We start from the raw sequence: 139,648 nt of genomic DNA, 5'->3' as shown, positions 1-139,648 counted from the left end.
ATCCTGCACTAGCCTCCATCGCCCTCTTGTGGCCCAAAGCGCGCCCTGCGCCTCGCCTGCTCGGGCTTCGATCGCCCTCTTGTGGCCCAAATCGCGCACTGCGCCCCGCGCTCAACCTGCACTAGCCTCCATCGCCCTCTTGTGGCCCAAAGCGCGTACTGCGCCCCGCCTGCTCGGGCTTCGATCGCCCTCTTGTGGCCCAAAGCGCGCACTGCGCCCCGCGCTCAGCCTGCACTAACCTCGATCGCCCTCTTGTGGCCGAAATAATAATGTGATTTGTTAAGCGTTTACTATGTGCCAAGCGCTGTTCCAAGAGCTAAATACAAGGGAATCAGGTTGTCCCACGTGGGGCTCACAGTCTTAACCCCCATTTTACTGATGAGGGAACTGAGGCACAGAGAAGTGAAGTGACTTGCCCAGGGTCACACAGCAGACAAGCGGCAGAACAGGGATTAGAACCCATGTCCTCTGCCTCCCAAGACCGGACTCTTGCCACTAAACCACGCTGCTTCTCACTAAGCCACGCTGCTTCTGCAGTCCCTCCTGGGATCTACACAGCGTGACATCCCACACCAGCCCAGAGCCAACTCGACCAAACACCTTTTTATTTTTCAGTGGTATTTGCTAGAGACGCTTACTATGTGCCAGCCACTGCACCAAGCCTTGGGGGTAGATAAGATAATCAGGCCCTGTCCCATACAGTGCTCACGGTCTTCATTCAGTCATTCATTCGATCGTATTTATTAAGCACTTACTATGTGCAGAGCACTGTACTAAATGCTCGGGAAAGTACAATCCAACAATAAACTTCTCAACTTCTCTTTGCCTCAGGTACCTCGTCTGTAAAATGGGGATTCGGTGTCTCGCCCAAGCACACAGCAGACAAGTGGCAGAGCCGGGATTCACTCATTCATTCAATCGTATTTATTGAGCGCATACTGTGTGCAGAGCACCGTACTAAGCGCTTGGAAAGAACAATTCGGCAACAGATAGAGACCATCCCCGCCCAACAGCGGCATCAGAACTCAGGTCCATCTGACTCCCAGGCCTGTGCTCTTCCCACTGGGTCACGCTGCTTACTGAGGGCTTACTGTGCGCAGAGCACTGTACTAAGCGCTCGGGAGGGTACAGTATAACACGGACACATTCCCCGCAGCAAGGAGCTCCCGCCCAAGTTGGCTCTGAGTTGCCGGCTTCCAACAAGCCCCCAAAGCCCCAGATTACAAAGGAAAGAAAGCCACCCGTCTGCCAGATGGTGCTGCTTATTAAATACGTGTATCTTGACGCCAAATGTAAGCAGACCGTGCGCGGGCCCCAGCTGCTTTCCTTGTCCCTCAGCCAACGTTGGGGAACGACTTAATTTGATCACTTCGATCGGCTGAAGGCAGAGGTCGGCCGAGCCGGACGGCAGGCTCGTCTGTCACTGGGGGCCGGTCTCGGGGAATGCGCTCCAGCTCCATCACCCTCCACCCTCAGAGTCTCCTTTTCGCTTCTCGAGTACACACGGGGGCGGGGGTGGGTTGCTGGGCCTCCAGCCCCCCAAGTCTCGGCTGGGAGAAGCAGCGTGGTGCAGTGGAAAGAAGCGGGGCCTGGGAGGCGGAGGATCTGGGTTCTAATCTCAGGCTCTGCCCCTCACCTGCTGCGAGACCTTGGGCAATTCACTTTACTTTTCTGTGCTTCAGTTTTCACACGTGTAAAATGAGGATTCGATACAAAAAGTGATCTCTCCACCCCCTGCAGAATGTGGTGGGGCTAAAAACCATACTATGGTCACACCCCATTTCCGCCTTTGTCTCTCCAGGATGGCAAGACCTGATCCTTTCTGTCTGTCCTCAGTTTCTCCTCTCCTCCCCCCACATCCCCATTGGCTCTCCCACGCCTTTTCCTGCCCCATGCCCTTCCTGAGATAACCTGTCCAAGCCTCCCATAAAGCATTTGCATAGTTATTGGGACTGGGAGTCAGGAATCCTGGCCTGCAGTATGACCTTGGGCAAATCACTTTACTTCTCTACGCTCCAGTTCCCTGGTGACTAAAATGGGGGAATGCTACCTGCTCCCCCTCCCTCTTATCTGATGAACCCTGAGCCCTATCTGATTCTCTTGTATCTATCCCATCATCACAAATGGTATTTACTGAGTGCTTACTACGTCCAAGGCGCTGAACTAAGTGCTTGGGAGAGTACCCCAGAGATTAGCACCCGGTAATTGCTTTAATAAATTCAATAAGCACCACCTTTCTGGACTCTCTTTGGCTTGAAGATGTTCCCATTAGGTCCCTGAGCAAGGAATAACCCTAGATGATAGTCCTCGCCTCACCCACCAAAAACCCCAAGGTCTTCCCTCCGCCTCCCTTCCCGAGATCCCCGAATCTTGCCTCTGGTCTGCGATGAGACTCCGGAGGGACCGCCGGAAAGTCAAAGGCCACTGGCAGGGTCCCTGCCGGAACCGGAACCGCTCTAGGCCATTTCGCCATGAGATGGTGGCCGTGGAAGGGAGGTTATTCTGGGCCTGCAGCTCTCTTGTGGGCTGGGGACCTACCGGTTCGAAAGCAGATTGAGAGTCGGTTAAGAAATGACCCCGGTCAAACACCCAACCTCCAACATTGGGGAAAGTCTCGCTGTGCTCCCCACCCCAGGGGCAACCTCCTCTCGAGCCCCTCTGGTTTCTCCTGGACTCCTCGATACCTCTAACGGTGGCTGTCGCTGGTCCCCGATGACAGAACATTCACTACCTCTAGACTAAGGTCATCGTGGGCAGGGAACATTGTTGCATTGCACTCTCCATTATGGTAATAATAATATTATTATTATTATCACATCCAGTTCCTGTCCCACATGGGGCCCACACACTAAGGTGGAGTCTGCCATTTTATAGCCATGGAAGCAGAGGGAGAGAAGTTAAGTGACTCGCCCAAGGTCCGACAGTAGCCCATTGGTAGATTTTGGCTCAGAACCCAGGTCCCTGACTCTCAGGCTCAGGGCCCTCCAGCTGGATCCCGCCGCCCCTCCCACCCAGACCGCCGAGAGAAGGTGCTCTGGGAGTCTGCGGGGTCGGGGAGATGAGGATCCGGCCAGAAAAACGCACGCTCCGTCAGCAGAACGTGACGGCTGACATTGACTCGCTGCTGCCGAGGAAACTGGGGATCCGGTGGTGGTGGAGAAGCCGGGGAGGGGGGAGGCCATGTAACGGGAGATGGAAGCGGCAGGCCCAGGCTGGTTTCAGGACATCGGGCCTAGTGCTCTAACGGCTTGTGTAACTGATAGGCCCACTGTCCTCTCCCAGCCCTCCGTTCCGCTCCGCTCCTTACCGATCCGCTGGCCACCTCGGGCAGTTTCCCCTTCTGGCCAGACGCCGGGTAGGTCGGCCCCAGCCGCTCCCGAGGGGAACGTCGCGTCCCCAAGACGGCTCGGCGCTCAGAGAGCGGAAGTGGCCAAAGGAGCTTCGAAGGCTACGTTCACCCTTGCCGCGTGGCTCCGGGTGTCAGGCAACCTGGCAGGAAGGGAATTCGAGGCCCACGCCTCCACACGGAAATAACTGTGGGGCGTTTCGTTCAGCCCAGCCTGTGCGCACGCTTCGCAGACCTGGGGGGATGGATCTCGGAGAGATTGGCGTTTACCCGAGGGGCTGTTGGGCCGGCGGGCGACAGGGATGGGCGGGATGGAGAGATCGTTCGACTCAACTCCCTGGGGGCCAGAGACGGCGGCTTCCCAAAACACTTACAACTTAAAACCGATTCAGTCATTCGGCAGAAGGGAAAATGAAAGGAAAGGAGGAGATGGATAGGATCCGAACAGCCGCTTTAATGCTAGGTTTCCGGCCTTCCGCTGGGCCCATGCCAAGTCTCAGTCTTAGGAGGCCGCAAGTGGGCCTCTGCTCCGGTGGGGCCGGGTGTCTCAAGCCCCTTCAAGAGGATGGTCCGGCCTGGCCGTCGAGATCTCCTCGCTGTAGCGGGTCCCGGTCCAAAGTTTTAATCCGAAGGCTGGGCCTGGGTACCCTCCTCTTCTTGGGATTCAAGGGAGGCTTCCTCTAGCTCTCCCAAATCGTCCTCTTGACGTAGGCCCCCCACATCTCCCCCTCCCCCAGGTCCGATATGCAGTGGGCATATCTTCGCCACCTCACCATTCTTGGCACTCCTGGTCTCTGCTGGTCATCTGTGCTTGGATTTTTGCCAACCACCATCTCACAGAGCAATAAAAGCCCTCTTTCCCAGACATTTAACTTGGCCGTTCCAACAGCTCCTGGTCGCCCTCACGATCTGTGCCCCCTCTCTCCCATGATTCTGCTGCTAAAATGGCAACGACCGGAAACTTTCCACAACACGGGGCCCCTCGGCCCTGGCCCATTCCTTCTTAGACTCTGTGGCTCCTGCAGTTTTAAAATAATAGTCATCCCAGGTCGCTTACCGCCGCACGCCGACGGGATTGGATTTGGCCGATGGCGGCCTCGACGAGAAAAAAAGACGGAAACTTTAGTGAGAGCGCCATTGCGGAATCCCAGCCAAAAAGCCCGCCGTTTCTGCAGCTCTCCCCTCGTGGAGGCACGAAGTCACCGCGGAAAAACTTCCTCTGGGAAGTGACCGACTCAGTGGGTGAATGGCTGACATCGGTCCAAGATCTGTTTTCCGGAAATCAATACAATTATTGTGCTTGAAATGTTCTAGAGGGAAAAGAAATAAACCCGTAACGCCAAATCACGGTCTCGACTCTTAACGTCGCTCAGCGAGACCTTCCTTCGACTGCCACTCAAGAAGGCCAGGGTCAAGGCATCTTATGCCAGAAAAACCAGGTCCGCCTTCTCTAATCGTGTTGCCTAGTCTTCTACGGCTTTAAAGGAGAGGAGGGCGGGTTATGGGGCTTTAGTTCCACTCCCTGACAACCACCACAGGTCATTAAGGCAACCAGTGACATTTTCAAAGCGGCCCCGGAAGTTTATTTTAACAACTTCTGGCTTGTGAGGATGGGGAAAAAACAGAACAACAACAACAAAAAATAACCCAACAACATGGTGAGCGAGTGAGCCAGGTGAAGAGAGAAGAGGGTTAAACCCCAAATCAAGTTCCAGGGGGGAGCGGGGGAACGGGGAAGGGGGGAAGAGTCAAGGAGATCAAAAAAGCGCCGCCAGTAGTTAAAATACACTTTCCTTTCCTGGAAGGAAATGGTCATCCCAAAACATCCGCCTCCCATTCGTGAATTTCGCCACGTCACAAGGAGTCGCTTTCCTTCCAATGACAAATTACGGGAACCTGGCCCAAACCCCCTCAAGCCCGTCCACCCCATCCCGTCTGACCTTCAAAATCCTGACCTTCAGAAACATCTCCGGAGGCAATCAAAAATTGCCAGACTAATCTCTTTCCTTCGGCAGATATACCCCTGGCTCCACACCAGCCTGAATGGCGGTGGCAGGACTGATTTTCACTCTGCTCCCTGCCCGTTTTCCTGAGAAAAAAGCCCGGGCGGGATAATGTCCCAACCGATCTACCTCAGCGCTTAACGGAGTGCTTGGCACCAAAGCGAGCGCTCAATAAATAACACACAAATTCTGGAAGCCGCCATACCACCGTTCAAGGGGAGAGCAGCGGCTGGAAAGAAGAGGAACCAGACAGCACGATCTGTGCAAAACTCAAAAGTGGGCCTTGTCTCCCTGTGTCCGTACACGCCTGCGCCTTCCCGCCACCCCCCTTCATCGTCTGACCGTGGGGATGACTTTTAAAGAGGGCTGCGTCTGTTTTTTAAATATACATCTTTTACTCAGGATAAAAGCACAAGTCTGTCCTAACTACAGCAGTATTAAAATGTGACTATGTATTTTCATTTCCCTTCCCAAAACAAAAACAAATGGAAAAAAAAAAAGATCTAGAAAGACCGGTAGTCTTGGTCTCGCAAGCAAAGAGCGGAATGGAGAGACGGTATTGGTATCCTCGTGGTCGGTTAGCGTTATAAGGTCACACGGACACACTAATCTGGGTAGTGGACGAGGCCTTCTGGAAATGCAATATCATATCAAAGGTGCATACGGTTTCAGACACACTAGACAGATCATTTGGAACCCCTCGCCCCCTCCCCAACCACCCTCCGCCCCCAAAACCACCCCCCCCCAGACACAATGAATCCATTCCCTTGGAGTCCCTTGCAGACATCACCCCCAGGTGTCCGGCTCCGACAGCCTCGCCCGTGTACCCCTAACGGAATCTACACGGACGTTTCGGCCGGGGGAAGAAGGGGAGTTTTCGATGCGTCGTCGGCCCGGCTTCTGAATATACTTTTATAAATATGTACAGATCAATTACAGGCACTTGAAATGTCTTTGGTTGGAATGACCCAACGTTGCGAGATAATGTATTCACAGAGTGTCGAGACCCCGGCTGGGTTCAGCAGGCATTGATTATGGTTCTCTCGGTCACCGGTCGGGGGAGAGGAGGGGACGGGGAGGGGGAGGGTCAGGGTCAGGCCTCGGCCAGGGTCACCTGGAAGAGAGCAGAGGCAGAGCCGCCGGGTCAGATGGGAAAATCCTCCCCGGCTCCGTCCCTCCCTTGGTCGACGGGCTGATTGCACGGTGGCGACCGGGAGCCCCAAGTGGGACAGGGCTGTGTCCAACCTGATTAGATAATATCTACTCCAGTACTTGACATAGAGTAAGCGCTTAAAGACCAACATCATCATCACTGACTAACCGGGGATGGCGACCGTCCTCTCCTCCCTCTCCCCCCCAGGTTGGGACCTCTTAGAGCTCTCTGGGGCACATCCTCAGGGCCTTCCGGGTCTCCTCCGTGGCGAGTAAATGAAGCTTCCATCTCCCAATCCCTGGGTTCAAGCCACATGGGAATGTGGAGGCAGGAGGGTGGCTGTTCTCAAACCCAGGCCGGCCTCTTTTCCTCTTAAGACACTTAACTGGGGAAGGGGCTCATGGGGCGGGGGCCAAGGTCAAGGCCTTTGATCACCCCAAACTCTGCGAGCGACGAAAGCTCAGGCCCGGGTTAGGCAGCTCCCAAGACGAGGCCAGGAGCTGGCTCTCCGTGGCCACGCCCGGCTCCGGGTTGACGGGAAGACATGGGGTCGGAAGCCCGGGTTCTCGTCCCGGCACCCGCTGGGGGATCCTGGGCCGAGTCACTTAAACGCCCCACACTTCAGTTTCCTCCTCTGTAAAATGGCAGAAAGATAGCCCCCTCGGTCTACTTTCGGGGTGGGGAGTCCCATTGGGGTCAAGGACTCGGCCCAGGCTGATGATCCTGCATCTACCAGAGTGCCTGGCACGGTGCTTGGCAACCACTGAGTTATTTGGAAAATGTTTCATTATTCCTGCTTACACACACAGAGTAGACGGGCAACTACCTGGCCGGAAACGGACGATTCGGGCCCTGCAAATTCCCTCCCATCTTTGCCCTCAAGGAGCTTCCGATCAAATCGGGGAGACAGACATTGAAATCAACTGCGGGTGGGAGGAAATGATAAAAGTACTAAGACACATACATAGAGGCAACAGGGGATGTGTGACATCCCAAGTGCTTGGGTGCCCAAGTTGAAGTGTACTCTCCCAAGCGGTTCGTACAGTGCTCTGCACTTAATAAGTGCTCAATAAGCTTGGGAAGCAATGTGGCCTGGGGGAAAGAAAACAGGCCTGGGAGTCAGAGGACCTGGGTTTCTAATCCTGGCTCTGCCCCTTGCCTGCTCTGTGACCTTGGGCAAGTCGCTTGACTTCTCTGGATCTCCGCTGCCTCAACTGCTAAAGGGGGATTCACTATCCGCTCTCCCTCCTCGAACTGTGAGCCCCAAGTGGAAGAGAGGCCATGTCCAACCTGACTAGCACCTACCCCAGCGCTCAGAACAGTGTTGGACACGTAGTAAGCGCTCAACCATATTTATTATTTAATACCACACATTATTTAATAAGCACCACTGCTTCACTGACCTTGAAGCACCGAAGGGCCAGCTGGGGGCGTGGGGGAAGGCCTAAGGTGGGGAGACGAGAGATTTAAATCAGGGCAGGCCTCCCGTTCAGAGGTGACCCCAACCTTGTGATCCCCATTTGGGGAAAAAAGCCTCCCATTCATGCTGCTTGCCCTCTTCCCGCTCACCTTTTCGGGGCAGAATTCCGTATTGCTTTGCCGCAGTTTGCTGGGCCTCCCTTTAATGACTGCATAGCAGAACATGGTGATCACCATCACGAACAGGAAGTAACTGGTGTGCATGAGATGCAGGTTTATTAACGAGCGATCATCCTAAACACACAGGGGAGGGAGGGAGGAAACCGCCTCAGAATGAGCTACGCTCACTAGGCCTGACAACCTGCCCCAGGGCCCACCTTCAACTCCAACCTGATCCTCCCTCGCTCCAGCCCTGTGGCCTAGTAGAAAGACTGGTAGTCAGAAAGCCTGGATTCTAAACCTGGCTCTGCCACTCGCCTGCAGGGTGACCTCGGGCAAGTCACTTCACTGGGCCTCAGTTTCCTCATCCGCAAAATGGGGAGTCGATGACCGCTCCCCGTGCATTTACATGCTGAGAAGCAGCGTGGCTCAGTGGAAAGAGCCCGGGCCTGGGAGTCAGAGGTGGCGGGTTGGTTCTAATCTCGGCTCCGCCACGTGTCAGTTGTGTGACTTTGGGCAAGCCATTGCACTTCTCTGGGCCTCAGTTCCCTCATCTGGAAAAATGGGGATTAAAAAAAGTGAGCCCTATGGGGGATAACCTGATGACCCTATATCTCCTCTAGTGCTTAGAACAGTGCTCGGCAAATACTAAGCGCTTAACAAATACCATCATTATTATTATTATACTGGGACCTGATGAACTGGTATCTTCCCCAGCGCTTAGAACAGTGCTTAATTACATAGTAAGTACTTAAAAAATATCCTAGTGATAACGACGACGATCATTCCATTTCCCGTTGGTTTATTGGTTGCGTCTTTGGAACTACCCATCCAGACCCGAACCCTGGATATTCAAAGAACAAAGCAGCAAGAGCCATGCCCCTTCCCTGTGCCTCTGGTCCCTCCCCCTCTTCCCTCCATCCCATCCACTTCCTATTTCACATCTCCCTTTCAGGGCATTAGGCATTTCAATTCATTCATCCATTTCAGAGCACTTCAGGACAACTCCCACGCGGGTTCCTTGGCCCAAATGCACGCCCACCCAACCAAGTGGGAGGATGGAGATTCCAACCCGACGAAGTGGGAGGATGGAAATCCCATCCCGCCTTCCCGACAGACCCAACTCCGGGGCCTTACGGCTGGCCAGGAAGCCAGGCCAAGGTAAAGTCCACTCAAAGCGATGGAAATCCCTGCGATTAGAACAAGTGAGAGACCTATCGCCTTCCTGAAAAAGACGGTGGGCTGCTCCCTTCACTGCTTTCCCCCCACCCCCCAATTCTCTTTTTAATTGGCATTTGTTAAGCATTTACTATGCGCCTGGCACTGTACTAAGCACTGGGGTAGATACAAGCTATTCAGGTTGGACCTTGTCCCTGTCTCACATGGGGCTCACACTCTTAATCTCCGTTTTACAGATGAGGGAACTGAGGCCCAGGGAAGTGAGGTGTCTTGGTCAAGGCCACAGAGCAAACAAGTGACGGAATAAGGATCAGAACCCAGGTCCTTCTGACTCCCAGGCCCATGCTCTATCCACTAGAGCACGCTGCTTCTCTTGGATGGGCTGCCCAGACCAGGCCCGGTGGAAGGAGGAAGCTTCCGGAGGGGCGGCCATGGGCATCTTGGACCAGACCGGACTTTCCAATCAGGGCCGCAAAGACCTCGAATGGTGGGGTCCTCCCGGGCCTCACCCCCCTACCCGCTCCTGTCGCTTGACCCCCGCCATCCGCCAGGCCCCAAGTCGATCTCACTCACGTCCGGAACGATGACGGTCAGTTTGGGGTTTAAAGCGTGGTAGACTTTGCCAATGGCCCCTTTGTAACACCAGAAGGGATTGTAATCCTGGGCGTACTTCGTGTCGGCGTCCCTGGCCGTCGTGAAGATCTTATACCAGAGGGTGGCATTGCTGTAGGTTTCGGGGACGCAGTGCGGGGGCTGCCTGCAACCACGAGAAGGAACCACCCCTAAACACAAACCCAACAACCGGCGTGTTTGGCGGCATTCTCCTTCACCAGAATAGAGGCTGCCGATCGCCAGGGGCTCCAGATGAGGGGATGATTTGGGGGAAGGAGAGGGGGGTGTGGGGTCAGGGAGAACGACTATCCACATGAGCATCTCTGAATGACGTTTTCGCAATGAAAACCCCAAAGCAGCGTGGCCTAGTGGATAGAGTGTGAAGCTGGGGGTCAGATGACGTGGGATTTAATCCTGGCTCCGCCACACGACTGCTGGGTGACCGTGGGCAAGTCGCTTCACTTCTCGGTGCCTCGGTTATCTCATCTGTAAAATGGGGATTAAGACTGTGAGCCCCACGTGGGACAGGGACTGCGTCTAGCCTGATTAGCTTGTATTTACCCCAGTGTTGAGAACAGTGCTTGGCACATAGTAAGTGCTTAACAAATGCCACAGTCATTATCCGGGTCAGAAGCCAGTCAGTTTTTCATCACGGCCTGCACTGATTTCCTAGAGCCTTTCTACCACAGAGCTCCAAGAGCTTGCCCCAGCTCATAATGATAGACTCAATGGACGGAGAAGGGAGACTATTAGCCCCCTCTCAGTTGGGCAAACAGAAGAGAGGTTAAGCAATTGTTCGAGGGTCACCCAAGGGGTCACCGGCAGAGCTGGATTAGAACCCAGAAGTCTTGACCCCCAGGGAGTCAGGGGAAACCCGATATTAAAATAAATTATGATCGATTGCTGGGGGTGTTGGGGTGAAAATCAAAACGCTTAAGGATACAGACTCAAGGTGCACAGGCACCCAGAAGGGGAGGTAAAGAGAGGAAGCGAGGGCTTAGTCAGGCCTCTGCGAGGACATGATGTGACTGGAGTCGGGCCTTAAAGATGGAGAGGGCGGTGGACGGATAAGGCTTACACTGTGACGGGAAACACGTTTGCGGCAGCCGTGACGGTCATGCACGTCGTGAACACCACCTGCTCACAGTGGCTGTGAAGGACGCAGTCGTCAGAATTCCAGGCGGCGGGTAGAGTGAACGTGATATTGATCTCCTCGTGGGCTTCTCTTCCTGCAGGGCAGACGTGGACAAAAGTTATCGGTCTCCGGTGGTAAGGCGGGCCAGGACACCCATCCCCAAGGCTCCCAGACAGTCAATTAAAGTCAGTCGGCCAGTCAATCACATCTATTGAGCGCTTATTGTGTGCAGAGCACTGTACTGAGCGCTGGGAGAGGAGGACGATATGCCAAACAGCTTTAACTGAGTTTACCTAACTTCAGGATGCCAGATTCTCCCCTGCTTTCTCTCTGGCTTTGCACTCTTGGCTCCTCTCAAGATCTCCTCCACCCTCCTGCACCCCCTTTTTAAAAATGGTATTTGTTAAGCACTTACTATGTGACAGGGATTGAACTAAGAACTGGGGTAGATATACCAGCTGAACAGGTTGGACATAGCCCATATCCTCCAGGAGGTTCACAGTCTTAATCCATATTTTCCAGATGAGCTAACTGAAGCGAAGTGACTTGCCCATGGTCGCAGGGCAGGTAAGTGGCAGAGCCGGAATTAGAACCCAGATCCTCCTGTCTACCAGGCCCATGTGCTATTCAATCATTCATTCATTCAATCATATTGATTGAGCACTTACTGTGCGCAAACCACTGTACTAAGTACTTGGGAAGACTACAATATAGGAATAAACAGACACAGTCCCTGTCCACAAAGAGCTTACCTACTAGCTCATTCTGCTTCTCTTCCCCATCTCACGGGACCTCGCTCTCTCCACTCTCCTGCTTCCACCCCTTGCTCCCGCTGTCCCCCGGAACCTGGTCTGAACCCCCTCCCCGCCTGACCCGCCAACCGTATGGCCCTTCTGAAGTCCCCCCAAATCCAAGTCTTCCCCGATTAAGTCCCCTCTCGTTGAGGGGTACCAATCCAACAGTTACTGCTGCTGCTGACAGGCTTATTCGTATCCACTGTCAGCATCTGGATCTACACACACATTTTCAATGATTTCCTCTGTTCCCATTGATTGTAAAATCTTTTTGTCTGGATCCTCTATTAGAGTCTAAGCTCCTTGTGGGGAGGGAATGTGTCTCCTGGGTCTGCTGCACTTTCCCAAGCACTTAGGATGTGGCCCGCACCTAGAAGGCACTCAATAAATACCACTCCTCTTATTTCTACTACACCACCGCCACGTGGTTTAGTGGATAAGGCACCGACTTGGGAATCAGAAGGACTTGGGTTCTCATCCCGACTCTGGAGTCTGTTTGCCGTGTGACCTTGGGCAAGTCTCTTCAGTTAACTGGGCCTCAGTTACCTCATCTGTAAAATGGGGATTGCGCTTGTGAGCCCCATGCAGGACACGGACTTTGTCCAGCCTGACTGGTCTGTATCTACCCCAGAGGTTAAAACAGTACTTGACGCAAAGTAAGCCCTTAACAAATACCACCATTATTATTATTACCGCCACCATCACCATCACCAATATTACTACTAGTAACACCACGATTATCACTATTCCCACCGTTCCTGTGCCCCATCCTAGATTCCCCAGGGAATCAGCTTAGTAGAGTGCTGAGCACCAAGCTCAGCCGTCTGCAAACAGTAAGCACTCAAAAACACCGCCGGCTGATCTGTCGCCAAGAAGAGGAGACGGTGGAAGAGGAGACGGCGGAAGAGGAGGGGGCAGAACCCGGTCCGCGGCGGAAGCGGGCGACTGCGGTCTACCTGAAAGTCCGATCTGGTGCCCAAAAATGGTGGAGCAAAGGTGAGTGACATTCCGTGAGTAGCCTCCAAACGGCTTGAGGGGGTCCAGGGTCAGAGTGATTGTCACCGAGACGTTAATGGGTCCGGAGTCTTCGAGGGTCTGAGGCGACTGCGTGGATGAGCGGGCTTGACCGCTGGTCACTGTGCTTTCGGGGGTTGTGGTGTCATTTAAGAGGTGTTTCAACGTTTCGTTCTCTGATATACACAAGTCCAAATCATTAAACCGCAGAAGAAAGGTGTTCCAGTCCTTAAATGACAAAACCAGGCAATTAGACGCCGCTCCGGGCTCCCGGAAGGGTTTTTCCTCCTGGCTCAGGAGCCCGTGTCCGCCTGGATGGCCCCCTCCGCCCTAGAGAAGGGGGGCGGGGACACGGAGCCCCAACTGTTTGGCTCTGGCACGCCACGGGAGGGGTCACTCATCGGCACGGAAAACCGACGGATCAAGTCGATGGGATGGGGACCTAAACCAAGTCACCCCTAACCTTGACTAATAGTAATAACAATAATTGTGGTATTTGTTAAGAGCTTACTACTTGCTCGGCACTGTACTAACTGCTGAGGTAAGTACAAGCTAATCAGATTGGACACAGGTTTGATCATTAGTTAACTTGTCAGTCGCTTCTATAGCATTTGTTCCCAGATAGCCATCTTCCAGTCAATCAATCAGTCATATTTATTGAGCACTTACTGTGTGCAGAGCACCGTATTAAGCACTTGGGAGAGGACAATACAACAAAGTTGGAAGATACTTTCCCTACCCACAACAAGCTTCCAGTCTAAGAGGACCATCTTGGAAATATACCTCTCCACTTTGTAACCCCCTTAAGGTTGAGAGAAACATGACGTTCTCTTACCTAAACTAGAAAGCAAATCAAGAAAACTGGTGCACGCTTTGACAGAGCCTAAAAGGTCACTTTAACATCGCCAAGGTTTTCACAGCCACACGCCCCCGGTTTTCAATATTTGTTGTCAGCAAACCTGATGTGGACAGAAGCCTGAAGCTGTGAACCTCCGGGCGGGCTTGGCTTGGGGGCATTTCACCGAGACGTTGGACAGACTAGACCTGTTTTCCCTTAAGGGAATCTATCGTACTTGGATGCACAACTTCAAATAACATTGACTGTTAAACTTGGCCATTCCAACCCTCCACCTGACTACCTGCAGCACGCGATTAACCAAGTGGCAAAAAGACAGTAAAATCTGAGAGCTCGGGGAGGATTCTAAGCTTGTCGTGGGTAGAGAACATGTCTACCAACTCTATCGTACTCTCCCAAGTGCTCAGTACAGTGCTCTGTACATGGTAAGCACTCAAGGCCTAGAGAAATACAGTGACTGACACAAGGTCACATCCTCTAGGCTATAAGCTGGTTGTGGGCAGGGAATGTGTCTGTTCTATCGACATGATACTCTCCCAAGCGCTCAGTAAAGTGCTCTGCACACAGTAAGCGCTCAGTAAATATTACTGACTGCCTGTCACTGCAGGCAAGCGCCGGAGCTGGGGTTAGAAGCCAGTTCCTCAGACGACCAGGCCGTTATGTGGCTGATAGGTCAGAGACCCACAGTGTCGCTAAAACCCCCGTGCGAGCCATGCCGTGGTTTCCAACTGCCACCGCGTTTGACCCAGGCAGTCCAACCGCAAGCCCCCGGGGGGGGCAGGGCCGGGGTCTTGCCCCTGTTGAACCCACCCGAACGCTCTGTCTGGTGCTCTGCCCCCAAAGGGTGCCCAACAAGTACCACCGGGCCATCGATAGGCGACGCTTCGAAAGCACACCGAGCCCTCCCCCGGGCTGCGGGCCTCCAGAAGAGGTACGGGACCGTACCTCGGTCATTTCTGGTGATTTGATCTCCTTGATTTTGAAGAAATAGCCGAGCGTGAGGAAAGCGATGGCCATGGCGCTTACGCTGATCATAAAGACCACAAGGGGAGGCCGGCTGCTGACATAAACCTTCAGGTTCTCCAAGACGTTGGTGATGAACATTATTCTGATTGGCTCCGCCTGAGAGAAAAGAGAGGAAAACCCAACGGGTGAACAGAGAAGCCTTCAAATCCACAGAGGGGCATCTCTGCCTGTATCTTTCAAGCCCATCTGACCACCCTCGAATCCCAGGAACGCAGATCGGGGTCAAACGAGGGTCAAACAAGGGTGGAGAAGCAGTGCTGCCTAGTGGATAGAAACGGGCCCGGGAGTCTCAAGGACCTGTGTGCTAATCCCAGCTCTGCCGCTTGTCTGCTGTGTGACACTGGGCAAGACACTTCACTTCTCTGGACCTGTTTCATCAGCTGAAAAATGGGGATCAAGACTGTGAGCTCCATGAGGGACACGGACTGTGTCTGACCTGATTCGTCTGTGTCCATCCCAGTGCTTAGTACAGTGCTAGACATATAATAAGAGCTTAAGATATACCACAATAATTATTATTATTATCACGCTAATCTAGGTCCTGGCTTCCTCAGTGGCCAAAACACTCAATGAGGATAATCTTAAACAAGCAAAAGTTTTCGGTCTGCACACTGGCTATCTTTAGCCTAGTGGGTGTGTCCGGCCCCCGAGAACTGTCCCCTACCATAAAGGCAGGTGACGGCAGAGTTTTGAGTTTGCCACCAGTATGTTCGCCCAACTGACGGCAGCCAGGGACATACAGAGCAAGGACGGGTAGGAAATTCTTGTCAGCTCTCGGATGTGGGCTCAAGGAGAGGAAGGAGGCGGGCTCACCCACCAAGGTCAAGCGCCGGTTCTGAAGGAGATCGGATGATCGATTTTGGATGCCTCATTCACGTCAGGCCTCGGGGCCCAGTCATGAAGCCACGCCGGCCAGGCTGGGCCAGTCCCCTGTGGCGGGCTGGGCCTGGGTCACCCTCAGACTAGAAGTGGACCGAGGCTTATTTCCAAGGATGGAGCTGCCATGTGGGAACCGCTGTCCCATGGGCTGCTGGAAGCCAGCATCGGCCACCCAGCAGGCCACCTTACATGCAGTGGAGCACCCTGAGCAACTAACAACCAGGTCACTTTCGGTTCAACCCTTCAAGGCCAGCCTGGTTTGTGCCCACTGCCACCTGCTACCAGGCAAGGCTGGCACAGATAGAGGCCAGGCAGGCCAGATCCCGGATCGCTAGGCTGGATAGGGTTCAAGGTGGTACTGCCTTCAGCTTCATGCCCTCTCTCTGACCCCCACCAGAGCACTCCGGGCTGGCACTCTCACTCACTGGGCAGCCCTGAAACGCCCCCCTCCCCAAGTTCTACTCATGCCCGTCATTTCAAAGTCAACAGCCAACCACGTCCAGCCGGGCCCCGCTCCTGGGAGTGGTGGGTCTCAGGGAAGATGAGCAGTGGGCAGCAAATGGACAACCAGCCGGCATCAAGCCACTCATCCGGTCTTTCCGAGGATTTCAGTGCGGCATTTCCGACTGCCCCAGATGCCACCTTGTCCTTCCCAGGGGCATGCACTGTAAGAGGTCAATAAATACGATCGAATGAATGGGGAGAACCGCCTGGGGAGAGCCAACCTGGTCCTTGTCCCGAACCAGGGAGGCCCGATGGGCCGCAGGGGGCCAGAAAACAGCCGGTGGGAGGGGCCGGTTTCCCGGAGGTTCTGCCAGTCGAGATGCCCCCCACCCTCGAGGCCCCAGGCCGTGCCCCCCGAGGGGCTTGGGAAATGCCCTGGAAACGATGTCATAATAGGGAAGACATCAGTCTACTGTATTTATTGAGCACTTACTGTGCGCAGGGTACCACATTAAGTGCTTGGGAGAGGACAATATAACACTTTAACGGACAGATTTGCTGCCCACAAGGATCTTACAGTCCAGAAGGGCAGGCAGAGTTCTCACTGGGGCCTGGCAGAGGCTCATGGGCCAGGGGAAGTGGTGGGGGTTGGGGGCAAAGGGGGTTCCGTCTCCCAGGCTGGCAGCTGTCACCGGGACAACCAGGGAGGGAGGGAGCGGGGAAATCGGCCCAGGCCTCAAACGACAATTTGTCAGCACATCGCTTACTGCAAGCGCTTCTCCTGATTCTCTCATCCTTCCCTCTGGCCCCCAGCGGAGGGAGACTGAGGTTGCGGTCCAAGGCAGGAAAGCGCTCTGGGAACCCCCAAATCTGGGCTAGTTTCTTAACAAGGAGGCTGTTTGGCAGGTGCTTGCTCTGGGCCAAATGCCATGCTAAGCTTTGGGGTAGATATAATTTCATCGGATCGCTCGGTAACGGTGCTAGAAATTTGTTTGCAGTTAAAAACGGTCAGTTTACGGGACGGTTTTGGAAGCTGCATGGTGGTAGGGCTGGGAGACAAGGCTGGTGTAAACTCATCCCCTGCCCCCCCCAACCTCCCACAGGGGCTGTGAGGGAGAGGAGAAAGGGCTTTCGGCTCCTCCGGCCCCCCTTCTCTCCTCTCCTGAGGCAGCTTGCTTAACGATAATAATAATTATAATAATTATGGTACTTGTTAAACACTTACTATGTGTCAAGCTCTCTTCTAAGCACGGGGGTAGATACAAGGTAATCAGGTGGGACACAGCCCCTGTCCCATATGGGGCTCACACTCAACCTCATTTTAGAGATGAGTTATCTGAGGTCCGGAGAAGTGAAGTGACTTGCCCAGGGTCACCCAGCAGACATGTGGAAGAGCCGGGATGAGAACCCAGGTCCTTCTGACTGCCAGGCCCGGGCTCTATCCACTAAGCCATGCTGCTTTCTGCCTCTCTGTGGCTGGAGGCGCTGGGTTTCTGCCAACCAACCCAAATCCGAACGGCAATATTCCCGCTGAAGATTAGGTAACTAAATTCAAGGTTTAATCCAAGAGGTGGGCATCTGTATGGTCCCCGGTGAATCTCAAAGGGGGAAACTTTGTACTTTCATAGTACAGTGCTTTGAACACTGTAAGCGCTCAATAAATGCGTTTGAATGAATTGATCAATCACTACCGGTACTCTCTTGTGCTTAGACTGTGAGCCCTGAGGGGGACAGTTGGCTACGTCCAACTGGATTAATGTTTATCTTCCCTAACGCTTAGTACAGTGCTTGGTACCTAGTAGGTGTTTAAGAAATACCACAGTTATTACTATTATTTCATAGACAAAAAATAATGGAAATAAAGACAGCAGGCCCTTCCAGAGCTCAAAAAGCTCTCTTGTCTTCCATTCTCTCGCTCTCTGTCTCTCTCTCTCCCCACCCCACCCCTCCACCTGCCAACATGGAAGTGAAAAAGTTCCCTGGCTGAGAGCAAGTTTCCCTCTTGGCCCTGGGCCAGCTCAGAGGCTGGTTCCAAACTGGGCAAACCGGGGACCTACCATCCCCGCTATTCATGGGGTGCCAGCCTCCTCCACCTTTGGAGAAAACTTGTTTCCCCCTCAGGGAGTGACCTGACATCTTGCTGGCCGAGATTTTGGGTTTCTTCCAGTGAAGAGGAGGAAGAGGAAAGAAGTAAAGTGTGTGGAGACAGAGCAGGGAGGAAAAAAATGGTTGGGGAGTAGGAGGGGGCCTTCTCCTCCTAGCTTGCCCGCTCCCTGAGAGCGGGGATAGGGGTCTACCAACTGTACAGTGCCCTCCCAAGCGCAATCGTCTCACATTCTCCTGATTGTTCATAAAGTAAGACGAGGTAGCCTTGTCCTCTTTCAGCTGCAAAGAGGGCAACCAATCAATCGAAGGTATTTATCGAGCGCTTACTGTGTGCACAGCACTGTACTAAGTACCTGGGAGAAGACAATACGACAGAGATGGTAGACACGTTCCCTTTCATTCATTCATTCAATCGTATTTATTGAGCGTTGACTGTGTGCAGAGCACTGTCCTAAGCTCTTGGGAGAGTACAATACAACAATAAACAGACATATTCCCTGCCCACAATGAGCTTACATTTTAGAGGGCACATCATTTAGCCTCTCATCCTTGCAGTGAGAAACTGAGGCTGCCCACCAGAGTGTGTATGTGTGTGGTGGGGGGGGGGGGGGAGACAACTCTCCCAGTTCATGTCGCAATTTAGGCAAATTACTTCTCTGGGCCTCAGTTACCTCACGTGTAAAATGGGGATTAAGACTGTGAGCCCCAAGTGGGACAGGAACCGTGTCCAACCTGGATTTGCTTACATCTACCTCGGTGCGCAGTACAATGCCTGGCACACAGTAAGCGCTTAACAAATACCATTAAAAAAAAAAGGAGACAGGAAAATTCTTAGGCTCTGTCCAAGCCAGACTGTCATTTTAGCTCAAATTTTGTCCTGGTAAATGACAGACAGGGATACCCGACATTTTGGCTTCCTCCTTGTTGAGCGGGAGTGAGTCGGACAGGTGCCTGTCTATCTGTCCGTCTATGGCCACCTGTCCAATGTTCTGGAGATCAGTCATATCGAGGCACATTGTTGGCAGGCGGGGGTAAGGACCGGAGGAGTCAGGGATGAGGAAGGCCAGTGTGCGCAACACCATCTCACTACCAAAGTTCAAGGGCTAGGAAAAAAAGGGGTTTGCACATGCCGGACTAGGACCACACAGGGGAGTTTGCACTGGGTTCTCAAGGAAGGAGGAAAAAAAAACACATTGCTTAATCACACATCTGCAGGAAAGACCGAAGAGGGAAGTAAAACGGCTGCAAATGGAGGATAAAAGCCAATTAGAGAAGCAGCTTGGCCTAGGAGAAAGAGCCTCAGAGCCAGAGAACCTGGGTTCTAATCCTGGTTCTGACACTTGCCGGCTGGGTGACCTCGGGCAAATCACCTCCCTCTGCCTCCATTTCCTCATCTGTAAAATGGGGATTCATACCTGTTCCCCCTCAGACTGCGAGCCCCGTGTGGGACAGGGACTGTATCCAACCTGAATAGCTTATATCTATCCCAGGGTCTAGAACTGTGCTTGACACATGGTATGTGCTCAACAAGTACCATTATTATTATTACTGTTATTATTCCTGCCCTGCGCAGTTTTCACAAAAAGCTGCCTTTTGGTTTGGTGGGTTGGGAAGTCTGACGGGCCCTGGGTCATAACTGCCAAATTGGCTCACCTCCACCCCCAACGCAAGGAAAAATACCTAGAGAAAACTGAGAAGCAACATGGCCTAGTGGATAGAGCCCAGGCCTGGGAGTCAGAAGAACCTGAATTTTAAACCCGGTTCTGCCACTTGTTTGCTCTGTGACCTTTGGCAAGTCACTTCACTTTTCTGTGCCTAAGTTCCCTTATCTGTAAAATGGGGATTAAGACTGTGAGCCCCATGTGGGAGTCGGCCTGTATCTGGCCTGATTATCTTGTACCTACCCCAGAGATTAGACCAGTGCCTGGAACAAAGTAGGCGCTTAAATATCTTAAAAAAAAATTCCTGGCTACTTGTGACTGACTTTAAAATCTATCTGAGAAGTGGCACAGCCTTTCGGAGAGAGCATGGGCCTGGGAGTCGCAGACCCTGAGTTCTAATTCCAGCTCCACCGCTTGCCTGCGGAATGACCTCGGGGGATTTGCTTCACCTCACTGGGCTTCAGCTGTCCCATCTGTAAAATGGGGATTCAATACTTGTCAATCCCCCTATTTAAATGGGGAGCCTCATGTGGGACAGAGGTTGAGTCTGACCTATCTTGATTCTCCTCCAGCACTTAGTACAGTGCTTGGCACATGGTAACGGCTTAACAAATACCACAATTATTATTTGAAGTGGGGCTGGTTTGGGTCCTTAAATCCGATTGAAGCCCAATTCCCCAACACTGAAGCATGAGGGAAAAAAAAAATTGCTAGCCAACCAAGTTCCCTGAACTTTTAAATGATGATTGTGAAGAGTCTGGGAGAGTCCCAGACGGCTAAATAACCCACCCTCAAATTACAAGCAGAAACTGGAACGGAGGGAAGCCAGGGTGGGGGGTGTTGCGGGAAGCCGCGGGACACAGGGAAAGAGGAGGCTATGGGGGAAGTAGTAGTTACTTTACTAAAGCACTTAGGACAGGGCTCGGTACACATAAAGTGCCCAATAAACACCACTGATCGATAGAGTTTTCTGGGTCCTTGTACCGATTTGCCTACCACCCTGAGACTCCCAGGTAAAATTCACTCTCAGTGGCTTTTACCTTCGAATACCAAGGCATCTCCCCCCACCCCCAACACACATGCACACACATACACCACCCACACACACTTCCCCCCGGGCCCGCGGGCCCTTGGGCAGCAGATGCTTGAACTGGGTGGACGGCACAGGGAAAACAGGTGAAACAGATAAGCAGAACCATGTGACATAGACACTGCTGGGCAGGCACAAATCAGTCATCTGGAAATGGTAGATCTCTAATCCAAGGTCAGGCACCATAAGGATAATCAACATCCACACGGCATTTCTCCTCTAGGGATTTTAAAGGGCTCTCCAGAACACAACGCTCACACAAACATCACTCTTAGAAGTGTGCCGCAGGACACGGTGGGACAACCAGTCGTTCGATACTCAATCATATTTAGAGTACGAGCCCCCGTGTGGGACAGGGACTGAGTCCAACCTGACTTGCTCGTATCAATCCCAGCACTTAGTACAGAGCCTGGCACATAGTAAGCACTTAAATCCCACCACCACCACCACAGCCATCATCAACTGCCCAGCTCCAGGGTCAAGCCCAAGCAAAGAGTTGCCAACATTATCGTGCCCTCCGTTTACACCTGACGCCTGAGGGGGAAATCAAACACCCCTTTTTATTTATTCCCCTTTCCAGTCCCCACGGCCCTTATGTCCATACCTATAATTTATCTAATATTGAATTTGTCTCCCCCTTTAGGCTGTAAGCTCGTTGTGGGCAGGGTTATTGTTCTAGTGTACTCTCCCAACCGTTCAGTACAGTCCCCTGCACACAATAAGCGCTCAATAAATACGAATGGCAAACTGACCGACACTAGCCGGAGTGCCTCACTGCCCACACCCCGGTCTCCCAAGCTTAGGCGTGGGGACAACTGGTGGGGAAGGGACCCAGACCCACGGAACCTAAGTCACAACCCACTGAGGTGACCACCCGGAGGAAGCCAATCGGGTGAGGCCCCATGTGCGAACCACCTGCTGGCCCCAAGCCAGACCGGAGCCGCCGACTGACCCCGTTTCCCGGAGACCGGACGCGGGCAATGTGGCATCCTGTTTATCCTGTTTTTACGAAAGTTCAGATGATGAAGAGGACTAATTTCACCCACGAGAGGGGTCTGCCCGAGACGGGCAGGACCAGGGATGATGGCGCCAATCAATCCATCGGTGGTGGCCGCCAAGGGCTTGTGATGTGAGGAGCACTGAGCCGAGCACTTGGGAGAGTGATTCCCTACCCTCAAGGAGTTTAGAGTCCAGCTCTCTGTTTGGGCTGACCCCTCCACATCAAGCACGCCATCTCTCTTCTCTCTCCTGCCACACAGGCGTCCCGGGTTCGATTTCCGGCCAATGCGTGGAAATCTTAGAGAAGCAGTGTGGCCTAGTGGATAGAGCTTGTCCTTAGGAGTCAGAAGGCCCTGGGTTTTAATCCTGCCTCTTCTGTGTGAGTTCACCTCTCTGCACCTCAGTTCCCTCCTCTATGAAATGGGGATGAAAACTGGGAGCCCCATGGGGGACTGGGGCTGTGTCCGACCCAATCTACCCCAGGGCTTAGTACAATGCCTGGCACACAGACAAAGCTTAACGAATACCCCAGTTATTATTATTTCTTTCTCTTCCTCCTCTGCCAGCATCTGTTCCCACTCGTAAATCCCTTTCCTGGCTACCGTTTTTGCCTGGAATGGCGAGTTGGCTAACAAGGGTGAAAAAACATCACCCGGGCCTCAAAGACAGGCCCACCTGACCCAAACAATGGACTGTCAACACGATGGGGTCCTCCGTTCACACCTGAAGCACGAGGTGAAATGAAACACCAGCGCTCAGTCCAATGCTCGGCACATAATAAGCAATTACCAAATAAAAACATCACCCGGGCCTAAAAGACAGGCCCACCTGACCCAAAAAAAGGACTGTCAACACGATGGGGTCCTCCGTTCACACCTGAAGAACGAGGTGAAATCAAACACCAGCGCTCAGTCCAATGCTCGGCACATAATAAGCGTTTACCAGATACCATTTAAAAAAATCCACACAGACACCCCCCCGACAAGAACCCCAATGCCCACCCCCCGCTCCCAAGCTGGCCCAAGTGGGGCGCATTTCTTCCCACCAAGCGTCAGAGGGACCCGAGCATCGCGGCTCGGTGGAAAGAGCCCGGCCTAGGAGTCGGAGGTCATGGGTTCTAATCCCGGCTCCGCCACCCGTCTGCCGGGTGACTTCGGGCCAGTCCTTCTCGGGGCCTCGGTGGCCTCGTCTGTAAAAGGGGGACGGAGCCTGGGGGGCTCCCGTGGGGCGGCTCCATCACCCTGCCTCTCCCCGGGCGCTCAGGACAGTGCTGGGCACCGGGCGAGCGCTTGGCGGATGGGTTATAGCCCTTGGCTGTGCTGGTGCTGACCGTGTCGCGGGGGTGCCGGGGGTGTCAGCGGGCGGCGGGCGGGGGGGGGCCGTGTGGGAGCGGGAGGGTCCCGGGGCGGCTCTGCACCATTCTCTCCTCCTGGGCCTCGTCGTCCGGCGGGGGCGGCGGGTCCTGGGGGGGGCCGGGCCGGGCCGGGGCCGGGGCCTGTGCGGACGGTGGGAGGCCGCGCCCCCCGCCCCCCTCCGCCGCCCTGGGCCCGGCTCCGGCTCCGGCTGGGGGCTCCGGTGGGGCGGGGGGGGGGGTCCCGGCGGGGTTTGCGGGGCTCCGGGAGCAGCGGCAGCAGCGGCAGCAGCGTCGCCGCCGTGACCTCTGACCCCTGCCGGTGGGCCCGCCTGGACGGCGGCTCGGCGGGGACAACATACTTCCGCCCCGCCCCAGCCTACCAGGAAGAGGCCAGGACTCCTCCCTCCTCCTCCTCCTCCCTCCTCCTCCTCCTCCTCCTCCTCCTCCTCCTCCTCCTCCTCCTCCTCCTCCTCCTCCTCCTCCTCCTCCTCCTCCTCCTCCTCCTTTCTCCCCCATCTTCCTCCTCCTCCACCTCCCGCTTTCATTCATTCAATAGTATTTATTGAGCGCTTACTCTGTGCAGAGCACTGGACCGAGCGCTTGGAATGAACAAGTCGGCAACGGATAGAGACGGTCCCTGCCCTTTGACGGGCTCCCGGGCTAATCGGGGGAGACGGACGGACGAGAACGATGGCAATAAATAGAGTCGAGGGGAAGAACAGCTCGTAAAAACAATGGCCCCTAAATCGAATCGAGGCGAGGTACATTTCATTAACGAAATAAATAGGGTGATGGAAATATATACAGTCGAGCGGACGAGTACAGGGCTGAGGGGAGAGGGGGAGGAGCAGAGGGAGAGGGGGGGAAAAGAGGGTTAAGCTGCGGAGAGGTGAAGGGGGGGCGGTAGAGGGAGAAGGGGAGCTCAGTCTGGGAAGGCCTCTTGGAGGAGGTGAGTTTTAAGTAGGGTTTTGAAGAGGGGAAGAGAGTGAGTTTGGCGGAGGTGAGGAGGGAGGGCGTTCCGGGACCGCGGGAGGACGCGGCCCGGGGGTCGACGGCGGGACGGGCGAGACCGAGGGACGGCGAGGAGGCGGGCGGCGGAGGAGCGGAGAGTGCGGGGTGGGCGGTAGAAAGAGAGAAGGGAGGAGAGGTAGGAAAGGGCAAGGTGATGGAGAGCCTTGAAGCCTAGAGTGAGGAGTTTTTGTTTGGAGTGGAGGTCGATAGGCAACCCCTGGAGGTGTTTAAGAAGGGGAGTGACATGCCCAGAGCGTTTCTGCAGGAAGATGAGCTTAACAAATACCATGATTTTTATTACTATTATTACTCTCGAGCGTCTAGGACAGTGCTCTGCACATAGTAAACCCAATACGAGTGGGTTGATTGATTGACAGGGAACCCATGTAAGGCCTGCTTGCCAGAAGGGGACTGCAGGGGCAGGTAGCATTCCCACTGCCCTTGGGCAGACGGCACCACAGAATCGGCCCTGTTTACTCCAGATTAATGGCAGCCGGGACAACTTTTCTTGCACCCAGGTCTAAGACAGAAGCAAACCATAACTGGTTAGGGTTCCCCATCTTCCACTCTTCGCCCCTCCAAGCCCCCCAAGAAGTCCCACTTCCAGCAGAAAGCCTTCCGCTCCATTCTTTAGGAGGAGGATGTGGAGCCCCTGCAGGGTGGGAAGCATTTTGTTTAGTTTTTTATTTTTTGGGGGGTTTTTTAATGGGTATTTTTTTAAGCACTTACTATGTGCCAGGTGCTGTATTGAGCGTTGGGGGAGATACAAACTAATCAGGTCGGGCACAGTCCACCTCCCACATGGGGCTCACGATCTTAACCCCCATTTTACAGTTGACGAAACTGAGGGCCCAGAGAAGAGAAGCGACTTGCCCCAGGTCACACAGTAGACAAATGGTGGAGTGAGGATTAGAAACGATATCCTTCTGACTCCCAGGCCCATGCTCTGTCCACTAGGCCACACTGCTTCTGGTCTAAATCCTGGGGTAGATACAAGTTAATCGATTTGGGCAGGGTATTCGGCTGGCACCTCTGGGGCAAGCTCAAGACCGTCATCCCTGGAAAAGGGCCCCTGCCTCACTTCAATCCTTCAATAATGTTTATTGAGCACTTACCGTGTGCAGAGCGCCGTACTAAGCGCTTTGGATCGCCGGACTGTCAGCCAATCTTATTTATTGAGTGCTTACTGTGTGCAGAACATTGTACTAAGTGCTTGGGAGAGTACACTCTAACAATATAACAGACATTCCCTGCCCACAATTCCCTGTGTAAGGTTTTCAGGCAGCTGCTCCAAAGAGGAAACTGAGGGCCAGGGCGTTTCAGTGACTTGCCCCAAGTCCCACAGCGGAGCTGGGCCTAGAGCCCAGGATTCCTAACTCTCTTTCCTTAAATCCCTCTAGATTGCAAGCTCGTTGTGGGCAGGGGAACGTTTCTACCAGCTCTGTTGAACTGAACTCTGCCGAGTGCTTGGTAAAGTGCTGTGCACACAGTAAGCACTCAATAAATGCCATCGACCGATAGGCCCCACGGCTTCTCTTTGGGCTCCAAATGGTGGCACAAATGTGAGGAAAGTTCTAACTGTAAGACATCCTAAGAGATGGGTCACTCGGTCACCGGGACATCCATGACATTCTCAGGACACGCAGGCCGAGACACGTCCTGCCGAAGTACAACTATCCACCCTCTCCACCCCTCCCCGGCCCCAGTGATCTCTGATTGAATGACCCACCCTCTTTGCAATTCTTCAGCTCTACACTGTGCAGTGTCCCCCCAACTGGAGATTGGCCAATTTTCTGGTCGTGTATGAGACAGTTTGCTTCTCGGCTGGTCCGTTCCCCGTTGGGCATCCAGGGTTTCCATCTTCAGTAGCCAGCTTCCCTCCGTCCCGCTTCCGGCTGCCAAGTTCTGGGGCTCGGAAGCGGGGCCCGCGTTCCCGGGGGGCTGCAGAGGGGATGAAGTGGATCGGGTCCAGGTTTGGGAAGGGCAGGAGGTCAGGATTCCAGTAGATAAAAGCTCCGAGTTCTGGCGGACTCGAGGGAATGTCCACAAAATGCCACCAACCACTTCATCACGTGCGGTCACCCTGCCTCTGGGGTGCTTTGACCAGTCAGCAGACCTCTGCGAGAGGAAACCAATTTGCATCCCAGTTCGTATTTTAGCTTCTAGCGAGTTGGCCTCAATGGAAAATGAGTTTAATCTCAGCAACCACAGCCTCCGCAATCCCCTGAACTAGCCTGCTCGTCTTCAGTTCCCCTTTTATCAGGATGATGGCATCGATTAACGGAACACTGAGCTCCGAGCTCGGGGAGATAACAATAATCCAAATCATAGTGGTATTTGTTACGTGCTTAACCAGGTTAAGACCCACCCCCTGTCCCACACAGGTTTCACAGTCCAAGGAGGAGGGAGAACAGGCATTGAATCCCCAGTTGACAGAGGAGGATACTGAGGCCGAGAAGTGAAGTAACTTGTCCAAGGCTACTGTGCAGGCAAGTGGAGGAGCCGGGATCAGAACCCAGGTCATCTGACTCCCCAGGCCCAGGCTCTCTCCACTTGGGCCACGTTGCTTCCCGAGAGAACAGATCCAAGATCTGAGAGAATCAGCTCGGATGCATGAAACCAGCCCTCGCCCTGCCCCAGACCCGGGCAGGCAGACGGGAGCAGGGCAGGGGTCAAGAGACCCAGCCTGACCACCAGCCGACGTGAACCGAATGGGTCATCCTCTTATCCCTCCTTGCTGATCACTGGGCGAGATCCCAAAAAAACCCAGCCTCCAAGGGAGAACGACGGACACAGTTTATTCTCGACAAAAGCAGTGTACAGCGGCTAAAATTTTGTACAATTCTAGGAAAAGGGTGCCCGAGTACCTGGCTGATCTGGATTTAGAACCTAGAGGGCGGAGAGGGAACTGAGGGAGAGAATTCACGGCTGGGGCCAGGTCTGTGGATGAGGTAAACCTAGTCCGGAGCAGAGGGTGACTGATTGTTTTCAAAAGGACTTGCTGCCTCGGACAACTGAGTTAACTCCTTTACGTCTTTAAGGCTCGAGGGGGCCTCGTTGCTTTTGAGACCGCAGGTGTGCATAGTTTGAAAGGTTATTAAAAAGACGCCTTCAGGACTCATCACAGTTTTGGTCTGACGTTATTGCAGGGTGAATTTGGGAATCATTCGGCTGGGCGGGGGGGGGGGGGAGACGGGAAAAGGAAGTGGGATGGGGGGAGGAGAAGGGAAGGGAAGAGGGAGTGGGATTGGGGGAAGAGGAGGAAGGAGGAATGGGATGGGGGAGAAGAGGGGAAAGCTGAGTGGGGTGGGGGAGGGAGAAGGGTCTCCTCTCCGGGGCGGTGTCACTCAAGGACAGTACCTTATGGTCGCTATGACAGGTTCCAGTGGCTACGTGGTGGCCCGGGGGAAGTCCCCCTTGAAGTGGAATCTAGAGTGGGGATATTTTGGGGTTTTTTTTTTGCAGGGCTCCAGACTCGATCCCGGATGGCTATCCGGTGCCATCTCTCCGGTTTCCTGCTCACAAAGCGGGTCAGTGGATTGTCGACAAGAACGGTCCGAGCCCTCGTGGCCGCCTCTCTCAGTCACCACCCCGAACTTCGGCCCTCTTCGACCGGTGGTCGGCCCCGAGGAGGGGCCGCCTTAACTTATCGATCGTCCTCGGCCCAGGCCCTTCTCCCCCACCTACCCCCCGCCCCAGAGTATAGCCGTTCAGGAAGCCCTGCACTGACGAGCTTCCGATCGGTCATTTCAAGCAGTGATTTCAAGCCTTTAACCCATTTCGACCCCGCCGTTCTTCCATGGCCCGCCTTGCTCGACGGTGACGCCATCTTGAGTGTTTCGATGGTCAACTCCCTTAAGTATCGCTGGGTTCCGCTCCCCTAAGTATCGCTGGGTTCCTTTTCAAGAAGTGAACAGAATAGAAAGGTGCTTCCCTAGGCAGGCCTCTTCTCTCCCCTTTCAACAGGCAGGACGGACGTACAAAACGCTGTGCCCGGGCAGACCCTTCTGACCTTTCTCTTTACATATTTACAATTCTACATATTTACGTCTCAGTAGAGCTTCTTTACAGCTCGGAGAATCATCTCATGCTGAGGAACCCTGATGCCATCGAGTTCCCGCCGAGGCCCACCTTCCCGTTCTCCTCCTGCCTACGGAAGGGGATCGGACCCACGTCGAAACCGTCCCGCCGGCTGTGGAGGAATCGTGACAGAAGCTCTGCTACTGACGCTAGTGTTTCTTAGAGCATGACACCGGCTTTGTGTAAGCAAGAGAGATTCAGTTGAAAAAGAAAGACAAACAAAAAACAAAAGATACGCGAAAGCCTCTCGGGGCCATTCTTACCTAACTAAAATAAATAGAATTTATTACACGTAAACCCTCCTTCTTCTGCACCACCCCGCCCCACCAAAAAAAAAAGAAATGTACCTTTAAAATGTGCCGATTTCGATTTGTTTTTAGCATTAAATTAAATGCCGGTTCTCGCCTAGGAGACAGTAATTAGGGCTAGCCGGAATTCTGCGTCGGCGAGCCCCTCTCTGGCGGAGACCCCTTCACCCCGCGAAGACCTGCGGCTGCAGGGGGGGAGGCAGCTTGTCATTCTCCACGTTTTCGGAGTCGATGGCTGCCAGCGGGGGGTCCGGGGGCTTGATCGCCAGTGGGTATTTTTCCACAATGTCCTGGACTTCCTTGGCTATGCCGTCGGTCCAGTCGATCAGGTCCTTTTCGAGTTTCTTGGCTCCGCTGAGGATCCGCTCCTGCCGCTCGTTCAGCTGGCTCAGCAGGTCCAAGTTCTTGTACATCTGCTGGACGCCCAGGCAGGCCCCCTGGGACCAGCTCTCCGCCTCCGGCTTCTTGGGCGACGACGTCTCGCCCGACATGTAGCGGTCGAAGTCCTCCTGGCTCAGGTTCAGAGACTGCGCGTCCAGCTTCTCGATGAAAGCCACGGCGCAGCACTGCGGGGCAGGAGGGGAGAGGGTGGGGATGGTTACCAGTTGCGGCGGTGGGGATGGGGACCGAGGATCCTGACCGGCCTCCCCATCCATCGGGCCGAGCGGTGGAGACGGGACTCCCCCCTCACCAAGTGGCCACTCACTCGACCCTTTCCTTTGGTTGGCGGAGGAGACCAGACCCTGCGGCCGTTTGGGTTCCTTGAGAAGCAGCATGGTGTAGTGGTAGAGCCCGAGCCTGGGAGTCAAAAGGACCCGGGTTCTAATTCTGGCTCCGCCACTTATCTGTTGTGTGGCCTTGGGCAAATCCCCACCTCACTACTCTGGGCCTCAGTGACCTCATCTGGAAAATGGGGAGAAAGCCTGGGAGCCTCATGGGGGACAGGGACTGTATCCAACCTGATTAGCTTGTATCTCCCAGAGCTTGGATCAGTACCTGACATATAGAAAGCACTTAATAAATACCATCATCATTAGTATTATTATTATCATTTCTTCTGGTACTGCTCGTCAGGGTGGGGAGCGGGTCTACCAGCTCTGTTATAGTGGACTTTCTCAAGCGCGTAGTATAGTGCTCTGCACACGGGAAGCGCTCAATAAATATGAATGGTGACGAGATGGGATTTAGGGTATTGGGGGGGGGGGGCGCGCGGGGTTGGGGGAAATAGCCAATCTCGCCCCCAGCAAGGAAACTCTCCGGCTCCACGGGCCATGGTCCCCCCGGCTCCTGGGAGAGGAGGAACAGGGGGCCGAGTTCACTGTGATCCCTCACCCGGGACCCCCTAAAGCACTATGATACTCACTCCACTCTCACCCCCACAGGACTTGTGTCCGCATCCTCAAACCCTGTTGCTTCCACTACCCGTCCTTGATTTTATCGTCGGTCTCCCCCGCTAGACTGTCAGTTCCTCCAAGGCAGGAATCGTGTCTACAGAATCTCCTGTGCTGGGCTCTCCCAAGTACCTAGGACACGGCTCTGCCCTCAGTAAAGGACTCGATAAATCCCGCCGACTGATGGAAAGCTGACTTAGAGGAAGGTGATTCGTGGGCAGGGAATAGGTCTACCAACTCCGCTGTATTGTACTTGCCCAAGCGTTTAGTACAGTATCCCATATGCGCTAAGTGCTCGGCAAATACCACTGATTGATGGATTGACAAAACAGAACCCAAATGGGCAGAAGACAATGTACACTCCCTCATCCCCACCTTTTGAGGTCGAAACAGCGAGGTGACAGGGAAAACCGTTTCCTGCTCTCTTCCCCAGATCGAGCCGCCACCGTCACTAGTAGGACACTCATCGAGGAGGGTCCCCAGGGGCGGGGGGGCTGACCTGATTTTCAGCTTCCCTGAACATTCCCATCGTGAAGAGTGGGGGTGGGGGGAGGATCCAAACCAGACATCCAGCTTAAATGGCCCCTCACCATTATTGGTACTTATTGAGCGCCTTCTCTGTGTGTGTGCATAGAGCGCTGTCCCAAGGAGCCCTCTGCCCTATCCCACTGGGTCCCCAGCCCCTTCTCCCCTTGCCCCCCGGTCACTCCGGGCCAGACTCCCGCCCACGCCAGGGGGCCCCGTACCAGGTTGGTGAAGTAGTAGCCGTCCTCGCCGGTCATCAGGCGGCTCGGGTGGCAGAAGCGGGTGATGTACTGGATGTTGGACTGGAGGCGGGGCGGGTTGCCCTTGAGGACGATGTAGATGAGCGTGGGCAGGAAGTCGTCGGCCGAGGCCGGTTCGTCCTTGGTGACCTTGATGGCGGTGAAGATGTGCTGGCTGCACTTGGTGACGCAGGCCAGCTTGTCGCGGGGCACCCGCTTCGAGTCCATCTCGATGATATCTGCAAGGCAGACCAGAACGGGGCCGCCCTGAGGAGCCCGCTGCATCTCCGCTCGCCCCTCTGCCCCACCCCACCCCGCCCTGCGGAGGGGTCACGGGCTTCTCGGGGCGGCTCCGGATGATTCTCCGGCTGCCGCCGGCCAGTCAGCCAGTCGACCGGATTTACTGAGCGCTGTCTGCAGACCCTAGACTAGGCGCTCGGGAGAGGACAATTCAACAATAAACGGACACATTCCCTGTTCACAATGAGCTTGCCGTCTGAAGGGGGAGACGGACATTAATATAGATAAATAAATCATGATTACGAAGGCTACCACGGCGACTACGGGGATGATTACGACGAGTAAGAAGGCTACTGAGAGTCTGTGTCTATGACGACTGCTACTCCTCCTCCTCCTCCAAACCCTGGCCGCATCGGGAAGCCAATTTTGCTCACCTGTAATGGCTTTCACCACCATGTCGAAGACTTCGGGAATCTCTTCGTTAACTGGGACACAGAGCATCTGTGGAGTCACCCAGTGTAGAGCTCTGGCAAAAGACACCGGGGATGGACACTTAGTCCCAACACTGGCAGCCGATACTCTCCGGGCTCCTTGGATCAGGGAGGACCCAACACTGCTAGCTGACCAACCAATAATTATTATAGGATTTGTTGTTATTATTGATAATCATCATCATAATAACAGTATTTGTGCGGCAAACACTGTTCTAAGTGCTCAGGGAGACTCAAGCCCATCAGGCGAGACACAGTCCATGTCACACATGGGGCTCAAAGCATTAATTCCTCTTTTAAAGATGAGGTAACTGAGGCACAGAGAAGTAAAGTGACTTGCCCAAGGTCATATAGCCATCAAGGGGCGGAGCCGGGATTAGAACCCCGGTCCTTCTGACTCCCAGGCCTGTGCTGTACCCACTACCTTATGTTGCTTCTCTAAGAACATATTATGTGCCAAAGCACTGCACTAAGCGCTGGGGTAGATACCAGATAATCAGGTCGGACACAGTCCCGTATGGGGCTCACGTCTCAGCAGGAGGGAGAATAGAAAGTAAATCCAATCAATCAAATTAACGATCACTGGTATTTAAAGAGTGCTTACTGTGTGCAGAGCACTACATTGAGCTCTCGTTCGGTAGGCATGTTCTCTGCCTACGAGAACTTTCAGACCAGAGGAGGAGTTTACAAGACTGTTAAAATCCCCATTTAACAGTTGAGGAGACTGAGGTGTAGAGAAGTCAAGTGACTTGCCCGAGTTCAGCCAGCAACCGAGTGGCAGAGCCGGGATTAGAACGCGGGTCCTCCGACTCCCAGGTCGGGGCTCTTTCCACGAGGCCGCGCTGCTTCCCCCGGGGTTGAGAAATGGCCCCTCTGAGGGATCGGCGGCAACCGGGATAGTTCCAGGAGGGATTCAGGGAAGGTCAGCGCTCGGCCCCGGGGGGAGCTAAGTCCCTAGTACCCCTGGTGCATTGGGGAGGCTGAGGCAGCTTGGGACCGGAGCTGGGCGGAGATGAAGGGTGAATGCTTTCCCTGCTGGCGTCCCTGATTTGGTTAAACTGCCAGTCTGTGAGCTCCACCCCCTAACCTGTAAGCTCCTTGTGCCTACCGACTCCTCCATTGTACTGGACTCTCCCAAGCGCTTAGTATAGTGCTCTGCACCCACATTAAGTGCTCAGTTCATGTCTGTGAGCTCTTTGTGGGCTGAAAACTGGATCTGATGTGTGCGATGCCACCGCACACGTCCAAAATGCTTCGTCGCTGGACAGTAGGTGGCTTGCCCTCCCAGGATCACCCACCAGGCCCTCCCCAGCAGCCCCCCCAGGACTTTTCCAGGCCCCTCACAGTTCTCTCCATGTCTCTCCCAGAGGATCTCAGGTCCCCCCAGGCCTTTCCCAGGCCCCTGACTTGGCAGTGGTCCGGGTCCTGCCAAGTCCCAACCCGAGACCCTAAGAGATCAGGGAGGAGTAAAACACCCAGCTCTACACTGGGCTAATGCAGGGCTCCGCCAGACCTAGTGCCCCCCGCCTGACCTCTGCCACACCCTCCCCTCAACCAGGGGCTCTGACGTGACCTTCGGGCGGGCAGATGGGTGGTTCCTCCCTCGTTTCCTCCCCATCCAACCCGATCAGCCCGTCCCGGGCACCTGATCCTCTTCTGAACCGCTAGGTCCTTCTTCTCGTCCTCGGTGGTTTCCGGGCAGAAGACATGTTTGTATAGGCGGGTCATGATGTACTTCTCGATGTGATCCATCGCCTTCTCCACCCTCTCGGGGGGCACTGAGGAAGCAGGGGCACAGTCCGATCATTCATTCATACGTATTTATTGAGCACTTATTGTGTGCGGAGCACTGTACCAAGCACTTGGGAGAGACAGACCCATTCACCGCCCACAGTGAACTTACAGTCCGGGAGGACATGGTGATGTGGCCTGCCTTACTCTGCCTTCCGTTTTTATTAACTATACGGTGCTACATATTCAGTTATCTGGTCAGCTCTTTCGTTCTGATGTGCTCATCCTGCTTCCTGTTTCTATCTTGAACTTCCTTCTGCTTTCCCTGCCCACAAGCAGCTTACAATCGACAGGATAAATAAATGCACAGGCACTGACCAACCCCTCAACCAATTTCTCTCTTAAAGGGCCCCTTACTTAGTTATTGGTGGGGGAGTGATCTAGAGAGGGGGAAGGTCTTCCTCTACCACCCAGCCTACTTCTGCTGGGCCCTGGCAAGAAGAATGGGAGGTAGCGTGGCCTGCTGGAAAGAGTGCAGGACTGGAAGTCAGGAGATCTGGGTTCTGATCCAACTCTGCCTCTAGCCCGCCGTGGGTGACTTTGGGCAAGTCGTTTTACCTCTCTGGGCTTCAGTTCCTCACCTGCTGGTCTCTGGGGGCGCACTACGCCTGAGTTTTAGGTGTCAGGCACTGAGCTAAGCATTGAGGTAGGTACAAGATAATGCGATTGGGCAAGGTCCCCATCCCACAGGGGGCTCACACACACTTTGCTCCTCTAGTGCCAACCTACTCACTCTACTTCGATCTCCTCTATCTCGCTACCAACCCCTTGCCTACATCCTGCTTCTGACCTGGAACACCCTCCCTCTTAATATCTGACAATCACTCTCCCTGCCTTCAAAGCCTTATTGAAGGCCCATCTCCTCCAAGAGGCCTTCCTTGACTAAGCCCTCCTTTCCTTTATTCCCCCTCCCTTCTGAGTCACCTTTCCACTTGCTTCCTTTATTCACCCCACCCCCGACAGACCCACAGCGCTTATGTCCATATCCAAAATTTATTTAACGTCTGTCTTCCACTCTAGACTGTAAGCTCCTTGTGGGCAGGGAACGTGCCCATCAACTGTTACTCTGTACTCTCCCAAGCCCTTAGTACAGTGCTCTGCAACACTAAGTGCTCAATAAATACCACTGATTGACCGATTAAGAGGTGGGGAGAGCAGGGATCCGAGCCCCGTTTTACAGATGAGGGAAGCGACATGCCCAAGGCCTCACACCCGGCAGGGCAGTGGCAGAGCCGGGACCAGAGCCCGAGTTGGGCCCCTGCCCCCTAATCCCACCACCTCTTCCACCGGGCCACACTGCCAGCTGCTTCTGAGACGCGAGAGCTTCGGCCGGGGTGGCGGCCCGGAGGTGGGGTAAACCGGACCCTAGTGGAGAAGCAGGTGCCCGACCCCCATCCCCCCAACCCTCGCGGCCGGCCCTCGCTCGCCTAGTGTCAGGGGGCAGACGCTGGCTCCTTACCTTTGCCACGGGTCTGCAGCCGCTCTGCCACGTTCTGGTAAAAGTCCTGCGCACACTCGGACTGCTCCTCGATACTTAGCTCCTGGAACGGTGGAGGGGCGGGGTGGGGAGAAGGCAAAAGGTCAAGTTGGGAGGTGGCCAGGTTCAGGGCCAACGCTCAGGATCCCAGAATCCTCTGGGGGGGGGCACCCGCTCTGGCCCCGGCCGGTTCCGCCCACTGCCGAGGGCGGCTCAGGTCCCGGGACGGGGGGGATGGGGGTCTGGTGGGTTGGGGCCTGGGAACTGGCAACCTGAGACTGCTGGTATCTGATGGCAAGACCAATCAGTGAATGGCTCCCTGGAGCCTAAGAGGAAGTGCTCCTTCAGAGGGCTCACCAAGAGCCAGGGATGGGGCCACTGGTCCCCCCAGAGACACTCTGTTCCAGGGCCCCACCTCAGGATTGCACCCCAAAGTTCTGAGAACGAGAGAAGGGAGAAAAGTCCATCTCCGTACGCTCTCCACCCGGAAGGCAAGGGGGCCCAGTTCTCAGTTTCCCACTGGGAGCCCAGGGCTGGCAAAGTACGGATTGGTCCTTTCCCCAAATAGTTCCCCTCTCAACTCCTCATGACACAGCGGCACCGGCACCTTGGGGCCAGTGACTGCAAAAATCACGCGGCCACATCTCTCTCCAGACTCCCTAGCCTTCCTGCCCGCAGGAGGCAAACACACAGAAACCCAACATTCTTTACCACTGCCCTCCCGGGAGTCCTTGCTACCTCTAGCCTCAAGGGCCATCTGCAAGGGTGGCTTGAGGGAGAGAATCAGTGTGGCCGCATGAAAAGAGCATAGGGCCGGGAGTCAGCAGTCCTGCGTTCTAATCCTGGCTCCCCCGCATACCTGTTGTGTGACCTTGGGCTAGTCATTTCACTTCCTCTGTGCTACAGTTCCCTCAGCAGCAAATGGGGATCCATTACCTGTCCTCCCTCCTATTTAGACTGTAAGCCTTATATGAGACCTGGTTATCCCATACCTACTCCACTGCTCAGTAAGTTGCCTGGCACATAGTAAGCGCTTAGCAAATATCACAATTATGAGTATTACTGGTGTTATTAGTAGGAAGCCGCAGCTCAGAACACACCCAGAGCATCACAGATCCCGCACCAATTCCTCGCCATCTTCCGGGCCCACCTACCCTCTTGTAATGCATCGCTTCCAAAAAGAGTTTGGTCTGCTTGTAGATATCCTGGCCCGTCTTTTGGAAGGGCTTGAGGAATTCTATGAACTCCTTGGACACTCTGTCTGTCTCGACGCTGGTCTGCCGGCTCAGGGAAGGACTGGAGGCCTTGGCTTCGTGGATCTCTGCTGCGAGATGAAGCAGAAGAAGTTTGAACCACCCCCGGCCCCTCCTCCTAAATCTGACCCGCCTGTTTCTGGAAGACTCCTGAAGCGGCCTCCGATTTAACTTTACCCTGGGACTTAGGACGCTGTGGGGACAGCTTTTCTACGGGAAGCCAACTTAAGCAACATGGCCTACTGGCTAGTGCCCGGGCCTGGGAGTCGGAAGGACCTGGGCTCTAATCCCAGCTCTGCTGCTTGCCTACTGTGGGACCTTGGGCAAGTCACTTCACTAGCTTCAGTTTCTTCCTCTGTAAAATGGGGATTAAGACTGTGAGCCCTATATGGAACAGGGACTGTGTCCCACCTGATTATCTTGTATCTACCCCAGCGCTTAGAGCAGTGCCTGATGTATAGTAGGTATTTAACAAATACCATGATAGGCAAAAAAAAAAGGGCGGGAGGGAGGCAAAGGTGACAAGCCTAGAACCTACCAGAGAATAACACCATTTTACCTGGCATGCATGGAAGGTGCTCAGTATATACTACAGGTTGGTTGATGGATTGAGAAGAACATGAGCTTTTGGTGGGCTAGGATAACAGCCTTTTCTCAGTGACCACCTTTGGGGATCCAAAAATCACTGGGACCCAAACATCGAGACCCCTAGGCCCCACTCAAAAGAGCAAGCCATGCGGGGGAAGGGGAGTGGGAAGAGGGAAGGGGAAGGAAATAACCTTTCTTAGGCCCTCCTCGGGATGAAGCACTGAAGAACTTCTTCACCGTGGTCACCTTGCGGGTCTTCTCGTTGGTTTTCTTCTCCTCGAACTTGGAGAACGTGAGGGACTGGGCCCCTTGGCTGCTATGGCTGCTTGCATAGGCTTCTTCCTCCTCGCGCTGGAGTCTACGACACACATCGATCCTTCCATCAGTTGCTGGCATGTACCGGGCCCTCGATCCGTGCTGAGAACTGGCCTAAGGGCTTGTGGGGACCATACAGGACGGTAAGCAGACTCGCTCTCTGCCCAGGGTGACGGACGTTAAGATAAAAACATCTACCACTATAGAAGGGACTTAATACATGAATACTGTAAAAAAAAAAACCCCAAAGCAGCAAGTTCAGTTGGAATGGTCCCCTGCCACTGCCAAATCTGGGAGGCCGGGGTTTCAGGGTGGGGGGCTGGCTCTCCTAGGCCAGGTGACCTTCAGAGTGACTCAGAGAGAATGGTCCCTCAGAGTCAGAGGGCCAGGTGAGCAGCTCTCGGTCACGACGACTGCGATCCAATCCTCTCCTGGCTTGGAACCTTACTTCTGTGCCTCTTGGAATTCCACTGTCAGTTAAGTGGAGGATGACTTGGCCCCTCCCCTGCTCTGATCTTCTCAGTTTTCTCCCTCACAAACCAAACACCCCGACCCCACGGGCCGTGGCACCCCAGCGATGTTTCCAGAATGGCCGTCCGCCAAATTCCAAGCAGGGGTCCGGGGCTGACCTGTGACTGGCGAGCCGGGAGGAGATCCTGGCCCGTGCTCAAAACTGCTTTACAAAAATGTTCCGAAAAATGTCAGCCGATCAAAACGGACATCCTAGCAACCCCAGGGACCTGGGTGGGATGGAAACTTTGCCGAGAAAGACACTTCTCTTTACCCACTTGATTGTCCGTGACTGAGTTTTAACCGGGGGCGGAGTGGGGGTGGTGGTGGTACTTGGGGGGGGATGCTAATGAAAAGGAATGCTGAAACTCTCTCTGCCTCTTCTACTGTTCGCTGGGGTTTTCCTGGCAGGCTGCCTGGCACCCTGGGGGAGTTTCAGAAATCCCGGGCACTGGCGCAGGCGAGACAGATATAAATAATAATAATGGTATTTAAGAAAGGGTTAATATGAGCCAAGCACTGTTCTTAGCACTACCGGGCATCTCCCCCGACCCCCTCGCCTCTCCTTCCGTGCTCTCCTCACCGTTCGGCCAGCTCCCAGTCCTCCTGGATCTGTTTCTGCCTGGCCTTCTGATACTCCTCCCTCCAGCATTTGGAGCAGAAGCCTTGCCAGGCAGGGTTGCCGTAGTAACCGCATCCTTTCTTGCACAGGAGCTCGGACTGATCCACATGAATCCCTCTGCGTTCGGACTTCAGGCTCATCTTCCTCCTGCTGACAGAGGAGAGGAGGGACGGGGGGCGTTAGTGGGAAACCCTCACGTTCGGCGTCACTGAAAGAAATGCAGACATCCCCCGCAACCGGTGTGTTTTCTGGTGGGTCCTGGGGGAGAGGGCTTAGTACAGTGATCCATGTCCGGTGGGTGCAGGCTAAATATCTCTTGGGTCGGCCCACTTGTTGAGCACCTGGTGAGGGTGCCCGTTACGCGCGGAAACCGTGACTGAGGTGATAACGGTGGGTAATTAGCAGAAGCCAAAGCGGTCTGCTCACCTGTCGAGCCTTAAAAGGCACCAGGGGAGGGGAGGAGGAGATAGGACGGAAAACCAATTCTGACGAAACGGTCTTCCCAGCCTCGGACCCCACCGACCGGCTCTGACTCAAGACGGTGTCCAGACGGGAGTACCGACATGGGATGAGAGCACCGGAATCCATGAACACAACTGTTCTCCCCGGAACGGTTGCTTAAAGTCATATACTCTGTGACTGCCCCATCACTAACTTATTTTATTGTTTGCCAGACTATAAATTCCTTATGGGCAGAGATTGTGTTTACCAACTCTACTGCACTTTCTCAAATGCTTGGTCTGACTTCTTGCTCCCGCCCTGCCTCTGGCCTGGAGCTCCCTCCCCCTTCATATCCAACAGGTCATCACTCTCCCCACCTTCAAAGTCTTATTAAAAACACAACTCCTCCAAGCAGTCTTCCCCGACTAAGCCCTCATTTCAGATCCATCATTTATTTATTTCTATTAACACCAGTCTTCTCCTCTAGACTGCGAGCTCACTGTGGGCTGGGAACACGCCTAACCCACTCTGTTATAGTGTACTCTCCCAAGCACTTAGTACAGTGCTCTGCACACAGTAAGTGCTTATAAAATACTACTCATTGATTATTTATTGTAATGCACCCTGCATAGTGATATTTCATATGGCCCTGTCCAGGATTACCAACTCCCCCTTCTTCGACCTTCTACTTCTTCCTCAGGCTCCCTCCGTACATAGGACTAGTAGTAATAGTAGTATTACTATATTATTATGAGAAGCGGTGTGTTTCAGTGGAAAGAGCCCGGGCTTGGGAGCCAGAGGTCATGGGTTCTAATCCCGGCTCCCGTTTAGCCTGTGAGCCCGTCACTTGGCAGGGATTGTCTCTATCTGTTGCCGAATTGTACAATTCAAGCGCTTAGTACAGTGCTCTGCACATAGTAAGTGCTCAATAAATACTACTGAATGAATAATCCCGGCTCCGCCACTCGTCAGCAGTGTGACCTTGGGCGAGTTGCTTCACTTCTCTGCGCCTCAGTGACCTCATCTGTAAAATGGGGATTAAAACTGTGAGCCCCACGGGGCACAACCTGATCATCTCGTATCCCCCCCAGCGATTAGAACAGTGCTTTGCACATAGTAAGCGCTTAACATATACCATCATTATTATCACTGAGAAGCAGCGTGGCTCAGTGGAAAGAGCCCGGGCTTTGGAGTCAGCGGTCATGGGTTCTAATCCAGGCTCCACCACTTGCCAGCTGTGTGACTTTGGGCAAGTCGCTTCACTGCGCCTCAGTGACGTCATCTGTAAAATGGGGATTAAAACTGTGAGCCTCCCGGGGGACAACCTGATCACCTTGCATTCCCCCCCCAGCGCTGAGAGCAGTGCTTAGCACATAGTAAGCGCTTAACAGATGCCATTATTATTATAGTAGTAATAGGGCGGGGCCTACATGGAGATACCCCCCCACTCGGATGGGAGGGGCCTACCGAGCGTGTTCCACCCAAAGGGGCGGGGCCTAACTAGCATGTCCCACCCCCAAAGGGGCGGGGCCTACCTAGTGCCCCCAGTTGGAGGGGTGGGGCCTAACGACGTGGCTCAGTGGCAAGAACCCGGGCTTGGGAGTCAGAGGTCATGGGTTCGAATCCCGGCTCTGCCACTTGTCAGCTGGGTGACTGGGGGCAAGTCACTTCACTTCTCTGGGCCTCAGTCCCCACATCTGTAAAATGGGGATGACGACTGGGAGCCTCACGTGGGACAACCTGATGACCCTGGATCTCCCCCAGCGCTTAGAACAGTGCTCTAGTAAGCGCTTACCAAATACCAACGTTATTATTAACGAGCATGCGCCACGCGAGGGGGCGGGGCCTATCGGGCACCTCCCCACTCAGAGGGCGGGTGGCTAATTAGCATGCCCCGCCCAAAGGGGCGTGGCCTGCCGAGGCAACCGCGTAAAGGGGGCGTGGCCTACGACGCACCTCCTGCGAGGGGCGTGGCCTGTGCCGGCCTGTAGGGCGGCGGCCTTCCTGTGGAGGCGCTGTGGCGCCGCCCGGCCGATGCTGAGTCACCCCCGCCATTCTTCCCGCCCTCCCTCCCTCCCTGAGGAGAAGGGAGGGAGGCAGGGCTGGCAATCAATAATAAATACCTTTCACTGCCATTTCTTAACCGCCCACTATGTGCCCAATGCTGTTCTAAACGCTGGTCTGGACCCAAGCCAATCAGGTCTGCCGCAGTCCCTTCCCCACCTGGGACTGGCAGCCTAAATACCCAATCCCCACTTGACAGGGTTTTGTTTGTTCCTTCGATGGTATTTGTGCAGAATTCACTGTGTGCCCAGCGCTGGGGTGGACACAAGTTGGACACAGGCCCTGTCCCATGTGGGGCTCACAGTCTCGATCCCCATGTTACAGATGAGCAGCGTGGCTCAGTGGAAAGAGCCCCGGCTTGGGAGTCAGAGGTCATGGGTTCGAATCCTAACTCTGCCACTTGTCAGTTGTGTGACTGTAGGCAAGTCACTTCACTTCTCTGGGCCTCAGTGACCTCATCTGGAAAATGGGGGTGAAGACTGGGAGCCTCACATGGGACAACCTGATTCCCCTGTATCTCCCCCAGCGCTTAGAACACTGCTCTGCACATAATAATCGCTTAACAAATGGCAACATTATTATTATTATGAGGTAACTGAGGCCCAGGGAAGTAAAGTGACTTGCCCAAGGTCACAGAGCAGACAAGTGGCGGGGCCGGCATTAGAAGCCTCTGACTCCCAGGCCCGTCCTCTATCTGCAGTGTTAGATATAAGCTAATCAAGTTGGACACAGTCCCTGTCCCACATGGGGCTCACAGTCTTCATCCCCATTTTCCAGGTGAGGTCACTGAGGCCCAGGGAAGTGAGTCGGCCAAGGTCAAGGCGGAGGGCCTTTCCCCTGGCCAGGTGTATTGGGTCCACTGTGGGCGGAAGCCCCGGGGAAGTTTGGGCCAGGCTTTCAGACGAGCTGCGGCCAACGGCGGCCCATCAGAACCGGGATTTGGCATCACTCGGGCCCAGCTTTGTGGGGAGGGGCCCCTCCGCCCAGACCGGCCCACATTTCTATCCATTCCCCCCCAAAAACCAGTCAGGACCCAACCAGCAGGCCTTCCAGCGACATCAATCCCTCCTGAGCCTGGGGAGAAAGACCTCCCATCCCAGAACCCCTCGGAGGGGTTCGGTCAAGACTTCACAGTTGCATTTCTGACTGGGCCTGCCCATCGGGCACCAGGGGGAAAGTCAACCCATGCCCATGCCAGCCGACTGGGAGCCAGGGAACTGGGGTGCTTAGATCCCCAAACTCGTTGTGGGCACGAAATGTGTCCGTTACATTGTTCTCCTGTACCCTCCCAAGCACTTAATACCGTGCTTTGCACACAGTAAGGCACTCAATAAATACAACTGAAAGAATGAATGCTCTGCACACCGTAAGCGCTCAATAAATTCAATGGACTGGGAAGCAGCGTGGCTTAGTGGACAGACCCAGCCCTGGGGGTCGGAGGATCTGGGTTCTAATCCCAGCTCCGCCACATGGCTACTGTGTTCCCTTGGACAAGACACTTACTTCTCTGCCCCTCACTTACCTCGTCTCTATAAAGGAGATAAGACTGTGATCCCCATGTGGGGACAGGGACTGCATCCAACCTGATCACGTTGTATCTACCCCAGTTCTTAGAACAGTGCTCAACACAGAGTAAGCGCTTAACAAATACCATAATTATTATTATTATTCCTGACTGACGGTCTCTAAAAGCTGCGGTGAGTGACTTCAGGTCTGGACTGGAAGAGGGACGGGGTTAAACCTCCCTCCCCGGCGGGAGGCTTCCCCGCGCCCCTCTGTGCCTTGGCTGATTCACCAGGGCGAGGTGCCCGGCCATACCCGCCCGCCAGCGGCAACGGAGGCTTTACAGGCATTTACTGACCACCTCCCCATTTACTGTACTAAGCGCTTGGAGGCTACACCAGAAGCTTCAGTCACTTCCCTGCCCTCTGTGGGCTTTCACTGTAATGGTTGGAGCCGTAAAATAAAAATAGATTCAAAGAATAGAATCAAAATAAATGACTGATTGTGCAATGGAGCCCAGAGGTAAACACTCAGGCTGATTATCCCAGGCTAAGCCCCACTTCCCAGACTAAGCCCCACTTTTCCTCATCTCCCACTCCCTTCTGCGTCACCCTGACTCTCTCCCTTTGCTCTTCCCCCCACCCCACAGCACTTATGTATATATCTGTCATTTTTTCTATTAGTATCGATGTCTGTTTACTTGTATTGATGTCTCTTTTCCCTCCCCAAGACTGTGAGCTCATTGTGGGCAGGGTTGGTCTCTATTGTTGTACTGTACTTTCCCGAGCGCTTACTACAGTGTCTGCACCAAGTAAGTGCTCAATATACACAACTGAATGCATGTATTATTGGCAATGGCTCCTGCGGTGGAATGAACAAGTTTTAGCAATCAAGCCCATCACTGTGAGACTGTAAGCAACCTGAGGCCAGTGGGGGCAGAAATTCATTCATTCAATCGTATTTATTGAGTGCTTACTGTGTGCAGAGCACTGTACTAAGAGCTTGGGAGAGGACAATACAGAAATAAAGAGAGACAATCCTTGCCCACAAGGAGTCACAGTCTGAAATCTTAGATACCAGCGGGGACAGAAAGGGGACAGGACTTCTGTGCGGGGGGCTGGGAGGGGACAGACTTCAAAAAGCTGACAGGCCAGAAGGCCATCATCAATCAATCAAACGGTATTTCCTGAGTGCTTATTTCCTGAGAAGCAGCTTGGCCTAGTGGATAGAACAAGGGCCTGGGAGGCAGAGGACCTGAGTTCTAATCCCGGCTCTGCCACTTGTCTGCTGTGTGACCTTGGGCAATCACTTCACTTCTCCTGGCCTCAGTTCCCTCATCTGGAAAATGGGAATTAAGACTGTGAGCGCTAGGTGGGACAGGGACTGTGGCCAAACAGATCACCTTGAAACTACCCCAGCTCTTAGTACAGTGCCTGGCACATAATAAGCACTTAAATACCAAAATTATTATTATTACATTGTGCTGAGCACTGAACTAAGCACTTGGGAGAAATCAATACATAGAGTTAGTAGAAACATTCCCTGCCCACAAGGTGTTTAGTCCAGAGGTTGGGATAGCTCATTGAGGGCAGGGAATGTGTCCGTTTATTACTGAATTGTCCTCTCCCAAGCGCTTAGTTCAGTCTGCACACAGTAAGTGCTCAATAAATACGATTGAATGAATATATTACGGATACATACATCTGCGTCTCTGTAGAGTGGGCACCCCCAGGTAAGGCTCATGTCTTCCGACTCTGTTATACTCCCCCAAACTTTCAGTACAGTGCTCTGCACGGGTCCTCGGATGGTGCTTTTCTACTGTACTCTCCCAAGCGTTCAAGGCAGTGCTCTGCAGGCGGCAGGTGCTCAGTAAACACTCCTAACGCCCCGTGATGTTCATCACCCCACTCCTTTTCAAGGTGCTCCCCACTCCAAGCCAAACATCCCTCCTACACTGAAAAGGGAACAACGACGAGTGGAAAAAAACCCAAAAAAAACCAAACTGTTCGTCATACAGCGATTACCCACATCCAACCGTTTGGAGCCCGGCAGTTTAAGGGCTGGGCAGAGACGGGGGGGGGGGCGGGGGGGGGGGTGGGCCCGGAAGCTGCCTCGCCCCCACCCATCTTCCAGCCACGGCCTCGTGGCCTAGGGGCCGGCCGGCTCCCATTTCCTCAAGCCCTTAAGGATTTTCACATGACCCTTGCCCCCCACACCCACCAACAGTGGACACAGAGGTCTACCGAGCTTCCCTCAAAATACTTCGCCGAAACCCCCTGGCTTCCGCCCGTTGATCGTGTTTCCACAACTCTGGTAACGAACTATAGCAAGAGTCCCAGCCTTTGGAGGAGCAATTGGGTAAGCAGGATTGCCCAACTATATTTAGCCAAGACGGCCGGTTACACCCTCTGTTTACTGGATGACGCCGTATCTGACCTCCGGTCTCCCGGCCCGGGCCCCCACAACCTTACCGGATGGCTAGCATCCGACCCCAGACAGAATGTCTGTTTGCTGTTGTTTTTAGAGAACGGAGCTCACCGGACAGGGGAAAGGCGACCTTTAGGACATCGCGAGCCAAAGAAAAGAGATCACCAGCTATCCCCTCCACCTCCTCCCAATCCTGAAGGATGTTCCCAAACAATACCCATTCAAATAGCACGGCTCGGGTTTTCCAGATTTGAACAATGGAGCCCAGGAGAGCATTCCTGGGGTGAAAAACGGAGCGTCGTTCCGGAGAGGTCACCGGAAGACCTCGACCCAAACTCCACCGACCCACGGCGGGGAAAGTGAGACGATCGTAAATGGGGATGGAAAGACCTGCCTGCCCTAGGTACGCGGGGAGCCCGAGGGCCACCGGCAGTGAGAACGGGGCTGGGGCTCGGTGCTCCGTTTGGCAGATGGATTGAGCAGCTTCGCTCAGAACAGGAACTCCCAAAATAAAGCGCCCGCGATACGTTTTTCCGATCTGTGCCGATCGCCGCTGAAGCGTGAATCAACCCAAATACCAGTTTTCACTAAGGGGGCTGCCGTTCCTTTGGGGTCAGAACGTCTTCTCCTTGCTGGAGAGGGGCCTTGGGAAATTGGGACAGAATAAGGGGATTTTGCAGCAGTCCTGGGAGGGAGGACCATAAATATCTGAGTAGCAATAACACTATTTAGTAGAACTAGTATTTACAAAAGGCTTACTGTATGCAGAGCGCCACAGAGAAGCAGCATGGCCTAGTGAAAAGAACCTGGGCTTGGGAGTCAGAAGACCTGGGTTCTAATCCCGGCTCTGCCCCTTGTCTGCTATGTGACTTTGGGCAAGTCTCTGGTTCTCTGGGCCTCAGTTACCTCATCTGTAATATGGGATCAGATAACTGTTCTCCCCCTCTTAGCCTGCGAGCCCCCCATGGGACAGGGACTGCACCCCCCCACCAATTAACTTCTATCTACTGCAGCGCTTAGAACAGTGCTTGACAGATAGTAAGCACTTAAATACCATAATTATTATTAGCAAATGCCATAGTTATTACTAAGCACTGGGAAAGAGTACCCGGGTGGGAATTAAACATGGACCTCATCTCCCAAGGGGCTCAAAATCGATGAATGGGCGGGGGAGAAAAATGGAGATGGGCAGAGCGGAAATCAGAAAATATTAAAATAGCATAACACTACACATTGCTGCATTATCTAAATTCTTTCTAACCGCTACTCCTTCGGGTAAGACGACACAGTGAGTGCACAAAATTGCTTTGGCTGCAACTTCCAAATCGCCCCCTTCAGCATTCCTGCTTCAGTGATTTTAGTACATTTTTGCAGGCCACAGATGAGAGTTTCAGGCAATCTATCAATCAACCAAATTTTAAAAGCATGCTAGTGGAAAAGAGATGGGCCCGGGAGTCTGGAAACTGCAGAGTTTGAACCCCAGCTCTGAGACATGCACCAGATCTCCCATACTGTCAGCTCCTTGAGAGCAGAGTGGGCAGGGATCGTTGCCTACCAACTTTATTGGACCGTATTCTCCCAAGCGCTTAGTTCAGGGCTTTGAACACAGTAAGCGCTCAATATTCATTGACTGAATGGCTGGGAGACCTTGGGTAAGCCACTTAACTACAGTTTCCTCATCTGTAAAATGGGATTAAGAGGCCCGCCCCTCCCTTTTAGATGGTGAGCCTAGGACAGGGTCCGATTCTGGTTCAATTATCAGGGCCTGCTCTAACACTGAGCACAGCACTCAGCCCCGAGTAAGCACTTAATAAACATCATCCTTATCTTCACACCTCCCTCTATACTGTAAACTCACTGTGGGCAGGGATGTGTCTGTTTATTGTTATATCGTACTCTTCCAAGTACTTAGTACAGTGTTTTGCACAAGGTAAGCACTCAATAAATACAACTGAACCTCCCTCTGCCTTAGTACAGTGCACTTCTCCAAGCAGATGCTCAATACTCACTGTTCTGACTCTACATTGCTTAGGGAAGCTTTTCTCCCAGGGTCTTTTTTTTTCCATTACTCTTAAATGGGTGTCCAGCTAAATGGATGATTATTTACCATCCTGGAGCACCAAGAAAACACAGCCCACAAGATAAGACTCAGCACTGAGAGGGAGGAGTGTTGGAAACAGGAGCTGTATTTGCGCAGGCCATTAACCAAAACTCCACGCATTTCTGCTCAGGTGGAATATTCATTATTAGAAGAATCCATCTGCCGTAATAGGGGAAAGAATAAAGGGAGACAGAGCTGTCAAAATCAATCAGAGCAGCATTCTGGCTTTGTAGGGAGCTCATTAGCTGAAATTTAAGGCACTTTTATGGCTTCTTTCCATGGCTTAACGTTCATGGTACCCCTCCAACAGCTGGGTGCATAAATAAAACTACACACAAATACACACCCCTCCGCACCAGCTCATGTTCTGCAAAGAGTAAGCAATGTGGCATAGTGGAAAGAGTTCAAGGATGAGAGTCATAGGACCTGGGTTCTAATTCTGGTTCGGCCACCTGTCTGCTGCGTGATCACGGACAAGTCACTTCACATCTCTGGGGCTCAATTTCCTCATCAGTAAAATGGGTATTCAACAGCTGTTCTCCCTCCCCCTTTCGCTGTGACCCTCATGTGGGTCAGTGAGTGTGTCTGACTTGATCTCCTTTTATCTCCTCCAGCGCCTTAGCATGGTGCTTGGCTCACAGAAAGCACTTAAATACCACAGTTATTATTAGTAGCAAATGTTTTTATATAAATTCACATAAATATGCACTACATAATCAAATATATTAACACAGGGCTCACAATCTATTTTATCCCCATTTTTCAGGTGAGGAAGCTGAGGCCCAGAGAGGTTAAGTGACTTGTTCATAGCCACCCAGCAGGTCAGTGACAGTCCTGGTCCAGTAGCTCCTTACCACGAGTTACCAGAGGAGTTCACGTCACCACCCCCGTTTCTTCTGGATCCCCGTTAATCGCTCAGTTACATACAAGCCACATGATCTTCATTATGTGGGGATTTCTTAAGAGGGCTGGCTGACGGGGCCTGCAGCGAGCCCCATTATTTCTGTTCATTTAGCTACTGTCCACCTTTCGTTCCATTTATCCAATCGTACTTATTGAGGGCTTACTGTGAGCATAGCACTGTACTGAGGGTTTAGGAGAGTAGGGTAAATAACGATAAACAGACACATTCCCTGCCCTCTCACAGGCTGGTTGCCAGGACCACTTACAATGAGTCTTTTTCATTTAAAAGCCACTCAGCTCCATAAGCGGGCAGTGGGCTAAATGAGAAAGCCCCTCTTCCTCAGCCCCCACCGCAGTTCCAGGGAATTCATCCTTTCGCATCACCCGGTGGGAATGAGCCCTTGGGATTTTCCCCACCTCACACATCCCGTGTCTAAAAGCTCCCGAGCGTTGTCTCCACCACAGAAGGGGGTCTCCCCTGCCCCTCAGCCCACCAAGCCATCCAGGTTTTCTGGGCCAGCTCGCTCCTTCCCACCCACCCAACAATCTCCAGCGGCAAGTCCGGGACCAACCAGCCTCCTCCCGCCTCGGGATTCCCACCTGCCCTATCCGGCCTGTGGGCAGAGAATGTGTACATTATATAGCTCTGTTGTCCTCTCCCAAGCGTTTACTACAGTGCTCTGCATACGACTGACCGAATCGGTGGCCTGGAACGTCCCTCTCAGGTTTCCGGTCCCCAAATCTCTCCTTCCACCTTCCTCACCTCTCCCGACGAGGGCACGTGGCCAGGCTTTCCAAACTCTGCCCAACAAACTCCAGTCTACGATCTTAAGCCTCTAAAAGACGAGCGGTCCTTTTAGAAGAACTGTGCAGTGCCACGTGCCCTCTACGAGACTCACGGCCTAAAACACGCCAGGAGCGAGTGGTCCCGCCTTGGCACCCATCCTGTTACAGACACACCACCTGACACGCCTCACTTTTCCCCTCTGAGAAGCAGCGGAAGCCTGGTGGGAAGAACACGAGACTTGGGAGGCAGAGGACCAGGGCTCTAATAGTAATGGTATTTGTTAAGGGCTTAACTAGGTGCCAGGCACTGTGCTAAGTGCTGGGGTGGATACAAGCAGATGAGGTGGGAGCCAGTCCCCGTCCCAAGCCAGGCTCACGGCCTCAATCCCCATTTTACAGATGAGGAACCGAGGCCCAGGGAAGTGAAGTGATTTGCTCAAGGTCACAAGGCAGACAAGTGGCAGAGCAGGGATTAGAACCCATGATGTTCTGACTCCCGGGTCCGTGCTCTATCCACGAAGCCATGCTGCCCCTCAATATAGAGTACAATGTAACATGCCGCATCTGCCAACTGCCTGCTGTGGGATCTCGGGCAAGTCATTTAATGTCTCTGGGCCTTGTTTTCCTTAGCCATAAAACGGAGATGAAAGACCAGTTCTCCCTCCCCTGCAGACCATATGCCCCGTGTGGAACTGTGGGGACTGTGTCCAGCCTGATCATCTTTTAGCTATTCTGGTGCTTAGTAGAGTGTCTGGCTCACTGTAAGCGCTTAACAAAAACCACAATTATTGTTATTATTATTACTGCCCTACAGACTGCTCATCCGGGAAATGAGGCGAACCTTTTAGGAACCTATGGATAATTCCCACCCAGCAGGTAATAATAGTGAGACAGCAAGGCTTGTCCCATCCACTCTGCACCCTTCACTTAATAATAATAATAATGATAATCATGGCATTTGTTAAGCATTTACTACGTGCCAGACACTGTACTCACCTCCAACCCCACCACCATCACTGCTCAAGTGGCATTTGGGAGCTCCCTAATAATAATCATAAGAATAATTACGGTATTAGTTAAGCACTGTTCTAGGTACAAATTAGCCAAGTTGGACACAGTCCCTGTCCCGCATGGGGCTCACGCTCTTCATCCTCCTTTTAGAGATGAGGGAACTGAGGCCCAGAGAAGTGAAGCGCCTTGCCCAAGGTCACACAGCAGCCAAGTGGCAGAGCCGGGATTCGAACCCAGGTCCTTCTGACTCCCAGGCCCGGGCCCAACCAAGAGGCTACGCTGCTTCTCCGCGTGGCTCAGTGGAAAGAGCCCGGGCTTGGGAGTCAGAGGTCGTGGGTTCGAATCCCGGCCCTGGCACTTAGCTGTGTGACTGTGGGCAAGTCACTTCTCTGAGCCTCAGTTCCCTCATCTGTCAAATGGGAATGAAGACTGGGAGCCTCACGTGGGACCACCTGATGACCCTGTATCTCTCCCAAAGCTTAGAACAGTGCCCTGCACCTAGTAAGCGCTTAACAAATACCAACATTATTATCATCATCCCGGCCTGTGCCCCCGGGTTGGCAACAGGTCAGAGGAGAGTGCTTGCCCTCCATCGAAGATTGCTGCCAAGGGGGGAGGGCACCATGCCCGGCTCCAGCACCACCGTCCTGCCCACTGCAGGCGCTCAGTAAGTCCGACCGAGGCGAGGCTTGGGGACCAAGCAGGGGGCAAACCGGCCGAAAAGGAGAATGAGAAACCGACTGACCGGAAGAAATGGAGAAGTGGGAGCAGAAGGGGGGGAGGAAAGAGAAACTGATGGGGTGGGGGCGGGAGGAAGGAAAATGGGGATTTGGGGCGGTGGGGGGTCCCGGTGACAGTCCGCCCAGCCACCCCCCAAGCCCCAGCCCCTTTACCGTGTGTCCGGCTGGGCCGCCACCAGGACCCTCCGCGCCGCCCGGACTGCCCCGGCCCGTCCTGTGTTGCCCCGGCCCGGCCGGCCGGTCCTGCCCCGCCCAGGCCCGGCCCGTCCTCCTCCGACACACCCCAGCCCGGCCCACCCACTGGCCCGGGGCCGTCACCGCGCAGGCGCACACACACCTCCCCACCGGCCCGGCGCCCTCACCGCGCAGGCGCACCCCCCCTACACACCACTGGGCCGGCGCCGTCACCGCGCAGGCGCACACCCCCTCCCCCCCTCCGGGCCCGGCATCGTCACCGCGCAGGCGCACCCTCCCCCCCCAACACTGGACCGGCGCTGCCATCACGCAGACGCACACCCCCCCCCCCCGCCCAGTACCGTCACCGCGCAGGCGCACCTCGCCCTCCCCGCCCAGCGGCCCGGCACCGTCGCCGCGCAGGCGCATACACCTCCCCCGGCCTGCTTCCCCTCTCCCGCCCGGCTCCTTTAATAATAATACTAATAAAAGTGGTATTTCTTAAGCGCTTACTCTGCGCGAAGCACCTTTCTAAGCGCTGGGGCAGATACCAGGTCATCAGGCTGTCCCACGTGGGGTTTCCAGGCTTAACCCCCATTTTACAGATGAGGGAACTGAGGCAGAGAGAAGTGAAGTTCATTCAGTCGCATTTATTGAGCTCTTACTGTGTGCAGAGCACTGTACTAAGCGCTTGGAAAGTACAATTCGGCAACAGAGACAATCCCTACCCAACAACGGGCTCACAGTCCAGAAGGGGGGAGACAGACCACAAGACAAAACAAGTAGACAGGCATCAATAGCACCAAAATAGATAAATAGAATTATAGATTTATACACATCATTAATAAAATAAATATGTATCTATAGACACATAGACGCAGCGTGGCTCAGTGGAAAGAGCCCGAGCTTGGGAGTCAGAGGTGGTGGGTTCTAATTCCAGCTCTGCCACTTGTCAGCTGGGTGACCTTGGGCAAGTCACTTCACTTCTCTGGGCCTCAGTTCCCTCATCTGTCAAATGGGGATGAAGACTGTGAGCCCCACCGGGACAACCTGATCACCTTGTATCTCCCCCAGCGCTTAGAACACTGCTTGGCACCTAGTAAGCGCGTAACAAACACCAACATTATTATAGACACGATTGCTGTGGGTCAGGGAAGGGGGTAGAGCAGAAGTCGGAGCGATGGGGAGGGGAGGAGGAACAGAGGAAAGGGGGGCTCAGTCTGGGAAGGCCTCCTGGAGGAGGTGAGCTCTCAGTAGGGCTTTGAAGGGGGAAAGTGTGCGAGTTTGGCACTAAGTTTTCCACTAAGTCACACTGCTTCAAGGTAATCAGGTTGTCCCACATCGGGCTCACAGTCTTCATCCCCGTTTTACAGATGAGGTCACTGAGGCACAGAGAATTTAAGTGACTTACCCAAGGTCACACAGCAGACAAGTGGCGGAGCCGGGATTAGAACCCACGACCTCTCAAGCCCAAGCTCTTTCCACTAAGCCACGCTGCTTCTCTGAGGGGATGGACAGCTTTGTATCCAATGCATGTATTCATTCATTCAATCGTATTTATTGAGCGTTTACTGTGTGCAGAGCACTGGACTAAGTGCCTGGAGTGGACAATTCGGCAAGAGATAGAGACAATCCCTGCCCACGACGGGCTCACAGTCTAAAAGCGATTTGCTTGTATCCACCCCAGCGCTTAGGACAGTGTCGGATACATGGTGAGGGCTTAACACATACCATCATTATTATTTATTTATTTATTTAAATTACTCTTACTTTGCCCAGCCCCCTGAGAAAGCAGAGGCCCCCAGGGAGGGGGGCAGATCCTGGGTGGGGGAGCCAACCCGGCTAAGGGGCAGGGCTAAAGGCCAGGTCATAATAATAATAATAATAATGTTGGTATTTGTTAAGCGCTTACTCTGTGCCAAGCACTGTTCTAAACCCTGGGAGAGATACAAGGTGATCAGGTCGTCCCACGTAGGGCTCACAGTCTTCACCCCCATTTGACAGATGAGGTCACTGAGGCTCAGCGAAGTGAAGTGATCTGTCCAAGGTCACCCAGCTGACAAGTGGCGGAGCTGGGATTAGAACCCACGATCTCTGACTCCCAAGTCCGGGCTCTTGCCACTAAGCCAGGCTGCTTCTGACAGGTGTGGGGTGCTCATCCATTGGGGTGGTGGGGGTGGAGGTGAGTGAGGAGCAGCCCCCTCCCCCAGGCCTCGCTGGGGACCGGTCACAAGGCTTCCTCTCCCCCACGGCCCTCCACGCTCACGCAATGAGTCACCGGGGAAGAAGTTCTGACGCCGGGCCTTTCCCGCTTACTAACTCCAGGTTAATGAGTGTGTCCTGCCCGAGCTGCTCCCGCAGGAGCGAGGGCTGGTGGCCTTGCTTAGCTCTCCTCATTCATTTGGTTGTATTTACTGAGCGCTTCCTGGGTGCGGAGCACTGTACTGAACGCTTGGAAAGTACAGTTCGGCAACAAATACAGGCAATCCCTACCCAACAACGGGTTCACAGTCTACTACTATTAATAATAATGGTATGGATTAAGTTCTTACTATGGCCAAGCACTGTACTAAGCGCTGGGGTGGATATGAGCAAATCGGGTTGGGCACAGTGCCCGTCCCATGTGGGGCTCACCATCTCCATTTTGCAGATAATAATAATAATTATGGTATTTGTTTAGCGCTTACTAAGTGCCAGGAACTGTTCTAAGTGCTGGGGTAGATACAGGGTCATCAGGTTGTCCCACGTGGGGCTCACAGTCTTCATCCCCATTTTTCAGATGAGGAAACTGAGCCTCAGAGAAGTGAAGTGACTTGCTCAAAGTCACACAGCTGACAAGTGGAGGAACCGGGATTAGAACCCACGACCTCTCGACTCCCAAGCCCCTTGCCACTGAGCCACGCTGCTTCCCAGGTTGTCCCACATGGGGCTCACAGTCTTCATCCCCATTTTCCAGATGAGGGAACTGGGGCACAAAGAAGGGAAGTGACCCGGCCAAGGTCACACAGCAGGCAAGTGGCGGAACCCATGACCATCTGACTCCCAGGCCCTTGCTCTATCCACGAAGCCACGCTGCTTCTCAGCGCTTCTCTGCTACTAAGCATTTGGGAGAGTCTGACGGAACCAACAGCCACATCCTCGAGGCTGTGAGCTCGCTTTGGCCCAGGATGGTTACTCTTTATTCCTGTATTGTACTTTCCCAAGCGCTTAGTACAGCGCTCTGAACACAGTAAGCGCTTAATAAATACGATTGAATGAATCCCTGCCCTTAACGAGCTGCCCCGACTTTCCCTCCCCCGCAGGTGCCAGTTGAGACGGTAGAGTTTCCCTTCAAGAATGACCCATGAACCTCGGTCCAGAGTGAGAACCGGCGTGGGCGAATTGTTGTCAAGGCTGCTGACTTGTGCAGCACCATTCGCACTCTCCTCCTTTGCCAGTCCTTTCCCCGCAGGGGCCCAGAGTGGAAATGAACGCAATTAGGTCAGGCGGGGACCTACACACTGCAAAGTGCATGTATGGGCTTCGCCCACGTCTTGCGAGCTACAGGCAGGAACGAGATGAGACTCCCAGAGCGAGCGACGCTCTTCACCTGCACCGATAGCAGGCTACCACGCCGGCCGCGTAGTTTAGGGCTAATAATAGTAATAATAATACCTGTGGAATTTAATAATAATAATGTTGGTATTTGCTAAGCACTTAGTATGTGCAGAGCACTGTTCTAAGCGCTGGGGCAGATTTGCAGAGTAATCAGGTTGTCCCACGTGAGGCTCACAGTCTTAATCCCCATTTTACAGATGAGGGAACTGAGGCACAGAGTTCAGTGACTTACCCACAGTGACACAGCTGACAAGTGTCAGAGTGGGATTAGAACCCATGACCTCTGACTCCCAAGCCCTTGCTCTTTCCATTGAGCCACTTCTTATGTGCCAGGCACTGTACTAGACGCTGGGGTGGATATGAGCAGTGTTGGACACAGTCCCTGTCCTGAGAGAAGCAGCGTGGCTTAGTGGATAGAGCACAGTCCTAGGAGTCGGAAGGTCATGGGTTCTAATGCTAGCTCCACCACCTGCCTGCTTTGTGACCTTGGGCAAATCACTTCACTTCTCTGTACCTGTTATTTCATCTGCAAAATGGTTACCGAAGCAGCATGGTCTAGTGGATAGAGCTCGGCCTTGGGAGCCAAGAGGATCTGGGTTTTAGTCTTGGTTCCACCACTCATCTGTTGTGTGACCTTGGGTAAGTCACTTCACATCTCCATGCTTCAGTTCCCTCATCTGTAAAATGGGGAGGACGACAGTGAGCCCGACGTGGGCCACAGACTCTGTCCAACCCGATTAGCTTGTATCTACCCTAGCGCTTAGAACAGTGCTTGACATACCATAAGCACTCAACAAATATCATCATTATCATTATTATTACAGATGAGATAACTGAGGACCAGTCAAGTGGCTCGCCCAAGATCACACAGCAGCAGACAAGTGGCGGAGCCGCAATTTGAACCCAGGTCCTTCTGACTCCCGGGCCTGTGCTGTACCCATTAGGCCACCCAGCTTCACTGCTGCCGCCACACCCATCCCTCCCCGACCTTCTGATCAGGTAAATAACAGGGGTTGAAGTGGCCTAGATTAGCCTCCGGGCCAGGAGCTGGAGAGACCAGTATCTCAGTCAGATGGGGCTGAGTCTTTGAAAACAGCTCCAACTAGAATCACTCCACCTCCCTCCCTTCCAGCTTCCTCCATTCTTTTTTTTAATGCTATTTCTTAAGCGCTTACTAAGCATCAAGCACTGTTCTAAACACTGGAGGAGACGCGAGGTCGGCCCCAGTCCCTGTGTCAGGTGGGGCTCACATTCTACTTAGGAGGGAGAGCAAGTACTGAATCCCCATCTTACAGATGAGGACACTGAGGCACAGAGAAGTTAAGTGACTTTCCCAAGATCACACAGTAGATTAGTGGGGTTAGAACCCGGGTCCTCTGGCTCCCGGGCCTCTGCTTTATCCACTAAGCCACACTGCTTCTCTGACCAACAAAGCAGGAGGGTCTGCTCTGGGGCCAGGAGAGGCCTGTGGGAAGCAAGGCCGCTTAGTACAGTGCTCTGCACACAGTAAGCGCTCAATAAATACGACTGAATGAAAGGCCACAGGAATGCCTTCCCTCAGGTCAATCCCTGGGGGCGGGGGGGAGGGACAGAGAGAGAAAGAGTCAGAAATCCCAGCTTTGGGCCCAGCCTGACTCAGTACCCCATCGTCGGAAATAACAGCGTGAAGCCTGTGTACTCCACCAGCTCTCGGTCTCTCTGTGATGGGGCCAAGGGCCTTTCTAAATCACGAGCAGACGATCCACCCAGAGCAAGGGACTTTCCCTGGAGACTCTAGACCCAAATTCCCCTTTCCTCTCCAGCCCACTTAAAAGGGTGCCTGTAAATTCCAGGAGCAGCTGAATTTTTCCTGAGTAATTCACCAGGATATGGCGACTCATCAGAGCACAGGCCTGGGAGTGAGAAGGGGTTCTGCCACTTACCTGCTGTGTGACCCTGGGCAGGTCATTTTGCTTCTCTGTGCCTCAAGTATCTGTAAAATAGGAATTAAATCCTACTCCCTCCTACTTAGGCTGTGAGCCCCGTGTGGAGCCGGGATTAGAACCCGGGTCCTCCGACACTCAGGCCCGTGCCCTTTCCACTAGGCCACGCTGCGTCTTTTGGGGTGAACTGCTGGAGACTGAGTGACCAGACCATTGCCCAAAGGCAGCCGTCCCTTCCAGTAAGGTTCTCCGACCGAGACACTGGGATAGGTGTACAAGAAAATCAGATAGGGCACAGTCCCTGTCCCACAGTCTAAAGAGGAGGGAAGAACAAGTATTCAATCCCATTTCATAGGTGAGAAAACTGAGGCACGAAGCAATTAAGTAACTTGCCCAAAGTCAGGCAGGTAAGTGGCAGAGTCGGAATTAGAACCCAGGTCTCCTGACTCCCAGATCTGTTGTCTTTCCACTAGGCTATGCTGCTTCTCTTCTATTTCACAAAACCCTCCTTCAATTAATTCACAACTGCCTAAGTCAAGTCAACCCAGGACCCACCCTTAGCCTTTAACATTGCATAGCATTGAGTGCTTTCTGTGCGCAGAACACTGTACTAAGCACTTGGTTGAGGACAATACAAGGGTTGGTAGACACATTCCCCGCCCACAAGGAGTTTACAGTCTAGAGGATACTTTAATACTTTCCTCTACACTCATACATTTTTTATATATTTTTGTACGCCTGTATATCTGCGCGTTCATCTATTGCATCCTGATCTATTTGTACTTCTAGCTCTTTCCTTACACTTCCTCCCACTCTTTGAAAAAAAATAGTAATTATGGTACTTGTTAAGCACTTACTATCTGCCAAGCACTGTTCTAAGCACCGGGGTAGATGCAGGTTAATTAGGTTGGATCCAGTCAAAATGTGGGTCTGCTCTGCTCCCCCATTAGGCTCAAAGGTCCTGGAGGGCAGGATCAAGTGTGTTGCTTCAATTGCCCTCTCCCCAAAACTCATTATAGTTCCTCCCACTCCGAGGGTGCTCAACAAATACGTTCGATGGATAGATTGGGAAGGCAACATTCACCCCCGGGGAAGGGCCCGGTGTATCTGATGCCCCAGAGGACCCCTAAACTCCTGCAGATCAGAGCAAGAGGAAATAGATTTGTAATGCAGCAGGAGGGAGTTGCGTCAGACATCTGAAAGGACTTCCTGGAATGCAGGGGTAAGAGACGCTGAAGGGAGTGGCTGAGGTCGCGGACAGGTCCACGACCTGTCCTTCTCCGGACCTTTGAGAGAACATCTGTCCAGGGGAAGGGCATGGCCTAATGGGTAGAGCACGGAGCTGGGAGTCAGGAGGTCATGGATTCTAATCCTGCCTCCGCCACTTGTCTGCTCTGTGACCTTGGGCAAGCCACTGAACTTCTCTGGGCCTCAGTTACCCATGTGCAACATGGGGATTTAGACTGTGAGCTCAAAATGGGATAGGAAATGGGTCCACCCCGATTTGCTTGTATTTCCCCCCTCCCCAGCGCTTAGTACAGTGCCTGGCACAGAGTAAGCCCATAACAACGACCGCAATCAATTAGTATTACGAGGCAGGGGGATGGACAGGATCAACTCCGGAGGGACCATTCCAACCTCAAGCGTACGACCTGTCTCTTCCCCTTCCTCTCCCATTGGCGGATTCATCCGCCGATTATTGGGGGTGGGGTGGTGGGGAGAGGAGCCCCTCCAGAAGAGACAAGCCGGCTCTGGGTTTCGCTCTAGGGCTTTAATGCCATTTCACCAGGCTGGGTGCCAGGCGGGAGCAAGCTGGCAGCCGTTTTCATGAGAAACCATCCAGGAGCACAGCACCAGGAACGCCCCCGCCGCCCCATCCCATGCCCACACAGCCCGAGTGCCCTTGGGTCCAGCGAACTGTTCCCCAATGGGGCGGAGGTGCCCTCACTCAAATTTATCCCCCAATCCTACAGAGGAGACGTCCCCCTTTCCTCCTTCCCCTTCCCCTCACCCCCAGAGTTTGAGGAGAAGTTTTCCCACAGGGCTGGTCGGACACTCCGTCCTAGAGGAGGAGTCCATTCTGAGGTGCAGGTGGGGAGGAGAGAAGGTTGGGGGCATGGCGGCAGTCTAGCAAAATGGGGAGAGGGGCACAAGCTCCATCCGGACTGGAGCCCAGCTCCCAGTGAGGGTCTGGCCGGTGGTCACTGATTCTGTGGCATCCTGGTGCCCTCTCTATGACCTGGGGCTCCCTTGATTCCCCAGAGAATGATTCGGTCACCCGAATCTGACCTGCAATACAGAGAAGAGGCCCCCTCCTCCCTCCCCTCCGCCCCTTCTTCCTCCAGAGCCCCATGGTGTCATCTTCCTGGAGGAAAGGGGGAAGTGAAGCCAGTAGGGCAGGGGGAGGGGGAAGGGGGCATTCTTCCTGCCCCACTAAAGACACGGACAGTCTAGTAGCCACTCTGACCCTCTGACCCTCTCACTCAGCAGGATGGGGGTGAGTGAGCACGAAGCTCCCCTGCTGGCCCCCTATTCTGTGACCCTGACCCTGGGGGTTCATTTAGACCCCGGGCCTTGCCACACTCTCCCAGGAGTGCAGGAGCCCCAGAGAAACTCGTTTCTGGGCTTGTTTCCCTGAGGCTACCAGAATAATAATAATAACTGTGGTGTTTGTTAAGTGCTTACTATGTGTCAGGCACTGTACTCAGCACCGGGGTGGATACAAGCAAATCGGGTAGGACACAGTCCCTGACCCATGTGGGGCTCACAGTCCTGTTTTAGAGATGAGGTGACTGAGGCCCAGAGAAGTGAAGCGAATTGCCTAAGGTCACAACAGCAGACAAATGGTGGAGCCGGGATGAGAACCCATGGCCTTCTGACTCCCAGGCCTGTGCTCCAGCCCCTGTGCTATGCTACTTCCAGAAAGCGAGTAGACCACATTTGCCCCTAAGTCCATAGATGAGACGTATTTGTTCGTTTGGGGAAAAAATGGTCCCCTCCCACAGCCTCCCACCTCCCTTTCTCTCCAGGCCCGACCGAACACAAAGGCGAAGGAGCAGAGGAGCAGGGCAAAGGCTGAGAAAGCCCCAGGGGCCGCAGAGAACCCAGGCTGGGGACACCGATCACAGAGCCGGGGCTCCCAGCAACCTCCATCCTGTGCAGAGGGGTCCGTATAGCCTGCTAAAGGCCGCAGGACCCAGACCTAGGCCCTAGCCCAACCAGGTGCTTGACCACCCCAAGGGCTGAGATTCAAGAATCCTCTTGGGGGCGGGGGAAGGGGCCGGGACAAGGGAGAGCGAGACCAGGGCCACGAGAGTCATCCTTCCCAGAATCCTCCCACAGAGTTTACCTCCGAATCCACTGAGAAACAAGCCAGAGTTAGTTGGGTTAGTTCGGTTATTTAGTTAGGCAAGGAGGAAAGGAGACCCTGCAAGAAATAACAGCGACAGATGTTTTGATGGAGATGGGGGGGGGGGAAGGGGGCCCCGACTCTACCCACGTTTTGGAGAGAACTTCTCCCAGGCTTCCGGGGAGGGAGAAACGGTGGAGGGGGCCAAGAACTCTACAGAGCAGCTTTCCCCCTCTGGGGTCTCTCTCTGGAGCCCCTTTCCACCCCTCTAAGCTGAACACAGGCGCCTGACGGGACCCCTGGCAGGAGGCGGTGAAAGGGCCAGAACCGAGCGACCGTCTAGGCCCGAGGGAGGCTGGGTGGGAGGGCCAGAGAGGGAAGCAGAGGGTGGCAGACCGTCCAGGGGAACTCTAGCTCTGACCTTCCAAGCCCTTTCTCCGGGCCTCCTGCATTCTGCCCTTGCTGGTGGGGGTCTGGAGGTGAGGCTAGGTGGGGGCGGGAAGAGGGGAGAGAGCAGCCTGGAAGCTGGAGAGCGGAGCCGTCCCGAGAGCTCCGGTTCACGGAGGCTCACGGCTCCTTCCAGCTATCACCAAGCACGGAGACCAGGAGGGGCTGGGGGGGTGGTCCTGGGGGTCCCCACTCTGCCCCTTTTTTCCACCCGGAGAGTCAGAGGCCCCTCCCCCAGGATGGGCTGTCGGGGGAGCCGTCAGTGGGTTAGCTCGATGGGACGCCCTGGGTCTGGAGCTGGATTTTCGTCCCCAGGGTCCAGCTTTGGCCGGGTGCCCGAAACAGTGGCAGGGATTCGGAGGCTCTGGTTGACCCGGGGCAGGGGTGAGGGGACAGGGCAGGCCTCGAGTGGGAGAGGAGGGCAGCACCCCCCGCAGGGGGGAACAGAACCGCTGTCTTTGCCCCAGGCTGCCCTCGGCGGACCCTGCCGGACCCCCCCCAAACCGGACGGACAGAAGGGCGGGAGGCCCTGCTGGGGAAGAGGCCTCCCGTGGGGTTGGTAACATGGCGTCCCTGAGACCCATGCATCGGGGTGAAAGATGGGCTCAGGGGGAATTCTAGGAGAGCAGCCATCGAACCCAGGGCCCCCGCTGGCACTGCGAGCCGCGGGAACCGCCGGACGCAGGGCAAGATGGGGCCGGGGCCCGGCCGAGGCTCAGGATGCAGACGGGGCCGCGGTCTCCCCCCACCCCGGTGCCACGGGCCGCCCCTCACTGAAGCGGCCGACCGAGACGGGGCTCCCGGCTCTCTGCCCGGGGTCGGCCACCTCCGCGGGCCGGGAGAGCCACCCCGCCGTCCGTCCGAGTCCCGCGGGTGGCGCTCACCACCACGTGATCTTGAACTCGTAGATGGGGCGTTTGCAGTAGTAGTGGTTGACCAGGTGCTTGTCGCACACGCCGATGCACTGGTGGTCGACGGTCAGGCCCCGGGCCGCCAGGTCCGTGACCAGGCAGTGGAGCAGGTCGTACACGTCGGCCACGGCCTCCCACGGCCCGAAGGACACGTCCACCTCGCAGCGGTGCTCGAAGAGCTGCCCGTCGCTCTCGCTCCGCTCGAAGCGCAGCGAGTTGAGGAGGGGGCACTCGTAGGGCGTGACGGGCATCTCCTCCTTGAAGACGCACACCTTCAGCTTGGCGAAGCGCGCCTTCCTCTGCACCGCCCGCAGCTCGGCGATCTCCACGATCCGCTCCAGGTGGTCTGCGCGGGGCAGAGGGCGGTCCCGGGGTGGGGGTGGGAAGGGAGGGGGCGGTGGGGGGCCACCCCAGGACGCCCCAGCCGGCGGAGGGCTTTCCCCACCCTCAGGGGAGCCTGGCCGCCCTACCGCCTCCAGAACGGGAGGAAACGGGCTCCGCCTGCAGTGTGCGGGATTGAGGTCAGACTCGAGGAAGCCCAATCTCTGGGAGTGAAAGGCACCGGGACGGGTGACGGGGAGGGGAGGCCGTAACCACCGCCCCCCGACCCTCTGCGATGCCTTCCCCCGGACCCGGCTCACCTTTGTAGTAGGGCATGAGGCCCAGGAAGGCCTGCCGCACCTTCTCACCCTTAAGCGGTTGCACCTCCTCCAACTGCTCCAGCAGGGGCCCGATGGCGTAGTACTGGGCCTCCCTGTAGACCGCCTGCACCCGGCCCCGAGCCGGCAGGTCTCCGGACCGCAGGAAGTTCAGCACGTCCCTGGGCCGCCGGGGTGGGACAGACGGTCAGCGGCCCCCGGCCGTAGGACAGGGGTCCCTGGGGATGGGCAGACTTGGGGACCGCTCTAGCCTCTTCCCGCCACCCCCAGCCACTTATGGTCCATCCGTTTGAGGGGGTCGGGGGCCCCGGAGGATGTGGGCTGTAAGAGTCAGCCCAGAGATCCAAGCGTGGGGCAGGCTAGGAGGCCCCACGGCCCCTCTCACTGCCGGCCGGAGGGCAAGCTGACCGACAGCTCCCCGGTCCCCAGGCTGACCGGGAAGGAAGGGGCGGGAGAGGAACTGACGGTTCCTCTCTTCTGGTCCTCCCGGAGACTGCTTTCTCCCGGGGCCAAGCTCGCCTCCAATAATCATAATAATTGTGGTATCTGTGAAACACTTACTATGTGCCAGGCACCATTCTAAACTCTGGGGTGGATACAAGCAAATCGGGTTGGACACAGTCCCCCATCCCTCATAAGGCTCAGTCTCAATTCCCATATAACAAATGAGGCAACCGAGGCCCAGAGAAGTGAAATGACTTGCCCAAGGTCACCCAGCAGACAAGTAGCGGAGCTGGGATTAGAACTCATGACCTTCTGACTCCCAGGCCCGTGCTCTAGCCACTACACCATGCTGCTCCAGCACCAAAGCGGGTACTTGGGAGGTATAGGGGGTAGGACGGAGCACCGGCTCACTGAGGGGAGACCCTAGGGCCCCCACAGTTGCTGGGCCCCCCACCCGCCTCTCGGCTCCCCCCACGATCAGCCCGCAGACAACATGTCTTTTTATAGCTCCTCTGAGCCGTGACACTTTGTTTTTGCAGCCCCGGAGGCAGCCGACGGGCCCCTGCGGAAACCGAGACACACTAAGGCAGACCATTCGTCCACGCGTCCGTCCCTGAAGCGAGGGACCTTTAACCAGCCCGGGTCCCCTCGACGGCCTCCCCCCACCGCCCACCCCCGAACCTCAGCTGGGCAGCAGGAGGCAGACTGGCCCCCACTATCCTGCGATGCTATTTATTGAGCACTGTGGGCAGAGCACTGTACTGAGCACTTGGGAGAGCATGATATAACAGAGCTGGTAGACACGGTTCCTGCTGATCAGTCAGTCAGTCGGTCGTACTTATTGAGTGCTTACCGTGTACAGAGCACTGTACTAAGCGCTTGGGAGAGTACGATACAACAATAAGCAGACAAAAGGAGCCGAAAAGGAGCTTACAGTCTAGACGGGGAGAGAGACATTAAAATAAATTGCAGATGGAAGGATATACAAGTGCTGTGGAGGTGGGCTAAAAATCAAAGTGCTCAAGGGGTGTAGATCCAAGTGGACGGGTGACACAGAAGGGAGGATGAAGAATGACGATACTGTTTCTGCACTTCTTCCTCCAATCTGCAAATTATTTTGTGCCCGTCTTCTGCATCAGATTCTTTTCGTGGACCGGGATTCGTTCATTCAGTCATATTTATTGAGCACTTACTGGGTGCAGAGCACTGTACTAAGCGCTTGGAAAATACAATTCAGCAACAAAGAGAGACAATCCCTGCCCCCAGTGGGCTCACGGTCTAGAAAGGGGGAGACAGACGTCGAAACAAGTAAACAGGCATCAACAGCATCAATATAAATAAATAGAATTCTAGATACATATATATACATCATTAATATCAGTAAATAGAATCGTAAATATGTACATAAATACACAAGCGCAGTGGGGCGGGGTAGGGGGTAGAGCAAGGGGAGCAAGTCAGGGAGATGAGGAGGGGAGGGGTAGCAGAGGAAAAGGGGGGCTTAGTCCAGGAAGATGCCATCTCCTATGTTTACTGTACTCTCCCAAGCACTTAGTACAGTGCCCTGCACATATCGTAGATGATCAATAAATACTACTGATAGATCGATCATTTGTTTTCAGGCCAAATGTAGACTAGGAGGTGTAAGGCAGGGTGACCTAATGGAAAGATCCCAAAGGCCTGGGATTCACAAGAACTGGCTTCTAATCTCAGCTCTGTCATTTGGCTGCTGGGCAACCTTGGGCAGACCACTTAACTCATCGGTGCCTCAGTTTCTTCATCTTTAAAATGAGAAGGAAATACCAGAGAAACCAATCAATAGTATTTATTGAGTATTGTGCGGAGCACCGTACTAAGTGTCTGAGCCCTATGTGGGACAGGGATTATGTCCGATCTGATCCCTAGCGCTTAGTTCAGCACGATAGTGAGGACCTAACAAATACCACAATTATTTTGAGTACAGGAGAGTGAGTGGGCAACTCTAGAAGAGGAAGAAAAGAAGTGAGGGAGGAGGGGAAGAGGGGAAAGAGGAAGCGAGGGGGGAAAGAAAAAGGAGGAAGAGGAGGTGAAAGATGAAGAGGAGGGGAAGAGGAGCATTGATTTGTTCATTCAATGGTTTTTACTGAGCGCTTCCTGTGTGCAGAACACTGTAGTAAGCGCCGGGGCACAGTACAAGAAGGCCCGCGGAGGCGTTGGGAGCGGTGAGGGAGGAAGGGCCGGCGGCACCTACCCGAAGAAGGTCCCGTCGCGGTCGATGAAGTAACGGCCCTCGGCGTCCGTGGGGATGTAGTGCCGTCCGCTGAACATGGCCGCCAGCATGGTGTCCTCGTAGCGCCGGAGGGTGGACAGGCGGGTGGCGAAGATCGTCCCCCCGATGTTCAGCGGAACCACTTCGGGGAACTGGGAGAACGGCCCCGCCGGGGCGTTAGGGGACAACGCTCGCTGTCGTGCCCTTGGTTAATCCGTCGACCGACGGAACAGACTGAGCGCTCATGCTGAGCGGACTAATGTACCTAGCGCTTGGAAGAGGACTGTGCCATGGAGTCGGCAGATACACCCCCTGCCCACAACGAGGTGTCTGTCTATTGTTGGGCTGTCCTCTCCCAAGCGCTCAGTGCAGTGCTCTGCACACAGTAAGCGCTCAATAAAAACGACCGAATGAATTATGAATGAGCTTACGGTCTAGAGGGGGAGATGCTTACTATGAGTCAAGCACTGGACTGAGGGCTGGGGCAGATACAAGGTCATCTGATCGAACATGGAGTCTGTCCTACTCGGGGCTCTCGGTCTCCAGCTCTGCCACTTGTGAGCTGTGTGACTGTGGGCAAGTCACTTCACTTTTCTGTGCCTCAGTGACCTCATCTATAAAATGGGGGTGAAGACTGTGAGCCTCACGTGGGACAACCTGATGACCCTGTATCTACCCCAGCGCTTAGAACAGTGCTTTGCACTTAGTAAACGCTTAACAAATACCAACGTTATTATTATTAGAACAGTGCTTGGCACATAGTAAGTGCTTAACAAATACCATCCTTATTATTATTATTATTAAGGGTGGGGGATGCAATTATAGATGAGGAAACTGAGGCCCTGAGAAGTGAAGTGACTGGCCCAAGAGCATACAGGAGGTACGTGGCGGAGCTGGGATGGGTATCCAGATGCCCCGGCTCCCGGCCTGGACTCTTTCCAATAGGCCGCACTGCTTCAGAGAGGACAGAGAGACACACTTGCCACCCTTTACCCACATGCTGTGAAGCTTTAGGAGAGTCGCCTAATCTTCCTGTGCCACACTTCCTGACCCTTCCCCCTGCGCACCGCATCCAGCCCCCGTCCCCCAACCGGGAAGATGGTGTTACAGGGGTCCCGTAATCTGACCGGAAACCGCAGCACCCTTCCGCCACTTCCAAGGGTGCATCAGACCAGGGTTTCCCCAGCGGATTCTCTGTGGACCCCCAAACTACCTTAGTACTTGGCAGGTGGAGGGTCCGGGTGGCATAGCACAGTGGCTAGAGCACGACCTTGCGAGTCAGAAGGTCATGGATACCATTCCCGACTCTGCCACTTGTCTGCTGTGTGACCTTGGGTGAGTCACTTCACTTCCCTGTGCCTCGGTTCCCTCATCTGCAAAATGGGGATTGAGACTGTGCGCCCCACATGGGACAGGGCCAGTGCCCAACCTGATTTGCTTGTATCCACGCCAGCGCTTAGAACAGTGCCTGGAACACAGTAAGCACTTAACAAATATCACAGTTATTATTATCATAATAATTATTACTGGAGGCCCAGGTAGACTTATTCATGGCCCCAGCCAACCGTGGCTAATCAGCCCACCGGCCCCTCGCCGCCAGGACAAAGTTCCCGCACAGAGCCAGCCCTCAACAACGCTTGACACGTGGACCCCCCTGGGGCAGGAGCCTCCAATCCTTCCCCGACACCCCCCATCCCTGCCCCCAGCAACAAGAAAACAAGCCGACATTTCCAGAGAGGTCCGAGCACTTTCGGAGCTGTTAATGTAATTACTCTGCCGACCTGCTCAAGGGGAAGGAAGCAGATCTGGATCTCCCTCCCCTCTCGGCCCCCTCCACCTTCTGCAGATGGGGAAACCGAGGCCCACGGCAGCTAAGCAACTTCCCCAGGGTCACCCGGTTGGGTCAGGGGTGGATCCCATATTATATATTATAATATAAATCATATTTATATCAGTGTCTGGTTCCCCCTTTAGACTTTAAGCTCGTTGTGGGCAGGGAATGTGTTCAACGTTATTGTTGTATTGTACTCTTCCAAGCATTTAGTACAGTGTTCTGCACCCAATAAGTGCTCAATAAATACCATGGATTGATGGACTGCCCCGCTCCAATGCGACCCGTCGCCAGCTCGGATCACCTTCCTCTGCCGGCCACTCCGCTCCATCGTCCCCCCGCCCCACCCCCCTTCTCCCCGGGTGGGACCAAAGAAAGCGTCACCTTGGTCTGTGACCTTTATACATTTGATAGTCATCCTCATACTCTTAATCCCCATTTTACAGATGAGGGAACTGAGGCCCAGAGAAGCGAAGAGACTTGCCCAAGGTCACACGGCAGACATGCGGCGGAGCCGGGATTAGAACCCAGGCCCTTCTGACTCATAGGCCGGTGCTCTATAATAATAATAATAATTATGGCATTTGTTAAGCGCTTATTACGTGCCAAGCACCGTACAAGCAGATCAGGTTGAACACAGTCCCCGTCCCACACAGGGCTCGCAGTCTTAGTCCCCATTTGACAGACGAGGTCACCGAGGCCCAGAGAAGCGAAGTGACTCACCCAAGGCCACACAGCGGACAAGTGGCGGACGCGGGATTAGAACTCACGACCTTCTGACTCCCAGGTCCGTGCTCTATCCGCTACGCCGTGCTCTATCGGTGCTCTGCACATAGTAAGTGCTCAATAAATATCATTGATTCTGTAGGACCACCTGGTTACCTGGTATCTACCCCAGTTTTAGAACTGAGCTTGGCACATAGTAAGCGCTTAAAACATACCATCATCATCATTATTATTAATTGATCGATCGATCACCTGCCGGTCGGCAGGGGCCTGTTCGGTTACCTTCTGGCAGGGGGGTGGACCGAGGGCCGGCCAGCCGTCTTCTAGGCGTCGGACGCACGCCTGCCGAACTGTACTTCCCAAGCGTTCAGTCCAGTGCTCTGCACCCGGGGAGCGCTCAATAAATAGGGACGGAGGGATCCTCCCTGCCAGCACTGCCAAGCCCAGGCGGGGTGGTGCCGACTGGGGTCTCCGGGTAGAGGGGGCGATGGAGGAGGGGCTTTCTGCCCCCTCCCCGAGGCCACCGCAGCCCTGGCGACGGACCCCCCCGGCGTCCGTCGGTCCATCCTACTCACCGGGTGCAGGGCACTGTGCCGGGCGCCCCCCATGCAACAGACACATCCAGGTCACCGGGACGACGGCGAAGGGGGAGTCGACCGTCGGCCCGACTGTCTGTGTGAGGAGGGGCCGGCAGGCCCGGGCCAGTGCCAGGAGGAAGCCCCGGCCGGCTCCCTTGCCCCCCGCCCCCCCGGCCTGGGTACCTGCTGGGGCAGCAGGGGCAGGGCGTCCTCGGCCTGCGTGGCCGTCGGGGTGGCGGGCTCCTGGAAGTCATCTTCGGCGTCCGAGCTGGACATGGCATCGTCCGGGCGTCCGCTGGCTGGCTCCTGCCCCGTGACTACCACCATCCCTCTGGCTCTGGGCGGCGGGCGACGGAGGGCAGGGCGAGGGAGGGCGGGGGCTCGGCACGGCCTGGGCCCCGCGGGGCAGCGCCCGGAGGACCGGCCGGGGGAGGTGGGCGGCGGGGGCGGTCAGCTGGGCCGGACGGGGCCGGATTGGAAGCCAAGCGGGCAGCCCCGCCTATCTGCCCGCCTCCCATTGGCTCCCGGGGTGGGATGGAGGGAGGGAAGGAGGGATGGAGGGAGGGATGGAGGGAGGGATGGAGGGAGGGATGGGAGGGAGGGGTGGGAAGGGAGGGAGGGGTGGGAAGGAGGAAAGGAGGGAGGGAGGGGTCTCGGGGTCGGAGGCCGGACGGGAGGTGGACAGCCCCACCCCCACCCCGGGACCCCCCTCCTCCCCAGAGAGCCCGCGGGAAGCGGCAGGGCAGAACCGCCTCGTCACCATGACGACGGGATCCAGGTCTCCCCTCTGCTCCCGGGCCCGAGGGTATCCCTTGCCCCTGGGGCCACTTAATAATAGTAGCGGGGTGGGCGAGCGATCCTGCTGCTATCTGTTAGGCGCTCACTATGTGCCGAGCGCTGTTGCAAGCCCCGAGGTAGATACAAGGTCACCAGGTTGCCCCGCGTGGGGCTCGCGGTCTTCGTCCCCGTTTTGCGATGAGGCACACGGAGAAGAAGAAGAAGAATGCTGGTATTTGTTAAGCGCTTACTGTGTGCCCTGCACGGCTCTAAGCGCTGGGATGGACACAGGGTGATCGGGTTGTCCCACGTGGGGCTCACGGTCTTCATCCCCAGATGAGGTCACTGAGGCACCGAGAAGTCAAGTGACTTGTCCAAAGTCACCCAGCTGACAGGTGGCGGAGCCGGGATTGGAACCCACGACCTCCGACACCTAAGCCCGGGCTCTTTCCCCTGAGCCACGCTGAAGTGGCTCGCCCAAAGTCACACGGGAGACAGATGGCGGAGCCGGGATGGGAACCCGCGTCCTCCGACTCCCCGGCCCGGGCCCTCGCCACTAAGCCAAGCTGCTTCTCTTGAGCGCTCACTCTGTGCCAAGCACTGCATTAAGCGCTGGGTTGCACACAAGCGGGTTGAACATCGTTACGGTACCTGTTAATCGATCGATGGTATTCAGTGAGCGCTTACTATGTGCGGAGCACTGGTCTAAGCGCTTGGGAGGGGACAACAGAATTAGCAAGACACGTTCACTGCCTATAATGAGTTTACAGTCTATGGGAGTGATATTAATACTACTACTAAGTAGTAAAAATAAATATCACTGATTGATTGAGGGAGCCAGGGCAGGTGCCTCCTCCAGGAGGCCTTCTCAGACTGAGCCCCTCTTTTCCTCTGCTCCTCCTCCCTTCCCCATCGCCCCGACTCCCTCTTTCTGCTCTACCCCTTCCCCACCCCACAACACGTGTGTATTTGTACATATTTATTATTCTATTTATTTTATTAATGATGTATATCTATCTATAATTCTACTTATCTATTTCAAGGCTATGGATGCCTGTCTACTTGTTTTGTTTTGTTGTCTGTCTCCCCCGTCTAGACTGTGAGCCCGTCGTTGGGTAGGGATTGTCTCTATCTGTTGCCGAATTGTACTTTCCAAGCGCTTAGTACAGTGCTCTGCCCACAGTAAGTGCTCAATAAGTACGATTGAATGAATGAATGATTCTGGGTGATTGCCTCACGGTGCCTCACCCGGCCAGGCCCCCGAGCCCAGATGCTCCCCTCTTTCCCCCGACTGTGGGGGGCAAGCGGGGGGCTGGGGCCTATGGGCTGGAAGTGATCCGATGAGGGGCCGAGGGACGAGAGGCGGAGATGGGCACGGGGAGGGCTCTCCGCTCAGTGCCATTCGTTTCCCACCATCTGATTTTCTCATTTTTGCAACGTGCTTAATTCTGAATCATAATTATACAGTTGGTTCTGCTTAGGCTCTGGCCGGAAACCCAGGGCTGGGATGGGCCCGGCTGGGCCTCTGGGAGGGAGGGAAGAAGGTCCCACAGAGGGATTCGGAGAAAGAGGCATCCTGGGCAAGAGCGGGGGTGAACCGTGATCCTTTCCGAGAGGGCACGGGGGTGGCCGAGCCATCCGGCTGGGCCAGCCGGGGGCCTGGGGCCGAGGGGCCGGGGCTGGGGGAGGGATGGGCCCGGGGAGGGCAGAGAGACGGCGGGTTTCCTTGCCGGCGGAGGCGGGCCCGGCCTCCGGATCGCCTCACGGAACAGATCGGCAGCAGCTGGCGGGAATCTCCCGCGGCTGAGAAGGATGCGGGAAACTGGGCGGCCGTGGAGTGTGGGAGACGGAGCTGGATGGCAGCGGGGGGAACCGTCTGCCTGAGAAGCGGCGGGGTCTAGTGGGTAGTGCCCGGGCCTGGAGTCAGAAGGGCCTGGGTTCTTATCCCGGCTCCGCCGTTTGTCTGCTATGTGACCTGGGGAGAGTCACTTCAGCTCTGGGCCTCAGTTCCCTCATCTGGAAAATGGAGATTAAGACTGTGAGCCCCACATGGGACAACCTGATTACTCTGTATCTACCCCAGTGCTTAGAAGGGTGCTTGGCATATAGTAAGCGCTTAACAAATACCATCATCATCATTATTATTATCTAGCAGGAGGCAGACAACCATGGTCTACACCCCACCAGATAAACCTCAAGTTGAAAAGCTAGGAGAGGAACATATGAACTCAGAGGCAGGAGAGAAACACAAAATGGAGGCCTCTCCACACACACATCCTATCACAGCCTCTCACAGCACATATGTATATATCTGTAATTTCTTTATCTATTTATTTATTTATATTAACGTCCATCTTCCCCTCTAGACCGTGAGCTCTTTGTGGGCAGGAATGTGTCTGTTTGTTGTTCTATTGTACTCTCCCAAGAACAGTGCTTTGCACACAGTAAGCGCTCAATAAATACTGGGCATTCGAGGCCCAGTTCTGTCACTGGTCAGCTGGGTGACTTTGGGCAAGTCAATTCACCTCTCTGGCCTCAACTCTTCAGACCCAAACGAAGTCCCCTTTTTCCTCTGCTCCCCCCCATCACCTCAACTCACTCCCTTTGCTCTAACCCCCTTCCCCGCCCCACAGCACTTGTGTATATATGCACATATTTATAATTCTATTTATTTTTATTAATGTGTACATATCTATAATACTATTTATAATGATGCTACTGATGCCTGTTTACTTGTTTTGATGTCTATCTCCCCCCCCCACCAAACTGTGAGCCCGATGTGGGCAGGTATTGTCTCTATTTGTTGCTGAATTGTACTTTCTAAGAGCTTAGTACAGTGCGCTGCACACAGAAAGCACTCAATAAATACAATGAATGCTCTGCACATAGTAAGCGCTCAATAAATATGATTGAATGAATGAACTCCTTCATCTGTAAAATGAGGCTGAGACAATTGCTCTCTCTCCCTTTTTAGATGGTGAGCCCCACACGGGGCAGAAACTGTGTCCAATCCAGTGATCTTGTCTCTCTCTCTACGATTAGTGCAGTGCTGGGCACATAGTGAGTGCTTAATCAATGACCTAATTACTGATATCATTAGTAGACACTGACCCTGCCCTCAAGGATCATACAATTTAGTAGGTTGCAAAAACAGATAGGACGAAAACTATAGATTCATGGACAAATAGAAGCAGCACGGCATGGTGGATAGAGCATGGATCTGGGAGTCAGAAGGTCATGAGTTCTAATCCCAGCTCCGTCATTTGTCTGCTGTGGGGGCTTGGGCAAGTCACTTCACTATGCTTCAGTTACCTCATCTGTAAAATGGTGATTAAGACTATGAGCCCTATGTGGGATAGGGACTTTGTCCAACCCGATTTGCTTGTATCCACCCCAGTGTTTAGTTCAGTGCCTGGCGCAAAGTAGGCGCTTAACAAATACCATTATTATTATTATTATTATATAAACCTGAACCCTCAGGATTAAAAGACCCACTTAAGCCAGCCTTATTGATGGGAATCTATTTCCCATCACTCATTACAGTGCTCGACAAATACCACTGATTTTTTTGCTTGATTGAGTGGCTGATCACTGAAGCCGGAGTGAGAGTTGGGTGTCCTCACTCGATACTTTGGCTTCAATTATCAATAAATATTTGTCAGATAAATAGATAGATCAAAGGCTGGTGCCCGGGGAAGCATTTCTCAGAATGGCCACTAGAGGGAGATATGCATTTTCCTTTTCTGTAGTTACTTATAACAGCATTTGTTAATAGTAATAATAATAACAATAATGGTATTTGTTGAGCGCTTACTATGCCCCAAGCACTGTTCTAAGCGCTGGGGTAGATACAAAGTATTCAGGCTGTCCCACATGGGGCTCACAGTCTTATTCCCCATTTTACAGACGAGGTAACTGAGGCACAGAGAAGGAAGTGGTTTGCCCAAGGTCACACAGCAGATAAGTGGCAGAGCCGGGACTAGAACCCACGTCCTCTGACTCCCAAACCCGTGCTCTTTCCACTAAGCCACGCTGCAACTCCCAAGCACTTAAGTGCTTACTTGTACATTCCAAGTGCTTAGTACAGTGCTCTGCACATAGTAAGCACTCAATAAATACTATTGAATGAATGAATACTATGTGTCAAACTCTGGTCTAAGCGCTGTTGTAGATTCACGTCGATCAGGTTGGACCCAGTCCCCGTCCCACGCGGGGCTCACGGTCTACTTAGGAAGGAGTAGAATTGAATCCCCATTTTACAGAGGCACCGAGAAGTGATTTGCCCAAGGTCACACAGCAGGTAAGTCATTCAATCGTATTTATTGAGTGCTTACAGTGTGCAGAGCACTGTACTAAACACTTGGGAGGACAGTAGAATATAACAGACACAGTCGCTGCCCACAACGAAATTACAGTCTACGGGGAAGGCAGACATTAATATAAATTGATAAATTACAGAAATGCACATCACGGCAGAGCTGGGATTAGGACCCAGCTCACCTGCCTCCCAGGCCCAGGCTCTTTCCATGCCGCCCGCAGAGAAGGATCCTAGAAGGGGGTCTCCAGAGATCGGGGGTCCCCCAACTCGTCCTTCCTCCTCGCTCCCTGTCCATAATAATGATTAATAGAAATTGCGGTATTTGTTAAGCGCTTACTATGTGCAAGGCACTGTACAAAGTCCTGGGGTGGATACAGACCAATTAGTTTGGACACGGTCCCTGCCGACATGTGGCTCTTGGCCTAAATCAGAGGAAGGAAGTTTTAATCCCCCATGTCACAGTTGAGGAAACTGAGGCCCAGAGAAGTGAAGTGACTCGCCCACGGCCACACACACCGCAAGCAATCGGCTGAGCTGGGATTAGAACCCAGTCCTCTGACTCCCAGGCCCACGTTCTTCCCACTAGGCTACACTACTCCTAATTTGTTATTTTTTGGGGGGGGAGGATGATATTTTTCTACACCGATTTGCAATTTTCCAAACAGATTTACAGCTCCCGCTACCTTGCGCTCAAACTTCAGCCGGACGGATACCTGAAGGAGAAGAACCACAGAATTCCAAGAATACAACTCAAAGGGGAGAGGTATCAGCGAAGCGGTAGCTAATGAGATGAGGCCGGTTAATGTGTACCTAGCTACTTATCAGTTCCTTGAGGGTAGGGAATCTTGTGAGTTGCTAGTTATCCTATCTTAAGGGCTTAGTAAAGTGCCTAGCACTCTGTAGTCGCTCATTAAATCCCGCTTCAAAAAATGATATGTTACTATTATTGTTAATAATAATTATGGTATTTGTCAAGCGCTTATTATGTGCCCAGGTACTGTACTAAGCGCTTGGCTAGATACAAGTTTATCAGGTTGGACACAATGTCCCACATGGGACTGCCAATCTTATTACCCTTTTTAGAGATGAGGTAACTGAGGCACAGAGAAATGAAGTGACTTGCCCAAGGTCACCCAGCTGACAAGTGGCGGAGCCGGGATTAGAACCCAGGTCTTTAGGACTCCCAGGCCCGTGCTCTATCCACTAAAGCAACACTGCTTCCATGCTCGTTGACTGCTTAGACTCTAGACTGTGAGCTCGTTGTGGGCAGGGTATTAGTCTACCAACTCGACCGTACTGATCTCTCCCGAGCGCTCAGTGGCGTCCTCTTCACACAGTAAGCGTTCACTAGTGCTCTGCACATAGTAAGCACTCAATAAATACTATTGAATGAATACCACAATCAATTGATTGCCTAAGTGAAGGATCACATGACTTAGAGTTTTAGCAATAATTCAGTAAGCGCTCACTGAATACCACAATCAATTGATTGCCTAAGTGAAGGATCACATTATTTGGAGTTTTAGCAATAATTCCGATCTAACAGTAGTGACACTATTTATCGATCGCTTTCTGTGCGTGCGGAGCACTGTACTAAGCGACGGGAAAGAATGCCGGTGGGAATAATAATAAGTACCCCGGGGCTCTCTCTCTTCGATCCAGCCTCAATGGCGAAACAATCTAAATCAGCAGAGTCACATTTAAAGATTTATTTTGAAAAATAAAATACAAAAGTCATTGAACTGTCCATGTGCATGTACTGCCAGCCTCTCGATCAGAACCCGTTTCCTTAAATAATTAAAAGGGAATCAACCGCTTCCACGGCAAGAGAATCGAAACAGGCACAGCCGCGGCCCCGCCCGCCCCCCGGAACCATTCCCGAGGAACCTCCGCCCCCAGACCCGGACGGGGAGATCCCGCTTTCCACACGGACGACGGGTGGGACTTTCTCTTCCCGTCGCCCCCCTCTGCGGTCTTCCCGGTGACGTCCCCACCCGCCCGGGAGGCATCTTCTGACCGCAGCGGATCGCTCTGCCCGGGGAAAAGTGTTAATGTCTGAAATGTCGAATTTTGTTTGCTTAGAACATACATGTGGTGTGATTTCTGTGTGTGTGTGAGAGAGACAGAGAGAGAGAGAGAAAGGGAGAGGGGTCGGGTCAGAATGAACTCGGGCCTGCTCTCGGCGAGGGGGTCCCCAGGATGTCACCTCCAATGGAAAGGCAGCGGTCTTTCCTAGGCAAGACAGAGAGAGCAGGGTTACAGGCAGGGAAGGCCCAACCAGTCCTCGACCACCCACTCGTTGATTTTTCCTCTCCTCTCCCGGGCCCAGGGAGCACTTATGTCCGTATCTGTAATTTATTTCCATTAATGTCCGTTTCCCCATCTAGACTGTAAGCTCGTTGTGGGCAGGGAATGCGTCCGTTATATCGTTCTACTGAACTCTCCCAAACGCTTAGTACGGTGCTCCGCACACAGTAAACGCTCAGTAAATACGCTCGACTGACCGACTGAGAGCCGGAGGCTGCCGCTCTCCTCCCCGACCCTGAGGAGAACGAGGCCGGACGAGGCAGCTCGAGGGATGAGCGTCCCTTCTCCTGGGATGAGCGACTCCACCATTTTGTGAGCAGCGCTGGCCGCCTGCCACTCCGTGGTGCGTGGGGGGATGGAGGCCGCGGTGACGCAGCCTCTCCCAACCCCCAGGGTCCCGCCTGGGTGGGGCGGACTGGAGTCCGGCACCAGAGGAGGCCCGGGACTGCAGTCCCGTCCCTGGCCGGGCATCCTGGAGTCCCACTCTTGCTTCCTGGTTGAGGAGAGTCCCCGGGGCTGCTGGGGCTTTTAGTCCCGGCAAGCACTCAGAATTACACACTGAGGTACAAAACAGGCCAGTCCGAGCTCGGGAGCAGCCCAGGGCTACAACTAGCAGCTCAAGGGTTAACGGGCGGGATGGGCAGAGAATCGGCGAGGCCTAGTGGAAAGAGCCTGGGCCTGGGTTCTAATCCTGGATCCACCACTTGCCCGCTGTGTGACCTTATGCAAGTCACTTCACTTCTCTGGGCCTCAGTTCCCTCATCTGCCAAAGGGGATTCAATACCTGTTTTGCCACGTTTAGACAGTGTGGGACCTGATTATCTTATATCTACCCTACCATTTAAAACAGTGCCTGACATATAGTCAACAGTTAGCGAATACCATAATTATTATTATTAGGATTCAGGAAGTAGTCAACCTCTTTGGCTCCCAGTTCATTTTAAAGCCTCAATCAGTTATATTTATTAAGCACTTGCTGAATGCAGAGCACTATACTAAGCCCAGGGACAGTACATAAGAACATTATAACAGACACATCCCCTGCCCCCAACGAGCCTAAAAGTGTTCTGGCTTGTTGCCCTCTCCGGGCTGAATGCCATTTTTTCATGTCAACCAAGAAAACCCACCAGAGACCCCCCTCCCCTAGAGTCCGAGTCCCTATTTGAAGTCTGGAAGCGTCAGAGGGGAGGGGATGGCTCAGCAGGGGAGCAGTCCGTCTCCTCTTCTCTTGAGGAGAGGGCAGGTCCCCTCCGCCCGACCTCGGGAAATATCAACCCACTGCCCCCGAAGCGGGCGGCTCCGAGGCCCAAGCTGAGGTGGGCCACCTAGTTTGCCTGCCTCTGTTGCTCTTTTGTTTCTACGGGCCCGTGGGCCAAACTGCCAGGGAATCGTAAAAGAATTGTGACCTGGAACACTTAAAACCTCTCATCGAAATACCTGCAGCCAGCACTTCCTCTGGAATGTCATAATTACAGTGTTTAGCAGTTATTGTAGAATTACTTTATATATATATATATATAAATGAACATATGTATTATATGTATATATACAAACATACACATACACACACATATATCCATACACAGACTCACACATGTGCATATAGATAAATACAGCTGCTCCTGGGTCCAAGCAGCAGCACGGTCTAGTGGAAAGAGCCTGGTTCTGGGAGTCAAAGGATCTGGGTTTTAATTCCAGCCCCTCCACATGCCTGCTGTGTGACCTTGCGCAAGTCACCTCACTTCTCTGGACTTCAGTTACTTCATCATCTGTAAAATGGGGATGAAGACTTTGAGCCCCATGTGGGATAGGGATCGTGTCCAACTTAACTGTCCTCTATCTACCGCAGCACTTTACACAGCCGCACGAGAAGCAGCGTGGCAAAGTGGACAGAGCACGGGCCTGGGACTCAGGTGGTCACGGGTCTACTCCCGGCTCCGCCACTTTTCCGCTGTGTGGCCTTGGGCAAATCCCTTCACTTCTCTGGGCCTCAGTTCCCTCACCTGTAAAATGGGGATCGAGACGGTGAGCCCCACGTGGGACAGGGACGTTGTCCAACCCAATTTGCTTATATTCACCCCAGCACTTACTAAGTGCTTGGCACATAGTAAGCACTTAAATACCACGATTATTATTATTATTATTGTTAATAGTTTGGCCCACAGTTAGTGCTGCTTAGCAAATTTAATTATTATTAGTGTTATTAGGTGTGGCCCGTCCCCTGGATAGACTCTCTCTCAGCCTTTTCCAGCAGCACACCCTGCTGTGACCTCATATGATGCATAACTGCTGTTGAGTGGACATTATAACGATTAGAATAACGAGACCCATCAGGCCTGTCACCTAAAACCAACTCTTGACCCTACAGTTAGGGCCATATTAAGGACTGAAAGGCGTTGGGTATAGCAATCTCTACTAACTCCTCAGCCACGACTTCTACTATTTAGGCCAATCGCTCAATTGGTAAACATTTTTAGGTTGGTCTTCCTGTTGGAGGGTGAGCTCCTTGTGGGCGGGGAACGTGTCTTCTTTATTCTGCTGCACTTCTCCAGGGCTTAGGACTGTGCAATTGCATCCCGCGATTTAAAAAAACATACGACCACTCCTACTGCTAGGGTATAAAAACGAGCACCACTGTGAGCGGTAAAAAACACAAATATAAGGGTTTAAAGCTACAGAAATCTAATTCTCCCCCAGAGCAGGAATCCTTCTTTTCCTCCCACTCAGACTCAGAAACCGAAGGTAAAAAAAACAAAAAACCAACTCTCCCTAGTGCTGAGCACAGTGCTCAGGACCCTGGAGATGCCCCCAAAACACTCCGGGTTAACGGATGCCAAGATCTGCAATCGAGTGAGTGGTCTTCGGACAGAGTCCCTCTGGACCCGCCCCTCCCACCCGGCACTCGCCTCTCTCTTGAAAGAGGGGAAACAAAGGCACGCACGGAGCTCAGAGCATCACCTCAATGAGTGCAATGGGTCTCCTGGGTCGGCTACTCCACGGGATCAGTCTGTCAAAGAGAAGAAAGAAGGTTGAGAACTCTAGGAAGTCACCTGCAGGGTCAGATAATAATAACAACAACAACAATAATGGTGGTATTTGTTAAGTGCTTACTATGGGCAGAGCACTGTTCTAAGCGCTGGGGTAGATACAGGGTACAGGTAGATACAGATACAGGTTGTCCCAAGTGGGGCTCACAGTCTTAATCCCCATTTTACAGATGAGGGAACTGAGGCACAGAGAAGTTAAGTGACTTGCCCACAGTCACACAGCTGACAAGTGGCAGAGCCAGGATTCGAACGAATGACCTCTGGACTCCCAAGCCCGGGCTCTTTTTACTGAGCCACGCTGCTCCTGAGGTAGATACAAGATAACCGGGTCCCTCATGGGTCTCACAGTCTAAGTGAGAGAGAGAAAAGGCACTGAACGCCCATTTTGCCGAGGAGGGGATTGAGACGCTGAGAAGTGAAACGACTTACCTAAGGTAACACATTAGGTAAGTGGAGGGGCAGGATTAGAACCCCGGTCCTCTGACTCCCAAGCCCATCGCTAAGCCAGGTGAGCAGAGGTCTCTTGGGCAGGGAACGTGCCTACCAACTTTGTTTCCAATTCCCCCTCTGTCAAATGGAGCTAAGCTCCCCGCTACCTGTCCACCGCCAGCCTGAAAGTTCAAGAAGGGGGCCCCGGGGACAAGGTCCCCTTACTCCCTCATCCCGCTCTGACGACGCCCCACAGTCAGAATGAATGTCAGCGGAGGATTCAGGGGATGCGCCTCCGGACGGCACCAGAAGAGCAAGCAGGACCGCTAGAGAACGGCAGGTCTCCTCTCTAGGAGGAAGTCGCCCGCCGGGTGCCCCACTGCCTGCCCGTACCCTCGGGCCGGCACCTCTGAACTCCTGGCCAGGGTGGCACCTTGCAGGGCCCGGGCAGTGGGCCGAGGGACGCCCGCTCTCCACCAGTGGACGAGAGCAGATGTCCCAGGACGGCAACGGTCTCCGGGCGGAGGCAGCCGAAGGAGAGGAACTTGTCCTGCTTCTTCAGTGGCTCGAGGGGTTTGGCCGTTTTTGTTCCCAGCTGGGGGAGGCTGAGAAGTTCAGCCAGCTGGTTCCATTGCTCTGGGGAAAAGTGGGGACCCGGGCCCCTCGGCGAGGAGGAAGGAGGGATCGTCGGAGCCGTCGAAGGCCGGGAGTCAGTCAGGGACTGTTGACACGAAGTCCACAGACCAAGTCTCTCTCCCCTTCCTCCTGACACACACACACACTCTCTCTCTCCCCTCTCTCTCCCCTTTTCCTAGTCAGCTGCCCTGAGAAAATAATGACCTGCACATTCAGGAGAAAACAAGAGCCAAGAAGAAGGTGACTCAATCAGAGTCCCCAGGAAGCCTGACCCAAACTTCACCCCTTTTTGTGACTCTCTTATGCGGTTTGGTAGGGGACGGTCGGGGGAGACAGACCACGACGACGCATGTACGTCAAATCCCGTTCTGCGACTCGCCCGAGGCCTCGCTCTGAAGTGAGCCGTGGCATTCTGGGGATGCGATGTGGCTCCGATGAGGAGACGGGCGCCAAGGTTTTGTGCTGAGGAATTCGGCGGAGTCATTGTTAACGGAGGCGTTTCTGGATCATTTGACAGTCCCCTCCCCCGGCTCCAATGGAGATGATAAAACATTTCCTCAAGGAAGATTTAAACAAGCACACACACACACACCCCTTCCAAGATGGTCATTTCTGATATAAATCACAAAGATGGATGGAGATTTCAATCCCTGGTTTTTCATTCTTTACCGCGGGCTGATGTTTGTGTGTATTTTTCTTTCTGTGCAAAGGACTCTGGGAGATGAAGGCAGCCCCTCCCCAGGACGTTCAATAGAGCAATGCTTCCACCGGTGGGTAGGGAAAGGTTAGGGCGGTCAGGCGCCCGGTTTATATGGGATAATCCGGTTTTCCACCGATCCGTCCCTTGTCCGGTCCCGATACAGCACTGTTTGCTTCTGTGCCCAGTGTTTATATTTTCAGCTTCCAGCCTCCCTCCGCCTTGGCTCCTAAAGCCAAGTTCCACGACTTGGAAGCGGCAAGAAGGAGCACGGCCTAGTGGGTAGAGCACGGGCCTGGGAATCAGGAGGACCTGAGTTCTAATCCCGACTCTGCCACATGTCTGCTGAGTCACTTTGCTTCTCTGGACCTCAGTTAACTGTAAAACGGGAATTAAGATTGTGAGCCCTCTGTGGGAGGGTGTCTGCATCCAACCTGATTAGCTTGTAGCTATCCCAGGGCTTAGTACAGTGCCTGACACGTAGTAAGTGCTTAGTTAACCCCCCCTCCCCAAAAAAACAGCAGCAAGAATATTTTCAGCAACTTGGGAGGAATCGCACGGCTTTGGAGTATGGGCGCGGGGGTCGATGATACCATCGTGTCATAGCACACAATTATGGTATTTGTTAAGCACTTAGTATGTGCCAAGCACTGTTCTAAGCACTAGGGTAGGTACAGCTGATCAGTCCCTTTCTCACATGGGGCTCAAAGTCTAGGTAGGAGGGAGTAGATTTCATCCCCACTTCTACTGATGAGCAAACTGAGGTCCACAGAAGTGAGGTGACTTGGCCAAGTTCCACAGCAGACAAGGGGCAGAGCTGGGATTAGAACCCAGGTCCTCTGACTCCCAGGCCCGGGCTCTATCCACCGGGCCCCGCTGCTTCTCTAGGTTCCATATGTAACCAAAGTACCGTACTGTGCGTCTGTGGCTTCTGGAAGGGCCAAGGCGCCTCTGGCATTCTCGTGGCCCGTCAGAAGCCACTTGGACCAGGAGTGTGGGTGGACGCGCCCCCCTCCCGAGGCAGCCCGTACCCATGGGCACAAGCTCTCCGCAGTCGACTAGGTAGCGGGCGTAGAGAGGGCTCCGCCGCGGCTGGGCGGGAGGGCGCCGCCACGGTCCTAGAGTTTCTCTGAGCGCCCTGGGGTCGTGAAACTAGTCCGGCCTTGGACTGACCGTCTGGTTTACAGGGCGCAGATCGGCCCCTTGATGAGCGAGTCACCGGGGGCTTGAAACTGTCTCCTCTGCTGTCAAGCTCGGTTCACACCCGGGGCCGGAATGCCAAGGGAAGGAAATGGATACTGTACCTGGAGCTTTTCTTTCAGAAAATCGGGCAGCTGAAACTCGCCTTTATAGACCTGGAGAAACAAAGCAGACAGTGCTCTAATGGTCTCTCTATCCCACAGACTCTCTGGTGGACTGACTCCCCAAGGTCTCTCTATCGGACTTCCCAAGGTCTCTCTACCATGAGAGTCGAGAATGAACCGTTCCAGGAAAAGACAAAGCTGGCGACCTGGGATCTGCCTAGCAAGACCCTAATCATCCCCGCTACAATCGCTCCCCATTATGGGACACAAACAAGGCCCCTCTCTCGCCTCGCCCCAAAATATCCCAGCGCCCCCTCTGCCCTGGCTTCCATCTTCCCACACTGTACCCCCCTCAGCTTGGGAATCCGTCCCTAACTACAGAAACTTCACCGGACCTCCCACGCCCCTCCTACCTTGCCGAATCTGCGATCTAAAAATATTCTTCTAAAAAGGAGGTTGAGATGAACGTTTATCTTCGCTGAATTACAGAACGAAAATAGGTACATTCAGGAGGTAAAACGGCAGGGTTTTGGCCCATCGCTGAACGGCGGCTAATTAGGGGGCTGATTCCCAGGCACCGTTCGTTTAAGAGGAAACAGCGAATCGTGCAATTCCAATTAAAGGGAGAGTCAGGAGGTGGTGGGGGAGAGAGAAAGAAAAGAGGCAAATCCTATCTGGAGAGCGGCAGCTTTGGATCAGCTCCTAGATTCTAGATCCCCGCCTCCCCTGAACGAAGCCCTTTGTTAAGCGAAGGGTCGTTACATGGGGGGAGTTTGGGGTTTTGCCGTGGCCCAGGAGGGGGCTGGGGAGGACGCCTGCCTCAATGCTTCATGGACTTCTGGCCCTGCTGTCCATTGGCCCACTTTGCACCATCCAAGGTCCCAGAAAACACACTAATCCCCTTTCTGCCACATGTCTGCTGTGTAACCATGGCCACCAAATCACTTCACTTTTCTGGACCTCAGATAGGTCATCTGTAAAATGGGGATTAAGAGTGTGAGCCCCAGGTGAGACAGAGACTGCGTCCAACCTGATTGACTTGTATCTTCCTCAGTTCTTACAACAGTGCTTGGCACATAGTAAGCGCTTCACAAGTACCATTATTATTATTTCAGCCAAAGCAGGGAGCCGATTTTCCTGGGAATCAGCCGCCACGGGGAATGCCATTCAAGGTGAGATCGGAGCCATGGGGGGCTTCTCTCGGGTCTCTCATTAGTATGATATTTGGTATGCACTTACTGGGTGTCAAGCACTGTTCTGAGCCCTGGGGAAGAGGCAAATTAATCAGTTCGGACACGGTCCCTGTCCCACGAGGGGCTCAAAGTCTAAGAAGGAGGGAGGATAGTTATCGATTCCAAAGCCATTCGAAAACCTCAGAGGTCGCTTGAATATCATTTTTCACTATTCTCCCTTACCCCAGAGGTATCCAATTTAGCACCTCTTGTCTTGCCGTGCTCTTTCTTCCTGTCAAGAATCTCTACTTGAGGTATTTCTCCCTCAGGATGGGCCCTCCCCCAGTTGGAGGGGTTTCTGAACTCCCAGCTCCCTTGAACTCCCTACACCAGGAGTAATCCCACTCTTCCACTTCAGTTCCTTGCCGAAAAGGTCAAAGCAGGTATGTCACGGAGCCGGGATTAGAATACTACGAATAATAACTGTGGTATTTGTTCAGCGCTTACTAAGGGTCAAGCATTGTTCTTAAGTGCCGGGTAAGATACAAGATAATCGGGTCCCCCATGAGGCTTATGCTGTAATTGGGAAGGAGAACAGGTATTAAATCCCCATTTTGAAGTTGATGAAAATAAACCCAGACAAGTGACCTGCCCACCCAGCAGGCCAGTGGAGGAGCGTGGATTAGAATCCAGGTCATTTGGCTCCAAGGCCCATGATTTATCCAGTGGCCTCACTGCTTCCCGTTTTCTCGGGACCCCCTCCGCCCCCGCCCCTATAAAAGGGAGCGGAATGAAGTGCAGAGATGCACAACGATCCTTAAGTCTGCTCCATTCCCCCGTGCTCCGTGAGGCTGAGGACACTGCCTTGGGAAGCTGCCCACCAAAATTGACCCAGCCATCTGGAAAGGGTCTGATTCCCCTTTAATTGTGGTCTGGGTGGAGAACCATCCTCCAATTCAATGCTAGTTCAAAGGGTCTCCGGGAGTTGGGGGCGGGGGGGTCTGTCTCCCACCCACAGCGATGGCGTTTCCAAGAATCCCAACTCGAACCCCAAATTTAAATGTTGAAACCAGAGTCCCTTTGTGGCGGGGGTGATGGTGGAGGGTGAAGGACGGGGGTGTCCTGTCGGCGACCCCGGCCTCAAGGGCCTGGGAGTCAGAGGACCTGGGTTCTAATCCCGGCTCCGCCACGTCTGCTGTTTGACCTTGGGCAAGCCACTTCACTGGGCCTCAGTTCCCTAATCTGTAAAATGGGGATTAAGACTGTGAGCCCCACGTGGGACAAGGACTGTGTCTGATCTGATTACCTAGTATCTACCTAGCGCTCAGAAGAGCGCTTGGCACATAGTAAGTGCTTAACCGATACCACAATTCTTCTTCTTATTATTATTCAAGGCTCGGTATGCCCCTTGTTCACCTCGGGACCCTTTCCCATGCTCCCTTTTCTGGGGCTCAGAATCGCTTAGCTCTTTCTTTTGCAAAGCTTTAACACAAGCCAGACTCCACAATGAGGGAGGGAGTCCAGATTTTCAAACCTAACCTCTTTGGGCCCCTGCCGGCCTCTGGGTGACTCACCAGGCTTGATGATATAAAGTCACGGGTATTACCAATAAAAGGCCAATTTACATAATCCCCATTTGCCCTCCGAAAGGTTTGGCAGTTTTGCAGGTTTCTCTGGAGCTTCTCTGAGGCTTGGCTGTGCTGTCTGGAAGACTATGAGGCTGAGACTTTTTTTTTTCTTTTGGGTGGTGGGCTTCTGCAAAGCAGGGATGAAGGGTCTTGGCGATGCTGGAATCAACCTATCAATCACTCATAGAGAAGCAGTGTGGCCTAGTGGCTAGAGCCCGGGCCTGGGAGTCAGAAGGAGCTGGGTTCTAATCCTCTCTCCTCCACTTGTCTGCTATATGACCGTGGGCAAATCACTTCACTTCTCTGGGTCTCAGGTCCCTCAGCTGTAAAAATGGGGATTACGACTGTGTGCTCCATGTGGGACGTGACTGAGTCCATCCCCATTTGCTTAGTTCAGTGCCTGGCACATAGTAAACATTTAACAACTTCCACAATCATCAGGTAAATTATATAGAAGTAGTAGACTTCCTGCCCTCAAGGGATTAAAGCATAGCTGGGGATGGTGAGAGGGGAAGACAGGCACTAAACTTTGGTTCTCTTCCATTTCGGATCACCTCAGGGGGTCAAACCCAAATGAGGAAGAGCAGAATCCGGTCCTCGCGACAAGCTCAGCGTCTGGTTCGATGGTTGTATCGTACTCTTCCAAGCGTTTAGTACAGTGTTGTGCACCCAGAGAGCGCTCAGTGAATAAGACTGACTGAATGACTGATGAAGCAACCTCGTCAACGGCTCGTGAGGGCCCATCCCAGTGCGTCTTTTCGCCAGCTCTCGGGTCCGTAAAAATAATCACGATCACAACCGTGGTGTCTGTGAACTGCTTTTCAGGTATCAGACACCCCAGTGACACATAGTAAGTGCTTAACAAATACCATAAAAAGAAAAAAAAACCCCACAACACAGCAGACTTGATAGACACCTTCCCTGCCCAAGGGGCCTTACAGCCTAGAGGGGGAGACAGATTTTTATAGAAATAATTAATTTATTTAATTACATGATTAAACATATTTATATAATAATAATAATAATGGTATTTGTTAAGCGCTTACTATTTGCCAAGCACTGCTCTATATAAGGGCAGCAGCATGGCCAAAGGGGAAGAGCACGGGCCTGGGAGCAAGAGGACCTGTGTTTTATTCCCGGCTCCGCCACTTGCCTGCTGTGTGACCTTGTGACGAGTCACTTCACTTCTCTGGGTTTCAGTTTCCTCAACTGCAAAATGGGGATTCAATACCTGGTCTCCCTTCTGGCTTGGGCTGTGAGCCTCACGCAGGACGGGGACTATATCCGGCCTGATGAACTCGGATCTATGCTTAGAACAAACAGGTTCTAACACATAGTGCCACAAAAAAATAAATAAATGACATATATGTACATAACCATGAAAACTGTCCCAAAGGACATCTTCGGTCTCCCCCACCAATGGGAGCTTGGGGACAACTCTAGGCCAGGAACATGATCTGTTCCCACTCCCAACTCAGTTAATAGTTTTGGTACTTTTTAAGGGCTTACTCTGTGCCAAACACTGTACTGAGCGCTAGGGTGGATACAAGCAAATCGGGTCCCTGCCCTACATGGGCTCACGGTCTCAATCCCCATTTTTACAGATGAGGGAACGGAGGCATGGAGAAATGAAGTGACTTGCCCAAGGTTTCACAGGAGACAAGTGGCGGGGTCGAGATTAGAACCCATGATCTCCTGACTCCCGGGCCCCTGCTCTATCCACTCTACCGTGATGTTTCCCTAAATTAGTTACCCTTTCCCCTCAGCTAACGAGGTGAAAACGTCTCCTCCAAGCTCTTTAGATCCTGGGTGGCCCCAAACTCATTTCATGTCTTCTTTTTGTTCGCCAGCTCTAAAAATGACATGGCTTTTGAAAAAGCCATTTGTTCTAGGTTCTAACCCTGACTCCACCTCTCGGCTGCGGTGTGACCTTAGGCAAGTCATTTCACTTTTCTGGGCCTCGGTTTCCTCATCTGTAAAATGGGGATTAAATCCTATTCCCTCCTACTTAGACTAGGGGCCCCATATGGTACGAGAACTGTGTCTACCCTGATCTACCCCAGCTTTTCGTATGGCTCTTTAACAAATCCCCTCCGTTATTGTTATAATTCTTATTATCATCATTATGAGCGAGCTATTGAAGTCCACAGCAATTACCCAAGAGCACGAACGGGAAATGTTAATAAGGCGAAACCGCCGGATTATGATGCTGTCCGGTTCCAAGTTTCAACGAATGGGCAATTCCACCTCAGTGCTGCATCGACAACAAGGGTGATTATTTCTCCACAATGGAAAGGGAGCGGCTGGAATTTACCTCCTCAAGAAGAGCTAATGAGTCCGAGGGAGGGAGCTCCAGCAGAACTCTTGGATTCTTAATGGGAAGATCCCGGGCCTGGGAGTCAGAAGGACCTGGGTTCTAATCCCAGCTCTGCCACTCGTGTGCTGTGACACCTTGGGCCAGTCACTTCACTTTGTTGGGTCTCAGTTACCTCATCTGGAAAAGGGGGGGATGAAAAACAGTGAGCCCCATGTGGGACATGGACTCTGTCCAACTGGATTTGCTTGTAGCTACCCCAGAGCTTAATACAGTGCCTGGTACATAATAAGCACTTAACGAATACCATTTTAAAAAACATGGGGGATGGGCTCCTAAATCACAGTTGGACAATCTATTTTGACCCAAATTACCCCCAGTTGTGTAATAATTGTGGTAAACAATCACAGATGAGTAAGAGAAGCGGCTGGGCCTAGTGGAAAGAGCAGGCTCCCGGGAGTCAGAGGACTTGGGTTCTAATTCCGGTTCTGCCACTGGCCTGCTGGGTGACCCTGGGCAAGTCATTTCACTTCTCCGTGCCTCCATTTCCTCCTCGGTAATAAAGGGATTCGGTACCTGTTCTCCCTACCATTTAGACCGGGCGCCAAATAAGACCGAGACTAGGTCCGACCTGATTAACTTGCATCTACCCCAGTGCTTAGTACAGAGCTTGGCACACAGCACGCGCTTAACAAATGCCACAATTACTAATATTATTCATGCCCTTCCAGAGGGTCTCTCTGAGTCTCCCTGAAGAGGTAAGAACCTGTGTAACTACTCCCCACCCCCAGCTCCAGCCAGTAAGACTCTCCCCTGCCCTTCTGCTTGGGTGCAGGCAATAATAATTACGGTATTTGCTAAGCGCTTACTATGTGCCACTAGCGGAGGAACAGATACAAGCAAACGGGTTGGACACAGTCCCTGTCCCCCATGGGCTCACAGTCTCAATCCCCATTTTCCAGATGAGGTAACTGAGGCCCACAGAAGTGCTCAAGGTCACACAGCCAAGTGGCGGAGGCGGGATTAGAACCCAGGTCCTTCTGACTTCCCAGGCCCGTACTCTATCCACTGCTGCTCCAGTTTGAGGGGAAGGGCCAGGAGACCCTTGGGCAGCTAGTACTTTTCCACATCCTCCTCTTCCTCCTGGGCACCCCCGACCAGTGCCCCCGGAAAATTTTGCCCAGAGTAAAAACCCTCAATACACCCGGCAGGAGAAGCCAAAAGACACACTGCTGGAAAATGAGGCCCTGTCCCTGATTCATTCCATTCCGGGCTGGTGGGGTGCCAAAGTAAATCGAAGCGTCTATGGTACAGGTGGGAGACTAAGTTGTCCAGCCAAATGCTGACCAAGTCGGGCCAGGCGGTAGAGGATCAGACTAAATGTAATCCAAGATGACTTTTTTTTTTTTTTTTTACAGTATTTGTTAAGCACTTACTATGTGCCAGGCAATGACCTAGGCGCTGGGGTAGACACAAGCTAATCAGGTTGGACACAGTACACAAACATAGGAAGCAGCATTCCACAGTGGACAGAGCACGGGCCTGGGAGTCAGAAGGTCACGGGTTCTAATTCGGCTTCACCATTTGTCTGCTGTGTGACAAGTCACTTCACTTCTCTATGCCTCGGTTACCTCATCTGTAAAACGGGGATTGAGATGGTGAACCCCATGGGGGACAGGGACTGCGTTTGACCTGATTTGCTTGTATCCACCCCAGCATTCAGTACAGTCCCTGGCACATCGTAAGTGCTTAACAAAAAACACAAGTATTATTATTTACTATTATCCCCCCACGTGGGGCCCATAGCTTTAATCTGCATTTTACAGACGAGGGGACTGAGGCCGAGAGAAGTGAAGTGATTTGCCTAAGGTGAACCAGTAGACAAGTGGTGGACCTGGAATTAGAACCCAGGTCCTTCTGACTCCCAGCCCCATGCTTTATCCACTAGGCCACTCAAAGGAGCGCTTTCCCTGACTAAGCCCTCATTTTCTTTTTCCTCCCACTCCCTTCTGAGTCACCTGATTTGCTCCCTTTTCTTGCTTCCTGCAACGTAGCCCCACAGCACTTAAATCCATTTATATTACGTCTATCTCTCCATCTAGGCTGTGAGCTCACGGCAGGCAGGGAACGTGTCTCCCAACTCTTGTAGGAGACTCTCCCAGCACTTAGTGCAGTGCTCTGCACATTCTAAGCACTCGACGAATACCACCGATTGGTGGATTGACTGACCTTGGGCTGGAACCCCTCCCCGTGGCGGCCCTGTCAGCACTCCGCCTCCGCTACGCCCTCCCCTCCTTATATCCAACAGTTGACAACTCGCCCCCGCTTCAGAGCCTTATTGAAAGCCCATCTCCTCCAAGATGCCTTCCCTGACTAAGCCCTCCTTTCCTCTTCCCCCATTTCCTTGTGTCGCCCTGACTTGCTCCTTTCATTCATCTCCCCTCCAGTCCCGCAGCACTCATGTCCGTATCTATCATTTATTTATATGAATGTCCGCCTCCCCCTCTAGACTGGAAGCTCGTCGTGGGCAGGGAATGTGTCCGTTATATAGTTGTGTTGTATTCTCCCAAGCGCTTAGAATCGCACTCCGCACACGGTAAACGCTCAATAAATACGACCGACTGCCTGTCTGAGGAAGGGAGCCTCCCCCAGAGCTGAATCCCTGTGGGAATAAATCTCATCCAGCTTCGCGGTGGTTTTCCAAAACAATGTGCTGAGTCAGACGCCCCGGTTGTTAGAGTGAGGCCGGAGGCCGCCTGCCTCACTGGGCCCGGCTCCCAAGAGCCCGACCCTCCCCTGAAATCTGCGAATCGGCTTTCTTGACGTTAGCTCTCTGCCGTTTCTCAAGTTTCTTCTTTTCAAAGAGTTTGAAGCATTTTTTCGGGGGGGGGGAGGGGGAGTGACCTCATTAATCCCCACCCTCCTCACTCTTCCTTGAATGTATCCTCATCGCACTCTCCACAGATAAGCGGCTGAGGAGATGCGACTGGATGCACTTCGTATTCACCCCACTGGCAGCCTCACGGCGCTTACGTCCGTATCTGTAATTTCTTTACGTTCACGTCTGTCTCCCCATCTAGACCGTAGGTTTCTTGTGGGTAGGAAGTGGGACTACCAACTCTGTTGTACTCTCCCAAGTCCTCAGAACAGTGCTCTGCACCCGGAAAGTGTTCAGTAAATACCACTGATTGAATGACTGATTGAGGTTCCCCTCCTAAGCCTGCTCTCAGAAGACCCGCCTTCTATAATGATAATTATGGTATTTGTTAAACGCATCCTATGTGCCAAGCACTGTTCTCAACGCTGGGGCAGATACAAGGTAATCACGTTGTCCCACGTGGGGCTCACAGTCTTCATACCCATTTTACAGATGAGGTAACTGATGCACAGAGAAGTTGAATGCTTGCCTAAGGTCACACTGTAGACAAGTGGCAGAGCCGGGATTAGGACCCAAGACCTCTGACTCCCAAGCCTGTGCTCTTTCCACTAAGCCACGCTGCTTCTCTAATCCCGGTTGGGTCAACTACCCCGCCGGGAGACCTTGGGCGAGTCATTTCATCTCTCTGAATCCTAGGTCTTTCATCCGTAAAATGGGGATAGGAGATATGTTCTTCCGCCCTCTGAGATCGCGAGCCCTGAGTAGCACAGGGACCGAGTCTGATCTCGCAGTTACCCCGGTGCCTATCACATATTATCATCACATAATAAGTGCTCCATCAATTCAACAATGCAAGTAAGAATAACGTTAATTTTTTTTTTTAAAAAAAAGCTGACGTCCAGACTCCCAGCATCGCCTGCTCAGCGGGCTGTGAGCGAACTCTATTTGTTTAGCTCTTCAAACATATGGCGCTTAGCTTTCACATCTCTGGGACACCATGCTTCATCTACCCAGATGTTAAAAATTAGAGAGCGAGAGAGAGACACCGAGAGACCTAGAGAGAGAGAGAGAGGGAGCGGACGCGGACAGCCAAGGACAAGACTACTCATGGCAAAGTCCCACTTGGCAAGGTGAGCATCAGTGGCTTGGCAAATGGAGGAGGGATGACAGGGATGATGAATCAGATCAGGACAGAGGCAGCGGGGCCTAGTGGAAAGAGCCCGGGCCTGAGAGTCAGAGGACCTGGGTTCAAAATCCTGGCTCTGCCATTTACCTGCTGTGTGAACTTGGGTGAGTCACTTCACTTTTCTGGGCCTCAGTTTCCTCAGCCGCAAAATGGAATTCAATATCTGCTCTCCCTCCAACTTGGACTGTAAGTCCCACATGGGATCTGATTATCTTGTGTCTACCTGAGTGCTTAGTAAAGTGCTTGGCTTATAGTGGGTGCTTAACAAATACTATTAATAATGATAATAATAATAATTTCCCCCACTATGAATTACCACAGGCACACTGGGCAACAGTGAGCCTCCCTGATGCTCTCTTACTAGATTAGAAGCTCGCTGTGGGCAAGGGAGGTGTCTTGGGCTTCCGTAGTTTTTCGCCACATCTTTAGTACAGTGGGTGCTCAATAAATAATACCCTTACTTCTACTCTGACTCCCCTTCTGCCATTCCTAAAACATCCTTCTGGGAGAAATGGCCGTGAGCAAGATGGGATCCTTGCAGTAGGAATATCCCAGGAGGGGGACACGGTACTGCCTACTCCTCTCGTATCCCTCCCAGCTCTTAGAACAGTTCCTGGCACACAGTAAGCGCCTAACTCTCGTTGTGGGCAGGGAGTGTGTCTATTTACTGTTCTGTTGTACTCTCCTAAGCGCTCAGTACAGTGCTCTGCACACAGTAAGCGCTCAATAAATACGAATGAGTGAGTGAATGAATGAACCAACACCACGACTGTTGTTCTCGTTACTCACCCGCCTTGTGTTTTCCAGGATTTTTTGATCCGGCTTCCCGTAGTTGGGCGGGTTGGCGTAGGGATCGTAGCCGAGGCGGGCCAGCATGGGGGCGATGGCGGCCATGTCCTGCAGGACGTCCGCGGGGATCTTCCCCACCCACTTCGAGAGGGCCCCCGCGTTCACCGGCTTGACGACTTGGTCCGTGGATCTTTCCACTCTGAAAACAACGGGGGGACCGGCAATCAACAGTCGGGACCGCGAGAAGCCGCACAGTCTCAGGGGGAGAGCCTCAGAGTCTGGAACACCTGGGTTCTCATCCCGGCTCCGCTGCTTACCTGCTGCGTGTCCCTGGGCAGTTCGCTTTTCGGGGGGGGGTTTGTGTGCATGTTTTTAATGGTACTTATTAAACGCTTACTATGTGCCAGGCACTGTTCTAAGCGCTGGGGTAGATATAAGCTAATCAGGTTGGACTCAGTCCCTGTCCTAGATGGGGCTCACGGTCTTACTACCCATTTTCTGGATAAAGGAACCGAGGCACGGAGAAGTGAAGTAACTCGCCCAAGGTCACATGGCAGACTTCTATGAGCCTCAATTATCTCATCTGCAACATAGGGATTCAATACTTGTTCTCTCTCTTACTTAGACTGTGAACCCCATGTGGGACCTGATGATCTTTTCTCTACCCCAGCACTTAATGCATGCTTAACAAATACTACAATTATTATTAGTAGGAGGAGTGAAAGGGATGTGCTCCATTGAATAATAATAATAACAATAAAAATGTGGTATTTCTTAAGTGTTTACTATGTGTCAGGCACAGTACTAAGCAAATTGGGCTGGATACAATCCCTCTCCCATGTGGGGCGCACAGTCTTAATCACCACTTTACAGATGAGGGAACTGAGGCACAGAAAAGTAAAAGTACTTGCGCGAGGTCACAGAGCAGACAAGTCGTGGAGCCAGGATTAGAACCCAAGTTCTTCTGACTCCCAAGCCTTGGCTCTATCCATTAGGCCAGGCTGCTTCTATTAACACCTTGGTTCTGAGGTAAATGCATATTTGTAAAACCACAGGAAAAACTGGGACACTAACCCGATGAAGACTAAACCATTCTGACTTTGATTTTTCCTGATTTTTCCCATTCCCCAAAGACCAGATTTGACAGCGACCTCTTGCTTTTGGAACTCGACGACAAGAAACAAGTGAAAACATCTGCCCGGGATGGGTTGGCTTCGATGACCCCATCGAGCAAATCAAAACATAACGAAGGAGGAGGCCGTCTGTGAAAACGGCGGTCTGTTTTCCGACCGATGCTAAAGGCCGATTCATTCGATTCAATCGTATTTAGTGAGCGCTTACTGCGCGCAAAGCACGATGCTTCGTACAACTTCAGGCCCGTTTCCTGTGCATGGGTCTTTGAGAGATGTGGGCATCCGCTCATTAGATTCTCTCCTCTGAGATGTGGAGCTAGTTGAAAAAAAATAGTCTGCACTTGCTCCTTACTGCCTGTTTCCAGTGAGTTTAAAAATCCTGCCTGGTTCAATCTGAGCCAAATTTTCCCTTGTGGCTTTAGTCTGGTGGGGGCGGGGGGCCACTTGGAAAAATGGAGCCAAGGATGTGGATGGGCCAAAGAGCACAGAGTCTGGATGAAAAGCTAAACTGGGAAGATGAGGTGGGGAGCCGGCAGAAAGCAGGGCCAGATGAACAACGGCTAAAATGGGCAATGTCTGACTTTCCAGGAATTAGAACTCATTAAAAGCTACATTCTCCCAAAAAGGGAATCACCCTTTCACCCCCTGGATGAAGATCCCCTTTTGCTTGCTTGCGGTGCATCGTTAATTGAAACAGAGACCTTCATGAGGGGCTTAAAAAAAAAAAAACGCAGGCCAAAAAACACAGAACCTGTAGTGTAGTGGGGCACATATGCTTTCTCTCTCTCTCTCGGTGTGCTTACTGTGTGCAGAGCATTGTATTCCACAATCTATCATACGGACTGTGCATCTACTGTGTTCAGAACACTGTATTAAATATGCAATCAATCCAGCGTATGTACTGAGAGCTTACTGTGTGCAGAGCACTGTATTAGACAATCAATGGTATTTATTGAGCCCTTACTGTGTGCAAAGCACTCGATCAGACAACCAATCAATCAGTGGTATTTACTGAGTGTTTACTGTGTGCAGAGCACTAGTATTGGATGCCTTCAAGGTACAGAGCGTTGAAGCAGGCCCTTGGGCGGGAACAAGCGGAGGAAAACACTAACTACAATAACTGGCTCTGACTGGACCATCGCCAATCAGTACCAATCAGGCATCTGATATTAATGCCCTGAGAAGCTGTGTGGCTCAGTGGATAGGGGGTGGACCTGGGACTCAGAAGGATCTGGGTTCTAATCCCAGTTCTGCCACCTGTCTGCTTTGTGACCTTAGGCAAGTCACTTCACTTCCCTGGGCCTCAGTTACCTCATCTGGAAAATGGGGATTGAGACCCACGTGGGATAGGGACCGTGTCCAACTCGATTGGCCTGTATCCACCCCAGCGCTTAGTACATTGTCTGGTACACAGTAAGCACTTAACAAACACCATCATTATTATTAACTCCGCCACTTGTCTGCTGTGTGACCTTGGGCAAGACGCTTCACTTCTCTGGGCCTCAGTTCTCTTGTTCTGTAAAACGGGGATTAAGAGTGTGAGCCCCATGAAGGACAGGGACTATGTCCAACCTAATTATCTTGCATCTACCCCAGCGCTTAGAACAGAGCTTGGCACACGGTAAACACTTGACGAATACCACAGTTATTTTTAGTATTATTATTATTAGAGCTCTGCACCCTGGTGTCCTCCAAAACATTGCTCTGCCCCCAGCAAGCACTCAATCAATGCTGTTGCTGCTGATTCATTCGATCGTACTGACTGGGCACTTACCGTGTGCAGAGCACTGTACTAGGTGCTTGGGAGACCACCAGAGAACATTAAACAGACCACATTCCCCGCCCACAACGAGTTTACTGTGGCTTTCTTCCCGCCTGCTCTTTCCAGGATATCGCGAGCTGCCTTTACGCTTAGGGAGAAGAATAGGTAAAAGCGAATAACGTGAAGGGCAGCTCGTAGACTCGATCCCGACTCAGGGAGGAAAGGGCTGGACTAGCGGTTTTCGCCTCAAACACCGCAGACGTGGAAGCTTACATTCTGCCAGGAAGCTGTACGGTGGGGGCCAAGCACCTGCCCCCCGTCCAACCCCGGGCGGGCCAAGCAAGAATGTGTTTCTGGAGAACTTGAGCCTCTTGGGAGTCGCCAATCGGGCGGGGGACAGAGAGGGGAGGGAAACTGTTGCCGGGGTCATTGGAAGGGTCAGCCTGAGCAACTGAGGCAGTCTTCCCACCGCTGTCCACTCAGGGCAGCTCCCAAAAGCCTCCAGTGCAGGCCTACAGGCTGGGAGCTCTTTGTGGGCAGGGAATGTGTCTCTCTGTTACATCGTTCTCTCCCAAGCGCTCAGTATAGTGCTCTGCACACGGTAAGCACTCAATAGATACGATTGGATGAATGAAACTGCCCCACTGTCTGGATGACGGTCGACTGGGGGCAGAACACTGGACTGAGCGTTTGGGAGAGTACGACAGTCAGTAGACACACAATCCCTGTCCTCAGGAGTTGATAGTTTGCTCTATGCAGAGCACTCTACTACGCGCTTGGGTGAATACAATATAGTAGACACAATCCCTACCCTCAAGGAACTGACAGTCTAGCATCCAGAGGGGAACCTTTCCACCCACATCCCTCCCCTCTCCTCTCCTCCATCTTCTCCCCCTCCATCACGTTAAGCAAGGAGCCGGAGAACAATAGGTCCCCATCCCGAGGCCCTGAAGGACGACACTTCGGGCCCCCCCGCCGCCCCCGCGAAACTTCTTCGCCCAGGCTGGGACGGCACCCGCTGTCAGAACACCGGTTGACAGAGACCGCCGGTCTGGGTCGGCAACACCGGAGACCAAATCTTCTAAGTTCAAGAGCTGCCACCGGGGAAGCTATCTTTCTTTAATGGTACTTGTTAAGCGCTTACGATGGGCCGGGCCCTGTTCTAAGTGCTGGGGTAGATATGAGATAAGCAAGTTGGACACGATCCATGTCCCACGGGGGCTCACAGTCTTCCATCCCCATTTTTACAGATGCGGGAACTGAGGCCCAGAGAAGTGAAGCGACTCGACCTCAGGAAGACAAGTGGCGGAGCCAGGATTAGAACCCAGGTCCTCTGATTCCCCTGTTGACGCTCTATCCCTTGGGCCTCCCTGCTTTGCCGGGAGTAGAATACAAGTCACGGCAGGTGGGCAGAGAGGGCACAACTCTGCTAGCCAGGGAAATACTGGAAATGAGTGGAGTGGATCCGTTCCCATAAAAGGTCTTTATACTTTCCCAAATGCTTAAAGCTGAGCACTGCACCCAGGAGGTCCTCAGTAAATGTCCCCCATCCCCAAGGACCCTTCAAATAGACGTTGTTAAAGTGGCTTTTTGAAAAGTTCTGGGACCCACCCGGGAGAAAGGCCGGAATTAAACTCTTTACTGGGATAAACTGACACCTGAAAACCAAGCCAAAAAGCCATTGAGACATCGTGCTGTCAAAGTCCAAAAAGCATTTTTGAGGCTGAACGGGTTCTCTGTTCACAGGTGTGACTGACGTGACTTGCCACAGACCCTCAAATTTTATTTGTTCATTTTTGTTCCTTTAGATCTGCCTTGGCCCTTTCCTCCCTCTCCTCTTCTCTCTCGTTTCTCTTCCTCTCGGGACCCCCGCTTCTGCCGCCGATCTACCACCCCTCGGTCTGGGGAAAACGGAGAAGTCTTCCGGGAAGAATCCCCCTCGTCCTCCTCGGAGACTCAACCGTTTTTACCGCAGTAGGGGCTTCCAGACTCCACCGGAAAACGGGATCTCTGCCACTTCCGCGAAACCCCAACCCCAGCCGTTTCCGATTACCGAGCCGGAGTCAGAAGAAATATTAGTGTGAGGAGCCGGGGTCTGACTCTGTGTGACAATACATTCTTTCGCCGGCCACGCTGGCGGGGACTTTGAACCGCAGCGGAGTGAACGCTACAGAGGCCTCGCGCTGGCTTCGGATCCCTCTCTCATTCCTCTGGAGCTTGGGTGGAATCGTGGTCATTGTTAAAAAGGAGTCTGGACGGCAAAGGTTAATCGCCGTTTGGACTGGAGTCTGGAGTTGAACCAAGTGGTGGAGAGGGAGAGACGGGGAAAGAGAGGGAGGGAGAGAGAAGAAGAGGGAGAAAGAGAGGAAGGGAGAGAGTGAGGGAAAGAAGGGGAAGAGAGAGGGAGGGACCCTCTAAGCTGTAAGCTTGTTGTGGGCAGGGAATGTGTCTGTTTATTGTTTTACTGTACTCTCCCAAGTGCTTAGTACAGTGCTTTGCACACAGTAAGTGCTCAATAAATATGGCTGAATGAATGAAAGAGAGGAAGAGAGACTGAGGAAGAGAGGGAGAGAGGGAAAAGGAGGGAGAGAAAGAGATGAGAGGGTGGGGCGGAAGGGGCCGAAGAGATGAGGGGTGGGGATGAGATCCACAGGCGAAGCCACGCAGATGGCCGAGCTCCAGAGCGGCTGGGGAAAGCCCGGCACCGGCCGTGACCGTACGTTAAGGGGAACACGGGGCAGCTGGCTGCGGATACGACTGGCTGCCCGGAGGCAGGGAAAGATAACACCGCCATCCCGCTTGCACCTGAGGCTCCCAAGGGAGGTCACTTAGGAGCCGCTGCGGGCGGTTGGGGGGGGGGGGGGGCACCTGCAGTGCCCTGCGTGACCTCATCCCAGCATCTACCAACTCTGTTATCTTGGACTCTCCCGAGAGCTCGGTACAGTGCTCTGCACACAGTAAGCGGTCAATAAATACCACTGAGTGATCGACTGACTCCTGACTCCCACCCAGCCGGCCTGTCCCAGAGATAAGAGCTTCCCTTTCGGATGCTGGTTCATAACGGGTTACTTTGGACACGGGGCCGGACGTTTTTGAGGTTTTCGCCCCACTTCCCTCGCCCCCCAGTGCCGCCGGCCCTGCCGGCTCTGAGCTCAGGCTGGCTCAAGGTCCCATGAATTCCAACTGTGGTATCTGTTACGTGCTTTCTACACATGCAACACTCTGCTAAGCGTGGGGCAGATACAGGATCATCACATTGGACACGGTCCTTGCCCCGCATGGGGCTCACCATTTAAGGGGGAGGAAGAATGGATATTTTAGTCATTTAAGGGTATTTATTGAGGGCTTACTGTGTGCACAGCACTGTACTAGGCGTTTGGGAGAGTACGGTATATATAAACCTAGGTCCTTGGACATCCGGTTCCGGGACCTCTCCTTTACGGCTCCCGCTGTTTCTCAACTGTCGTCCCTTGTGAATTCACACCTGAGCGGTCATCCCTCTGGCACCTCACTCCAGTCTAATAATAATAATAATTACGGTACTTGTTAAGCACTATGTGCCAAGCGCTGTTCTAAGCACTGGGGTAGATACAACTTAATCCGGGTGGACCCAGACCCTGTTCCACGTGGGGCTCACAGTCTTCATCCCCGTTTTACGGATGAGGTCACTGAGGCCCAGAGAAGCCAAGTGGCTTGCCCCAGGTCACACAGCAGACAGGTGGCAGAGCCGGGATTAGAACCCAGGCCGCTCTGACTCCCAGGCCCTTGCTCTAGCCACTAAGCCAGGCTGCTTCCTCCAGTCTTCAACCCGGGGGGAGGGAAAGCGTTCGGCCGAGGGGGAGAGTGGGTCTCTTTCTGTCACGCTGGCACGGAGAGGCTTAAACTATAGTCGCCCAAGACCAGGTCTAATGGCCTTGTTGCCGCGGTGGGTGGGTGGGTGGGGGAGGGCGGGTGACGGTTCTCGGTCTCTCAGAGACCGAACCCATCCAGAAGGGTAAACATTTACACAAGCGCTGAAGGTCTCGCTTCCAGGCTCTTCCACCCGGGGTGGTGACATCTGCGATTGACTTTCTTCCTACCCACTGAGCCGTGGCGATAATTAGATAAGAGTCCAGTGGGGGCCTGACCGTCCAAGCGGCCAACGAGAGGAGAGATTTGGCGGCGACGGATCACCCTGGGGGAGATCCAGCTGGGCAGTGGGGCCTAGTGGAGAGGACCCCGTCCCGGGAGTCGGAAGGACCTGGGTTCTCATCCCGGCTCCGCTGCTTGTTTCCGGGCGACCTTGGGCAAGTCGCTTCACTTCTCTGGGCCTCGGTTCCCTCATCTGTAAAATGGGGACGAAGGGTGTGAGCCCCGTGTGGGACAGGGATGGTGCCTAACCTGATTAGCTTGGACCTAGCCCAGCACTTAGAATGGTGCCTGGCACATAGTAAGTGCTTAATATCATTATTATTTTTATTAATAACCACCCACACATCGCGCAGTCCAGACTCCCAATTACCACAGACTCCCGGAAAACCCAGCCAACGCCCCGAGGTCCAAGGCAGTGTTACTGGCTCCGCACTGCTTTCCGAGCAGACGGGGAGGGAGTCGATACGTGGCGGAGCCGGGACGAGAACCCAGGACCTCCTGATGCCCAGGCCCGGGCTCTGTCCACTAGGCCCCGCTGGGTGGACCTGGATTCAGGGAAGGGGGAAGGGGTTCGATGTCTCGTGGTTCCGCCACCGAGTCCTCTGCAGTGGAGCAGGCAGGAAGCGGGGGGCAATGGGGGCAGGAAGTGGGAGGAATGGGGGCAGGAAGCGGAGGTGATGGGAACGAGACGCAGGGGGCAGCGGGGCCAGAAAATAGGAGATGGGGACAGGGAGAGGGGACCGGGGGCGGCGAGTCCACTTACTTGGACAGAGAGACTCCCCCGGCTTTCCCGATCATCTCCTCGTGGTGCAACACGGCCTGGTCCCAGCGGATACCCAGGAAGTGGAGGAGGCTCCTCATCCAGCGCTCGGGGTGCAGGACCAGCTGCTCGTAGCGCACCAGCACGCACCGCTCGTAACCCACCTCCACGCACTGGTTGTACATGGTCTCGATGGCGCGGTTCCACTTGGTCAGGCAGTCCCGGTAGCTGCCCAGGTCGAAGCCGGCGATGGTCACCTTGCGCGAGATCATGGAGTGCACCGAGGCCCGGCCGTCCCGCACCATCAGCAGGAACTTGGCGTTGGGGAAGATGCGGGCCAGGTAGGTCAGCGACTTGAGGGCGAAGGGGTCTTTGTTGCACAGGTAAGGGGCGGGCTCCCCGTGCTTGACGATGATCTCCAGGAGGAAGGCCCGCATGGCCTCGTCCAGCACCCGGTCCGTGACCCCGGCCTCGTCCAGCCGGACCTTCTCCTTGCTGGAGCGGGACCACATCTGCTTCACGGCCAGGATGCGGGGGATGACCCGGGTCTCCTCGCCGCAGCGGATGTCCGGGTGAGCGTCCAGCATGGCGCGCATCAGGGTGGTCCCGCTGCGGGGGACGCCGCCGATGAAGATCAGGGGCATGTCCTTGTGGTAGGCCGCGGTCCTGTTGGGCCGGGGGCCGGGGCCGGTGGGCGGCGGGGCCCGCGGGCCCTGGGCCCGGCTCGCCCGCCCGCGGTCGGCCATGCGGTGGTGGCACTCCATGGCGTGCTGACCCAGGTAGAGCACTGTCGCGGAACTGATGACCAGGCAGGCCAGCAGCAGGTTCTGCTTGACTTTGCCGACCATCTTGGGGGGTCGGGGGGGCGCTTCCCCGACTCTACGCCGGGGTCCGTCGGCGAGGAGCTCTCCTCAGATCACGGCCGGGCCGTGGGGACGCGGGCTCCGCATCTGGCCGGGGAGGGAAACCCAAGAGGCGCGCTTGGCCGCCGCTCTGGTTTTTGTTCTGTCGGACTTTCCCGGGCGCTTAGTACGGTGCTCTGCCCACGGTAAGCGCTCAGTAAATAACAAAACTACTAAAAATGATGATGGTATTTGTTAAGCGCTCACTATGGGTCGAGCACCGTTCTAAGCGCTGGGGTAGAGACGAGCTAATCAGGTTGGACGCAGTCCCCGTCCCACACGGGCCGCACACGCTCGGCGTAGCGGATAGAGCACGGGCCCGGGAGTCAGAGGGTCATGGGTTCTAATCCTGGCTCTGCCACTTGACTGCTGTGGGACCTCGGGCAAGTCACTTCACTTCTCTGGGCCTCAGTTACCTCAACTGTAAAATGGGGATTGAGATTAAGAGCCCCACCTGGAACAGGGGCTGTGTCCAATCCCACTGGCTTGTGTCCACCCCAGCAACTGGTACAGTGCCTGGCACATATTAAGCACTTAACAAATACCACAATTATTATTATTATTATTATTATTAATCCCCATTTTACAGATGAGGTAACTGAGGCACGGAGAAATTAAGTGACTCGACCAAGGTCACCCAGCAAGCAAGGGGCAGAGTCAGGATTAGAATCCAGGTCCTTCGGACTCCCAGGCCCGGGTTCTATCCACTTGGCCACACTGCCTCCCAATGCGAATGACTGACTTACTGACAATTGGGAGAGACGCGGGTTAGCAGGCCGGAAGCACCGCGTGGCCTGATGGGAAAACCCCGGGCCTAAGGATCGGAAGACTTGGGTTCTGATCCCGGTTCCGCCGCTTACCGGCTGGGTGACCTTGGGCCAGTCGCTTCACATCTCTGGACCTGGTTTCCTCATCTGGAAAATGGGCATCCCGCACCCGTTCTCCTAACTAGTTAGACGCGGGAGGCCCGTGTGGGACGGGGGCTGTGTCCGGCCAGCCCGACTGGAACCTCCCCCAGTGCTCAGTACGGTGCTTGGCACGCGATCGGCACTAAAACGATACCGCAGGTACGATCTATTTTTCGGTTCATTCACCTGGGTAGAGGGAAGCGCTTGACGTGGTCTTTGGAAACCACTCCAGTGCTCAGTAGAGTGCTTGGCACGCGGTCAGCACTTAACCAATACCACAATTATGATGTATTCATTCACTTGGGTATTGGGAAGTGCTTATCATGGGCTGGAGTGGACCCAGCACAAGAAGATGGCCATTGTGGGCAGGGAACGTGTCTGTTATACCGTTGCGTTGGACTCTCCCAAGCGCTTAGTACGCTGCTCTGCACACAGTAAGCGCTCAATAAATACGATCGATCGACTGACACGGCTCCTGTCCCCGACAGAGCTCGCAGTCTCAGAATCGGGGAGAGCAGGTGGCTCATCCCACAGTACTGGTGAGGAAGCCGAGGTCTGGGACGGTCAGATGGCTTGCCCGAGGCCACGTAACCCGCCAACGACAAGCAGCGTGGCCAAGCGGATGGAGCACGGGCCTGGGGGTCGGTGGGACCTAGTTCTAATCCCGGCTCTGTCACTTGTCTGCTGGGGGGACCTTGGATGAGTCACTTTACTTCTCCGGGCCTCAGTTCCCTCATCTGTAAAATGGGGAGGAAGACCGTGAACTCCGTGTGGAACAGGGACTGGGTCCAACCTGAATACCTTGCAGCTACCTTAGGGCTTAGAATGGCGCCTGGCACATAGTAAGCGCTTAACAAATACCACTGGGGGGAAAAAACAAACAAACAGCCCGGCAGGCCTGGGATCAACACCCTTCCCACTACACCAAACTGTCTCCGGTGTCTCCGGCCTATCCCCAGTATACTTTGACTGGCGAGGAATTGGATTCTTTTACGGGATGATTCTTGGACCACAACTCACTAGCTTCAGAAACAAACAGAGCGTTTTTTCAGTCACAACCCGTTCAGGAGGCAGCTCTGGAGCTGAGTGCCAATCTCCCTGAGGGGAAAAAACAATAAACCACCATAGCTCCAGGCTAGACAAGTTATCGCCTAGGCCAAGACAGCACTTTAAGAAAACACAAATGGGGAAATTTACACTCTCCCGTGAAGTCCAACTGCGGGCAATGGGTCGAGTGTTTCTTTCCATTGTTTAGGACAGAACAGTAGTGGTGGTTTTAGTGGTAATAATGATGATGGGACTTACTGAGCGCCCTCACGGCACTTTCCTAAGCTTTCAGTAAAACAGCACTAGTCTCCCCCACTAGACTGTAAGCTCGTTGTGGGCCGGGAACACGTCTCCCGGACTCGTACTGTACTCTTCCAAGCGCTTAGTACAGTGCTCTGCACACAGTAAGGGCCTCAATAAAGACCACCGACTGATTGATTGATTCATCGAGACCCGGGGTCTCAGCCCGGTTCTGCCCCTTACCTGCTGGGTGATCTTGGGCAAGTCGCTGAACTTCTCTGGGCCTCAGTTTCCTCATCTGTAAAATGGGGATTAAGACTGTGAGCCCCCTGTGGGACAGGGATCGGATCCACCCTAATTAGCTTGTACCTACCCCAGTGCTTAGTATAGTGCCTGGCACATTGTAAGCGCTTAACAAAGACCAGAACAAACTTCTCTGGGCCTCAGTTTCCTCATCTGTCAAATGGGGATGAATTACTCGATCCTCCTCTCCACTCAGAGCCTCTTGTGGGACAGAGACCGTGTCCAACTGGATGATCCTGTAACTACCCCAGCACTTAGGACAGAGGTACAGAAGCCATGCAGAGTAGGTGCTTAAAAATATCACTATAATAATTACGATTTCTCCTAGGTTTAGAGGGGGAAGATTTAGCAGAAAGCAAAAACTCTACCCTGGCCCTCGAGGAGCTTGAAATACAATCTAACGAGGGAAACGCAAAGCATCCGCACCACGTACCCCTTAGAACTCGTCCTAGTTGGACAATTCTGCTCGTGTTCATCGAGTCCTCCTTCAGAATCTCCACTCTCCGGCTCGGGGACGACGTTGCTCCTTCCTCCTCTCACACAGTCGAGTCGCCGCTTTGCCGGGAACTAGAAACAAACCAGAGTTTATCCAGTCAAGATGGATTTGTGGTCCCAAAGTGCAAGGAGACTTTGTCAACATTCTTCTTAATTTCAGATTTGTGTGTGTGGGTTTGGGAGAGGGGGAGGGCCCTGTGGCTGCTATTTTTTTTCATTGCTTTCCTAGAATCCCAGGGGCGGAATTGAGAGAAAATATTCAATGCGAGAGAGATTGCTCTGATCATAACCCCGATAAATCCATCTCCTTTGTCCGTGCTGCTTCTAAAGTCATAGGAACCAGCCAGCGCGGGCCCGGGGCCAAGAAGAAATGGGATAAGCCCTGCCTCTCCTTCTGGAGACTCTTTAGCTAATTTTTCACCAAACCTAGATCCGGGTGGAATGGCCTGGAGCCAGCCAGTTTATCACCTTTCAGTCTGGCGAGGCGAGAAGCTCCAGAGCGGACCCCAGAGCGGACCAAGGCCCTAGGGAGCAGTGTGGCCTATTGGATAGACCCCAGGCCTGGGAGTCAGAAAGATCTGGGTTCTAATCCCAGCTCTGCCACTGTGTGACCGTGGACGAGTCACTTCACTTCTCTGGGGATCAGTGACCTCATTCGTAGAATGGGGATTAAGACTCTCAGCCCCATCTGGGACGTGGATTGGGTCCAACCTGATTAGCTGGGATCTATCCCAGCGCTTAATACAATGCCTGGCCGCCGTTTAACAAATACCTCTTAAAACAAACAAAAACTAGTCCAGAAAACCTTTCCTCCGTCTATAAAGGTTCTGGATTATCTGCAAGGCTGTTCTTTGGTCGTTCTTACACACCCAGTGTGGGGTCCCAAACAAATTGCCACGAATACATTAGTCTTGGAAATGGGGAGTCAACTCGAGTGGCCTAATGGAAAGGGCCCAGGCCGGGGATTCAGAGGACCTGGGTTCTAATCCTGGCTCCACCACATGTCTGCTGTGTGACTCTGGGCAACTCACTTCACTTCCCTGTGCCTTGCTCACCTCATCTGTAAAATGGGGATTAAATGCCTATTCTCTCTCCTACTTAGACTGGAGTTTGATGAAGCATAGTGACAGGGTCCAACCTGATGATCTTGTATCTACCCCAGTGCTCTGCTCAGTGATTGCCACCTAGAAAGCGCTTTACAAATGTCACAATTATGTTTTTAAAAATTATTATTAAGCTCTGCGGTGTCCAGAATCGGTGATGCTTTGGCTCATCTTCCCTTTGGCCTTAAAACTTCGCAACTGGGCTTCCTCCTTGAAGTAGCGGGCCCTAGTGGAAAGAGCCCAGGCTTGGGAGTCAGAGGACTTGGGTTCTAATTCTGCTTCCGCCACTTGTTTGCTGTGTGACATTGGGCAAATCACTTCGCTTCTCTGGGCCTCATTTCTCCTTTTCTCCCTCCTACTTAGACTGTGAGCCCCATGTGGGACAGGGCCCGTGCCCAATCTAACTCGCTTGTATCGACCTCAGTGCTCAAAAGCGCATTTGCCACATAGTAAGCGTTTAACAAATACCGTAAAATAAAAGAATCTCCATAAAATAAAAGAATCTCGAGGTCAGACAAAGGCCACACAAAAGCTCCTGAATTCTTACAACCTCTGACTAGATTCATCTCCTTTTCTCGGAGTCAGCTTTACCGTTTCCAAATCCCAACAAGTTCCCTCTTCCCCCGGGGAGCGAGGCAACCTGCACTTAATGAAAACTGTTTCTTTGACAATTAAAAAAAAAAAACCCAAATCTCCTCTCTGCAAGCCAAGATATTAAACTGCAAAATGAAAAACAGCGCTGGAAGGACGATGAGACCAATATGGAATATGTTTTCTCCAGCTGAAATCTTCCTCAAATGGCTCTGGCCCTGAAGCTCTCCTCGTATTGTTCAGCCCACGTCTCCCCACTCCTCAAGAAGCTCCATTGGTTGGCCATCCACCTCCGCAACAAAGAAACCCCATACCGTTGGCTTCAAAGCCCTCAATCCCCCGTCCCCTCCTCCTTCACCTCGCTGTTCTCTACTACAACCCAGTCCACACTCTTCGCTCCTCTGACGTCAACCTTCTCACTTTACCTCCATCTCGTCTACCTCACCACCGATTCCTCGCCCACGTCCTGCCTCGGTCCTGGAACGCCCTCCCCCTTCGTATCCGATAGACATTCATTCTCCCCCACCTTCAAAGCCTTATTAAAAACACATCTCCTCCGAGAGGCCTTCCCCAACTAAGCCTACATTTCCTCTTCGCCCACTCCCTCTTTATTCACCCCTCCCTCAGGCCCACAGCACTTATGTCCATATCCGTAGTTGATTGACTTCTACTAATGCCTGTTTCTGGCTCTAGCCTGGAAGCCCACAGTGGACAGGGAATGTGTCTACCAATTCTGCTATACTGTACTCTCCCAAGAGCTCAGTTCAGTGGTCTACACATGAAAGAACTCAATAAAGACCTCCGGCAAGTCGCTTAACTTCTCTGTGCCTCAGTAACCTCATTCGGGATTAATGCTGTCAGCCCCATGTGGGACATGGACTGCGTCCAACCCGATTAGCTTGCATCTCCCCCAGTGCTTAAAACAGTGCTTGGCACACAGCAAGCGATTAACAAATACCATCACTAATCGATTCATCCATTTCCCCAAAACACACACAACTCGCTGAGGGCTCTGGCATCTCTGAGCCAAGTTTCCCGTCTCTTTCCTAATATGACAAAATGAAATTAAGGAGGCTTTTGGGATGGCGTAAGGGTGTCTCGGCCTCCCTGCGGATGGAAGATTGACCTGGGGCTCCAGAGAAGAAGCAGCTCGCAGCGGAGCGATAAATCGGGGTGACCAGTCGTCCGGTTTTTGGAGGATCTGCTCCTCCTTTCTGGTCAACCACCAGATGCCTTTATGTCTGGCGTTTTTCATCTTCACCCCCTCCCCTCTCACAGCCGAGTGCCAAAGTCCGGGAAGAGGGGTGAAGGGAGCATGTTTTCAGGGAGCTGGGAGCCGTGGCTCTGGAATCCATCAGTGGTGTTAACTGAGCGCTCGCAGCGTGCGGAATACTGTGCTAAACACTGGGGAGAGGGAGATAGAGCAGGCAGGAGAAGGGTCATCAGTCAGTCATATTCCTGGAGCGCTTACTGTGTGCAGAGCACTGCACTGAGCGCTTGGGGGAATACAATATAACTGAGTTGGCAGCCACATTCCCTGCCCACAATGAGCTTACAGAGGGGGAGTCAGACATTTATATAAGTAAATAAATGACCACATGGACATAAGCGCTGTGGGGCTGAGGGTGGGGTGAATAAAAGGGACAAATCTAAGTGCAAGGATGACACAGAAGGGAGTGGGAGAAGAGGAAATGAGGGCTTAGTCGGGGAAGCCCTCTCGGAGGAGGTTCTGCGGCAGGAGAACTTCTGCCTGTGCCTCACTCAATCTCCATTTTGTACACAGCTCGGAAAAATCAAAAGCTCTTCACAACTGACAGCAAACCAACAAGATCAGTTGAAGGCAGAAGAGGAAAAATACATTGAGAGATACAGTCTGCCAGAGTCATAACTCATTTCATTATGGTTAATTACACGGCGATGAGTCTGACAGTGAATTCCATTTGTGATTGAGATTTCAAAATGCATGTTCTAAGAAGAATGAGAGCAATCACCACAATCCACACAAAAACCATCCTGAAAAACAACATCCTCCTCACAATTCCCTCCCCCCCGGATAATGATGCTCTGCCACTTCCCAAACAGACCAAACTTTTCTTATAGGAGTTTAGTTCTCTCCTGCCGCAGAACCGATTTAACAGCCATCTTTAGCAATCGATCAAACAGTGGTATTCAGTGAGCGCTTACTGCCTTAAGCACTTGGGAGAGTCCAAAACCACAGGGTGGGTAGCGACGCTTCCTGCCCACAGTGAGCTTACCGTCCAGTATGTAGCACTTAGAGACTTATTTACACTCTTCTTCCACAGCACTCATCGACATGACCCCATGCTCCATTAACTGTTTATTCTGATTACCCAACTAGTAAATATTTCTAGCTCCTCCTGCAAGAGTAAGCTCGTCGTGGGCAGGGGATGTGTCTTCTGTATCTGACGGCTTTTCCTCGGTCCTTAGAACGGTGTCAGGTGGGGGAGTTCAATACACATGGCTGCTGTTGCCGCCAGAAGTGACTTGACGGACCTGGATTCTAATCCCGTCTGTCTGCTGTGTGACTTTGGGCAAGTCACTTCACTTCTCTGTGCCTCAGTTACCTCAACTGTAAAATGGAGATTAAGACTGCGAGCCCCATGTGGGAGAGGGACTGTGTCCAACCCCATTACCTTGTATCTACCTCAGTGCTTAGTACAGTGCCTGGCACAGAGTAAGCGCTTAACGAATACCACAACTATTATTACTGTTTTTCAGGAACAAATACCACAATTACCATTCATTAAGAATTGTGGTATTTGCTATGTACTAACAGCTGGGGGGTAGATACAAGCAAATCAAGTTGGCTATAGTCCCTGCCCACTCAGGGCTCGCAGTCTCAATCCTCATTATACACACGAATCCCCATTTTACACACGAATCCCCATTTTACAGATGGCAGCATTCATTCCTCAGAGGTAACCAGTGAACCATTTCTAAATCAATTGATGGTATTTACTGATCGCTTACTGTGTGCTGAGCACTGTACTAAGCACTCGGGAGAGTCTGACACATCAGAGTTGGTAGCCACGTCCCCTGCCCACAGTGAGCTTCCGGTCTAGAGGGATGCCGGCTTCCAGCAGGCGCTGGACCTGGGCAAGCCCACAGCCCCCGCTCAGAAGATGCTGGCGGGGAAACTGGAGTCCGGGGCCCTCGGGGCTATCGCGGCACATAGATCGATCCGTCAGTCGATGCTATCTATTGAGTGCTTGCTGTGGGCAGAGCACTATGCTACACGCTTGGGAGAATCCGATACAACATCTGGAGCGAATCACCCAACCACAGGACACTGCTACTCCACCGTTGTCACTCCTCTGACAGAGAGAAGGGAAAAGCACTGGTCTAAGAGCTGGGGTGGGTAAAAGTCGATCAGGTCGGACACAGCCCCCCTCCCACTCTCCATGAGGTCTAAACAGAAGGGAGAGCACGTAGTTCATCCCCATAATTAATTATTAATTAATTTTACTGTTGAGGAAACTGAGGTCCAGAGAAGTGAAGTGACTTTGCCCCTGGTCACACAGCATGCCAGAAGAGCCAGGATTAGAATCCTGGTTTCCCGACCCGTCCCCCGCAAATATCCCCAAAACACACACACACTTTTTCATTCATTCAATGGTATTTATTGAGAGCTTGCTGTGTGCAGAGCACTGTACTAAGCACTTGGGAGAATACAACAATAAACAGTGACATTCCCTGTTTACAGTCCAGAGGACACACGCACACCCACCCACCCACATATCAGATGTGGCTGCTTTTCACTGTTTGTGTAGGCAGGGTTCCCAGGGGTTGTGTCCTTGCTCTCCCAACAACCAACAGCATGAGTTACTTTACCAACGATCCCACAGCCAAACTTCCCTGGGGAAAAGAGCAGCTGATGAACATATGCAGAGAAGAGAGAAAACTCTACCGCATATATCATTTAATAATGACACAATGGTAAGACTGACAAGAGCGACTCTAGGCAAAGGGCTCCTAATTACACCCTCAAAATGACAGGCCCCTCGCCCCTCCTCACCAGAGCAGTGCCCCTTTTGCTCTATTCCAACCGCACACATTCCTCTGTCTCATTATCTTGTGGTCGGAAAGGAGTCATCCCATCTGTGGGTCGGTTTTAGCTTATCTTTCTCCAAAATGGTTAACCGTTAAAAATGTTTGACTTTTTTTTTAACCGGAGTCTTGTCTTACAGTTAGGTCATCAGAGAGAACTACCACGTGAGGTTTTTGTTTTGTTCTTAAAGAAAATGAGACTATGAACCAATCATTTAAGATTTTTTTTTTAAATAAGGGATTTCCATGAAGCATAGCTTGGAATTTCCGAATTTCTAATCTCCTGAATGTACACCCCACTCCCCAACTGCTACTTCAGCACTTCCATGCCACTTAAGAATTTAAGTACTCACAACCCAACCTAGCACTTAAGTACTTATATATTCGATGACTTCCTCGACCTGTAGTTTATTGTAGTATCTGTCCCCTCTGCTAGACTGGAAACTCCTTGAGGGCAGGGAACGCGTCTACTTCGGCTCCTTCTTAGATCCCGTTGAGTCGTTTCCGATTCGTAGCGACTCTATGGTTCTTCTTCTAGTACCTCTACTATTACTACTAATTACTGTTATTCCCATTTATTTATTTGTATTAATTTACCATTTATATTATTATTATATTTGTTGATGCTCTGTATCAAGCACCGTTCTAAGCGCTGGGGTAGATACAAGTCCATCGGAACAGAAACAGCCCCTGGTTCTCACAGGGCTCACACTCTAAATAGGAAGGAGAACAGGTATTTCATTCCCATTTGACAGGTGAGGAAACTGAGGCACACGACTCACCCAAGCTCTTAATACAGTGCTCTGCACAAAGTAGGTGCTCAAAAAATGCTACTGATCGATTGCTTCCTGGCCATTTTAAGTCACCAGAATCTGCCCGGTACCAAAGGTAAAGAATTGTCAAACGACCTCTCTGCCGTTCTTATCAGGTCCATGTTGAAAACAATATCAATCGATTGTATTTATTGAGCGCTTACCGTGTGGAGAGCACTGTACTATGCACCCGGGAGAGTCCGATACAGCAGCGTCGGTCGACGCGTTCGCTGCCCGCATCGAGCTTCCAGTCTAAGAGAGGACGGGGTGGCAAGGGGGAGATCTGCCCTGTTCCAACAGTCAAGAGAGGCACAACTGGGAGATGCCTGACAATATTTACCAAACGATAACACCGGTTCCGAACTGCACACAAGCAGGCGCTCGACAAACAACACGGATCGATCGATCGATGGATTCTGGCCTGCCCTTAACCGCCCGGGGTGGTGGGAGCAGAGGGGAGGGCCTGGATCGATCTCCCCACCAATGCAGGGAGGGAAACAGGCCTTCCGTCAAGAGAGCCAAGCTGGCCTGGAGGGGAAAGAGCAGAACCAAAGGACGTGAGCCCCTAGCCAGGCCGATCACTTCGGCAACCATGGGGTGTCCTCCGAACGGGGTCCCACCTGGCGGGAGCGACTCGGTGGCGTTCTGGCTACAGAAGGCTCCCTGACAGCTCAACTAATAAACACCGGAGAGATACGCCCTAGACCCAACCTCGGCCCAGAAGGCGATTTACCAGATCTTCCTTCCCAACAAAGACCCGCTGAACACAACGGTCGGGCAAGGGATGCACATCGGGGGCTACGGAGCAAGGCTCCCTGAGAGCTCTGACATTTTCAAAGTGGTCGTCGATCAATCCATCCGTGGCATTTGTTGAGAGCTCACCGTGTGCAGAGCACCATCCGTGGCATTTGTCGAGAGCTCACTGTGTGCACAGCACTGGTCGAAACGCTTGGGAAGACACATCATAACAGAGTCGGCGGACACGTTCCCTGCTCGCAAGGAGCTTACGCTCTGCAGTAGGGCCAAAACGACGTCAACTACACGACACCGATAAAGAAAACGGCAGTGAGGCTGCCCGGCGGACTTTCGAGTTCCGTAAAGCTGCAGATTTTTTTTATCTTTTTGGTAAAAACGAACGAGAAAAGGGAAATGATTCATTTTAGCCAGATAAACCCTCCCGTCATCGCTAGGCGAAGCAGCCCGGTTCTGGTCCTGACGGTGCCAAGCACACAGCGCCTTGCGTGATGATGATGAGGCCGCCAATGTGGACAGGGATCGCGCCTGATGTGACGGGCTCCTATCTACCCCGGGCGCTCAGTACAGCGACTGGCCCATAGTAAAGGCTTACTGAGGCCGCCATTGTCACCACCCTAGAGAGGCGGCACGGAGATGAAAGCGTTGGGCACATCCCCTCCACCTCAACCCCCGAGGGACGGCCGAAAGGGAGAGGATGGGGGGGGGGGAGGGGAGGAAAAGGAGGGGTGGGGGAGGCCTGGGGGAGAGCCAAGTCGGCCGGCAAGAGGGAGGGAGACGATTGAGGGAGGGGGAAGCGGGGCTCGGGGGAGCCATGGCGGGGCAGAGTCAGGGGGAGGAGGAAGCAAGGGGAAAAGGGGAGAGAGACGGGGGTGGGGGCGACAAGGGATGGGGGCCGCAGGGGCGGTGATGTCAAGTGCAGAGGTGAAGGAGCGGTGCGCGGGGGAGGCCGGGAAATGAGGCCAATGGGGCCGAGGGGGGCGAAGGGGCCGAGGGGGCCGGGGGGGGCGTCCCTCACCTGAGCTGCCCGGGGCCCCTCCGGCCTCTCGCCCCGGCATCATGCGGCCGCTCCTTCGCTCCCCCGCGGCGGCCCGGGAGCCGTCGGAGCGGCGGGTGGTGCGGCGTCGTGCCCCGTCCCGTCCCGCCCCGTCCCGTCCCCGCCGCCTCAGCCTGCCCTCGCTCGCGCCCTCGCTCGCGCCCTCGCTCGCGCCCTCGCTCGCGCCCTCGCTCGCGCCCTCGCTCGCGCCCTCGCTCGCGGGCCCCGCCCCCCGCGCGCACGCGCGCCCCCGCCGCCGCCGAAATCTCAACCCGCCGCTCATTGGCTCCTGCGCGGCCCGGGCCTCAGAGGGATGTCTCGGCGCCGCTGATTCGTCCGCGGCCGTTCGCTCGGCCGCTGAGGGGGCGGGGCCTAGGCTTCCTTTGAAAAAAAAAATCATTCATTTATTCATTCAATAGTAATCATAATAATAATGTTGGTATTTGTTAAGCGCTTACTATGTGCCGAGCACTGTTCTAAGCGCTGGGGTAGACACAGGGGAATCAGGTTGTCCCACGTGGGGCTCACAGTCTTCATCCCCATTTTACAGATGAGGGAACTGAGGCACAGAGAAGTGAAGTGACTTGCCCAAGGTCACACAGCAGACAGGTGGCAGAGCTGGGATTCGAACTCATGACCTCTGACTCCAAAGCCCGTGCTCTTTCCACCGGCCACGCTGTTATAATAATGTTGGTTTTGCTAAGCGCTTACTATGTGCAGAGCACTGTTCTAAGCCCTGGGGTAGATTTACAGGGTCATCAGGTTGTCCCACGTGAGGCTCACAATTAACCCCCGTTTTACAGATGAGGTCACTGAGGCCCGGAGAAGTGAAGTGACTTGCCCACAGTCACACAGCTGACAAGTGGCAGAGCTGGGATACGAACCCATGATTATTAGTAATACTAATAATGTTGGTATTTGTTAAGCGCTTACTATGTGCCAAGCACTGTTCTAAGCCCTGGGGAATTAGGTTGTCTCATGTGGGGCTCACAGTCTTCATCCCCATTTTACAGATGAGGGAACTGAGGCCCAGAGAAGTTAAGTGATTTGCCCACAGTCACACAGCTGACAAGTGGCAGAGCCAAGATTAGAACCCACAACCTCTGACTCCCAAACCCGGGCTCTTTCCACTGAGCCACACTGCTTCTCGTAATAATGTTGGTATTTGTTAAGTGCTTATTATGTGCCAAGCACTGTTCTCAGCACTAGGGGAGATACAAGGGAATCAGGTTGTCCCACGTGGGGCTCACAGTCTTCATCCCCATTTTACAGATGAGGGAACTGAGGCCCAGAGAAGTTAAGTGACTTACCCAAGGTCACACAGCTGACAAGTGGCGGAGTCGGGATTAAAACCCACAACCTCTGACTCCCAAACCTGGGCTCTTTCCATTGAGCCACGCTGCTTCTCTAATAGTATTTATTGAGCACTTACTATGTGCAGAGCACTGTACTAAGCGCTTGGAATGTACAATTCGGCAACAGGTAGAGGCCATCCCTGCACAGTGACAGGCTCACAGTCTAAACAGGGGAGACAGACAGCAAAGCAAAACAGAACAAAACAAAAACAAGACATCATCAAGATAAATAGAATCAAGGGGATGTACACCTCAGTAACAAAATAAACAGGGTAATAAATAAATTCATTCATCCATTCATTCATTCATCCATTCTATCGTATCTATTGAGCGCTTATTGTGTACATTCCCTGCCCACAACGAGCTTACGGTCCAGAGGAGCCGATTCAGGCAGCCTTTCACATTCCCCGCCCCATTTCTTCCTCACAGGAGTAGAGTTCTATTATTTAGCACTTACTGTGTGCAAAACACTGTGCTAAGCGCTTGGGAGAGTACCCTACCACAATAAACAGAAACATTCCCTGCCCACAACGATCTTTTAATAGTATTTGTTAAAGCGCCTACCGTATGCCAGGCATTGTACTAAGCGCTGCGGTAGATGATACAAGCTAATCAGGTTGGACACAATCCACACCCCGCAAGGGGCTTACAGTCTTCATTCCCATTTTCCAGATGAGGGAAATGAGGCCCAGAGAGGTGAAGTGAGTTGCCTTAGAAGAGTGCTTAGCTCTTAGAACAGTGCTTGGCACATAGTAGGCCCTTAACAGATATCATCATTATTATTTGCCCAGGGTCATACGGCAGACCAGTGGTGGAGCCAGGTTTAGAACCCAGGTCTTTCTGACTTCCAGGTCTATGCTTTATCCGCTAGGTCACACTCCTTCTTCCTTCTTCTTTTCCTCCCTTACCTGACCCTCTTCTGCATTCCCCACGCCGGTTTCTTAGGATTGGATCTCTCTGTAATTGCGGAATTTGTTAAGCTCATACAATTAATCAAGTGGGGGTAAGTGATGGGGTCGATATACTATAAGCAGATCAGACAAAGTCCCTGTCCCACATGACTCTCCCATCTAAGAAGGAGGGAGGACAGCTGTGGAATCCCTATTTTACAGATGAGGAAACTGAGGCACGGGAAAGTGATCTGACATCCAGTGTCACACAGAAGGCTAAGGGCAGAACTGGGATTAGAACCCAGTTCCTCCATCTCCTGGGCTCAGATTCCCTTGCAGTTTCCTCGTCAGTGCGGGCCCTGAGTAGAGAAGACTTTTCATTATTTTATGTTACAAAGGTCAGCTATTTACAACCAGCCATAAATGGTCCATCTCTATCTAAGTGTTAAGGGTGACAGTCAGGATGACGTAATCAGGGGGAAGGTTTCATGGAGTGGGGTGGGTGTTCAAGTGGGTTTTGGTCGTGATGGGGGGAAGTGGTGGGGCAGATTTAGTGAGGGAGGACAGGTTGCCTGCCGCTCTTCCAGACTCAGTTGCAGATCTTAAGAATTTTCGATCCGCTCCTTGCAACTCCCTGGAAGGGGCGGAGAATCCCTGGGGGAGAAAGGGACAGGAGAAAGAGAAAGAGTGAGAGAGAGAAAAAGTGAGAGCAAGAGAGGTAGAAAGGTGAGGGAGTGAGGAAGAGAGAAAAAAAAGACAGGTGAGGGAAAGAGCAAGAAAGGTGAAAGAGAGGAAGAAAGGTAAGGGAGGGATAGGGACCGCTCCCTTCCCTCTTCCCGGCTCGAGACTCTGGCATGGAGCAGGGCATCCCACCTACCTGGCGATCCTGGCACCCGCAGTGGAGCAGGAAGCACCAAGAAACTCCGGGCTCCTCCTCTGAAGCCCGCAAGCCTGGCAGTGCTTTCCTGCAGGCGAAAGCAGAGAAATGATGATTTGGTTGCAAAAGGGAAAAGAAGATGATCTCCGTCCCGGCGTCCCTCCCCTGGATCCATGGGGCCAGCCAGGCCGGGCCCCTCCATCGGGCCACGTCACCGTTCGAAAGGACATTCCAGCGGCTACTTCCAGGCGGGCATTTTCCAACCGAATTCCAGCACCTTCTAAAAATACCTATGGACCGTTCTGCCTGTGAGATTGCTGGAGTGCTCTGGCATCTGCCAACAGTGGGGGGAGGGGCCAGGAGTTCTGCTCACCCCAGTGCTCTCCGTCTGGAGTCTCCATTGCTCGTCTGGACCCACTGCACTCCCTGTACCCCCTGCCACCCCTGGAAGCTGAATCTGCTTGGACCAAGTGCAGTCCCCATCCCCAATTATCCCTCTAGGCCTTAAGCTCCCTGTAGACTGTAAGCTCCTGTGGGCAGGGACTGTGTGGATTTATTGTTTCATTGTACTCTCCCAAGCATTTAGTACATGCTTTGTACACAGTAAGCGCTCAATAAATACGATTGAATGAATGAATCCCTGCCTAAGCGTAGTTTGGACAGCAGCTGCAGGGTGAATGGCCCAAGGGTCCTCATCCCTGGGGAGAAACCAAGAGGGTGTTTGCCGCAGCAGGAGGGAGCTAGGGTGGACACAAGGAAGAACTTCCAGGGGTGAGCTCTCCCACTGGGGATGCAGTGAGAGAGATAGGCAGTGAGGGGGGCACTCAAAGAGGGAAAGGAAATATGATCTCTGAGGGTAGGTAGATCTGCTTTCTCTTCCTGGGATTGCTGTTGCCCAACCTCCACCACTCTAATCTCAGCTCTGCCTCTGGTCTGCTGTGTGACTTAAGGCAAGTCACTTACCCCATCTGGGCCCCAGTTTCCTCCTTCATAAAATGGGGATAATGTCGCCATTCTGTTCCTATTAGACTTATGAGCCCCAAGTGAGATGGGGAATGTGCCTGATCCAATTATCTAGGATCTACCCCAGTTCTTTTTTTTTTAATGGTAGGTAAGAGTTTACTATGTACCAGGCACCGTATTAAGCCCTGGAGTAGATAGACTGTAAGCTTGTTGGGGGCAGGGAGCATGTCTACCAACTCTTAGTACAGTGCTTTGCACACAGTAAGCAGTCAGTAAATATGATTGAATGAACAAACTCTTGTATTGTACTCTCACAGGTACTTAGAACAGTGCTCTGTACAGAGTAAGCACTCAATAAATACCATTGATGATGATGATGATGATACAAGTTAATCAGGTTGGAAAGAGTCCCTGTCCCACATGAGGCCCACAGTTCTTAGCATGTAGTAAGTGCTTAGTCTATATCACAATTGATATAAACTAGCCCATGATCGTGAATTTCTTTCAATGGTATCTGCTAAAAGCTCACTATATGCCAGGCACTGTACTAAGCACTGGGTTAGATCGAAGATCATTAGGTTGGACACGGTCCCTGTCCTCTTATGGGCTCACAGTCTTTATCCCCATTTTACAGATGAGGTAACGGGCACGGAGAAGTTAAGTGACTCACCCAAGGTCACACAGCAAAGTGGTGGAGGCAGGATTAGAACTCAAGTCCTTCTGACTCCCAGGGCCGTGGTCTATCTAGTAAGCCATGCTGTCCGCACCGTCTCTCTTTTACCATCTGAGCCCTGGGATAAGAGCCCCAGAAGGAAAGCCGACCTAGGGTTGGAGTAGAGTCCTTGGTGCCTGGCTAACGTTGGGGGGCTGGGCCGGGGGCCAGCTAAATTGGGGGTGGCTGGGCCGGCATCCCAGAGTGCCCACGAAGCCAACAGGGAGTCCCCTTGAGCCCCGGCTGGAGTTTGCGATGGCTCCCTGGTGGGAACTCGTGGTCATTCCGAAAAACAGGCTGCCCTGCCAGGATCCAGCTGACTCAGCCTAGATTTCCATTTTCCCGGTCCAAGCCCAGGGCGGTCCCTCCACTCCCTGGCTCTCCCCGGGCTCTGGAGAGCGCCAGAAAGGCGGGAGAGCTGGAGACGTGGATGAGGGCAGGAGGAGCCGGAGTCCAGGTGGCCTGGGAGCCCCCGGGGCAGGGGGCGGTTCTATAATAATAATAATGGTACCTGTTAAGCAATTATTATGCCAAGCACTGTTCTAAGAACTGGGGTAGATAAAAGTTAATCAGGTTAGACACAGTCCCAGGCCCACATGGGGCTCACAGTCCTCATCCCCATTTTATAGATGAGGTAATTGAGACCCAGAGAGGTGAAATGACTTGCCCAAGGTCACACAGCAGACATGTGGCATAGCTGGGATTAGAACCCAGGTCCTTCTGACTCCCAGGCCCAGGCTCTATCTACTAAGCCACGCTGCTTCTCCTTTGCCTGCACAATGCTTGTGCCAACCACCCTGCTGACTTCACTGACTGGCGCCTGCAGGGACTTTCAAACCGGAAGCTCCTCGGGGGGAGGGACGACTTCTGCTAACGCGACTGGGCTCGCTCGAGTGCCTAGTACGATGCTCTGCACACGGTAGGTGCTGAGCAAGGTTCTTTCATTGACTGATGGATTGATTGATTTAGAATATCAGTGGCACAGGCCACTGGGAGAAACGCAACACGCCCTAGCAGAAAGACCAAGAGTCTGGAGTTCTAATCCCAGCTTTGCCAAATGCTTGCCGTGTGACCTTGGATAAATCACTTAATTTCTCTGTGCTTCCATTCTCTTGTTCCCCCTTCTCCTTAAACTGAGTGCCCCAGGTAGAAGAGGTACTGTGTCCAACCTCATTCACATCTACCTACACTGGTGTTTTAGAATAGTTTGACACATAGTAAGTGCTTAACAGACACCATAAAAACACCATAAAAAACAAGACTCTAAGCTGGAAGAGGGTGAGAGCTTGCTTAATAAAAATGTTGACTGTAGTATTTAAGAGCCTACTATGTGTCGAGCGCTGTTCTAAGCGCTGGGGAAGATATGGGAAAATCAGGTCAGACACAGTCTGTGTCCCACACAGGGCTCATATTGTAAGTAGGAGGGAGGAGGGAGAACGGGTCTTGAATCCCGCTTTTACAGATGAGGCCCAGAGAAGTGAAGCGACTTGCCCAAGGTCACACAGCAGGCACATGGTGGAGCCAGGATTAGAACCCAGGTCCTCTGACTCCCCAGCCCGTGCTCTTTCCACTAGGCCGTGCCACTCCTCCGGGGATCCGTGAAGGGGTAAAGCTGAACCCCAACCTTCTAGCCCCAAACTCTGGGAAGCCACCCAAGCCCTGGTGGCCACCCAAGCTCGGCCCGAGACAGCCAGGCCCAGCAGAGCTCGATTCTGGACCCCCTACCTCTCCGCTGCCCCAACCCCCGGGCAACCCCACACGGCAGGCTCCCCTAAGCCCGCCGTGCCCGGCTCTGGTCTTCCGGACCAACCGAGGAGCCCAGTCTCACCTCCGGGGTACTGAACGGGAGGCAGGAGACCGAGGCCTGAGCTCAGCCCCGACTTGGCCGTCTGGATCCCCGACAGAGAAACAGAATGACATTTGCATCAATGTAAAGGAATTCAGGCTGCGTAAGGGGAAAAAAAAAGAAAAAAGAAAAAAATCTGTTTATAAATGGAGAAGTGAAACAGCCGGGAAAAACTTAGTTGCTGAACTCAACTGTGCCCAGTGGATGCCTTCGACCTTGCTCGTGTCCTTGAGGAATTGCTCTCGGTACCCCGTCCTGCTCTCTTGCCCTCTGACCCCCCGGGATGGGGGATGATCCTGGCTCTTGGGGAACCTTAGCTCTGTCACCCCACTCGGTGTAGTAACCTGTGTTTAGTACAACATCCTGCCTCTTAGGTGTTCAGTACAGTAGCCTGTCTTAGTGGGTGCTCAGTACAGTGCCCTACCTCAATAGGCTCTCAGTATGCTGCTCAGCACCCAGAAGCAGCTCAGTTCAGTGCTCCTCACCCAGTAGACACTCGATCAATGATGATGATGATGATGACGGGGAAGAAGAGGTGCTGAGCCTCTCAAACCTCTCTTCTCCCGAACCAATCAGGGCAGAGTCAGCTCCCGGGCACCGGTGGGAGAGATGTCTGTGTGAGCAGGGAGGGCTTCACGGTGGTGGGGGGGACAAGCTTCTCTCTCTTCCGCGGCCCTCGCCTCCGGCCACCGACATCCTGAGGGGGTCGGCGTCGGGCCGACGTGGGCCTGGCATCGGGCTGGCATCAGGATGGCATCGGGCTGGGATCGGGACGGCATCGAGCCGCTCCGGCAGACGCGGTCCAGCCTGCCTCCCCTATCAGCAAGCCGGTCCCTCCCTCTGCCCCTGATTTCAACTTCCTGCAAATATCTGCTGTGCTGTTGAGTAAGAAGAAAAAAAGACGGGGCTGGCAGGCAACAGCAGAACGTGGCAGATACACATACAAACTCACACACACTCGCTCAAACACACTCATCCATCTGCCTCAACACACTCACACATTCACTCACATAGTCACCCACTCACTCAAACACTCTCACACTCACGATGCCACAGACCCCAAAGCCTGAACGCTTTCCCACTCTTCTCTCCCTCAGAGCTTTTTCAAGCCTTTCAAACTCCACCTCTGGGCCAACGGCCTCTGCTGGCCCTCGTCCACTCCCCGCCGTGAGCCGGGCCGCCCCTTGTCCCGTCTCCCGGGACCTGTGCAAAGGGACCCGGGATTGGGCGAGCTCGGGAGAGCAAGGCCAGGTCGCCTAGTCAGGCGGGGGCTCCGCTTGGGGGTCAGAGAGAAGGAGGGGGCAGGGTCACCTAGGGGGAGAACCTGGGGGGGTGTGGGGAGGAGGAGGCTGTAGGCTCCCTTCAGCAGAATCGGGAAGGTTGCTCTGCTGACGTGGTCATGGAGCAGCATAATCTGGGTTAGGGGTATGTCTCTTTCAGTGGAGAAAGAGATTTATGAACTGACTGTCCCCCAGATTCTGGATCCTCCTGACCTGTAGCAGATGAGCAGATGACTTGTCTGTTGTGGGATCTTGGACATGCACACACAATACATTGTATACAGTATAGAATATAGATACAATATAGAAATACACACACACACACACACACACAACACTCTCCCACACAATCACAAGTCTGGGAGTCTGAGGACCCCCGATTAGACTGTAAGCCCGTCAAACGGCAGGGACCGTCTCTATCTGTTGCCGACTTGTTCATCCCAAGCGCTTAGTACAGTGCTCTGCACATAGTAAGCGCTCAATAAATACTATTGAATGAATGAATGAATGACCCTAATCCCGGCTCTGCCACTTGCCTGCTCTATGACCTTAGTTACATCACTTCACTTCTCTGTACCTCAGTTTCCTCATCCGCAAAAAGGGGATTGAATACCCATTTCCCCCTCCCCGCTAGACTGTGAGCCCCGTGTGGGACAGGGACTGTGTCCAGCCTGATTAACTTGGATCTACCCCAGCACTCAGTGGTGCTTGATACGTAGTCAGCACTTAACAGATACCACTCTTCTTATTAGGGAACATCTTTCCCGTGAAGGGAGTGTGGTTTGGATTTGACACTGTGTTGCCGGGCAAGTTTTCTTTAAGGTGGGTCTTTGCAAGACTGTAACCCCCGTGTTCTAGGAGAACAGGGCGCATTTTCAGCGACGCAGTGAACAAAGGTGGGAGAGATTCTCTGTCCACGACGCTCAACGTGGTGGCCACAATCTCAGGCCCGCGGCTGTGTCCACCCTAAACTCCCCCCGACACCCAAATTCCCATCCTCTGCCTCTTTCCTGTCCTGCTCTCTGGCGGCCTTATCTTCTAACTGCAGCTCCTCTCTCCCGTCCCCCTGCCTCTCTATTTCCCCTCCGTTTTCTCCCTGTCCCCCTTCATTCCCTCTCTGTCTCCTCTCCTTTTCTTGCCGGCCTCCGGGACCTTCCCACCTCAAGAAGCTACTCCAAGAAGTCACTTCAGAACCGCTCTCACTCAACTCAGTACAGTGCTCTGCACATAGTAAGCGCTCAATAAATACTATTGAATGAACCCCCTTTCAAAGCCTTATTGAAGGCCCCTCTCCTCCAAGAAGATTTCCCTGACTAAGCCCCCTTTTCTCTCCTCCCACTCCCTTCTGCATCGCCTGACTTGTTCCCTTTGTTCTTCCCCCATCCCAGCCCCACAGCGCTCATGTCCTTATCTTTGTCTGATTTAGATTAATGTCTCTCTTCCCATCTCTAGACTGTCAGCTTGTTGTGGGCAGGGAATTGTGTCTGTTTATTGTTGTATTATACTTTCCCCAGTCCTCAGTTCCCTCATCTATAAAATGGGGATTGAGACTGTGAACCTCATATGGGACAGGGACTGTATCCAACCCGATTTGCTCGTTTTCTCCCCAGGGTTTAGAACAGTGCCTGGCACGTAAGCACTTAACAAATACCATCTTGACTATTATTATCAAGTATTATTATTACTGGAGCTGACTGGTGTTTATGAGCATTGCCTACTGGAAAGAGCCAGGGCCTGGGAGTCAGGGAACCCAGGTTCTAATTCTGCCTTTGCCTGCTGAGTGACTTTGGGCGAGTCGCTTCATTTCTTTGTGCCTCAGTGTCCTTGACTGTCAAACGGGGTTTAAAGTTGTTCTCCCTCGTCCGTAGACTGAGAACCCCATGGGGTGACAGGGACTGTGTCCTATCTGATTGTACTGCAGCACTTAACACAAGGCTAGGCACCTGTGTTAAGAATTGACAAAATATCCTAATTATTAACATCATCATTACAGCACACGTGCATTCATCCCTTTCTGGCTTCTGTCCCGCCGTCTTTCTCCCCCGAATGAAGGCCACCGAGCTGGGCACCGGGGTGTCACCAGCCCAGGGAGTAGCCACTTCCCTCTGGGTCACCTCCGGGTTCCCTCCCTGGCACACAGGGGCCTGGGGACCAATAGCCCCACTGTGAGCCTTACATTGGGAGCCCCTTGCTGAACAGGCCCTGGGCCCAACCTAATTCACTTGTATCTACCCCTGGGCTTAGAATGACTCATAATAAGCACTTAACAGCTACAATTAAAAAAAAATAGGCCAGAGAGGTCACTGCTTCTTGACCCTGTTCTGAAGAGGACGGGTGGTTGGAGGAGAGGAACCGCTTACATGCAGAGGTTCAGCTCATTAAACTGATTGGTTCCAGCCCGCCCTGTCAACCAGGCCCATAAGCCCCGGCTGATTCTCCCAAACTGAGGGGTCCTCTGAAATATGGGACCTGGGGCGATGGTCCCGATCCACTTTCCCACTCTGGGACTTCTCTCGTCACCCCTCTTTCAGCCACAGGCCTGGGAGACAGCCACTGTGTCCCTCCCCTCATTTCCCACACCCCCACACCCTCCCAGGGGGTGTGTGAGGCTTTCATGGCACTTGCCAAAAGAGCCCTTCACACCCTCCCCACACCCACCGGCCCTCCTCACCGACATTAAATCTCAAGGCAGCTCAGCTGCTCAGAATGCATGACATTCCTGCTCCCTCATCGGGTAAGAGAGGACCCACAGAGAGTGGGGAGAATGGCCTGGGTGGCCTTGGAGCCGAGCGAGAAAAGAGGCGGTCTCGGGGCTGAGACCATGATCTGGCTGCTTCCCTGGCTCCCCGAGGTCACCGCTGGCTGGTCTAGAGCTGGTCCAGGGCCTTCACGTATCTCTGGACCCAGTCTTCCTTGGGGTTGGCACAGATCCGGAGGCCCTTCTTGGTGACGAATCTGGGTCATGGAAATGAGTGGATCAAGGACTGGAGAGTCAGGAGGTCACCCCATTCACCTGGGCGGACCCGGCCTCCACCCTCACCGCCTGGCTCAGCGGCTCCGGCTCCCTCGCTCTCCCTGGGGCCCCAGCCCCGGCCCCTTCATCCTCTCCCCAGCTCTGTGGGGGGCTGTTTGTACTGTATTCTCCCAGGTGCTTAGTATAGTGCTCTGCATACAGTAAGCACTCAATAAATAAGATTGACTGAATGACAGGCTGACTGACTGGTTTCCCTCTCAGGTACACCCGCCCTGTAGCCTGTAAACTAGTCCTCTAGACTGTAAACTCATTGTGGGCAGGGATTGTGTCTGCTTAGTGTTCTATTGTACTCTCCCAAGTGTTTAATACAGTGCTCTGCACACAGTAAGTGCTCATTGAATATGATTGAATGACTAAATGAACACACCCTTCCCTTCCTAAACTGGTTGAAGTTCTAACCTGTACAACCCCAGCCATCCCAACCGATATCTCCTCCACCCCTGCTTCATTCCCCCACACCTGCTTCCCCACCACCACCCGCCTGTATCCATGCCTGGCACTCAAGCCCGCCCACTGTCACCCACTCCCGCCAATCCCTCATCCTCCCGCATTCCGACCCCACTGGGGCCGGACCGCGCTCCACCTCCCCCCTTCCCCAACAGAGGGGCTGAGCGAGGTCCCCCGGGGAGGGACTTACAAGATGGCTGGCTCGGGACACACATCTTTATTGGCTCTGAAATAACTCGTTATGAGGCTCCAGGAGAGCATCTTTCTGGTGAAAGTGAAGCAGCACCACTCCCCTGGTTGAGGAGAGAGAGGTGTGGCAAAGGGAGAGAAGAGGGGTGAGTGGGGAGAGGTCTGTTTTACACCAAGCTAAAGAAGGAGACAGATGCTTCTGCCTTTCCTCTGGGGCCAGAGTGAAAGTGGGGAGCAGTTGCTGCTGGGTAAGAATTTGGAGATGTTCCCTCTCACCAACCTCCCTTGGCCAGTCTCCCTTAAAAATAATAATTGTGGTATTTGTTAAGCGCTTACTATGTGCCAGGTACAGTACTAAGCACTGGGGTGGATACAAACACATAGGACGGTCCCTGTTCCATTTGGGGCTCACAGTCTCAATCCCCATTTTACAGATGAGGTAACTGAGGCCCAGAGGAGTGAATCGACTTGCCCGAGGTCACAAAGGAGACAAGTGGCAGAGCCGGAATAAGAACCCATCACCTTCTGACTCCCCTCCAGCTGTAGAGGCTGAGGTTCCCTGGAGGCCCAGGTCTGAGTGCCCTGCCTAGAGGAGGTGGCAAAGAGGCAGAGAGGCCCAGAGCCCATGTCCATGCCAAGGCAGAAGGGGAGTCCCTAGGGTGTAAGGGAGAGGGCCAGGGCTGAGGAGCACTTAGTACAGTGCCTAGCAAATAGCAAGTGCTTAAAAAATACCATAACTATAAATTATTATTGAGAAGGCCTGGAAGACTCAGCTTGGAGGTAGGAGGCCTGATTTCCAACTCCATTCTTCCGGAGACTCGCTCTCTGACCCTAGTCAGGCCGCTTCCTCTCTTTAGGCCAGAATGGGGAGAAAAATTCCCTCTCCCGCCACACCCCACCACCCACACACCTCCTGCCAGGGGTGGGGAAGGGCTGCATGACAATCGTTTCTTTGAAGCAACTAGACAAGGGAGACCAGAGGAGCCCTGGTTGCCCCATTTAAACTTCTTGCCATTTAGGACAAGGGGCCTCTGATCCAGGTCACTTTTAAGTGGGATAACCTGAAAATGGGGGGTACAGAAGGAGAAGCTGGAACCCTCTCTCAGCCCTAGTGACCCTCATCACAGTGTGGCTAAGTGGCTTTAGACCGGGCCGGGGAGTCAGAAGGGCCTGGGTTCTAATCCCGGCTCTGCCACATGCCTGCTGTGTGACCCTGGGCAAGTCATTTAACTTCTCTAGGCCTCTGTTCCCCCATGTGTAAGAGTGTGAGCCCCAAGTGGGTCCAACCTGAGTAACTAGTATCTATCCCAGGGCTTAAAACCGTGCTTGGCACATAGTAAGTGCTTAACAAGTACCATAATTATTATTGATTATTACTCCAGCAACCTCCTACTGAGGGGAGAACCCAGGCTCACCTCTCCCCCGGTCCCACCCCCGGGACCTCGAGTCCAGTGGGCCTCAGTGAACTATCGGGCAGGGCAAGGACCTGGGGGCTGGGAGAGAGGGGAGAGGATTTTACCTGAGGAAACCAGAGAGCAGAGGATGAAGGTGGCGAGGAAGAGGGTGCAGAGTTTGGCAAGGGTCGGCGGCATGGTCTTGGCCAGTTGGGAGGCTGTGGACAACAGGAGCCGCAGTAAGGAGCTGCCCCGAGTTCCTGGCTGCCGCCTGAGTTGCACCCCAGAAAAAGAACACCAGGACCCAATGGAGGGATGCCACGTCTCAGCTGAGGGAAACGGGTCGTGGCCCGGAAGGGGAGTGGGCCGAGAGGGTCAGGACTGGGGCCAGATGGCGTCGGCGGAGCTTTCCCCGCCAACCAACCAACAAACCATCCATGGGGCTCGGAGAGGGCCCACGTCGGGAGTCGGAGGCAGATGGTTGAACAGGTCTGGTAGACAGTTCCGTCCCGTGGGTCCTCTGGACTCGGGGCTGACTGAACCAGTCTGGGCCTCTCGCTGTATTCTTGCTAGTTGGACAGATGCCAAGCTCTCTCTCTGTTTCTTTATGGTGTTTGTTAAGTGCTTACTATGTGCCAGGCACTTTCTAAGGGTTGGGGTAGATACGAGGTAATCAGGTTGGACATAGTTCATGTCCCACATGAAGTTCACAGTCTTAATCCTCACTTTGCAGATGAGGTAACTGAGGCACTGGGAAATTAAGTGATTCACCCAAGGTCACAGCTCTCCAGGGGTGGGCCACCAGACTCCAAAAGAAGCTCAGCAGCAGCGAGACCTAGAGGAAAGAATTGGCGTCTGGGAATCTGGGCATTTGGGTTCTCATCCTGGCTCCACCACTTGCCCGCTTATGTGACCTCGGGCAAGTCACTGAACTACTCTGGGCCTCGGTTTTCTCATCTGTAAAATGGGGATTCAATCCCTGTTCTGCGCCTCACTTAGATCGTGAGCTCCACATGGGGCAAGGACTGGGTTCGACCAGATTATCTTGTATCGGCCCCAGCATTTAGTACAGTGCTTGGCAGGGAGTAAGCGCTTAGCACATTCCATTATTAAATCCTGGGATCCAACCTGGCAGCAATGTGAGCTCACCTGGCCTGCCTAGCCCAAGTCTGGTCTGGGAACTCGGGGGTGGGAACGGTGATGGGGTGCGGGGGGACTGGAGAGGAACAACTGAGTGTCCTTATCCTCATCATTTCTTTATCCTTATCCTTGGGCTGTGATCCTCAGATGGCCCCCTCCCAGTTGCTAACCCCTTCCAATAGAACACACTGCCTAGTGAAGACACATGTCCACATGAGAGTTTAAACAAAATAATAGCCATAATTTGATCATCCCTGGCAGGGATGCCATAGTTGAGGAGCTAAAAATAGATGGGAAGCAGCAAGGCCTAGTGGTTAGAGTACAGACCTGGTATCAGAAGAACCTGGGTTCTAACCCGCTTGTCTGCTGGGTGATCTTGGGCAAGTCAATTTACTTCTCTGGACCTCAGTGACCTCATCTGTAAAATGGGGATTAAGACTGTGAGCCCCCTGTGGGACAGGGACTGTGTCCCAACTGATTAGCTTGTATTGACCCCAGTTCTTAGTACAGTGCTTGGCACATTATCAGCGATTAACAAATACCATTAAAAAGAAAAGGATGGGGACCCTCGAATTAGGGGATCACAGGCTGAGGTTAAGGGAAGGGGAAGAGAGAAGTGGTTAAGATGAAAACACACTCGGAAAAACTAATTTCCTTGGACTTATGGGTCAGGTCGGCAGAACCAGCTGGCAAATGAACCCCAGGGATAAGAAGTCTGAGATAGCTGTCCAGTCTTCAGAAATCAGTTCTGCGGAAAGAGGAAGAGTCTATACCAGGATACAGGAAGGATAAGGCGGCTATCTTGGGGCAAAGTTCACTAACATGGAATTATGCATCAACCTGAAGGGCAAATTAGGAAAGCTGGAGTAAGGGGAAATTGGGAAACAAAGAATAAAGGGAGGCAGCATGGTCTCTTGGAAAGTGCATGGGTCTGGGCTGCCTCTGTACGTGGTTGGTGATAGATCAGTCAATCAATAAATCAGTGGGAATTATTGAGCACTTACTGGGTGCAGGGCGCTGTGCTAAGCACATGGGAGAGTGCAATATGATAGAGTTGGTAGACACATTCCCTGAATTTAAGGAGCTGATGGCCTAGAGGAGAAGACAGACATTAAAATAAATAATGTTTTGTGGGGCTGAAAGCAGCATGGCCTACATGGAAGCATGGAAGGGTACAGGCTTGGGAGTCAGAAGATGTGGGTTCTAATCCCCACTCTGCCACTTGTCTGCTGTGTGACCTTGGGCAAGTCCCTTCACTTCTCTGGGCCTCAGTTACCTCATTTATAAAATGAAGATTAAGACTGTGAGCCCCATGTGGGACAGAGACTGCATCCAACCTAATTATCTTGTATCTACTCCAGCGCTTAGAGCAGTGCTTAGCACAGAGTAAGCACCTAACAAATGCCGTTATTATTATCATTATTATCAACTGGGAATGTGTTTATCAACCACTTTTATGGTATTTGTAAAGTGCTTACCATGTGTCAGATACTGTTCTAAGCTCAGGGCTCTCTAAATCTCTAATGTAATCAACTCTCCCAAGGGCTTAGGACAGAGCTCTGCTCACAGTAAGTGCTCAGTAAATATGACTGTCTGATATAGATCCAAGTGCATAGGTGATGCAGAAGGAAGAGGGAGTAGGGGAAACAGGGCTTAGTTGAGGAAGACCTCTTGGAGGAGATGAGATTTTACTGAGGCTTTGGAGGTGGGGAGAGCGGGGGTCTGTGTATATGAAGGAGGAGGGGGTTCCAGGCCAGAGGGGGAACATGGGCAAGGGGTCGGCGGAGATAGATGAGACTGACATACAGTGAGTTGGTTGGCGTGAGCGGAGCGATATGCGCCGGCTGAGTTGAAGTAGAAAATCAATGAATTAAGGTAGGATGGGGAGAGTTGATTGAGTGCTTTAAAGTGCTTTAAAGTGCTCTGAAGGAGCTGACCCGAGAATGGAATAACAGGGCACAGAGACAATAGCGTGGCCTAGTGGAAAGGGCCCAGGCCTGGGAAACAGAGGACCTGGGTTCTAATCCTGCCTCCACCACTTGCCTGCTAGGTGACCTTGGGCAAGTGGATTCACTTTCCTGAGGCTCAGTGACCTCATCAGTAAAATGGGGATCAAGACTTTAGCCCCATGTGGGACATGGACCGCCTCCAAACTGATTGCCTCGTATCTACCCCAGCATTTAGTACAGTGTCTGGAACACAGTAAGCACCTAACAAATGCCATTTAAAAAAAAATCACTTCACTTCTCTGGGCCTCAATGTCCTCATCTGTAAAATGGGGATTCATTATCTATTCTCCCTCTCCCTCAGACTGTGATCACCATGTGACTGGATCTGACCTGCTTATCTTAAATTCATTCATTCATTTAATCGTACTTATTGAGCTCTTACTGTGTGCAGAGCACTGTACTAAGTGTTTGGGAGAGTATAATACAACAAAAAGCAGACACATTCCCTGCCCATTCAAATCTACTTCAAAGCTTGGCACAGCACTTGGAGTTTAGTAGGTGCTTATCAGCCTCATCATCAGTGATGTTTGTCAACTGATGGATGACCCCCAGAAACATTCATGCTAAGGGAATGTCTGAGGCCTGTCTGGTTGGGGGATCTGGGAAACAGCATTCCCAGACTCTGGGCCAGGTCTCTCGGAGAGTGGGTGGGATCCCCCCCATTAGGGACCCCCGAGGACCAAAGACATCCCGATAGAGGAAGGAGGGCTGAACACCTGAGCTCTGCAGAGCGGAGATAGAAGAAGCAATTAAAGTAGGCCTGCTTTTTTTCATGGCATTTGTTAAGCGCTAACTATGTGCCAAGCACCATTTCAGGCACTGGGGTAGATACAAATCAATCAGATCGGACACCGTTCCTGCCCCACATGGGGCTCTCGGTCTAAGTACGAGGGCAGATAGGGATTGAATCCCCATTTCACGGTTGAGAAAGTGACTTGTCCAAGATCACAAAGCAGGCAAGTGGCGGAGCCGGCATTAGAACTCGGGTCATCTGACTCCCAAGTCCGTGCTTTATCCACTAGGCTACGCTGCTACCGCTGTCTGCTTTGACTCAGGTCCCTGGAGAAGGGAACTCAAAGCTTCAAGGTCAGAGGAAGAGGTTTAGGGCTCCGGTCGAAAACCCAGGACCGCAGACATCTTCCTTTCCCAAGGTCGTGTGCCTTCTCCTTTCCCACCGGGCCCCGCGGCAACTCCGCGGAACGGAAGAACAGGCCCACCTGCGTGTTCCGGGGACAAGTTTAGGCCTTGAGATCCTCCCCACTCTCCTGCTTTCCACCATCAGCGACCAGAAGGGAGAGAGAGGGGGAAGGGGTGGAAGGCAGGCAAAGGACTTAAAACTCAGACCTTCTGGGGTCCCAGAGATCATTCATTCAGTCGTATCTATTGAGTGCTTACTGTATGCAGAGCACTGTACTAAGCACTTGGGAGAGTACCCTATAACAGTAAGCAGACACATTCCCTGCTTACAACGAGCTTACAGACTGGAGATCGAGCAAGGAGCTCGAGGCAGGCACTCCCTGAACCCTGAATATGGAAGTCCTGTTCATTAAGGGTGACGGGTCCTCTGGTGACTTTGGCGGTGGTGGTGGTGGTGGTGGTGGGGATGGGGACCGCAGGCGATGGAGCAGGGCTCCCACAATCCTTCAGGGCTCTGGGTCGACCATTGGTTGTTCAGCTGCTGCTCACTGAGAATTTTCACTTCCTCCTGGGCCTCCCGTGATTTTATTCTGGCCTATTAATACCCCAGCCTCACCACTTCCCCATTTCCTGGTTCGCATCTTCCCAGCAGGCTCCTTGCCTTCCCTCTTCTTCTTCCCCACCACCGTCCCCAACCCTGCTGCTATCTCTGGACCCTCCCCATCTTCAAGCCCTACTGAAATCACATCTCCTCCTGGAAGCCTTCCCAGACTAACTTCTCATGTCCCCAGCCTATTCTCCTTCCCTTCTGCTTCATCTATGCCCTTGGGTCCATAAACCCCTAAGCGGTTTGATACTCACCCCACTCCCTCCCCCACAGCAATTATGAACATATCCTTCTACTCTGTTCCTTCCCCCTACCTGAAAATTATTTTAATGTCCGTCTCCCCTTCTTGACTGGAAGTTTCATGAGGGCAGGGCTCGTGATTCCCAACTCTATTGCAAGGTTCTCTCCCAAGTGCTTAGTACCATACTCTGCACACAGGAAGCGCTGGACAAATAATAACAATGATAATGAAGGTATCTGGTTAGTCCTTTCTAGGTGCCAAGCACTGTTCTAAGCGCTGGGGTAGATACAAGGTAATCAGGTTGTCCCATGTGGGGCTCACAGTCTTCATCCCCATTTTACAGATGAGGTAACTGAGGCACAGAGAAGTTAAGTGGGTTGCCCAAGGTCACACAGCAGACAAGTGGCAGAGCCAGAATTAGAATCCATGACCTTCTGATTCCCAGGCCAGGGGTCTAGCCACTATGCCACTCTGCTTCTCAAATAAATACCATAGATTGACTGACAGTGATTTCAAGATCATCATTTGAAGCTGTATAACCTCGTGGACAGAGCACAGGCCTGGGAGGCAGAGGACCTGGGTTCTAATCCCATCTCCATCACTTGCCTGCTGTGTGACCTTGGACAAGTTATTTCACTTCTCTGGGCCTCAGTCCCCTCATCTATTAAACGGGGATTCAATACTTGTTCCTTCCTACTTAGACTGATGATCTTGTATCTACCCCAGTGATTAGTACAGCCCTTGGCAAAAAGCAAGTGCTTAACAGATACAACTGTTATGATCTCTGTCATTATTAAGCCCTGTTCCCTGTCCACTTTAGACGTGCTCCCTCTGCTCAAGCAAAGAGTGTTGAGATCACTTGATCAGCCCTCTTCAGAGAGGGTGCCCTCCCTACCCTTAATAATAATAATGTTGGTATTTGTTAAGCGCTTACTATGTGCAGAGCACTGTTCTAAGCGCTGGAGGGATACAAGGTGATCAGGTTGTCTCTCTTGGGACTCACAGTCTTCATCCCCATTTTACAGATGAGGTAACTGAGGCCCAGAGAAGTTAAGTGCCTTGCCCAAGGTCACCCAGCTGACAAGCGTTGGAGCCGGGATTCGAACCCATGAGTTATGACTCCCAAGCCCAGGCTCTTTCCACTGAGCTATGCTGCTTCTCTGGCACTTCAACATGGCACGGTCACTAGAGCAAGAAGACTGGAATGCTAACAGTGGAGACGAGTAGACAGGGTGGAGTTAATCAGGACTCCTCCATCAGGAGGCCAGGGGCAATTGAACTGAGCCCTGGGTCTTGGAAGAAAGAATTATTGGCCACAACCTGCTGAAGACCTTTAAAACACAGGAGAGTCCCATCCCTCCCGTGATCCCCCTTCCCCAGCAGTGCTGGCATGTTTTAGTCCAACCAGGCGGGCAGAAGGAGGAATGAGATCAGTGATTCTTTTTTTTTTCATGGTATTCGCTAAGTGCTTACTACATTCCAGGCACTAAGCGTTGGGGTAGACACAAGTTAATCAGGTTGGACACAGTCCATTTACCACATGGGATTCACAATCCTAATCCCCATTTTACAGATGAGGGAACTGAGGAAGTTGAGTGATTTGCCCAAGGTTACAGAGCAGACAAGTGGCTAACCCAGGTCCTTTTGAGTTCCAGGCCCCTGTTTTATCCACTAAGCCATTCGGTTTCTCTTATAACCATTGAGCAGTTCTGTGGACAAAGAGTTCCTTGAGAGGTTAATTTGGGGCCTTGTGGAAAGAACGTGGGGCTGAGAGTCAGGGGACTTGGGTTCTAATTCCTGCTCTGCCACTTTCAGTCATTCATTCATTCAATTGTTTTTATTGAGCACTTACTGTGTTCAGAGCACTGTCCTAAGCACTTGGAAAGTACAATTTGGCAACAGATAGAGTCAATCCCTACCCAACACAGGCTCACATTCTAGAAGGGGGAGACAGACAACAAAATAAAACAAGCAGACAGGCATCAATAGCATCAAAATAGATAAATAGAATTATAGATATTGACACTTCATTAATAAAATAGAATAAAAAATACGTACAAATATACAGAAGTGCTGTGGGGCGGGGAAGGGGGTAGAGCAGAGGGAGGGAAGAGGGGTGATGGGGAGGGGAGGATGAGCAGAGGAAAAAGGGGGCTCAGTCTGGGAAGGCCTCCTGGAGGAGGTGAGCTCTCAGTAGGGCTTTGAAGGCAGTAGCACTTGCCTGCTGGGTGACTTTGGGCAAGTTATTTCACTTCTCTGGGCCTCAGTTTCCTCATCTATAAAATGGGGTTTAAATACCCCTTCTCTATGGCAAAGGGGCTGTGTCCATCCTGATGATCTTGTATCTGCCCCAGTGATTAGTACAGTGCCTGGTACATAGAAAGAACCCCTGAGGCCTCTTCCATGATCCTCTGCTTCTCTGACCATTCCATGAATCCAGCAGGAATGGGAATGTTTGAGACTAATTCTCCCTCCCCCCACTATTTCCCTGTTCCCCCCATGTCTTCCCCTCCAACCCTCCTCCTCCTCCTTTCCTTCCTTCTCCTCCGCCTCCTCCTTCTCCTCCCCCTCCCCTTCCCCCCTGCCCCCCACCCCCAGATGGGATCATTGGAGCTCCTTGTTCCTCTTCAGGGTTTTGGATTGGCGAAACCAAGCAGCAAAGATATTTCCTTCCACTTCCTCTTAGAGCCGTCCTGTTCCCAGCCCCCTACGCCTATCCCTAGCAGCGGCCCTACCTCAAACCACCAGGGCCCCCCAAATCCCAGGCTTCCCTGCCCCAGCCCCACCTCCTCTCAGCCTCCCCGGGGCACTGCTGGTGATGTCCCCCGGGGTACCTTCCAGCCGAGGAGACCGTGTCTCGGAGGTGACAAGGAGAGTTATTTGGGCTACCACGATACTGGCACAGGTTCCATGGCGAGGAAGAATGCTCAGCGCTCCTGGGGAACCTCAACAGCCCACATCTCTGCCGTCAGCAGAACGCACACTTTCGGATCATTCTGCTTCCTGGATGAGGCTTCCCGATTCCTGATTCCTGAGAAGTTCCCTCTTCTCTCTCTCTCTGACCTCCCCCTCTAATGGCCCTTCCCTGGTATCTCCCCCTCTTTTGTTCTTTCCTTCAGCCCCCATCTCCCCCACTGCCCTAGGCAGGGTGACAGAGTGTGGTGGGCAAAGGCCGAGAAAAGAGAAGGTGGATGAGAAGATAGCCAAGCATAACGGACCCTAGCAGAAAGAGCCCGGGGCCTGGGAGCCTTAGAAGCTTCGAAGCCTTCAAGCAGCTATTCCCCTCCTTGCTTACCTTGCTGACTTCCTACTGCAACTCAACTGGGCCACTCCGCTCCTCTAAACTCAACCTACTCACTGTACCTCAATCTCATCCATCTCACCTCCAATCCCTTGCCCTCACCCTCCCTCTGACCCAGAACTCCCACTGCCTTCATAATCGACGGTCCACCACTCTTGTCATGTCTTTTGCTGTCGAGTCGTCTCTGACCCAGAGCGACGCCATGAACACATCTCTCCCAGAACACCCTAACTCCATCTGCAATCGTTCTGGTAGTGTATCCACAGAGTTTTCTTGGTAAAAATACGAAAGTGGTTTACCATTGCCTCCTTCCGTGCAGTAAACTTGAGTATCCACCCTTAAAAAAATAAATAAATAAATAAATAAATTGTGGTATTTGTTAAGTGTTTACTATGTGCAAAGCACTGTTCTAAGCGCAGGGGGATACAAGGTGATCAGGTTGTCCCACATGGGCTCACAGCTTTAATCCCCATTTGACAGATGAGGTAACTGAGGCACAGAGAAGTTAAGTCACTCGCCCAAGGTCACACAGAACACCAGCGGCAGAGCGGGGATTAGAACCCGTGACCTCTGACTCTCAAACCCATGCTCTTTCCACTGAGCCACGCTGCTTCTCACTGAGCCACCCTTGACTCCCTCCCATGCCGCTGCTGCCCTGCACAGGTGAGTTTTGGCTTGTAGCATTTGGCCTTCCACTCGCTAGCCACTACCCAAGCTAATAATAATAATAATAATGTTGGTATTTGTTAAGCGCTTACTATGTGCAGAACACTGTTCTAAGCGCTGGGGTAGATACAGGGTCATCAGGTTGTCCCACGTGAGGCTCACAGTCTTAATCCCCATTTTACAGATGAGGGAACTGAGGCCCAGAGAAGTGAAGTGACTTGCCCGCAGTCACACAGCTGATAAGTGGCAGAGCCGGGATTCGATCCCATGACCTCTGGCTAGGAATGGAACAGGTAGGCCTCGGCTTGATGCTCCCTCCCATAGTCGAGACTGGTAGACTTCAAGCTTTTTAAAATCACATCTCCTCCAAGAAGCCTTTCCCAACTAAGCCTCTTTTCCCCTACTCCCTCTCTCTTCTGCATCAACTGCGTCCTTGGATCTGTAACCTTTAAAAACTTGATATTCACGCCACTCCTTCCTCGCCACCCAACCCCGATCCCACTCAGCCCCACAGCACTTGTGTCCATATCCGTAATTTAATATCTGTCCTCCCCTCTAACACTGTAAGCTCCTCGTGGGCAAGGAGCATGTCTACCCATTCTGTTGCCCTGTAACCTCCCAAGTGCTTAGTACGGTGCTCTGCATAAAATAAGTGCTCATTAGATGCAATTGACTGATTAACGGATTGAGTCAGAGGATGTGGGTTCTAATCTCAACTCCGCCACTTGTTTGCTGTGTGACCTTGGGGAAGTTACTTCACTTTTCCGAGCCCCAGTTACAAGGGCCCTTGGAAGAGATTGCCAAAATAGTAGTAATGGCACTTATTAAGGGCTTACTACAAGCAAAGCACAGGGAAAGAACACACAGGTGGGAAATAGATGTGGACCCAGTCCTCAAGGGACTTACAATCTATGAGCAGTTCAGCAGTTCTCTGCCTCTTTTTCATTTTTTTAATGGCATTTCTTAAGCCCTTACTATGTGCCAGGGACGGTACTAAGCACCGAGGTAGATACACGGTAATCAGGTCGAACACGGTCTAAGTCCCACAGGGGGCTCACAGACTTAATCCCCATTTTACAGATGAGGTAACTGAAGCAAAAAGAAATAAGTGGCCTGCGTGTGGTCACACAACAGACAAGTGGCAGAGAAGAGATTAGAACCCAGGTCTTTATGACTCCCAGGCTTGTGCTGTAACCACCGGGCAGCCTGTTTCTCTTCTTTCCCCACTTGCAGCTCCTTGCTCAAACCCTTAATCCTGCAGGAACTCTCTCCCCCTTCAAACCCATCAGTCCACAGCCCGCCCCAGAACAAAACTCTCCTGAAAACCCACTTCCTCACAGATGCCTTTCCTGATAGAATCTCTCAACTAAGCCCTTTCTTTATGAAGCAATTATACTTCATCCCTGTATTGTGCAATGCAGAGCACTGTACTGAGCACTGGGAGACTACACAGTTGGGAATTAGACAGGGTCTCTGTCCCTTGAGGGGCTCACAATCTAAAAGTACTTGGACTGTGAGCCCCATGCAGGACAGGGACTGTGTCCAAACTAATTAATTTGCATCTACCCCGGCATTTAGAACAGTGTTTGACACATACTAAACGCTGAAGGAATATCATAAAAAAAGAGTGCCCGGAGAAACCAGATGCTTTAGATTTAGGTGAAATTGGATAGGGGTAGGAGCTCCTTGAGGGCAGGGATTGTAGTGAACTCTACAGTCTCAGAGATTGTATCACCCCTGTTGTAGTGTACTCTCCCAAGCGCTCAGTACAGTGCTCTGCACTCAATACATACCATTGTTTGATTAATGTCATCAAGCGCATCTCTGTATCTGGCAACTTTGAGTCCCATTGGTGGCCACTCTAGCTAGCTAGGTTCCCCTCAGGCAACTCCCTCCCCAACGCTTAGAATGGTGTTTGACACATAGTAATTGCTTAACAAATATCATCATCATTATTATTATTACCTCCCACAGCCCTTTCTGCTAGTCCTTTGGCCTCTCACGGCCTTTTGGCTTCTGTCTTCTCTTTCCGTTTCTGACTTAAAATGGTTCTTCTTGCTCTCTGCTTCCAACCAATAATAATCACAATATTCACTGTTGGTATTCATTCATTCATTCAATCGTAATTATTGAGCACTGTACTAAACGCTTGGGAAGTACAATTCAGCAACAGATAGAGACAATACCTACCCACAACGGGCTCACAGACCATAAAGGGCAGACAGATAACAAAACAAAGCCTAATCCTCCCACCCACTCCCTTAATCCCTTTGGCTCCTGACTGTTCCCACTCCTGCTCATCTCCTCTGAAGTCGAGTTAAACCTCCCCGTCACTGGCTCTCTCCGAGCCTCTGGAAGGTAAGCTTGTTGGAGGCAGGGAATGTGCCTGTTCATTGTTGTATTGTCCTCTCCCAAGCGCAAAATAGAGTGCTCTGCACACGGTAAGTGTTCAATAAATAGGACTGACTGACTCAAACACTTCCCTTGCCTTTATCTGCTCCCACGTCCTGCTCCCACGTCCTGCTCGCTCGCTGCCCTGGCTTCTGTCCGTGGCCCTTGCTTCGGATCCCTCTGCTCTACCCCGGCAGCCTTGTCCTGGCCAGGACCCCCTCTATCATCCCCACCTGCAGCTTCACCGAGAGCTTCCCCTGCCCTCTCCCACAATCCTTTCCCACCCCCCAGCCTCGACTTCCTCTTCACCCAGCAGGAGGTGACAGGGATGGAGGAAGAGTCGGCTGATTGTCTCCTCTATTTCTTCTTTCTTTGAAATGGTATTTGTTAAGGGTCCCAGACACTATACTAAGCACTGGGGTCTATACAAACTAATCAGGTTGGACCCAGGCCCTGTCCCATTTGGGGCTCACAATCTTGGTCCCCATTTTACAGATGAGGTAACTGAGACCTATAGAAGTGATGTGACTTGCCCAAGATCACATGGCAGGCAAGAGGTAGAGCCAGGATTAGAATCCAGGTCCTTCTGACTTCCATGGATGGGCTCTATCCACCAGGCCGTGCTGCTTCCTGATGGGACTGAAGGCCGAGGGTCCCAGGGGATGTGCCTGGGGAGAGCGGTGTGGCCTAGTGGAAAGAGCCCTGGCATGAGAGTCAAAGGACCTAATAATAATAATGCTGGTGTTTGTTAAGCGCTTACTATGTGCCGAGCACTGTTCTAAGCACTGGGGTAGACACAAGGGAATCAGGTTGTCCCATGTGGGGCTCACAGTCTTAATCCCCATTTTACAGATGAGGTAACTGAGGCACCGAGAAGTTAAGTGACTTGCCCAAAGTCACACAGCTGACAAGTGGCCGAGCAGGGATTCGAACCCATCACCTTTGACGCCAAAGCCCGTGCTCTTTCCACTGAGCCACACTGCTTCTCTGGGTTCTCATCCCAGATCCACCACTTGCCCGCTGGGTGACCTGAGATGAGTCACTTTGCTTTTTAGGGCCTCAGTTCCCTCATCTGTAAAATGAGAATGAAATATCTCTTCTCCCTCCCCGTTAGAAGGTGAGCCCCATACAGGACAGAGACTCTTTCTAATCTGACTGTGTTGTACCTACCCCAGTGCTTAGTACAGTGCTTAGAATATAGAAAGCATTTAAGAGATACCACAGTTACTATTATCATCCTCCTCCTCCTCATCATTAGTGGGAAGGAAAGTTGATGGCTCTTTCCTAAGCTTGACTCATTAGCCAGGGCCCGATTCTTACTGTTTGTCCAGAGCCTCAGTGGATCTGACCAGTTAAAAGTGCTTCTCACAGCATGCCTTAGAGAAGCAGCACGGCCTAGTGGAAAAAATCCAGGACTGGGAGTCGGGACTTGGGTTCTAATCCCGGATCCATCGCTTGTCTGTTGTGTGACTGTGAGCATGTCATTTCACTTCTCTGTTCCTCAGTTCCCTCATCTGCAAAATGGGGATTCAAGACTTGTTCTCCCTCCTACTAAGACCATGAGCCCCATGTGGGACCTGATGATTTGGTATCTGCCCCAGCACCTCGAACCCTGCCTGATACACAGTAAGCGCTTAAAGAATACCACTGTTGTTATTAAGTTACAACACCTGATCACCAAAAAGAGCTTCATCTCCTCCCCCGTCTTCTAGGGACAACCTATTCCAAGACCAACCTGGGCAGGGTGGGTGACAACCCTCAGCGATTCTAAGAGAAGTGGCCAAGGAACCCCTGATTCAGCCAGGGCTGATGATTCTCCTTCCCAAAATTTGGACTCCCAACCCTACGGCGGCGGGCTCCTCTTCCTCTTCCGTTTCCTCTGGAACGGCCTCCTCTTCTTCACTCCTCCCTATAAAGGAGAAGTGAGTCCAGGAACCGCCAAACCTAGGGAAGAAGCAGCTGCCTCCGGGTGTCACTCCTCTGGCTCTGAGGCATCTGGTCAAGGCACGATGGAGGTTTCCAGGGTAGCCCTCTCGGCTCTCTTCCTTGCGGCAATCCTCTGCATCCACTCCGCCTCCTCCCACAGTAAGTTCCATCCTTCTCTCCTCTCCCCTCTTCTTTCCTGAGTCCCCAGCTGAGGGCCGCTGGAAGGAAGAGACCAAACCTTTCCCTGTTCCGTCCATTTCTCCCAGAAGCCTACCCCGTCGCGGATGCCTGCTGTGTGTCCTATTCCCAGAAGAGGATCCCACTGAACAGGGTCGCCAGCTTCAGCGTGTCCAACAGCGGCATCTGCTCCAAACCCGGCGTCATGTGAGTAACAGCCAGGCCGACCCCAGAAGGGTCAGCGGGGGGAGGGGAGCGGGGACCCTGGCTTCCGTGACTTGGGGAGGTGTCTGGGAGGGGGCAGGCCTGCCTCGGGGAGACCAGACACGGACTTTTCCCCTCTACATCTTTCAGTTGGTTTTCACCCTAGCCACAGGCTGACATGGGGAGAGAGGAGAGAGTGAAGAGGGAGGAGAGAGAGAGAGGAGACACACAAACCGCCCCCACCCCCCAAATATACCAGGGGAGACAAGAAGCGAAAGACAGAGACACAAAACAATAGTCAGTGGCATGCATTAAGTGCTTATTCTGTGCGCAGCACTGTACTAAGGACCTGGGAGACTACAATAAAGTAAGTAGACCAGATCCCTGCCCTTAAAGAGATTAAAATCCCACACGGGGTCATGAGTTACCACAATGTGGCTTCTCAGGCACGTTCCCCCCAGACTCCCAAACACTCATCCACACACCACACACACACACCCCCCCGACACACACTGACCTTTAGTGATCAGTCTCAGTCTGTGTCATCCATCCAGAGTGCCCTGCCACCCCCCGCAAGCACGTCCCTTCCCGCCAGCCCCAGGCCCACCTTCCAGGACAATCCTGGCACTGCCACTTGTCAACTGTGTGACCCAAGGCAAGTCACTTCACTTCTCTGTGCCTCAGTTACCTCATCGATAAAATGGGGATTAAGACCGTGAGCCCCACGTGGGGCAGGGACTGTCTCCAACGTGATTAGCTTGTTTCTCCCCCAGCACTTAGAACAACACTTGATACATAGTAAGCGCTTAATAAATACCATCATCATCATCAAAGCCCTGGGCTAGTTGACATCTCTTCGGGCTCCTTGTTCCTTACAGGTTCATCACGGTGAGAGGTCTGATCACCTGTGCCAACCCTGGCACAAAATGGGTGCAGCAGTACATGAAGCAGCTGACCACCAAGAGGGCTATGACCACTCCGCTGCTCACTATGAACATTTCCCAAAACAAGAAGAGGGGCTCCTAACTCGCAGGCCGCCCCCCACCACTGGACTCCACCCTTTCTCTGCTGTGCTCCCTCCCACTCCTCCCACCGCCCCCTCCCCGTGCGGTGGCTGTGATGGAGAAATAATGAATGTATCTGTGAGAAATGTGTCATCTGTTCATTAACGGCTTCGCCCCCCTGTTCGGCTGCCACGCTCGGGAAAAACGCGAGGCCTGTTTTAGGGGGAAAGGAAGAGACAAAGAAAGGTGGGATTAAGGAACGGGGGTGGTTGGGTTATTGCTATCCTGGGAAATTGTGGGGCTCAGAGCCGCTTCTGCCCCCCCTGGAGCCGCCATCTCTCCGTGACCTCCTCTAAGGGCCTTGTGAAATTCTTCCTTCTCTCCCCTTCTAGGCCCAAGGAGGAGGAGCTGGGAGTCAGGCTGGAAGGGGCTGGAGGAGGGAAGGAGTGGAAGGAGCTGGGGGGGCATCAATATGAGGGGAGTTGGGCAGGGGGATTGGTTGTGACAGGAGTAGAAAATATCTCCAGGAAGCCATAGCTGGGCACTTCCACTCTGTCTGAGATCCAACCCTCATGGGATTCTAGTTCTGATCAAGGTCACTGCAGGATCTCAGAAGCAACACCACACCAGAAGCAAGACAATGTTGTTTGCCCTCAAGAGGCTTACCATCTAACGAGAGAGATGGGCAGATAAAATTATTTACAAATAATCAATCAGTAGTACTTAGCGAGCTCTTAATGTGTGCAGAGCACTGTACTAAGTGCTTGGGAGAATATAACTGAACCAGTAGAGGACTTTATGATCCAACAGGGGAGACAGATACTCAGATAACTTACAGATAGGAGGAAGAGAGAGATCTGGAAAAGTTGAAGAGGTGAGACTTCATAATAAGGTGTGCAAAATATGTGCTTAAATGTTACAGTAGGTTGTGAGGTTTCCAAGTCCTCAGGGGATCCCCAGTGCTTACATGGAAATTGAGATTACGATTTGGGGGGATTAGAAATGACTTGGGAAAGACATCTTGGACAAGGAGTAGGCAGATGGGGAGGGCAGGGCTCTGTTGGATATGAAGAGGGAGGGAGTCCCAGAAAGTGGAAGACCTGGGTTCTAATCCCTGCTATGCCAAATGCTTGCGTTTTGACCTTGGACCAGTCATCTCATTTCTTTGGGCTTCACTTCTCCTGTACTCTCTCCTATGTGGGCTGGGAACCCAACACGGGAGAGGGATTGTGTCCGATCTTGTTCATCTGTATCTATCCTAGAGCCTAGAACAGTGTTGGACACTTAGTAAGAGCCTAACAAATACCAAAATAATAATAATGTATATATTAATTACTATTATTACAGTCTATGGAGTGGGCCCTGTCCTGATAAAAGGAGAAGGCCTTTATTCCCTTCCA

At 53.0% G+C, this 139,648-nt stretch overlaps 5 protein-coding genes and 1 long non-coding RNA gene across 15 annotated transcripts; 2 read left to right on the top strand and 4 right to left on the bottom strand.

Annotated features, from left to right (window-relative positions):
- Positions 1–3,780: 3,780 nt before the first annotated feature.
- Positions 3,781–23,332, bottom strand: TMEM248 (transmembrane protein 248). Of its 5 annotated transcripts, none has more exons than XM_007669840.4 (8): positions 23,293–23,332; positions 14,616–14,792; positions 12,757–13,042; positions 10,950–11,100; positions 9,833–10,016; positions 8,072–8,215; positions 7,906–7,946; positions 3,781–6,463 (listed from the first exon to the last, which is right to left on the bottom strand). In XM_007669840.4, exons 1-8 carry the CDS (start codon positions 23,293–23,295, stop codon positions 6,460–6,462), a joined length of 990 nt encoding a protein of 329 aa, XP_007668030.1. In that variant the 5' UTR covers positions 23,296–23,332; the 3' UTR covers positions 3,781–6,459. The 5 variants fall into 5 exon arrangements, with proteins under 5 accessions (XP_007668030.1, XP_016083391.1, XP_016083392.1 ...); XM_016227905.3 differs by lacking the exon at positions 23,293–23,332 and adding an exon at positions 23,206–23,286; XM_016227906.3 differs by lacking the exon at positions 23,293–23,332 and adding an exon at positions 16,301–16,387.
- A 5,247-nt stretch (positions 23,333–28,579) lies between these two features.
- RABGEF1 (RAB guanine nucleotide exchange factor 1) lies at positions 28,580–50,331 on the bottom strand. 4 transcript variants are annotated; one of them, XM_029081923.2, is made up of 9 exons: positions 50,200–50,331; positions 38,032–38,220; positions 36,815–36,981; positions 35,937–36,106; positions 34,765–34,846; positions 33,160–33,292; positions 31,458–31,549; positions 30,766–31,022; positions 28,793–29,194 (listed from the first exon to the last, which is right to left on the bottom strand). In XM_029081923.2, the coding sequence occupies exons 2-9, from the start codon at positions 38,208–38,210 to the stop codon at positions 28,793–28,795; spliced, it is 1,482 nt and encodes a 493-aa protein (XP_028937756.1). In that variant the 5' UTR covers positions 38,211–38,220; positions 50,200–50,331. The 4 variants fall into 4 exon arrangements, with proteins under 4 accessions (XP_039770357.1, XP_028937756.1, XP_028937757.1 ...); XM_029081924.2 differs by having other exon boundaries at positions 38,032–38,217; XM_039914423.1 differs by lacking the exon at positions 50,200–50,331 and having other exon boundaries at positions 28,580–29,194; positions 38,032–38,217.
- LOC114817785 lies at positions 44,206–45,042 on the top strand. The gene is made up of 2 exons (XR_003765641.2): positions 44,206–44,436; positions 44,603–45,042. It is a non-coding gene; the product is annotated as an uncharacterized LOC114817785 (long non-coding RNA).
- Positions 50,332–59,121: 8,790 nt separating the features above from the next.
- Positions 59,122–67,357, bottom strand: KCTD7 (potassium channel tetramerization domain containing 7). The gene is made up of 4 exons (XM_039914424.1): positions 67,116–67,357; positions 63,780–63,949; positions 61,088–61,266; positions 59,122–60,792 (listed from the first exon to the last, which is right to left on the bottom strand). Exons 1-4 carry the CDS (start codon positions 67,257–67,259, stop codon positions 60,416–60,418), a joined length of 870 nt encoding a protein of 289 aa, XP_039770358.1. The 5' UTR covers positions 67,260–67,357; the 3' UTR covers positions 59,122–60,415.
- Positions 67,358–73,721: 6,364 nt separating this feature from the next.
- Positions 73,722–110,604, bottom strand: TPST1 (tyrosylprotein sulfotransferase 1). Of its 3 annotated transcripts, XM_029082211.2 has the most exons (9): positions 110,441–110,516; positions 108,834–108,957; positions 102,034–102,167; positions 101,541–101,595; positions 98,204–99,150; positions 90,415–90,613; positions 80,448–80,498; positions 77,293–77,341; positions 73,722–74,259 (listed from the first exon to the last, which is right to left on the bottom strand). In XM_029082211.2, exons 5-8 carry the CDS (start codon positions 99,046–99,048, stop codon positions 77,324–77,326), a joined length of 1,113 nt encoding a protein of 370 aa, XP_028938044.1. In that variant the 5' UTR covers positions 99,049–99,150; positions 101,541–101,595; positions 102,034–102,167; positions 108,834–108,957; positions 110,441–110,516; the 3' UTR covers positions 73,722–74,259; positions 77,293–77,323. The 3 variants fall into 3 exon arrangements, with proteins under 3 accessions (XP_028938044.1, XP_028938042.1, XP_028938043.1); XM_029082209.2 differs by lacking the exon at positions 108,834–108,957 and having other exon boundaries at positions 110,441–110,604; XM_029082210.2 differs by lacking the exons at positions 101,541–101,595; positions 108,834–108,957 and having other exon boundaries at positions 110,441–110,604.
- Positions 110,605–136,883: 26,279 nt separating this feature from the next.
- On the top strand, positions 136,884–138,394 carry LOC114817929 (C-C motif chemokine 3-like 1). The gene is made up of 3 exons (XM_029082596.2): positions 136,884–137,022; positions 137,130–137,247; positions 138,123–138,394. Exons 1-3 carry the CDS (start codon positions 136,947–136,949, stop codon positions 138,268–138,270), a joined length of 342 nt encoding a protein of 113 aa, XP_028938429.1. The 5' UTR covers positions 136,884–136,946; the 3' UTR covers positions 138,271–138,394.
- Positions 138,395–139,648: the final 1,254 nt, after the last annotated feature.

The sequence above is a fragment of the Ornithorhynchus anatinus genome, chromosome 17 (genome assembly GCF_004115215.2).
Source record: "Ornithorhynchus anatinus isolate Pmale09 chromosome 17, mOrnAna1.pri.v4, whole genome shotgun sequence".
In the NCBI taxonomy this organism is placed as follows: Eukaryota; Metazoa; Chordata; class Mammalia; order Monotremata; family Ornithorhynchidae; genus Ornithorhynchus; species Ornithorhynchus anatinus.
This window is presented reverse-complemented; position numbering and strand designations above follow the sequence as displayed.

What these genes read in the sequence shown, in the direction of transcription:
- TMEM248 (XM_007669840.4), bottom strand. An exon ending in AATCACCAGAAATGACCGAG is followed by an intron (nt 13,043 to 14,615) that starts GTACGGTCCCGT and finishes TTGTCATTTAAG; the next exon opens with GACTGGAACACCTTTCTTCT. An exon ending in GCACCAGATCGGACTTTCAG is followed by an intron (nt 11,101 to 12,756) that starts GTAGACCGCAGT and finishes TCTGCCCTGCAG; the next exon opens with GAAGAGAAGCCCACGAGGAG.
- KCTD7 (XM_039914424.1), bottom strand. Translation starts at nt 67,259, where the DNA reads ATGGTGGTAGTCACGGGGCAGGAGCCAGCCAGCGGACGCCCGGACGAT. An exon ending in TGCCCCTGCTGCCCCAGCAG is followed by an intron (nt 63,950 to 67,115) that starts GTACCCAGGCCG and finishes CCGTTCTCCCAG; the next exon opens with TTCCCCGAAGTGGTTCCGCT. An exon ending in CCTCATGCCCTACTACAAAG is followed by an intron (nt 60,793 to 61,087) that starts GTGAGCCGGGTC and finishes TGCCCCGCGCAG; the next exon opens with ACCACCTGGAGCGGATCGTG.
- TPST1 (XM_029082209.2), bottom strand. Translation starts at nt 99,048, where the DNA reads ATGGTCGGCAAAGTCAAGCAGAACCTGCTGCTGGCCTGCCTGGTCATC. An exon ending in GGGGGAGTCTCTCTGTCCAA is followed by an intron (nt 90,614 to 98,203) that starts GTAAGTGGACTC and finishes CGTTGTTTTCAG; the next exon opens with AGTGGAAAGATCCACGGACC. An exon ending in TCCTGGAAAACACAAGGCGG is followed by an intron (nt 80,499 to 90,414) that starts GTGAGTAACGAG and finishes TTGTTTCTCCAG; the next exon opens with GTCTATAAAGGCGAGTTTCA.
- LOC114817929 (XM_029082596.2), top strand. Translation starts at nt 136,947, where the DNA reads ATGGAGGTTTCCAGGGTAGCCCTCTCGGCTCTCTTCCTTGCGGCAATC. An exon ending in CCACTCCGCCTCCTCCCACA is followed by an intron (nt 137,023 to 137,129) that starts GTAAGTTCCATC and finishes CATTTCTCCCAG; the next exon opens with AAGCCTACCCCGTCGCGGAT. An exon ending in TGCTCCAAACCCGGCGTCAT is followed by an intron (nt 137,248 to 138,122) that starts GTGAGTAACAGC and finishes TGTTCCTTACAG; the next exon opens with GTTCATCACGGTGAGAGGTC.
- RABGEF1 (XM_029081923.2), bottom strand. Translation starts at nt 38,210, where the DNA reads ATGAGCCTGAAGTCCGAACGCAGAGGGATTCATGTGGATCAGTCCGAG. An exon ending in GACTGGGAGCTGGCCGAACG is followed by an intron (nt 36,982 to 38,031) that starts GTGAGGAGAGCA and finishes TGTGTGTCGTAG; the next exon opens with ACTCCAGCGCGAGGAGGAAG. An exon ending in GCTACTACTTCACCAACCTG is followed by an intron (nt 29,195 to 30,765) that starts GTACGGGGCCCC and finishes CCTGCCCCGCAG; the next exon opens with TGCTGCGCCGTGGCTTTCAT.